Below are 144,179 nucleotides of genomic sequence, written 5' to 3'. Positions count from 1 at the left end.
CTAATAATCCCATTTTTTTTACAACACAGGGGGCAAACGAGCATGCGGCTCACCTGATGGTAAGTGACTACCGCCGCCCATGATCACCCACAACACCAGCGGCATTGCAGGTGTGCTGCCGGCCTTTTAAAAAGGAATATACTCTTTTCTTGAAGGTTATGTTGTCGTATCGGTTCGGAAATACTGCTGCTGGAAGTTGATTCCAAAGAATGGTTGTGCGTGGAAGAAAGTGCCTTGAAAAACGCACGGTGGAAGACCGCCACTCGTCCAGATGATTGGGATGAAACTTTAGTTTGTGACTGGTTGTACGATGGTGAAAATCAGCAGCAGATATCAGTCCGAACAATTCCTCAGAATTCAATTCATTGTTAGCAATATAATCTATCAAGTCTACCTCCAAATGGTTCTATCTGGAAACCATAGTGGTTCTTTCGTCAAACTCGTCAAGATGGGCTTATTGACCTGATTTCCTTCTCACCTATTATCCCTGATTGGTACCCCATTAGCATATACTGTAATGGTAACCGTACCATTCCATTTTCACCCAATAAAAATAGAATGTTAAACTACTGTGTCACCAAGGTCATAAAAATGTAAGTGAATATATAAAGAATTATTTAGATTGATGCATAATTAACAAATATATATATATATATAAATAAATTCTCTCTTATATATTCAATATAAATTATCAAACTCATGCATGCTACAATTGTTATTTTCATTTCAATTAGTTACAACTCCTCACTCTTACATGGGTAGTTAACAAGCGTTTTGTTGACTAGGTTACTACCGTATAGCTAATTGCTCAAAGCAACAACTTCCCAGAATACCTGTCTATTAACTTGATTACAATTTAAATCTGACTGATATCTATATAATAAAACAGAGACAACTAATTCAGCTGTATAATAAATGTGGATGTTGCTTAATAGCTGCTATTATTCGTTATCATTGGTTTATTATTTATAATTTCATACGTCAAAAATCACGAATAGTGATTTTCATTTGCGACGAGCTAATCACTCTTGCAAATATTTGCCATTGAAAGTTAACTATAAATTACTTTGACCAATGTTGAAACAATCTCCTAGAATAATTATCTAGTAGCTTGATCACGATTAGACTGTTTAACTGAATTAATTAGACAAAATCAATTAATTCAGTTATATACTAGGTGTAGATGTTGTTAGATAGCTGTTATTATTTCGTTATCACTTAATGTTATTATTTTTAACAATCTTTTCAAACATGTTGAAAATCACATGGAGTGATTTTCATATTAGCTAATATTCACTTTTACATTATGATTTAGAACATTATGAAAATCACATCTTGTGAATTTCACTTGCTATAACCTATTATTGTAAATGGTAATATTTGCTGCAGAAAGTAAACCAAGAATTAATTTGTTCAGTGTGTTAAAATCTGTATTTATTCGCTCTTTAAGAGTTACTTAGTTACTAAAAGCTGCAAATCATAATTTTTAGTTTATTGCTACTTATATTTGAGTTTATGAAGAGAAGCAATAAGTATGACATATATTGCATTGCATTATAGTTTTGCATATCTAATGTTATTTCACATATGTGAAATATTTAAAGCCTACGGCTACATCTGTCTTATTTCCTGAGGACTCAGGTGTTATTCCTCTGTACCCTGGAAACTCACTGCCATATCCCATTCTTTAAACCGAAAAAAGTCAAGCAAACACAACTGCTTCACGGTAGAAAAACGAATGAGACAGAGGTGCCCAAGCAAACGACTTTTGTACAAAGTATACATCTGGTAAACTATTATATTAATATTACTATCAATACTAAACATTGAATCAGTATAAATTTTAAAACTCGGTGACAAAATTTTCTTTTACAGCATTATTCGCTCACGCAATATCCAATCTCATTTCGTTAGGTGAATAAAGAAAGCTACGAAACTGGCTGGCAAAGTCTTTATGACAATACAATAGTCTAAGCCGAAATCCGACGTAATAAAGCAGGCTGGGATACGCAAGCAAATCCGGTAGACAGTCCAAATCCGCTATGACGCTGTGTTGAGAGAAATTTAGTCATCACGACGTGAAATAGGATTCTTGTAAATTTAATAGATTAATTCAGAATAGATCATATTAATATAATCGTGTCAACATAAATAAGTAATTAATTAATAATTTAATACACTAGTAATAATTACACTAAATAGATAAATTTAGTGTAACCGTTACAAGAAATGGACTAATTTAGTATAACTTTACACTAAATAATTTAATTTAATGTCACATTACATTTATTATAATTATTATAAATATTAATAATAATAATAAAGATATATTTTACATAAAAATGTACAATTATGGGCTACGATAATTTCAAAGTTAAATATATAAGTGTAAAATGTAACATAATGTTCCGCACATTAGTGTGTAAACTAAACCTAACCTGTATCTTAGATTTTTTTTATACAACTTAACATGGCAAACAAGCTGACGGTCCACCTGATGGAAAGTGGTAACCGTCGCCTACATACTACGTAGACATGAGCAGTACCATGGACATAACAGAGTATACTGTTTCGCCCATGATACCCCGCATGCGTTGCCATTCCTGAGGACACTAGAGAGATCAATTTAGTGTAAACGTTACACTGAATAGATCAATGTAATGTAATTGTTACACTACGTAGATCAATTAAGTGAATCCTTACACTGAGCAGATCAATTTAGTATAATTAATTACACTATATAGATAAATTTCCTGTTTCGTTTTACTAAATGGATCAATTTATTGCAATCTTTAAATAAATTAATTTAATCAAATAGTAAATAAATATTTAAATTATTTATGAGATTATTTAATATATTATAAAACAATGTCGTATTAAAATCGTATCGTGAAATTCAAACGACTCACAACGAGGTATGGAGGTGGCGAAAAATTGTCATCGTAGTTAGACATCAAGTTTATTGTAACCTTTGTGTAGTGAATTAGGGAAGCTTTTAAAGAAAGTTCGAATTATAAGTTACTTAGTATGGAGTAAGTTTTCCAGGCCAAGTGGAATTTAAATGCAAATTAAAAATGCCACTGGTAAAAGGCTAGCCAGATCACAAATGCCGATTTTCACTCGTGAACACTCTAAATTACGTATAATGTATAGTCAAAAGATTTACTTATTTATTTAAATAAAAATAACAAAATGTTCTTAAAAAAATCGATTGTTTCTAACCGACTGACGTTCAACGTATGTATTTCTTTTATTATCTGTATTCTAAGAAAGGATTCATATTACTTTCTCATAGTATAAGTACTCATACATGTATATTAAAGTACTATTTGAAATACTGTTTTTAGAATAACTATCTGCATTCCATGGGGAAGAAAGGTTCTTGTATGGCGACCACGTACGGGTAAATGCAGTGTAGGACGACCCACCACTAGATGGAAGGACGACCTGAAATGCATTGCAGGGAGTAAGTGTATGCAGGTGGCTCAGGACCGTTCTTTATGGCAGTCTATGGGGGAGGCTTATGTCCAGCAGTGGACGGATATTGGCTGAAATGATGATGATGATGATGATTCCACGGTTACGCCCGTGTTATCGTCATAGCAAATAGCCTATAACAATAAGAATGTATGAAACTCGGCTGTTAGTTTTACATATTAGCGCGGTGTTTCCCAACATGGAGCCTACGTCCTACTGGGGGGCAGTTTGATAGTTAAGAAGGGCAATTAAAAAATGGACTCGAAGCGATTTTAACCCTCTTGCTCCGGGCCGTTTAAATTCAATGCTACGAGTAGATATCGGTGCCAAATTTAACAAAAAAATTAAATATAAAAAAATGCTGTAAATATTTATTAGGTATAGTTTCGTTTGACGTTACCAAAATATCAACTGGGCAATAAGAGTCATCAAGTGAACTTTGTCGGCAAAAATTATGTATGGGGACATAAAAATTTTAGAAATGTTCAAGTGGGGCATAGCATAAAAAAGGTTCGGAAACATTGTATTAGCGTATTCAAACAAACAAACTCTTCTACTTTATTGTATTAGTACAGATATGTAACATAATGCCAAACTGTGTGTTTAAATTAACAGGCACCATACTCAAATTTCAAAATTGACCTCCGCAAATACAAGGGATGATAATGTTATCAATATCTGTGACAAGTCAGCATTATTCATTCTCCCTTTGAACGCATGACCCACTTCAACTAGTTAATATGTAAATAGGAACTTACGAGGTAAAGGAAGGGACCCCGACAGGACACCTACAAATATAAGTATAGGATCTGAAGTATGAAAACATAATTTACGTTTTCACCTATGATGGGTGATAGGATTAAATGCCAACATACCAACACGAATTACAATGCAAAAGTTATTCTGAACGAATTTCACGAAATTATTTACTTATTTCATCAACTGGGTGAGCATTACAGTATAATGTAACTAATAAAATTAATTGTAAGTTTTATAAATATATGAATGAATTTAATTACATTTTTTCAAGCTAATTAAAACAATGCAGATTAAGATTTCTTGAAATGACAATAATAAAAAACAATAATAAATAAAGAATATAGTAAATTTAAGACATTAATAAATTTCAAAATTTATATGCAAATTAAAATTATAATTCGAAACCACAATGAGTAATTTTCACAAAATAACCATTATCTAAAAAATAAAGTAATTAAAAATCGTAAGCGTTAATATATGCATATTTATAAAGCCATAGTGCACATATATTAATTTTTACAAATATAATAAAAACTATAACTTGAGAATCTATAACATAGAAATTATTTCAGAAAATTTAATTTGATGGGTAAGATGGGATAAGAGCAATAGAAGGCAAAACAATATTTTTAGGATTTTTGTCTATCTGTATGTTTGTTCCGGTATCATACAAAAAATACTACACAAATTTGGATGCAGTTTTCACAGTTGTATTTCTGATGGTCTAACTTAAAAATTGATCCATGTTTTATCTTGATATGACATCTAAAAGTGGCCTTTTTTATTGATTTTCCTACTTTTGAAATACACACTTACGAAGTAGTAAGGAAAAAGCTATTTTAAAATAAATATATAAATATATACAATGACAAGTAGAAAATTAATTTAAAATATAGTAGGATAAAGTAAACCAAATTATAGACATAAAAGATGCAAAAGGCAGTCTTATCGCTAAGACGGTCTATTACAGACAACCTACTTAAATGGATCATCATTCCCTTTCATCAAAAGCCAAACATGGAATAAAACCGTGTTATATTGATAAAGTACCATGAATGAACCTCAAAGCATACACTATATTGTTCATAATACTATTTATCTATGAGCACCACTCACCACTTTCCATCTTTTGAGCCTTTGGCTTGTTTTATTATTCCAATTTTTTTTTATACCATGAAGTTAGAAAACAAGTATACAGACCGTCTGATGTCACTGTACTCTATAGATCTTACAACATTAAGGGTATTGTCGATCCCGAAGAAACCTTAATAACACCCTTTTTAAAGAACCTTATACTGTAGTCTCTAAAGAAACCTTGACAGGGAGCTCATTTCACAGCTTAAGCTTTCGCGGTATAAAATTCCTCTAAAACTACGCTGTAAGTGATCATTTAGGTTCTAGCGTGTGAGAATGAATTCCCTGTCGATGATAAGCGACGTAATGATAAAAGGTAGCCTTGGGCTTAATTTCGAACAATTTCTCAGAACGCAATCCAAATTAACCGAATCAAATTGTGTAAAAAAAAAAACGACAAAAATGCAAGTAAACTTATAATACTGCTCACAGAATATATCTAGACGTATTGCTTACACTTTTTATTGTCAGGACGAAGTACGCAAGAAGGTTTTAACTGTTTTATGGACATTTTTGTTGGCCATAACAAATTCTAGGTCAAACGTAGGACGCTTTCAACTTTTTACGAGACTCCAAGAGGTTTGAGGACGATTAAAAATAGTCATCTCATGATAAAGCGCATTTGCCAAGACAAGTGCGTACACTTTCATGGGGTTATGAATAAAGATATATTTTTCACAAGCCATAAAGCGGGATTGTTTTAGTACAGAACTGAGCTACTAAGCAACGAGTGATAGAAGATTTATGGTGCTTTATATTTTGTTATACGGTTTTTTTTTTTTATTTTATTTTAGTAACAATACTTTTTGTTTTCTGTGTTCACTTATAAGAAATGGGTAATCTAATTCTCTAATATTGTAAGATAATTGTATCTCGCAGCTTTGTTCATGTAAATTAGAAGTAAACATATCCTACATATTCTATATGTCAAGTGTTAACTGTTTGGAATGGTTAACAAAGTTTAATAATTTGCCTGAAGATAACTCGCTTAGAGGTGAAACGCATGTGCAAAACGTGCGTGAACAAAATAGCAGCTGGAGATAGACGGCTAATGTGGAAGGTTGTGGAACTTCTGGTAGTAATAGTGGTGACCGATCTTCAAGTGTAAGCAGTCACACACATACTAAAGGTAGCGGAATTAAACAAAATAATTCTAATCAGATAACCAGTGATATGGACTTCTGCAAGATAACACCTAGTTCAGTAAAATGTGGCCTTATTTATGGAATTTAGAATAGCAAACAAGAAGATGGACCACTTGATGGAAACTGTCGCATACAGACAAGAATAGCACCATGGTCGACACAAAATACATATGATAGCCACAGTATTTTTTATGCGTTATCATTCTTTACTAACTACAGCATTATGGCTTCATAATTGACTCCATACTACGTACTTTCCATAACTTCACTGCCATATTTCACCCATCAGATCTAATCACAGCTATACAACGTAGCTGCTTCAAAGCCCAAACACGGATGAGAGAAAGGGATCCATGTACATGACTTTTGTACAGTTTTCCTCCAGTGATCCCGTTTTGAGCTATTAAAATTCATGGTCTATTTATTATACCAAATTCACATTAAATCAGTAAAGCGATTGAAGCGTGATTGAGTAACAAAGATTCAGAAAACCCTGTCAACTACAACTTTTATGCTTATACGATAAAGAGGTACTGTCTGTTGCCATCCTCTCAACGCTTTATAGGCTCAACTTATCCACTTTGTGTGTGCTGTAAAAAATACAATACGTCGCTACTCATCCCCAGCTTATTATACGAGTATGGAAACAAAGAAAACTGTTTTAGTGCAAAAAGATAAACCGATATAAAACCCAATATATAATGTGGTATAAAACCAGGCCTATTGAGTAACGTAATAGTTTACTAACATTCCCGTCATAAAGATAGATCTGTTGTCAGAAATGCAAATTTATTTATTTATTTATATTCCCAGAACTCAAATTATAATTTTTTTTAAGCAACTTAGAATGGCAAACAAGCTGACGGCCCACCTGATGAAAAGTGGTAACCGTCGCCTATAGACATGAGCAGTACCATGGGCATAACCGAGTATACTATTTCGCTCATGATACATCCCATGCGCTGCCATTCCTGAGGAATCGGGCATTATTCCTCTGTATCTTGTAATTTCACTGCCATATCCCACCCTTCAAACTGAAACACAGCCATGCAAACACAACTGCTTCATGGTAGAGACACGAATGGGATAAAGGTATCCAAGCAAACGACTTTTGTACAAAGTCTCCCTCTAGTAATATGGTCTATTTATAATCTATAAAGATATGAAGTGACGAGATTTTTTTTTGTTATGTACATTACATAACAAAAAAAAAAGAAAAAGGCATAATTGGCAACTTCATCAAGGTACAAAAAAAAAATAAAAAACGAAAATCTCATCCCACTTGAACGGTTAAAAATATATAATAAAATGAAAAAAACACGAAAAACATTATCCAAAAAACGATCCGCCATTTTAACTCTGCGGGCCTGTTTAATGAACCGGAGTACATATTCATGGTATCTATGTTTACTTTCCGCTCAAATGTCTTGATACTACGTCCAAACCGCACAATTATTTAATGACCCGACAAACGATGGACGGATTCTACTTTTTGCCTCAAGAGTTGACAACAGCACTCGCCTTTGTCCTATTTAACTAGGCTGTATACCCTTGTTTTTCCTGTCTATAACACTGTTTTGCATCCTTTTTTGTTCCTTTACGTTATTTGATTAGAATTATTTTGTTTATATACGAATAATATTCAGTGGTATGGAATTCCGTAAGATAACACCTAGTTCAGTGAAATATTCGCTTTATGTATCGTTACCTTTACAGAAGGATAAGCAAGCTACTTCAATACGCTTGTCATAAAGCCTAAAGAGCCAGAAACCGATGGGGAAGAATGATTCTTGAATGGCGACACTGTACAGGCAAATGCAGTGTACAACGACTTCTCACTACATGGAGTAATAACTTCAAATGCATTGCAGGGAGAATGAGTGGATTCAGGTGGCTTGGGATCGTACCTTATGGCAATCTATGGGAGAGGTCTGTGTTCAGCGGTGGACAATTAACAGCTGATATGTTGATGATGATGATGATATACAACTGGCAATCCCCTGACATCTAAACTGACGAAATTCCATACAAATTTTTAACTGCTATTTTATACCCTTAGGGGCTTTTTTAGTATTCATTAACGCTATATAAAGAATCTATATGCGAAATTTGAAGATTCTAGCTTCAACAATTTTGACTGTGCGTTGACACATGAGTCAGTCAGTCAGTCAGTCAGTCCGCATCATCTATTATATACGAGTAAATATATATAATATTATATTCAGATAAACGTCAAATCCGTCACAGACAGAGCCGCATAAAACTTATTAAACCAATTTCCGAGAAGATAAAGTTCTTAAAAATCCCCCGGAGTTCCATACGAAAGAATTTATCAGGCGGCTGGGAATGAGATAACATTGGGGCTAAAACGGGTAAGATATAAAGTCGGCTGGAGGAACCGGAGATCAGTCAATCGGGCCTAAATTATCATAAGGCGTTAACCGCTAAATCGATGCCTTCATTCTAACTGGGGTCTACCCTCGTACAATGGCGATTACGCATCGTTTCCGCACACATCCGGGAAGCCGGGAACGGATTTATTCTGATTAAACTTGAATTAAGAACGAATTCCAGCTTCTGTGAAACCAAATTGAATCTTTTACTAATGTTATAAATGAGAAAGTTATTTTTGCTACCGTTTTGCGCCCTAATGACTCAACTAATGACGAAATTGGGAATATATTTAGTATTTGGGATTGAAACAGATGTAGGTTATTTTTCAAATTTATATCTCAGTTACGTGATAAGTTACGTTTTCTAGGGGAAAGGGGAACCTTTTAAAAAGAGCGTATAAGTACTCTTATACATGCAAGAAAGAAAAAAGAAATATTTTTATTCAAACAAACTTAGATTTAAGCATTTTTGAATACTCAGTTTTTCATTATCGCCCATTCGAAACGCAATTCCAGCCAAGAAGAATGGGCAAACAACTCAGCTGTTGCTTTTTTTACTGCCGGCTTTAAGCACCCGTAACTAGAGACATTGCATGTGTGCTGCCGGTCTTTTAAAAAGGAATATGCTCTTTTCTTTAAGGTTAATGAAGTCGTATCAGTTCGGAAATACTGCTACTAAAAGTCTAAAGTAATATTGGTTTTTAATTTGCTTAATTCAGACATAGATATTTTATTCTTTTTAATAGTATTTTAAGAAATATATCTAATTAGTAAAACAAAGCTGTATTTATGTTTATTTTTGAGAAATATATATTATTATTATTATTATATTTTTTTCTGTGACCAGGCGTACCCTAAAAGTAAGGGTGTCACGTGCGCATTTTCAACCCTCAACCCTTTCCCACGGAGCCTTGATACATAAAGCAATAGCAACAAATATATCACATATAGTTACATGTGCTTGAAACGATATTGCAATATTTCTAGTCACATCTGCCGTGGTTTTGTATTGGCGACCGCTGACCGTGTCTAAATCAGCACTAACCTTATTAAATCCATAAATCTATATGTATACATATGTACTTTATGTACAGGGTATTACAGAAAGGAAATAAATCCGAACTTTATAGGTATTATATGTTAAAATATTGATCTAAAAAAAATCAATTGTGATAAAAAATGAGAGAGAATGTTGCCAATACGTGACTGAACTTTGTTTTATAATATTACTGGTTCAGATACTAAACTTCATGTTTTCAATGTAAAAAGAAACAGACACTAGTCTAGAGTTAGAAATGCTATTAAATACAAAAAAAAAATTGCAGCCGAATTGAAATTTTCTTTATTTTCAAAGTCGGTTAAATTAATTAATTAAAAATAATTGAATGAATAAAGGAATTAACGAATAAATCAGTGAGTGAAATAATGAATGTATGCATGCATGCATGAATGAATGAATGAATGAATGAATGAATGGATGTATGGATGGATGGATGGACGGATAAATGAATGAATGAATTAATTAATGAATGAATAAAAATGAAAAAATGAATTCTTATATGCATATTGATTATAATAATTATATAATTACAGATTGATAAGTAGGTCATTTGGTGTACAACACAGTCTACCCGCTACGGTCGTGCGATATTCATATGAAAAATAAAAAAAAAAAACATGTAAATGTGTACATTTAAGTACTTTTATTTATAGAGTTATAAACAATTTATTTTGTATAGCCATTTGGTAATCGTTTGCTTTTAAATAAAAAAATATATAGTATTTACTCGTACATTTTTCGGACCTACTCTAGTCTAGTTGAAATACAAATGGGGATTACGTTTTCTATTTTATTTTGGGTCCTATAATCTGCTGTTAACACAGCTGTATGTAAATCTGATCGTTGTATCCATAGATAGAACATTAGTAATGTTATAAATGTGAAAGTTTGTATGTATCTTTATGGCCTTATAGTGCTGTAACGGTTTAACCAATCCATATAAAATTTAGTATATATGATGCAGAAGGATTTAGGCTACTTTTATTCTGGTCAGTAAATATATTCCGGCCACGCGGAAGAAGTCGTAGGTAAAAGCTTGTATCTAAATAAAGGAGATGGATAATGTTGGGCGTTTTGTATGGAGACCGGATATTGCAACTCATCTGTCAAATGACAGCTGTCAACTTGACACAATCCTTCGATCTAGGGATAAGAGTGCATTGACATTAATCTGCAACTCCATAGAGGGATTCCTACTCTTAAAACATTTCAAAAGCCTAATTGCGGTTGCCAATCCGCAAGTTAAGTGTGCAACTACTGACAAAACGCCCAAGGGGGAGGTTTGTGTTCAGCAGTGGACAGTTAAAGACTGATATGATGATGATGATGATAAAAAGGGTTAGCCTTTTAATCGCAATCATTCAAGAGCAGCTACTTCCAAATAAAAACACGAACGTGACAGAGGTACACAGCGGACTTGTTTTATACATATTCTCCTTCTGGTATGTTATGCTTAAATAAATGTGGAATAATCTTCAAATAGGAGTTACTTGTCGCCAAAATTCGCATGTGGCTACACAATTTGTAAACAGATCACGTCCCATTTTGCATGACTAAGAGGCCCGTGTACGAACAAATTCGTAACCCGAAAAGTAGAACTAATTAAGGATTTGTTATAATAGCTTCCTCTACAAAATGTCTGAGGATACAGTTTCGCATTAACGAGATACTTCGACCTTGATCCGATCAAATCTGTTCAGGATTAACGATAAACTTGGTTCAAGGTTCAAGTTTAACGTTAATCCGGGGAATAAAGTTTTTTAAATTGATTCCACTGGCTATGCTGTAACGTTAACTTTTAGACTTTCGCCCTGCACGGTTTATGGTTTTTAAGAAATGAGAATTAACGCAATTATTTAGTAATAATTTACACCGGTTATTTTAATGTATTGATCAAGTTACGTCGATTGTACTATTCCGACACGTGGTTTCAATTTACACAAATGGACCCAATAATGTAGTCTGATATCCATTTCAGCAGGTAGTTTAGAGTTCCAGAATCAGTATCGAATTACCACTATCAATTGATTGATTAATTATCCATATTTAGGTCATATTATCATTTCAGCTATTATCTGTCCATTACTTTCTGTAATGTATTTTATGACGTCACACAATGGGGATCGTCCTACACTGTATTTACCCGTACCAGGTTGCAATCCAGGTACCTTTCTTCCCCATCGGGGATCTATAACAATATAATAGATAATAAACGAAAAGAGGGGAAAAAGGAGACCAAGGCATAGTTACATCAGGTAAATCAAGGAAAAAGTTGGTGTCGTGTCGTATCAAGTGGTGAAGAGACTTGATGAAAATTGTATTGAGTGGCAATAGCTTCATCGACAAGAGAGTAGCTCTTAAATATGAATGAATGAATGAATGAAACTTTTTTACTACTTCAATTAGGTGCTCTGTGACATTATCGACATTTCCTCGTGTGTTTTTCTTATAGAAGTTGCACATCACTAAAATCTAATATGTATTATAGTTGCTATGAATACACGTCGAGTTATTTATAGAATCTATTCAGATACTTTTAATTATCCCTCTTTGTATCAGACTAATAGTAATTTATATTTACGGAGAATAACAAACTTAATTTAATAAACTTCAAAAAGATGGAGATTCTGAATTCAACTGTACTTTTCTTTGTTGTGGGTATAATGGACGATATTTTGTTTCTTTTTTAATTAATCTTCACTATTATTTACGTTTATATTATTTGTAGTATTAAAAATATATGATAAATTATTTTAATGTAAAATAAAATGCTTATGACTTTATTTAGTTTCCAATTATATTATTGACAATTTCATAATAATGCTTAAATGATGTTATAAATGCAAAAGTAAATTTGTTTATTATGTTTTTACTTCTAAACCGCTGAATTGATTATGATCAATTTTAGTATATAGATAAATGAGATCCTGGAGGCAGTTGTAGGCTATTTTTTCTATCGGTCAGTGAACATATCTTGGTTACATAGACAATGTTGCGGGTAAAAGCTAGTATTATAATGTTTTATGTTAAAAATAAACTACAATGATTTACGTGTATGGTTTCCAGATGACACTCAGTTACTGGAATACACTCCAGTTTCTAATAGACCATTGACTCGTTCTTCTTTTTTTTTTCAAACAAAATATACGAATAACTAATAAGAAAGCTATAAAAGAATGCCAGAGGGGACTGCGAAGAGATCGAATTGACCCTATATTGGTAGCAATGGACTTGTTTGTCCCCATTAGTAACAATCTCTTTCCTCCCAGCTGTTACAAGTCGGAAGCATGAGGAAAAATGTCCACCGCTCACCGGCTACTTGATTCTTTTCAAAAACTTGTTTACCGTTATCAAAACAGGTAAAAACATAAAGTTTGGCAATGCTCACGAACACAAATCCACCGTCCCCTCACTCGGGGGATCGCGACTCATTATTAACAAAACTTTGTGATGGCACCGCCCATATTTTTCTTTATTTTATCCTCTACTTTCTCAAATCACTCATGTTTAAAGTTCTTTTACTTCCTGTTGCTTGTTTGCGGGAATAATATTCGTGATTCTTTAACCGACTTAAAAAGAAACAAGTTCTCAATTCGGTTGTATTTGTTTGTCTGTTACCTCATAACTCTGTCTGTTCTAAATCGATTTAGAAAATTCTTTATTTATTTCTTAAACTTTAATACACCTAGATAGTGTAAATGGCGGACTTTACACTATACGAGGTTTGTACGGAAAGTACGTATAAAAGTTTTTTAAAAATTTTATTTTACAATTATTCAGGTAAATCAATTTTATCCCCTTCAAAGTACTCCCCCTGTGACATAATGCACTTGTGCCAACGCCGTTTCCACTGTGAGAAGGCTCCTTGAAAGTCCTCTGGTTGTAGGTTTCTCAGCTGCCCCGTCGTAGCTTTTTTTATCTCATTTATGTCCCCCAAATGCCGCCCCCGAAGTACCAATTTGGTTTTTGGGAACAAGAAGAAGTCACACGGGGCCAAATCCGGCGAATAGGGGGGTGTTCGGTCACCGTAATGGAATTTTTACTCAAAAACTCACGGACAACAAGAGAGGTGTGGGCAGGGGCATTGTCGTGGTGAAGAATCCAACGCCCCTCTCGCGCCAATTCTGGACGAACTCGTGCCACACGAGCTTTGAGGCGTCTGAACACAAGTTCGAATTCTTTCCACGTTTTCGTCGGAATGTGAAGTGGAAGGACGTCCTGAACGTGGGTCATCTTGAACGCTTTCTCGGCCCTCTCTGAATCTTTTTAGCCACTTGTGGACGGTTGGTTCCTTCACAGCATCATCCCCATAAACTGTTCTGAGATCGGCAAAAATTTCACGGCCATTCTTGCCGAGTTTCGAGAGAAACTTGATTACGACGCGCTGCTCTTCAACGGAAGCGGGCTCCATGCCGACGGGGTTTCGTTAAGAGGTAACTTCACAGATGGCGTGACAAGCCAGTTCGCACCGCACGGCGGTCAGACCAGAACTGAAGCATTGTTAGGGACATAAGGAAGGGGTCCTGCGCTTACCTGGCCTCCCCACTCCTCTTTCTCGCATTCCAGAACACTTTTATACGAACTTTCCGGACAGACCTCGTATAGCGTTAACTGTGAATGTTCTATTCAGATATATATATATATAAATATAAATATATATATATATGTCGTGTAATCTCGGCATAGAATGGACCATCCCGTCCTTTCGCGTGGGTGTCATAAGAGGCAACTAAAGGAACTTAATGGTCTACCAAGCGTGGTTACAATTGTCAAAATTCCCCAAGGGGAGACCTATGTCCAGCAGTGGACAGTCAACGGCTGCTATGACGATGATAATGGACTTTTTTACAAGAATGTATTTAAAAAAAAAATAGCAAACTGTCATAGATTATGAATACTGTTTTTCTTATATTCCTTCTATGCTTTAATTACACTAGGTATTTTATTCTATATAAACATATCCAAAGAATAGGAAATAGGAATTTACGCACTGTCTATGAGCATAACTCGTCTCCGATCCATTGAGTTTGGAACATCTCATTACGTCTATGTCGATCTACACATCAATTCCGAAATATCTTGTGGTAACAAAGATTATGTATTTAATTCGGCAGACAGGTCACATTTTCGGTTTGAGGCCTATACGTTATTTGTGTTTAAGTATATTACCATTCGTTTTCAACCGACTTCAAATAGAGAGAGGTTCTCAATTCGATTGTATTTTTTTATATTAGTTACCTCATAACTCCGTCAGTTAAAACACCAATTTTGATTAGATTAGATACCAGACTTTGTACAAAAGTCGATTGCTTGGGTATCTCTGTCCCATTCGTGTTTCAACCGTAAAGCAGTTGTGTTTGCATGGCTTTGTTTCGGTTTGAAGGATGGGATATGGCGTGAATTTACTGGGTACAGAGGAATAACACCTGAGTCCTCAAGAATGGCAACGCACGGGGGGTATCATGGGCGAAACAGTATACTCTGTTATGTCCATGGTACTGCTCATGTCTATAGGCGACGGTTACAACTTTCCATCAGGTGGTCCGTCAGCTTGTTTGTCATTCTAAGTTGTATAAAAAAAAAGATTTATTTTTATCTAAAAGGATATACTTATAGATTGCTCCTATAGATTTTTTTTTCAAAATCGGTTTAGCAGTTTAGTTTTTAAATCAAAATAACTGATTTTGCCACATTTGAAGTCATTTTTTATGGAACATTCTTAATAGTTTTACGCTGTGTTATTACGGTGAAGAGATAAGAGCTGAGAGAAGTGTTCTACGGAAGTAGATTACATTGAAAGACAGAGTGAGAAATAGTGTAGTTAGAGAGAAATGTAGACTGAAAGACGACGTAGTGCCACATCGAAAACAGAATGTGGCGTTGATTTGGCCATTTGGAGAGGATGGATGAAAGAAGAGTTACGAAAGAGATTTATCGAAGACAAATTAAAGAAGATGTCGGTAGAGGCCATTCTAAATAGACGTGTGTCCAAATAGATGACATTTCTCCAGCATGTCCAGCATTCTCCAGCTGGAGAAAGGAAACACTAAAAATGCCCGTGACAGGCGAGTGTTTACGAATAAATGAATGATGCTGGAAGAGAACTCTTACAGAGTTGAGCTCGCCTGTTGTATGTACTGTGTATTTCATATATATTATATGTTTGTAATTTTTTGTGTGCAATAAAAAATAAATAAATTAATAAATAAAATGAATGCGGGAGAAACGAATGAATCTGTTTGAATTGGAGCATTTGGCGTTCCATTGTTTTTATCCACCCCAATGGGAGACAGGTATATTATGTTTTATTATTGTAATTTTTGTGTTTTTTTTTTGTATTGCTATTTCATATAAATACACTATTTATAATGCAGAAGGACACGGGATAGTCTGATGTTTACGTATTGTGATCAATTAACCTATCCCGTTGACGCGGAGAAACTCGCTAATAATTTATGGTATATACGTATCTACCTATTTTTTTGCGCATTTGTTTTGTTACTGTTTTTTTTTTTTTTTAAATCAGCAGTGTTGCCAGATGATATTTTTTCTTTTGTAATTTTGAGTAAAAAATTTTCTTTATTAATATAAGAAATTTCGGAGAAATTAAATTCTTAAAAAAGTTTTGGATAAAAGATTTTTTCGTCGTTCACTTTGTCAAATATGGCAAAACGTTGTGAAAAACGATACAAGTTTGTGACTGTCTAAAATTCTTAGAAAAACGTATGGATTTGGTGAAAAAATTTTAATGTTTGGGCAAAAGTCGTTTGCATCTGGTAACCCTGTGTATCGGACCCAACAGTTACGTTAAATCATAACAAAACAAGGATTTAAACTGCTTATAAATATGTCTATTCAAATATAACACAATTTCGAGTTACTGTATAGACTCCACCGTTTCACCATGCTCCCCACCATTAGTTCTGATGAAATTTCGGCGGTTATATAAAATATTTACAAGGTATGTGATAAGTGAACGTCAAGGGTAAGTAAAGTCGTAAGTGAAGATTAAAATTTCACGCGTAATGCCTTCATATAACATATTGCGTGGTTTTAACCACAATGTGCTTAGGCTTCCCTTTAGGTCATTCATCCTTATAAATGGCAGTGGAAGTGCTGAGAGATGGTACAATATTATATATATATATATATATATATATATATATATATATATATATATATATATATATATATATATATATATCTTTATTGCACTTGTAAGTTACATATAATATAATGCATTTATAAATGTTGTGAGCAAGGGTGGACTTATCTCTGACAAGATCTCTTCCAGTCAACCCAGTACAGTGAGAAAGCATGTCGTTAGCGGACAGCTGAAGTGCTACAACTATTAATACATAAACAAATATACAGTTAAATAAAATATTACATGAATACATACACTATAAGTAAATATAATACCTACTTACTTATATAATAAATGTTAAAATAAATGAATATACTGTTTTCTGCTCATAAGGTTTTAAATGAAAATAACCAGAGGGAAATTTTGTACAAAAGTCATTTGTTTGGACACCTCTGTCCTATTCGTGTTTCTACCGTGTGCAGTTGTGTTTGCATGGCTGTGTTTCGGTTTGAAGGATGGGATATGGCGGTGAATTTACAGGGTACAAAGGTATAATAGTAGAGTTCTCAGGAATGGCAACGCATGAGAGGTATCATGTGCGAAACAGTACACTCTGTTATGTCCATGGTACTGCTCATGTCTATAGGCGACGGTTACCACTTTCCATCAGATGGTCGTTAGCTTCATTGTCATTCTAAGTTACATATAAAAATATATTTACTTGCATAAAAACTTTGTTTGAAACTACGAGTATATATATCCTGGGTTTTCTCGCCTGAAAGTATTATTAAACTAGGCTTTACCCGTGACTTTGTTCAAGTAACCGCAATATATTCACTGACTATGATAAAATGTAGCTTCTGTCTTTCTCTATTCCATAACAAGGTTTACAGTATTGGTTTAGGCGCTATAAGGTAACAAACAAACAAACTCTCTTATACATTTACAGTATTAGTAAGGATGTAATCCATTTATGTAATAAATCAAATTTTATTCTTTTGCAAATATGTAAATAAATTAAAAAATAATTATCTCCACAAATGATCAAGTCTCATTGAACATTTCTTTCCACCATTTCTTTATCCCATTTCTATAGCCGTATGGTCCCGGCATAGAATAGACCACCCCTTCCTTTCCCGTGGGTGTCGTAAGAGGCGACTAAGGTAACTTAATGGTCGAGGAATAGGCAGCAGCGGCCTTCTTAAAACATCTCTAAAAGCCTAACTGTGGTTGCCAATTCGCCTGCCAAGCGTGGCGACTACTGGCAAAACTCCTCTTATGGGGAAGGCTTATGTTCAGCAGTGGACAGTTAACGGCTAAAATAATAACAATAATATTATATTTCAATTGATATTCTAAATAAATTAAAAAAAAAAAAACCCTTTCGTCGTTTATCGACATATTTGCGATTGAAGTCGCATTTATATTCATAAGTATCAAAATTGTCAGATCTATCTGAAACTTTTATATTACTCTATGCAATCTCCCGCAGCGGGGGCAAAACCATTTTCCCGCCATTGGAACGAAGTGAAGAAAATGTAGTCGGCCGATATCGCTTCTGTATCGAAAACAAACGAGGTTGCTTAGTGGAACGTTGCGGAATTTATAAAGTCACTTCCGAAGACGCCTCTGTTATTAGATTCGCAATTTTCGAAGGGCGAGAAGAGAGAGGGGTGTATTTTTTTCACATTTCCCATCATAAGTTTGAAAATTACACGGAATAATTGTAATTAAGCTTGAAAAGGGTTTTTTTTATACCACTGATGTGGCAAACAAGTATACGGCCCATTTGATGGTAAGCGGTTACCGTAGCCTATGAACGCCTGCAATACCAGAGGCATTACGCGCGCGTTGCCGACCCTGAAGAAACCTCTGTACCCCCCTTTTGAAGAACGCCATGCTGTAGTCTCTTGGGAAAATCTCGGCTGGGAGCTCATTCCATAACCTGAGTGGTGATGTATATATTTTAAAATTACGTAAAATAATTACAACAGCAGATACAACTTATTCAGGAAAATCTTAGACATAAATTCTTGATCTATTTATTATTCAGATATTGTTATTGTCATTATTAATAATTATTAAATATTATAATAGTGCATGTGGTGTTCACCTGTAAAAGATTTTTACATTAGGCGAAATTATTTTTTGTGTTATTCTTTAAGTGGCATGTAAAATGTAAAAGTTGTATGTGAACTTTATTAAATAAATAAGTAAAAATAAATAAATAAGTAAGAAATTATTTTAAGACATTCAATTGAAGCTATTTTATATAATACCCCATTTAGACTACCCTCATTTTCAAATTCCGAAAAATAATTCCTTAGTTATTGAAATATACTATTATTATAGGATAATTTTTGCAAGTAAATACCTGCTTTTTTATTGTAGACGTTCCAACGCGGATTCCACCACGTCGTGGTCAAAACAGGACAAAGAAAAAAAAAATTCGTTGTGTTAATTCCTGATATTGTATTTAAATATGTAAACAACGCGAAAGTCTCAAATTAAGTGTAAAATAAATAAAAAAAAAAGTAATTTTTAATTTTTAATACGTATAAGTTAAAAATATTTAAAAGTATTGCAAGTTCTAAATCCACTACATTAGTACTTACTTAGACATAAGCACTTGTTGTGGCAAATGAACAGACCAACAAAATCTCTTCATAAGGATTTCTTTACACAATCTTCTTGAGGAGCGCTAAAAAAGTATTTTTTTGTGGAAAACACAAAAGGTCACTGCGCCTTAAGAAGGAACGTAGTTGTATGGAAACGGAATTATCTCAGCCTGCCTACATTAATTTAGGCCTTCAGTGAGACTAGACTTAGATTAATTTGGACAGCTTCGCCATATCTACCATCGTATACCTATATATATATATATATATATATATATATATATATATATATATATATATATGTAGCGTGAATTTTATGAACGTACTATGTTTATCGTTTCCGACAATTGTTTCGACTATATTCGGAAGTCTTATTCAGGATGAGACGGTGCTAAACGGTGTATACATTCATATACATATGTGTTTATGCGGGTGCGTGTATGTGTGAGCGTGCGTGCGTGCGTGTGGGTGTGTGCGTATGTGTGCGTGCGTGCGTACGTGCGTTGGTGCGTGTGTGCGTGCATACATGCATGCGTGGTTTGTGCGTGTGTGTATATAAAAAATAAAATGTTTATTTGCGATCCTTAGCTTAATTTACAGTTATATACTGTGTGTGTATACTCATATACCATTAAAAAGGAATATAAATTTTAAAACTAATACTATCATAACTCAATAAGTAATCACTTGTCCTGATAGACTATCAACATACAACTAAAAATACTAACCTCCTTATTTATAAAAACTTATAACCTTCTGCACACCTATTTTTAACTATAACACTGTTTTTTTTTTACTTCCTTTCAAATTTAAAATTTGGCAGAAAAAAGACATAAAATAGTTCAAAATCTAAAGCAGGTTTTTGAGAACTTTGTCGTTTTTTTATGAATAAGAAGTTTAGTCTAGAAAGCGGGAACTTCGAACATAACTTTATGTTACGAGTATAACATAACGAAACATCTGCTGAGAAAGTATTTTGAAAATTTTAATTTAAAAGGGAAATACGATACTACACATGCAAAGCTGCGGACAATAGCTAGCTTATTTATAAATTTTAGACTTCATTATAAATCTAGGTTTTCTCAAGAGAGTACAGCATGGGGTTCTTAAAAAAAGGAGTAAAAGAATTTACACATAAAAAAAAATGGTAAACCGCCTCCAATATGGGAAGTTCTATGTTCAGCAGTGGACAGTTAAGGGCTGATATGATGATGATGATGATTAAGTATTTCTTCATCTTAAATATAAGATCTATACCAAATTTTAGGATCGAAACATTAATATATTAGGAATTAAATTAAAATATCTCTATATTAACAAATAATAGAATTTTCATCGTGCCTCCGATCAAACTGTTTATAATTACTTCTCTCCATACAAAGGTTGCCTGGAAGAGATCGCTTTTAGCGATAAGGCCGCCCATTGTTTTCTCATTGTGATTATTTCTTGTAATTGTTTATATTTATAATAAGTTTACTATTGTAATCTTTTGGAGGAAACAATAAAGAGTGTCTATCTATTAATGTAATAAAGTAATAAATATACGTATGTTGACCAAATAGGCGACGTACTGAAGAAGGGCCAAATTAAAAGTACCCGTAACCGGCGAGCGTGTATGAAAAGATTGATGAATGGAGGAAGCGAAAGAGGTTTGTTAGAATCGAAGCATTTGGTGTTCCATTGTTTCTGCCTACCCTAATGGGAGACAGGCGTGACAGATATGTATGTATGTATGTAATAAATAAACAAACAAACATACTCATATAATATTTTTAAATTACTGTTTTAATTTAATATTGTTTATCACATTGCACCGTCGATTGTGTTTTCCGTTATTCCTGTCTACGGTCGACTGGTAGATAACGCCATATGGTGTTGAGTCCGCCATTTGTACTTTCTAGGAATGTTAAAATTTAATAAATAAAATAAATGCTGGGCGTAATGGAAAGAGTGTTCATTCCTGAAGTTTAAACCATATAATATACCAGAAGGAGACTTTGTACAAAAGTCGATTGCTTGGGTACCTCTGTCCCATTCGTGTTTCAACCGTGAAGCAGTTGTGTTTGCATGGCTGTGTTTCGGTTTGAAGGGTGGTATATGGCGTGAATTTACTGGGTACAGAGGAATAACACCTGAGTCCTCAGGAATAGCAACGCATGAGGGGTATCATGGGCGAAACAGTATACTTTGTTATGTCCATGGTACTGCTCATGTCTATAGGCGACGGTTACCACTTTCCATTAGGTGGGCCGTCAGCTTGTTTGCCATTCTAAGTTGTATAAAAAAAATATAACATACCGTAAACTACCAATTCTTGTACAAAATATTTCTGTAGTTTAATTTAATTTAAAGAGATAAATGTTTAAAATGTACAAGGTAAATGTATTTTTTGATAATTCGATTGTATAAATTATCACTGGCAACACACACTCGTTAAAAACTTACTGAACATAGGCCTCCCCCATAAAGAGGGTTTTGCCAGTAGTTGTCACGTTTAGCATGTTAGCAACAGTAGTTCGCGTTTGATGTTTTAAGAGGGGCGCTGCTGCCATCACGCTACAATTAAGTTTCCGTAGTCACCTCTTACGACATTCACAGAAAAGTAAGATGGTGGCCCATTCTATGCTGAAACCACATATTTAAACTGAATATTTCAAGTTATTTAAAAAAAAAACTTTCAATCTCTCTAATAAGCTCCACGCGATTCTCCTGGAAATTATCGTGATTAATTTATCGCTGAATTTGTCACGATGGGCTAACTGACCTGCTACATTCTCACCTATCAACCTTCACTAGTAGTTCCCGCTAGTGTATACTGATAGCGCAGACGGGGTTACCATTCCATTACCATCCAAGAAAAAAAAAAAGAAAAAATAACCTCTCTAATAGGTATCGCATGTCTACGTTAACAAAGCAGGCAGCACTATTTCACTGACCGCACATTGAAAAAAAAAAGCAAAATTCAAATTTGGAACAGAGAGCAATTCCATTCAAAATAACACGTTCCGTGAACAAACACGCAACGCAACAGGTGATAAATGTAAATATTTTTTTTTTGCCGCATACAACGGAGTTTATCGAGTAAATAAAATGTTTCGCGGTTCTTTGCCGTTTCGGTGCAAAAGTTGAAGTTTCGGAAAAACGTGTCGACTGGAAAACAGGTGTACCGCTCTCAAGAATGCTAAATTTGTTACGCAACTTCACGTTGGTTAGTGACGTGAAGTTTTAACGTGAAGAACTATAAATTTCGTCTTAAACGTTATGTAAAAAAAAAACTGCAAAAAATTTTTAGCATATTTTATATTTAGTGTAATGATAACATTATTATACTAATATAGAGTAACACTATACAAATGTTTCGCTAAAAATATGTAATTTTTTATCCTTTTAAGCCTCTCAGTGCCTGCCACCTTAGTGGTATAATATATCAATCAATCAATCAATCAATCATCTTCATTCATAAACATCTGTTACAGATTCTTATGATACGTCACTTTATTATTATAATAATTACTATATAAAATAATATTAAATTAAAAAAATACAATAATTACATTTACAATACAATTCACATTAATACAATATTCAAATCCATGCAGTTTTGTCATTTAGATAGTCATTTATTTTATAATATGGTTTTGTACAGAGAGTCCTTTTTATATATATCCTAAATTTTCTTTCATTTAAATGTAAAACGTCATCTGGAAGTTTATTATAAAAATGTATACAGTGCCCCATGAAAGATGTACTGATATATATATATATATATATATATATATATATATATATATATATATATATATATATATATATATATATATATATATATATATATATATATATATATATATATATATATATATATATGTAAGATAAGATTGCATGGCAAAAGTTACTTATAATTTTGACAAATAAACCACGAAACTGGCAACATCTGTTTTCCAGTCTCGCGCCGTAAACTCTCTTAATTTATGCGAAATATTATGTTAATATTAATATTTATTACTCAGCCATGCGTGAACAGATAAACGAATCCATATGATTAATTTATAATAATAAATGTACGAAAATCAATAAAGTTAATCACCTATTCATGTTTTAAGTAAATCTTAATATTTATTTATTTATTTTGTCTTTGTACAGTCTTATAATATAAATGTACACAGGCGGATTTATCCCTTAAACTGATTTCTTCCAGTCAATCTTGAGAATTTGAAAGAAGAAAAGGTAATATCAGAGGGAGACTTTGTACAAAAGTCGTTTGCTTGGGTACCTCTGTCCCATACGTGTTACAACCGTAAAGTAGTTGTGTTTGCATTTATAATGAATACTAATACTAATTTCAAGGCATGGGTTACATTAATTTTATGGATAGATAGATAGATAAACACTTTATTTGAGCCATTTATGACACACGTAAATTAATGAATAAAATGATACAATTTAATTATTTACATTTGTTCAAATATAAAACAACATATAAAACAAAAAATGAATATTGGAGATATGTTTTCACCAAGTGTGTCGCAGTGACCCAAAAACACTCCTGGACATAAACCTTCCCTTTTTTTGGGGAGTTTTGCCAGTAGTTGCCACACTTGACAGACGGGATGACAAACGCAGTTATCCTTTTGAGGATGTTTTATGAGCAAAAGGAACGCTGCTGCCCATCCCTCGTCCTCTCTTAGTCGCCTCTTACGACGTCCACCGGAAAGGAAGGGGTGGACTATGCTATGCTGGACCATACGGCGACATGTGAACTAATTAACATATAGTTCATTTATAAATCACATATAAATGAAAAAATAAACCATTTGGGAGAACGTTGTTGGAATTTGTACTTCTATATTGCAAAACCACCTTTTAATTTTACAATATATTTATTTTAATTATATTTTTACACACATACTTGCACATTGGACGCTTGTTGTAACTGAAGAGAGGGAAATCAATTTTAGAGTTGCCATATTGTAATATTAAATTTAGTGTTGCCATCAAACGTAAATATATATCTCATTCAATAATAATCCATCTAATTACATCCGTGCAAATTGAACATCTCAAATCTACTATGTTAATTAATAAACTTGATTAGTAGATAGAATCGTTAATTAGTACAGTCAGACACAAATCATGGCCGCCGCCGACCCCCCCCCCCCGTACCTATCAGTAACACTTGTTTGACTTCAACTTCCCTAATTCAAGTTTCAATTCTAAGAGGTTTCGATAAACAGTCGTAAAATGACTCGGATAGTACTTAAAAGACAATTAATTCGTAATCCGGGCTTGCTCACTAAAGTTACAAATCAGGGTTCCGTCTGCGCACGCCTAATGTCGCACGGTCGGGGTTCCGTGCAAACTTTACCCGTTCCGTCCTAAACGACAGATAAATAAGGTATTTGATTAATATTTAACTTGGCAAGTTCGCTTGTTTTTCGTGTTTGAACGTTTGATATTAGTTATGGGGGGTAATGTTGGCGTTTACCATTCAAATAGTTTTGTTTCAACAAGTGTACTGTGTCCCGCGAAAATTGCAAATTAGATTGTTTCGAAATATTTTTTTAATGCAACTTAGAATGGCTAACAAGCTGACGGCCCACCTAATGGAAAGTGGTAACCGTCGCTTATAGACATGAACAGCACCATGGACATAACAGAGATTTTTTTTATGCAAATTAGAATGGCAAACAAGCTGACAGCCCACCTGATGGAAAGCGGTGACCGTCGCTTATAGACATGAACAGGACCATGGACATAACAGAGATTTTTTTTATGCAAATTAGAATGGCAAACAAGCTGACAGCCCACCTGATGGAAAGTGATAACCGTCGCCAGTTACAGTCTCCCTCTAGTAGATATAGATATTGCACATACGGAGACTTTGTACAAAATTTGTCTACATGGGTACTTCTGTCCCACCGGGTAGTGTTTTTTTTTAACAAATGAGAATGGAATATTGACCCCGCTAGCGCTATCGGTATTCACTGGCGGGGCACCAGAGAGAGATGATAGGTGAGAATAAAAAGATAGGTCAGTTAGTCCATCGCGATGAATTCAGCGATAAATTAGTCACGATGGTTTCCAGGGTGAACCGCGTATATTAATGGTGATGGGGACTAACCTACCCAGTACAAACAATATCTTCCCCCCACCCGGCGATGGTTACAGCTATAGGTATCCTAACAAGCATACAGCCAGTCTGATAAAAAACGGTTATTGTAGCCAATTGGCGGTTGGCATCAGCGTTGACTGAGCAAAAATTAATACGCTCTTTTTAAAGAATACTGAAAAAAGAATGATTGAAATCGGTTAGTATTTAGATTAATACAGCATTTACAAAAACAAAATGGGTGAATTGTAAACTTGTTTCTTTTTGAAGTCGCTTGAAAATAGATTCAAACGCTGAACCAGTATATCAGTATATGTTTCTATCCAGAAATAAACATGAGAATCAAAGCTGATCGCTCGACTGGTTTATATTTCCGTTTGTTTGAAATATCTGTCCGTACACTGTGGTGTTAATAGCATATTATGAGTATACTAGAGGGAGACTTTGTACAAGTCGATTGCTTGGGTACTTCTGTCCCATTCGTGTTTCTACCGTGATGCAGTTGTGTTTGCATGGCTGTGTTTCGGTTTGAAGGGTGGGATATGGCAATGAATTTACAGGGAGTGTACAGAGGAATAACAGGTGGTTAGTTAGCTTTTTTTTATATTGCATAAAAAAAATTCTTTATACTTATTTCTAAAATTATTTTAAGGACTCGATATGAACTAATTTTCTACTGGTTTCTACTTCACTATCAAAATCTATTGTGTTATTTAGAAGAAGTAAGAGGATTTTTTTTTTTTTTTTTTTTTTTTTTATGCAACTTAGAATGACAAACAAGCTGACGGTTTCGACTTGTTGGAAAGTCTATGTTGCCTATAAAAATGAGCATACCATGGACATAAAATTATTTTCACTCAATATGAACTAATTTTTTACTGGTTTCTACTTCACTATCAAAATCTATTGTGTTATTTAGAAGAAGTAAGAGGATAAACAGATAGACGTGAACAACGACTGTATTTTATACTATTTAGAGATTAATTTAATTTTTCATACTACTAAAACTTTCTACAAATCTATTTTAATTATTACGAGTACACTGTTTTATTACTTTCTTTTAAATTGGAAATGTAACTCAAAAGAAAGGGATAAAATATTTCAACAACTAAAATAGGTTTATGAGAGGTTAACGATTTTATGAATAACAGGGTAAGATTATGGAACTGCGTATAAACTTTTTGAAAATCTAAATGTGTTCATCGATCTTCGATGCTGATTGTACCTACAATGGATTCTTCAAATGAAATCTGATTGTCGATTTTTTTATTCGAATTACGTGTTGTATTATGGAATGATGTATAAAGCTTTTTAAAATCTAAATGTGTTTACAAATTTTTGATGCCGACTGTACTTATAATAAATTCTTTAAATGAAATCTATTTATTGATTTAATCTTTCTGAAATTCTATGTATTTGTAACTATAATAGATTTTTCAAATAAAATCTGTTTGTTGATTCATCGATTTCTTTGAAAATCTGAATATTTCTCGATTTTTATTATATATACATCAAATGAAATATATTTGTTGATTTTTTAATCCAAACTCTATACTTTTTTTTTAAATCTAAATGTGTCCATCGATTTCTGATGCTGAATGTATTTATTATGTATTCTTCAAATGAAATATATTTGTTAATTTTTTAATCTAAACTCTATATTTTTTTTTTATTTAAATGTGTCCATGAAATTTTCGTGCTGACTGTACCTATAATAAATTCTTCAAACGAAATCTGTTTGTTGATTCTTTAATCCAAACTCTATACTTTTTTTTGAAAATCTAAATGTGCCATCGATTTCTGATGCTGACTGTACCTATTATATATACTTCAAATGAAATCTGTTTGTTGATTCTTTAATCCAAATTGCGTGTTGCAAAAACGAATATTTGTATTTTTTATTTATATTTTTTAGTTATTGACAAAGGGGAATGCAAAATTAAAGTAAAAAATATATTTTTGCTTTCACAAATTTTACACGCTCATCTAAATGCTACTTTACTCGAAATAGACTTAAATAAATAATAATGCATATGTTTATTTATTTATCAAGTGGTCCCGGCGTAGAATGGACCATCTCTTCGTTTCCCGTAGGTGTCATAAACGGCGACTACGACAATTTATAGTCGAAAAATGTGCAGCGTCCCTCTTAAAAATCACCAAAACCTAACTGCGGTTGGCAACCCACTTGCCAAGCATGGCAACCACTGGTAACATCCCATCCGCCCCTTCCCCAACAGCAAACATCATGAGAAAATGGCCTCCAGTCCCCGTATATATACATACATACATACATATCCTTTCTAATATTACAATTATTAAAGTGAGTTTGTTTGTTTGTCTGTTACTTTTTGACAATTTTAACATCTGTTGTCACGAAATTTGACATACAGTTATGATATGTAATGAGAATGGACATAGACATTTCAACTAACATAAAAAAGAAAAAGGTTTTCAATTATTTAAGTTGCATTTTTTTTCATATTTTTTACTTTATAACCGATTCTTTTTTATCTGTAAGGATATATTTTTAGATTATCTCCATAGGAACAATATATAAATTGTTAATTGTAATCGGGTCAGTAGTTTAATTTGGATAACGAAATAACTGGAAAAACTGGTTTACCACAAATGAATAATTTGGAAAACGAAATAACTGATTTTTCCACAAATGAATAATTTAGAAAACGAAATAACTAGTCTTTCTACAAATGAATAATTTGGAAAATAAAATAATTGGGTTTTTCTACAAATGAATAATTTGGAAAACGAAATAACTGATTTTTCCACAAATGAATAATTTAGAAAACGAAATAACTAGTCTTTGTACAAATGAATAATTTGGAAAATAAAATAATTGGGTTTTTCTACAAATGAATAATTTGGAAAATGAAATAACTGGTTTTTCCACACATGAATAATTTGGAAAACAAAATAACTGGTTTTTCTACAAATGAATAATTTGGAAAATAAAATAACTGGTTTTTCTACAAATGAATAATTTGTAAAATAAAATAACTGGTTTTTCCACAAATAAAACCGCCTGTTTTGCAATACAATATTATTTGTCAATCAATATGTACTGTTTATAAAGACAAAGTTTCTAGTGAAATATATTATATAATATGGTAAAGTAATTACTAATACTAATAATATAATAAAGAGGTATGTGAGTTTGGATGTTCGAGATAATCTCCGGTAGTACTTAACTTTTTTAAATTTCCAAAACGAAATATACAAAGTGCAAAGTTTTCAGTCATAGATTTGTATACAATATATTATTTTCGTAAACGAATTCTCGGGTTCGATTTTCAATCAGGACAATTTAGGAGACAAACTTGTCTGAATTTCCTAGGATATGGGTTTTGGGTTGTGAACTTAACTATTCGTTGCTTGATCTATAACAAAGGGTCTAGCTTGAAGGTCAGGTTATTGGTATGATCTTATGCCACTTCTTAATTTATCAATAGTTTTGTAAGCACACATTATATTTAAATGTAATATATATGTAATAACTACCGATTGAACTTACGTGTTATTGGATTGAAAAAGCTCGACTAGTTTCGGTATCAATTCGTGACCCTTAATCATGAGCGGCTGTGATGTAAGCGCGAGCCTGACTGCGCGCCGCGGCCGCTGAGCGTGAGGTATAGACGCTCGCAGTACTGTCGCAGTTAAGAAAGATGGCTTTCGGAACTCTTCGGATTTGAACGGCCGGGCTTCCTCTTTGTTTGCCATGTTCTTGTCACCGACTGTGCTGGTAAGTTATTATTACTGTTATCAGGTTATAAAAAAATTTAACAGGTTTATATATTAGGGTGGGATATGACAGTGAATTTACTAGGTATAGAGGATAAACACCTGAGTCCTAAGGAATGCCAACGCATGGAGGGTATCATGAGTGAAACAGTATACTCTGTTATGTCCATGGTGTTGCTCATGTCTATAGGCGACGGTTACCACTTTCCATCAGGTAGACCGTCAGCTTGTTTGTCATTCTAAGTTGCATAAAAGAAAATATTAGGGGAGAAAACTATCCTGTGCTCGGCATTTAAGAGGTCAATGACCTAAAATTAATAATTTGTAAAAATGTTTAAATACAACTTCACGTGTTTCTGAGAAAGGATGACTTGAAAAGGGTGAAAAATCATTAGAAACCTTTGGATGAAAGCAATAAAGATTGTATTTCTTAGCAACATTCCCCTCGTTACGGTGCCACTCAGTCAACAGCGACTGTTTTTAATCACTTTCCCTGTGTCGGCCATTTTTAATTACAACATAAGTCAATAATTATGATCATTTTAAAATATCTCTAAATCTTTGTTCCATAAATAATTATTTTTAATCAAAAATAATGTGGATTAAATAATTAATTTCAATACATAATTAGCACAACCTATTTATGATTGTTATGTATTTGCTCCAAGAAAAATAAATGGTTTAATTTTATTAAATATATTACAAATACCTATGTCCTTTAATAATCTCTAATAATCTCCTTCAATAGAAAAAATATAAAAAAAATACGTTTATATTATAATAATAATTATATTATTTATAATCATATTTTTAATAAAAAATAAAAACATATATTTAAATATTTCATATTATTGCATGTACTATATCTTTATATTTCTATATGTGTTTAAAAATGAATAGAATTTTCATTGTGCCTTCGATCAAATTGTAATTATTCCTCTCTATTTACTTATTTTATTTAACTCTTTATTGCACCAGAAACATAAAAATAAACAATGACATATAAACAGTTCAAGTGAAATACAGTAGCATAAATTACAGATTAAAATATATTTATAAAGGTATAAAAAGCGGTATTATCGCTAGGGCAATCTCTTACAGGCAAATTTTGGTTAAAAGAGAACAGATAGGAGTGGATCGGTGGCGCTAGGGTGAATTAATAATTTATACGTATGCTATAATGACCAAAAACAGCAAATACATTTTATTTATTAAATTACTATGTATATATATATATATACATAGCATACACAAGAAAATGTCTATCCAAAGGTTGTCTAAAAGACATCGCTTTTAGCAATAAGGCCGTTGTTTTTTCAGTGTTATCTCTTCTATTGTCTATGTTTATAATAAATTTACTACTGTGATCTCTTGAAGTGAACAATATATTATTATATAAGAATTTATTTATTTATTTATATAAGACACACTAACAATATGTTCACAATAATTACACAGACTAGATACAATGCTATAAATAAGCTTAAGACTAGATGAACATATCAATTAGAGGCGTATACAGCTCTCACAGGTACGTGTTAATTTATATTAAGGTAGCAATCATACAATTAGTGAAGACTTAATTATTAATTTATACTATTAACAAGCTTAATAAATTGCTTTAAGAAATTGGCAAATTTTAAATACATGCTCATAAGAAAAATGCGGATCAGTTAAGATACTTTTCCTTTTTAATGTCGGTTTAACACATAATGATTTATCGCCATGTAGTCCCGGCATAGAATAGGCCACCCCTTTCTTTCCCATGGGTGTTGTAAGAGACGATTAAGGGCAGGCGACGGCTGGGCAGCAGTGTCCCTCTTAAAACATCTCCAAAGCGTAACTGCGGCTGCCAATCCGCCTATCAAGAGTGGCAACTTCTGGCAAAACCCCTCAAGGAGGAGGCATATGTTCAGCAGTGTACAGTTAAAAGCTGATGTGATGACGATTATTGAAACTGACAATAGAACACATTCTGAGATGCTATGTCTTTAAACCTAACTCTTAACCTTTTGTTATAATTTGACAGTTTCACGAAGTTACTGTTTTATAATTTATAAACGACATTTAACCAAGAGGCTACAGCATGGGGTTCTTTAAAAGGGGGATAAAGAGGTTTCTTCGGTGTAAGCAACGCACGCGTAATACCTATGGTACTGCAGGTGTTCATAGGCTACGGTAACCACTTGCTATCGGGTGGGCCGTATGCTTGTTTATCACCTCAGTGGTATAAAAAATAAATAAATAAACGAATCTTATATGGCTTAAAATTTTTTAATATTAAAAAAATCCAAAATGTACAGTCTGATAATAAAATTATATATTTTACTGAACTAACTTGTGGAATTCCTTATCACTGGTTATTTGATTAGAATTATTTTGTTTAATTCCGCTACCGTTAATATGTATGGACACACGTACTAATGATAGCGGAATTAAACAAAATAATTTCAATCAAATAACTTCTAAAACTGTACTAGAAAACAGGACGCAACAGCATGGAAAGCAGAGCGCATTAATTCAAATTATGCGCTCATTTCTAACCAGCCAGTGACAGTTATTGTCAAACGTGCGGAAATATTCTTAAAAAAATAACAAAAGTATAACATCCAGACACGGAGTTATATTTACGGTTTATTTGGTTTTATTTGCACCTTTTTTATTTATTTTATTTATTTACTCATTATTACACCGCTCAAGGAATAGTACAAAACTTATTGGGTATTGTTCTATTTTTAAATTTATATTTCATTCATTTTTAAGCAATTTTTTTTTATTATAAGAAGTTAGTCAAATCAGAGTATAATAATATAATATATTTATACATATTCAGGTTTTTGTACACCTAAACCTTAACATGATTTATTAAGTTTCCAAGTTTACAGAATTACATGTCAGTTCTCCTTTTCAACCCCTTTACATGCATGCAACAAGGATTTATTGTTGCGTGTATGTGAAGAACTTATTTTATAAATATAAACTTTTATTATTTCAGTAATTTATGGTATCATGATGAAGTCCTAGAAACCATTGACAAAAGAATGCAAACTTCATTATATATAATAAAATAATATTTATTTAAGAAACATTAATTAAAAGCATTTTAAATCGTCATTTTTTTATTACTCTACGACGTCCAACTGGAGTGCTATTTCAACTGAGAAGAACAAACAAGGAACTCAGAAGTCGTTTCAAACAAAAATTGATATTAAAATTAATAACAGTAGTATCTTGTATTTTTATGATAGCATTTAAAAATATAATTTATATTAATTTATCTAAGTTATAACCGATATACAGCATTTTTTAACCCGTAAGTCGCAATAGTCGGCTAAAAAACCATTTACAGAAATTACTGGGTAAGGGAACAGGCATAACACTGACTGACTGACTGTTCTCAGAAATAGCAACACATAAGGGCTACCATGAGCATCGCATCGCATTGTATTATGTCTATGATACTGTTCATATTTATAGGCGACGGTTACCACTTTCCATTAGATAGGCGGCCAGCTTGCACTTCTAAGTATAAGAAAAAAGGCGTGTAATAAAAACACACACAACTTTTAAAAATGTATGTGACTTAAAAAAAAAGTGTCTTATCCTCAAACTTCTTTCACATTCGTCTATGCGCTATAGTGGTTCTTTTACCATTTATGCTACTAGATTATAGTATTCTTTATATATATATATATATATATATATATATATATATATATATATATATATATATATATATATATATATATATATATGTGTGTGTTATTTGATTAAAATTGTGACAATATTGTACACCACTCTACCCGCTGACATTGATGTTCCTTTACATTTTTGGTTCGCTGGAAGAGAACTCTTTTAGAGTTAAGCTCGCTTTTGTACATTTGAACACCCCTGTCATATTTTTGTTTATAATTAGTGTGTACAATAAAGTATTAAATAAAGAAATAAACATATGTTTTCCTATTTGTAATACTGATTGAAATTTAAGTGTAAATCATGAACGTAATCTTTTAAAAACAAATATTGCGAGCTGCGACACTTTGCCGTTTAGAGCTGATCACAATTTCAGCCACGTTCCATTTTAGCCCTTTTCACAAAGCACTTATTTTAATTAATCTCCGTTACACGTTCCGTGCCTTCCATTACTGAATTTTTGGTCCGAATTCGAATGAAAACGAGCTTAATTAGACCTATTTCTCATACAAACCGCCTGGCATTCCTCCCAAGAGCGCGTAGTCCGCTGCGCGTTTACGGAATACACCGCGAATAATTTATATAACGTATTCCAAGACGTTTACGTGCATGTTTGCTTTCCACAATTTATGCATTGCGCAATACGGTCGCGAAATAAATATTTTTATGGGAGAATTTCTGACTAAAATTATGGTACCATGGTCAGGGGAGAGCGGGGTGTATAGTTCACGCAAACTCTGCGCCCATAAGCTTCTCAGTTGGCACGACGCGAGTTCGTGTCTGGACGTGGCGGATCTGTGTTCTGAATTCGAAATATTTTGAGATTTCGAAATATTCGAGTTATGCCAGTGTGTTACTGTGAAGGTGGCAGTGTTTAAACCTTGTGTATCTATTGTACATAGACGAAATATGGAATGGTTGTTCGGAAGTTTGTTTTTTTAAAAGTCAACGGATCTTCAGATGGTAAGTTTTAATTTTAAACTCGAACGTTTATACTCATTTGCATTTCGAATTCGGTAATTTATTTACGGTATCGTGTAAACATTTCTTGCGTTATTTGTAAGTAAAATTGGATTTGGTTATCGTATTTATTATCGCGTTGAATGTAAGATTTATTGTTTGTAATTTTTATTCACATGTTTAAATTTATTAATGTATCTATTAATTATTACATAATTACTTATTATTATAAGAATTTTCTAGCAAATGCATGTTACGGAGCACGATATATTTGTTACATGTAATTTTGTTTATAATCTATTATTGTGGTATCAAAAAAAAAAACATGTTTAACATGTATATTATTTTGTAAAAACTTATAACATGTTAATATTATACTTGTATAAATAGATAATAAAATGCGATTTTAGAATATAAAATGCAGGTAATTGATTTTAAAGAAATTTCTATTTACTTTAACCATCTTATTATTATTTATTATTAAGTAATAGTAAAGATTCATACTATACTAAATATATATCGCTTGTATGTATATATATATATTGTACATTATATTATATATAACATATACATATTACCTTTCTGTTTCCTCTATATTACAATATAGAGTTATAGCTTGTTTTTTTTTTTTTTGTTATTTTAATACGGTTAAATCTTTGTTATAATAATATTTTATCCATTTATTTCTCTATGTATTTATGATATGTATATATTTATTTATTTAATATACTATGTGTATGTTTATATTAGTCTAATTATGTGTTATAAACATATATACGGCTATATTAAGAATTTCTTTTCATATTTACTTAATTCAGTAATGCACTGCCTACTTATTTCTCGGTTTGCCTAATGGTTGACTGGTAGAGATCACCGTTCGGTATTAAGTCCGCCATATGTACATAGAATTTCACTGTGCAATAAAGTTTAAATAAACACATAATGAAAACAAAAACAGTCTACAGATACTATAGCTGAATAATTAAAAAACATAATAAAATATTATTTTAGAATACGAAATCTAAAAATAAGTAAAATTTTTTTGAGAAAATTCTTATTTACTATAAGAATTAATATTCTTAAATCTTCACCATCTTTCTTTTTTTAATTTATAGTCATTTAATAGAAGAATGTTCATAAGGAAGTATAATTGGGTATGAAGAGACATCATCGTCTGGCAATTTTTAAAAATATAATTCTATTTTCAACGAAATATAGGCATATGTTATTTTCATTACAATTATAGCAGGTGACAAATGTTTAATATAATAAAGTGATTAATTAATAAGTAAATCATAGAATTAGTTGTTAAATAAAAAAAAAAAACTATTTCATAGTTTACTTTTGACGTTTCCAAATACTTTTTATTATTAAATTTCAATATTTTGGTGATAATGTAATAAGAATACCGTTGCTAAATAATATTTTTTTGCTGTTAGAAGTCGATTGCTTGGGCACCTCTGTCCCATTCGTGTTTCTACTGTGAAGCAGTTGTGTTTGCATGGCTGTGTTTTGGTTTGAAGGGTGGGAATTTACAGGGTACAGAGGAATAACATTTGAGTCCTCAGGAATGACAACGCATGGGGGGTATCATGGGCGAAACAGTATATTCTGTTATATCCACTGCTCATGTCTATAGGCGACGGTTACCACTTTCCATCAGATGGGCCGTCAGCTTGTTTGCAGCAAGTTGTATAAAAAAAAAAGCTTTAAATAATTTAGTTCGTACATGCAAATTGAAAAATATTTGTTTTTGAAAATTGACAAAAAAAATCTTTTATCAGCTTGCCATTTATGAAATTTGACATACATGTAATATTTGTAATTGAGTTAGACATGGGCTCTTTTTTTTATTCTGGTCAATAAATATATCCCGGTCACTTTGACGAGGTTGCGACACAGTATATTAGTCCTTATTTACAGTTTTAAATTTCTATAACATATCAGCTATTATTAGCTGTTCACTGTTGAACATAAGCCTCTCCCTTGGAGTTTTGTCAGTAGTTGCCACACTTGGCAGATGGGTTGGCAACTGCAGTTAGGTTTTGATGGTGTTTCAAAAATAACGCTATTGCCCATCCTTCAACCATTAAATTCCCTTAGGCGCTTCTTACGACAATCACAGGAAAAGAAGGGGTGGCCCATTCTATTTCGGGACCAAGCCTTAAATTTCCATACAAATTAGTTATCCACAAATTCCTACTGATGAGTTTTGGGTCTGGGTAACCTCTTGTAAATAGTGTATTAAAATAAACCATACATCAAATTTTAAGTTAGATTTTCAGGAATAAAACCACATTTTTGGTTCAATAGATTTTCGTAGTAGAAAAAACATCTTAAAAGATATTGTTCTATAGCCCTTATTAAGGTCCTTATAATCCCTCCTATTACATTATGAAAGTACATTGGTGATAATTTAAGTATGTAAATATATTTTTAAATATCTCTCTTATACATAGAAGTCGTCTAAATACAACTTTATTACGAATACATGATATACATTTTAATCATAAGCACCTGTTGTGGATACTTAAAGCTTTCTTAAGTACAAGTTTATCGTACATAAATGAATGAAATAAGAAACATAAATCATATAATGTTTGGTTTATCTTGTTGTAATTTATTTATGTATAGTGAACCCTTCTACTGACCTCGCCATAAATAAAAGATGTCTAGACATCTTCCGAAGCGTCCAAAATATTATAATAATACAGACATGTCTAATATTATTTACTTTATGTAAATATTAGGCATATGGCTATAGTATACTACTCAAAGGGAGTATTTGGGCATGTGTGTGTTGGTTTGCCCTTGCCTTGGGTAGTTCCAATTTAATTTTACTACTAGATTTGCAGTAATAACGAATTGTTGTTGAAATTATGATTTTTAATATTGAAACTATATTAAATTTAATATTGAAATATATATATATATATATATATATATATATATATATATATATATATATATATATATATATATATATATATATATATATAAAACGAAGAGGTGACGGTATATAAAAGCAATTCAATTGTAACGAACGACGTGAATGTGGCTGCTAATTAGTGGGTCGTCGCAATTTGCTTCACACTTCACGCTCCTTTCAGCAACCATAGATTATGCAGTAACAGGGAGTTCGTAAGTTATAGACTAGTCTATTTTAGAATAAAAAAAATTACGTTTTTAAAATATGACTTTTATTCACTAAATAATATAAAATAAAGTCGAATCCCGTCTATCACTGTGTATGCTTAAATCTTTAAAAATACACAAGCGATTGTAGTGCGGTTTTTTTTTAATAGATAGATTAATTCAAGAGAAAGGTTTATATGTATAATACATGAATAATATAGTAGAAGAACACTCATAATTTTAGAGGTATCTAATATGATGTCATAATGTAATGGGGGGCCGGCGACGCTATTTAGTATCAGCATTTCACTTGTGCGAAGCCGGGGCGGGTCGCTGGTTTAAAATAAAATGTTAAATTGTAAATATACAATAACATTTGACAACGAAACATGTAAAAAATCTAATAGTGCCAAAAAATATTAATAATCAACGAAATAATATAATTAAGTATACACGTGATTAAATTTAAAATATTTGAACTTAGAATGCGGAATCTAATAACTGTCACTATAAAAAAAAAATATGTCATCTTTTTCACCACCACTGCCCTTCAAATGCTTTCTGTTTTTACCCAATGGTAAGCTAGTAGAGAATGCCATATGGCATTAAGCTCGATAAAGTTTTATTACCTAATATAGAATAAATGACCAAATAAATGTAATGTCAACTCGTTGGTATAAGATTTCGTGTTTTTGGACTTCCTACTATAATAAAAAACAAAAGCTTCGATCGAGATTAAATGAATATAGAATTAATATGAGAGTAAATCTCATACATGTTTGATGGTGTACATGACACGTGGTGTACATGTTTAGCTTATTTTTTAAGGCCTCACCTACCATTCCATTCATTCTTTAATTCCTTCTACTCAAAGGTTGTCTGAAAGAGATTGCTTAGGCCTCCTTTTTTATACTACATTATTCTCATTGAAAATCCTTCAACAGTTACTGTAATATTGGTACAATAAAGTGTTAAATAAATAAGCATATTTATTGAATACTTTTTTTGTAAAAATAAATTATCGATTTAAGTAAAATTATTAAAAAAAGTTTAAAATTTAGCCAGTTATTTTGATTCGAAATAAACTGTAGACCTGATTTTTAAAAAAATATATGCAACCAATCTGAAGGTATGACTAAAGGTACAAAAATTAGATAAAAAAAGAAGATGTTTCCAAATTGTTGTATTTTTATAAACTCTTTATAAATGACGAAGTTATGAGGTAAAAAAACAGAAAAAAAGAATTACAACCGAATTTGAACTTTTTTGGAGGCTGTAAAGAAACAAAATTTGTAAGAAAAAATATTATTGATAACTTTTTTTTTTTTTAAAAAAGTATAATGTTACACACAGAAAGAAAAATACTTTCTTCAAATTCGAATTGAAGGAAATTTCCTCTTTCAGATTATTTTCAAAGCTCGTACCCGCCAGCAGATAATTTTTCAAGCACAGTCGTAATCTACCTATTAATATTAAACACGAAACGAGGAAAATGAACAGAAAAATATTTATGACTCATAAAACATTATCTGATTGTAATAGGCTTACAGCAAATGCGGGCAATATACTCGTATGTTGTTACAATACAGTAAACGGAACGTGGCAAGGTAATACTGCCTAGTATTAAAGAAGGGACTGCTTTTACTTTACAGCCGACTTCAAAAAGAGGAGAGGTCATATTAATAAGATAGGATTAATAAAAAAAAAGTCTTGAATAGTGTAAAGTAGACATTTGTCAACATTCGCTGTCATAATCAACGTATCACGACTAACACCATGCACGTCTCAAATTAAATAAATGACTGTAGGGCAATAGATTTATATAGTAATTCAATTATGTAATCCCAACTATACATGTATATATGATATATATTCTTTAGCTATATAAAGGTTGTAAGCCTCTTAATAATAAATAGAAATTAAGCACAAGTTCTCACAGTTCATTTATTTTAGATATCATACTATTAAATCATATATTTACTTATTTTACTTTGTATATGAAATATAATAAATAATATAACATAAATATACAACTTCTGTTAATTCATTCAAACTTATTTAACTACAGCTTCTTTAGGATTTCCATCAACAATAATTGTGATATATTTTATATAATGACCACGTGGTTTACTATGCTTGTTCACTCTTGATACGTCAGGGAGCTCCGCTCTGTTCAACGGTTGGACAAGAAGTGTCTCCCCACCCAAATAACAATCTTTTATATCTACAGGACCGAGTTCGAGTGAACAAGTCAGCGAGACCACGTGTTCTTACAATTTTATTACTTTTTATTCAAGTATCATGACAATAAATAATTATAAAATTAATTAAAATATAAATTAGTGTTCTATATACATTACAAGAATAATTTATTACCAAATTTGGTACAATAACAATTTTAACTATTTATTATATTTAAAGTAGTTAGTCTGATTTTTATTAATAAATGTAGGTATACATTTTAACACAAGATGTTTAAGAAAATTAATATAATTTAAAATAAATATCTGACACACGCTCGAAGGGAAAACGTGCATAATGTTAATCGATCATGCACGAGCTTTTTAATGACCATGTAATTTTAGACATAGTACATTTATATAAACACACATAATGTTAACAGAGATTTAAAAGAGTAATTGTTGAGTTTCTTGCTGGCTCCTCTCAATAGATGACTAATTTTTCAAACTCTACAGTAGATTTAAAAAAATGACGATTTAAAAGTGCTTGTAAATAAATCTATTTGAATAAAAATAATTTTAAATTTGAATTTATAGTATTCGACCTGCTTACATTTCGCCGGATATGTTAAAAACTACTTTGATAAAAGACAATAGTTTTGCTGTCACTTGGATTTGTTATTGGTGTTTTTTACTTGTTAATTTAATTTGATTGACGAGGTATAATATAAATAAATTTTTATTCACATATTCCTCTAGCCAAATCAATATGGCAGTGAATTTACAGGGTACAGAGGAATGACACCTAAGTCCTCAGGAATGGCAACGCAACGAAATGGGGGGTATCATGGGCGAAACAGTATACTCTGTTATGTCCGTGGTACTGCTCATGTCTTTAGGCGACGGTTACCACTTTATATATATATATATATATATATATATATATATATATAAACGTGTATTTATATCATTAATAATTATAATTTCTGCGCGTACAAAGTTATTAAATTTATTTATAGTAAATCCGATTAATGTGTTGATAAGGTATCATAACATCACCTTTACTTAATTATAAAAGACATATTGATGGATTTTATGTTAAATTTAACATCAAATCTATGAATAGGTCTTTTATATGCCAACTGATTCTATCAATATAAGATAAATTTACACCATATACAATTACAAATTTCCTTTCAAATGGTATTTTTATATAATCAATCGACATCAGAAGGGAGTAGGTTTCCAATTGAAATGTGTTTCTTTATGTTTGTTATCCTATATCTCCGTCAGTTATAAACCGATTTGGAAAGTTCTTTTTCTATCCGAAAGGATATATTTACAGATTAGTTCTATTGAAATTTTATCAAAATCGGTTCAGTCGTTTAGATTTTAAATCAAAATAACTGATTTTGTTACAAAATTGAATTATCTAACTCGTTAAAATGGACTAAAAGCTACGTTTCAAAGGCAATCGACCGAATGGACGTTCGCTACAGCCGCTTGCCATAGAAATGGGGCTATTAGCAAACGTTCTGGGTGCAAATATTTGTTAGGGACTTTTTATGAGAGCTAAAGGCTCCAGTTGTAAAGGTGTAGTAGCTGTAAATTCGAGCGGACCTAGCGAAGCCTGTACGGCTCGATGTAGTTTTGCATGTTTATGAAATAAATTGACTGTAAAAGTAAACTGGCGAAGTGCAGAATCGTACACGTCGTGCCTTTTAACAAGGGTCAAACATTTCAAGAGGTCTACCTTTGAACTAGTACAAAATTTGTTATATCTTTATAAAGCGGATGATAATCCAACAGTAAAGCATATTAGGGTTACTGTTGAAGTAACAGCAGAAGATATACTTAATATATATGGTATAGTTAATGCAGATGTAACAAGTTTAGACATTTTGTCTGATGGCGATGAATTATATGATAATGGTAAATAAGGTCTGATGATTGAACTGAAAATTTACCAAAAAGATGTAGATATGTAGAAAGCTAATTGTTTTTATGTGTCTTATTAATGCAATATAATGTATGGACTATTTACTAGACTTTGTACAAAAGTCGATTGCTTGGGCACCTCTCTCCCATTCGTGTTTCAACCGTGAAGCAGTTGTGTTTGCATGGCTGTGTTTCGGTTTGAAGGGTGGGATATGGCGTGAATTTACAGGGTACAGAGGAATAACAGCTGAGTCTTCAGGAATGGCAACGCATGGGGGGTATCATGGACGAAACACGTCACGTCTAAAAGTGACGGTTACCACTTTCCATCAGGTGAGCCGTGAGCTTGTTTGCCAATATAAGTTGTATAAAAACAAAATAGTACCTACATTTTACTCTGATATCTTTACTGCAAGAGTAAATGGAATTTAAAGCGAAAGGACTTCAATAGACTGTAATAACTGACAATAGAATATTTTGAAAAAAACAATTATACTATTATGCTCGAGTAAAATCAATGAAAAATATAAAACAAAAACATATAAAAAAGAATAAAAAGGAACAAAAGAAGGAGCAAGATATATAATAGGGGATAAACAAATAGCTTTTGTTACTCAAAAAAAAAATTACTTCAATCATAATAAAACCAGTCAATTTGATTTAAAAAATAAACCAGTAAATCGTGTTTGAAATTAAAATTATTATGAGACTCAAAAAACACTCAAATAACCTTTTAGATAAAAAAAAAGAATTTTCCAAATCGGTTGATAAATAACGAAGGTACTATAGTAATGAATGATAAAAATTTCAAACTGAATCGAGACCATCTTCGTTGTTCATCTTCTTCGTTGAAGTAACATGAAGAAAAATATTATTTCTTTAGCAAACAACAGCGTCTGCAGCGAATCCAAAGCCATCATATTATCTAATAACTGTTCTACTTCCCATTTATAATCAGATAATTAATCCAACTGACAGGCATGACCCCGGAATACGCTCGTTACAATCTTAAGAAGATTGTCACCCGAGAAATAATTACCAACAGTGTCAGTGATACGCGTCGACATTCATAAACTTTGATAATTAATCATAGGAGGCGGCTGTGTGATACATACATTTTATTACTTTAACCGAGTGTTAAAATTTTGGGCTTAATTATACCCGTGCTGCGTACTTGTACTGTCTTTTCTTTTATTAAGCTTGTAACGTGCTTACGTTACATTATCATATAGACTTATTTATTTACTAGAGGGAGACTTTAACAACAGTCGTTTGCTTGGACACCTCTATACTATTCGTGTTACTACTGTGAAGCAGTTGTGTTTTCATGGCTGTATTTTGGTTTGAAGATGGAATATTCTACCCTTCAAACCACTGCGATATGACAGTGAATTTACAGAGTACAGAGGAATAATACCTGAGTTCTCAGAAATAGCAACACATGGGTGGTATCATGGGCGAAAGCGTTATATCTATGGTACTGCTCATGTCTGCAGGCGACGGTTACCACTTTCCATCAGGTGGGCCGTCAGCTTATTTGCCATTCTAAGTTGCATAAAAAAAACTGGTTTTGTCAAGTCTGAAGTCTTTTTTTTTGTGAAACATAATGTTTAGTTATGTGACTTACATAAATTGTTTAATTAGTTAAATATAACCAACTGTTATAATTAATTAATTAAATATATCATTAGACACCGAAAAACCTGAATTTAATAATATACCAATATATGTATACCACGAGTATATACCTATATTGACAACCTAGTAGTTTTGCGGTTTAATATTATGCCTCACCTTCCGATAGTCACGAGTTTCGATCCCTGAACAATATACATACATTTGTATTCACAAGTGTTTGTATTGATTTGGGTATTATGTAAGTATTTATAAAAACAAAAATTATTTAAGTATTTCTGTTAGTTATCCTTTATCCATAGCACAAGATCTGCTTAGTATGTGGCTAGGTGATGCCCTATAATATGTCTATTGATATTTATTAATTTATTAATATACGTAACTTAATATCGTCCAAAGTGGCGCTTAATACGTTTTGCCTTTCCAGTGGCGACATCGCAGATAAACTTTTTACAACATTGACGTATTAAATCCAATTATATAAGATGAAGGAAATATGCCGGAGAGAATTTTTTTATATCGCAGTTTGGGTGTCGAACGGTTAACACTAGGCTCCGAGCTGTGATCTAATAATTTGTCTGAAGTTGCCTTGTTTCGAGGTGAAACGCGTGTCGCAAAACGTGCGTGAACAAAATGACAGTCAGAGATTGATAGCTAATATGGAACGTTGTGGTGGCCGTTTTGTTCCAGCATAGAATAGACTACCCCTTTCTTTCCCGTAGATGTCGTAAGAGACTAAGGGAACTTAATGTTAGAAGCATGGACAACCTCTTAAAACATCATTAAAAGCCTAACTACGGTTACCAACTCGCCTGCCAAGCGTGACAACTATTGACAAATTTCCCCTTCTGTGGAAGGTTTATGTTCAGCAGTGGACAGTTAAGCTTAAGTGGTTTATATGATGATGGAATTTTGTGGAACTTCTGGTAGTAATGGTGGCGGTCAATCTTCGGATGTTGGCAGTCACACACATACTAATGGTAGCGGAATTAAACAAAATAATTCTAATTAAACAACCAGTGATATGGACTTCCGCAATATAACATCTAGTTCAGTTAAATCTTTGGCAATTTGTATCCGTACAACATCGTTTGCATTGTCGTCTCACGTATTGATTCCGCTGAGCAGATTGCTCGCATGCTGTGTTCCGACGTAAGGATAAATATTCTCACGATTCCGGTTTCAAAGGTGAGTTACGGCAGTAATATTGCTCTGCTTTATTGATTCTGAATATTGTTCGCGGAATTCGAAATTCATCTTCATAAACGAGAATAGCTGTATACTTACAAAGCTTTTATTTTATTACATGAAATGAGAATAGTTGATTCGGATTCTTTTCTTCATTTCTGGAGGTAGTGTCTGATTTTTATGAAAAAAGAAATATTTTTATATTTTTCAAATTTCACTTATAAATAGGAGGAGGCGTTCAGTTCGATTGTATGTTCGAAGCGACATGAAAAAAAAAAAAAAAAAGGTAGTTGTCAATTCGGTTGTATTTTTTATGTTTTTACTTCATAACTCAGTCAGTTTTAAACCGATTTGGAAAATTATTTTTTTTGTCTGAATGTATATACTTACATATTAGTCCAATAGTAATTTTAAATCAATTTAGTAGTTTAAATTTTAAACCAAAATAACTGGTTTTATCACAACTGAATTTAGTTTCTTTTTTAATTTCTAATCTTTAATTATAATACATAAAACTTATAAGTAGACTCATTTAGATTTGTAAAAGTGTATATAATTTAATAGGTTCCCCAGATACAGGCTCGATACATTATATTTCAGCCGTTACTATCCACTGCTCGACTTAACCTTCCCCATAAGAGTAGTTGGCAACCGCAGTTAGGCTTTTAGAGATGTTTTAAGAGAGACGCTGCTGCCCATCCCTTGCCCTCCCTTAGTCGGTTCTTACGACGTCCACAGGAAAGATAGGGACGGCCCATTCTGTGTCGAGACACACACGTCGACCCATATTGAGATATAGTTAAGCAATTCTGTAACTTACTATTTTGAATAAATATTATTATTATATTTAATTTAGCACAAATTGAACTCAGAATTTTTTAATGAAGTTAAGAAACTTAGAATGGCAAACAAGCTGACGGCCCACCTGATGGAAAGTGGTAATCGTCGCCTAGAGACATGAGCAGTACCATGGACAGGGGGGAAAGGGATTATTAGTAATGGAGACTTAGAATCCCATTGCTAGCAATATACCCAACCAGGTCGACCTCCTCGCAGTTCCCCCTGGAAACTATCATGGTTAATTCCTGATGAATTCATCATGATGGGCTAACTGGCCTGTTTTCATTCTCATCTATCACCCTCCACTGGTGCTCCGCCAGCGTATCCCGTTAGCGCAGGCGGGGTTACCATACCATTTTCACCCATCAAAAAAAAAAAAAAAAGTACCATGGACATAACAGAGTATACTGTTTCGCCCATGATATCTCCCATGCGTTGCCATTCCTGAGGACTCAGATGTTATTCCTCTGTACCCTATAAATTCACGTCATATCCCACCTTTCAAACCGAAACACAGCTATGCAAACACAACTGCTTCACGGTTGAAACACGAATGGGACAGGGTATCTCTGTCCCATTCGTATTTAAGCAATCGACTTTCACTCATAGGTATATACTTATCGATGCTCTATAGAGGTGAGCTTATTATTTCTTAGTCTGAAGGTAGCCCGATCAATACATCTTCAAAAGCAAAACTGCCTTAGGCAAAGTGGTATTAACGAGCCTCCTTAGTTGTCAACTTCGGGGCTTTCTCAGGCTGAAGTATTCCCGTTGTCAGGTGATACGATGACGTTTAACCCTTACGGCACTTTCATATTTGGTTAAGCTTTGTTAGTATTTATATATCCTTTATTGATTACATTTCAACAAAGTGTTTGGCACATAAAGCGAAGTTGAAGCTATTGAGCATTCTATCCCAGTGAACATTTTGTCAAAAGAAATGTAATTAAGCGAGGTAATTTATTAAATGTTATTATAAGTATTGATACAGAAAAGGAATATTTATAAAATGTATCTTTCCGTTAATTTGATTGACGGAGACTGACTGACTGAGAGGGAGACTTTGTACAAAAGTCGTTTGCTTGGGCACCTCTGTCCCATTCGTGTTTCAACCGTAAAGCAGTTGTGTTTCAATGGCTGTGTTTCGGTTTAAAGGGTAGGATATGGCGTGAATTTACAGGGTATAGAGGAATAACGTCTGAGTCCTCAGGAATGACAATGCATGGGGGGTATCATGGGCGAAACAGTATACTCTGTTATGTCCATGGCGCTGCTCATGTCTATAGGCGACAGTTACCACTTTCCATCAGGTGGCCGTCAGCTTGTTTGCCATTCTAAGTTGTATAAAAAAAAAAAGAATATTGGTACCATATTGGAATATGTTACCAAAATATGTTTAGTTATTTAGTTTTATTAAACTGATTTTATTAAATATAAACTTAATAAATTAATCTATCTTCTAAGTTGAAATAAACAATACATATATACAAAATATATGGATGTTTATATATTAAAATATGCTCATATTTAACTGAAGAACACACTGGAAATATAAATAAAAACAGAAATGCAACCATCTTTTAATATAATGCACAGCTAAAGAGACTCTTTGAAGTTATTCAATGCAAGATAATTCCACATATTGTGCAGTTGAATAGTTCTGCAAATTCAGTCTGGCGTCTTCTCGACTTAGGCGTGAATCTATTTGCTATTGTAAATGCCTACATGTATGGAATGACAAAAGGCCGTAGTCTATTTCAAACGTTTGTTAGATTAAATGCCCATAGGATTTTAGTAAATATTTTATTTCGAAAATAACAATTGGATAAAACATTTGTAATTATATTAAGAAAAAGAGATAAAGATAAATTTATTTGCAAACATGTGTACATAGTGAGTGCAAAGACATACTTGTTATTCATTGTAGAATTTGTATATAGTTCTAACATGTTTTGCTAACATTAGTGTGCAAAATGTTTTTCAAGGACAGTGACAATTTCAAGTGCCTTACAAAATAAATCCATGCTTTTTATTTATCTGTGCCTTACAATATATATATATATTAGTTATATATAGAGAATTAGTATATAAAGTAAGTTATTTTGATTTAAAAACTAAACTGCTGAACCGATTTGAATAAAATTTCTATGGTACGATATGGCACTGTAAGTAGATAGATGCTTTTTATTGTTTCATCCAAAAAATAACATAGATACAAATTATATATACATAATTATTATACATAGATATAATCGTCTTTCAAAAAAAAAATATTCACGATCACTTTTTTACTTTATCCGAGCAGTAAGTGCTTTATATTATTCTCAATATCGTGTATAATATAGTATATGTCATATATGTGTAAGTATATTTGTTATTCATATCTATTTATTCGTTTATATATGTAATTTTAGAATGTATGTATATCAATAATTACTAGTACCGCGTTCGAGTATTCTGACACTTCCCTATGGTTGACTGGGAGAGAATGCTTTTAGCATTAAGTCCGCCATGTACACATATTTGTACTAATGAATAAATAAATAAATAAATAATTAAGTCATTATCCTATTAGAAAAAGTTATTTTTTTCAAAATCGGCCTTGAACTGACAGATTTATGAGGTAACAAAAATAAAAGAATTACAACCGAGTTTAAAACCTTCTTTTTTAAACCTATTGAAAATTAACTAAACTATTAATAAAACAATGATTTATAATAAGAAGTTTGGTAAATCACATGGTTTAATTCTTTAAGAATAGAATGAAATAATATATATATATATATATATATATATATATATATATATATATATATATATATATATATATATATATATATATATAATATTCTTTATTGCACTTGTAAATTACATTGTTAATGTATTTATAAGTATTGTGAGCAATGGTCGACTTATCTCTAATAGAGATATGAATTACTTTGTATATATGTCAACATATTTAATATTTCTTAATAGAAACTACTATACTGTCTCCTTCTAATATTGTATGCACACTGCCCGCTGGTAATTAATGCTCCCTTCCACTCAGGGTTTGCTGGAAGACAACTCTTACAGAGTTAAGCTCGCCTGTTGTACATCTTTATTTAATTTATACTATAAATTTGTATTTTTTTGTGTATAATAAAGTATAAATTGATAAATAAATGAAATTAAATGTATTTTATAATAACATAACTGTTGTTTCATAAGTTACAATACTAATAAAAATAGAAGAAGGTAATAAGAATGAATAATCTGGTTACAGGAATATGGAACAAAAAGGCAATCTGACTTAGAACAAATCATTACAACGTCCCCCAAGAGAGCCAACCAACAGGACCTATTAAAGCGATCTTTTTTTATTTAAGGAACTAATTTCTACTTTTAGACACGCGATTACGCGTTTTAAATAGAAATACTGTCATTATGAGGTATTTGTGGTCCATTTCAAAAGAATTTAATGATAATGTAAACAAAGAAATAAATGGCCTGACGAGTCTGCTGATGTCCAATTGCAGAAAAAATAGAATTTAATTCGATTTTTTTTATACATCTTAGAATGGCAAACAAGCTGACGTCCCACCTGATGGAAAGTGGTAACCGTCGCCTATAGACATGAGCAGTACCATGGACATAACAGAGTGTACTGTTTGGCCCATGATAACCCCCATGCGTTGCCATTCCTGAAGACCCGGATGTTATTCCTCTGTACTCTGTAAATTCACACCATATCCCACCCTTCAAACCGAAACACAGTCATGCAAACACAACTGCTTTACGGTAGAAACACGAATGGGACAGAGGTACCCAAGCAATCGACTTTTGTACGATGTAAAATGAAAGAAGGTAAGAAATGTTACATTCATACATGTTCAAGAAAACTTACATTTAATTATTTTTGAATAGTCATTTCTTCTAGTACCGTCCATTCGGAATGCAATTTCAGCTAAGAATGGGCAAGAAACTCAGATGTTGTTTTACCCAAAAAGTTTAATTTTATAAATAATGAATAATACTAGCTGATGCCCGCGACTTTGTGCGCGTGGTATTTGTTATTCCTGTTTAGTATGTATCGATGTATGTACCTACTTATTTATTATGTCTGGGAATATTGGACCAAAATTAACAAATGATATGTCGTTCTCACTCTTTGCCTTAAATCAAAATGGCTTTACTTAAGTAGGCTGTGTGCTAAGCTGTATAAGTTACTATAGTTTTTCAACTATCCCACGGGAACTTTTTAATTTTTTGTCAATAACAGTATCTAAAATGTTGACCGGGGATGTAAGGTATCACCATGCAAAATTTCATTTAAATCGGTCGAACAGTTTCAGGAATTAGCCCGTCCAAACAGACAAACAGAAAAACACAACCACTCTTTGGAATCAACTGCCAACAGCAGTATTTCCGAACCGATACGACAACATTACCTTCAAGAAAAGAGTATATTCCTTTTTAAAAGGCCGGCAGCACACCTGCAATGCCGTAGGTGTTGTGGGTGACCATGGGCGGCGGTAGTCACTTACCATCAGGTGAGCCGCATGCTCGTTAGCCCCCTGTGTTGTAAAAAAAAAAACAAAAATTCGAAAAATATCTGGACTGAAATGCTCTATTTCACTTATAACATCCCCCTGACTCTTTTTTTTTCTCTATATTCATAGACATTCGACCTTTACAGTTTTATTACATATGTATAGATTTTTTTTAAGAGCAAAGCGTAATTGTTTTTAATTCAGGTACAATTGGCATTGTTCCAAAATAATGATAGTGTACCATCAATAGTACTCTTGGCCACATCGGGTCAGTAGCTGTAATAAATCTGATTTTATCGTTAGCTTTAAATTATTCGGACACGTCTCAAATGGCCGTAGATAGATGTGTTTAACGACTCTGTTTTTAAAATTTTCCAATGTTATCTCGAAATGTTGACCCAAATGGTTTAGCGATAATGCTATAAAAATAAATGAAGCGGATTTAATGTTTGTATGACTTTATTTTATACTACTAATGCAGTAAACAAGCATACATGACGGTAAGCGGTTACCGTAGCCTATGAACGCCTGCAATACCTGAGGCATTACGCGCGCGTTGCCGACTCTCATTATTCCTTTTTTATAGAACTCCATGCTGTAGTCTCTTGATTTAAGTTTAATTTGAATTAAAATAGACGGCCCACCTGATGGAAAGTGGTAACCGTCACCTATAGACATGATGTCACCTATGGACATAACAGAGTGTACTGTTTCACCCATGATACCCCCCATGCGCTGCCATTCCTGAGGACGCAGGTGTTATTCCTCTGTACCTTGTAAATTCACGCCATATCCTACCCTTCAAACCGAAACACAGCCATGCAAACACAATTGCTTCACGGTAGAAACAGGAATGGGACAGAGGTACCCAAGCAATCAACTTTTGTACAGTAGAAGTCGCTATCAGTATACGCTTGTGGGCCACCAGTGAGGGGTAATAAGTGAAGTTAAAACCAGACCAGTTAGCCCATACTGATGATTTGAACAAGAATTAAACAGGATATTTTTCAGAGGAGACAGTGTAGAGGTCGATCTCTCAGTGCTATATTGCTAGCAATGGGGACTAATGTCCCCAAATACTAAAAAAAATTCTGTCCCTAATGTAAATAGTAGACAGGGTAATGGTAGCATTTTTAATCCTACCCAAAATACATCATCATTATCATACCAGCCTTTAATTTATCCACTGCTTGACATAAATCTCTCCCTTAGGGGGTTTTGCAAGTAGTTGCTTGGCAGGTGGGTTGGCAACCGCAGTTTGGCTTTAAAGATGTTTTAAGAGGAACCCTGTTGCCCATTTTTCGACCATTAAGCTTCCTCAGTCACCTCTTACTATACTCACGGGAAAGGAAGGGGTGACCCATTCTTTGCCGAGACTACGCTACAGTATTTTATATACATAATTACTGGAAATTAGTTAATTCTTTGAGAGAAATAATAGATTTTTTTTTCATTCGTACAATTTTTTTTACATATTTTCTTTATGGCTATTTACAATGGGGCCAACATCGAAAGATATCAGGTGTGTAACAATAAATAGTCTCAGAGAAAAATACACGAGGACTTTGCCCTTAGTCTGTTAATTGGGGTCGACGCAGTATATTTCCGTCGCCCCCGTCGGTCCTATTAGCCATTGGTGTCGATGTCTTCCCTTTTTAGAGACTTCTAAAAAAAAAAGTTCTGTATTCGTTTATGAATTTTTGTATCTATGTTAAGTAATTACGTCGCCAATGTTAAACCGTTTTAGAATTAATTTTGCAATCAATAGAGTTCATTACCTTGATGGTCCCTTATTAATTTTGTGATTGAAACTGTCGCTTCTCTTTGCCGGGCTAAAAACTGCTTGTTGCGAAGTGAAATCCGCTTACTCGTACAAACTTGAGACCGTGTTCTAATTTCAAATATTTTCAATATTTGAACTTTTTCTAGACTATTTATAAATTTTATTTCTAAATTCAAATATTTACGATATTTGAAATTGGAATTCGGTATCGCAAGCTATCTCATTGTTCATCAATGTGTGTGTGTATTTACAATTAAAGTCGATTTTTTGGTGGAGCAAATGTATTTCTTTCTACATAATCTGATCTGATCTGATCATAAAGATTTCAAGATATTTTACTATAAATGCACTAGTCATATCCTTGGTATTGTTACTAACTCTGTAGCTACTAGTTACTCAAATAACTAGTATCATAACTATCACATTATGCAGAAACAAAAATTTGTTCTGGAAAATCCACGAGATATCGCGTCATTCATTAGTCTCTGTGTGTGTGTGTGTGTGTGTGTGTGTATAGTAACGATTAGAGTAGTTTTTTTGTGGAACAAATGTGTTTGTCTCTACATAACCTGTTAGTCTTCATTCATAAATATGAATCAAAAATTTCAAGATATTCTGTTATAAATGCTCCATTCATATCCTTGGTATCGTTACTGTCTCTGTAACTTTAAGAAACTGGTATCATAACTATCAGATTATGTAGAAATAGAAATTTGTTCTGCAAAATCTACAAAATTACATGTCGTTCATTAGTATGCATGTGTGTGGTGTGTGTATTCACGATTACAGTCATTTTTTTGTGGAACAAATGTATTTGTTTCTAATAAAATCTAAAAGTATTCCTTCATTGATAAATCCCAACCAAAGATTTCAATAGATTTTCCTGTACACGTTTCTATTAGGCCGCGTATGTCCTTTAATTATAGTTATATCCGACGGATTATAAGGGAAACGGATCCGTGTAATCCAATAAACGTACTATGATAATATTTGTTATTTCCCTATTATTTTGTGCTCCTAGTTATGTATTATTTGATTTATTCGTTTATTTAATGAATATGGATTCATCATCATCGTCATCATATCAGCCTTTAACTGTTCACTGCTGAACATAAGCCTCCTCTTTGGAGGTTTTTGCCAGCAGTTGCCACGCTTGGCAGGCAGGTTGGCAATAGCAGTTAGGCTTTGGAGATGTTTTAAGAAGGACGCTGCTGTTCATCCCTCGCTCTCCCTTAGTTGTCTCTTACGACACCCTTTATATGGATTATTTTATAGATTATATTATATTATTTTATAGATATATGGAATTTGGAGTAGTTCTATAAAATGACAACAAAAAAAAATCTTTTTGGGAATTAAGTCCGCTAATATATTGTTCCTCTCCCCCCTCGACCACTTCCTTTCCCGTGGGTGTCGTAAGTTTAAGGGAACTTAATGGTCGGATGATACGCAGCAACGTTCCTTTTCCTTTTAAAACACCATAGAAAGATTTTTTTTTATACAACTTAGAATGGCAAACAAGCTGACGGCCCACCTGATGGAAAGTGGCAACAGTCGCCTATAAACATGAGCAGTACCATGGACATAACAGAGTATACTGTTTCGCCTATGATACCCCCCATGCGTTGCCATTCCTGAAGATTCAGATGTTATTCCTCTGTACCCTGTAAATTCACGCCATATCCCACCCTTCAAACCGAAACACAGCTATGCAAACACAACTGCTTCACGGTTGAAACACGAATGGGACAGAGGTACCCATGCAATCGACTTTTGTACAAAGTCTTCCTCTGGTTGACTAGCTGCAGTTGCCAACACGCATGCCAAAATTGGCAACTACTGACAAAACCTGACTTATGGAGGAAACATATGTTCAGCAGTAGACAATTAACTGCTGACATGATGATGATGATTATACTGTTCAATACCATCATTGTTCTGTATGTTCCTTTTATTTAGGGTTCCTTACCTCCAAAGCAAAAACGGAATCCTTATAGAATCACTTTATTGTCCATCCGTCCGTCCGTCTGTCAAGACCCTTTTACTTAGGAACGCGTGGCGGTATCAAATTGAAATTAATATCATATACTCAGGTCTGCGATCTCTTAAAACAGTGAAAAAATCAAGCTTTTAAATCGACGCAATCAAAAGATACGGCCGTTTATATTCCATTTATGTTGCATATTTTGGCATTCGCAAAGGGAATCAAAACCTGCCTAGAGTACTTCTCGTTGACCTACAATCATGAAATTTGGCAAGAAGCAATTGTATGTAGCACACGTAAAGGGAAAAATCTGAAAACCGTGAATTTGTATTTATTTCACGAAAAAAATAAATAAACTTGATAATTTTGTACGGAACCCTCGTTGCGCGAGTCCGACTCGCACTTGACCGGCTTTTATGTGTATAATAAAGATTTTTAAACAAACAGACTAACTTTCACAATTATAAATACTAGTAAAAATATAAATAATACACTTGTAACAAAATCTATATAAAGCCTTAGGCAAATATACAGACAGATGGCGCGCGGTGGCTGACTTTGTTTTATATTATATATAATTTACACTTTGTTCACCCTTTTCCCCTTAAGGGTAAATAGATATCACGTATTGCTCTTTATTTGTAATGCTGCTTTTGCATTTTTCAGTAACTGCAAAAAAGCCTCTCAATTCCTTTGTTTTGTAAAAGAGTTTTGTATATATATATATATATATATATATATGTATATATATACATAATACACTATGTGGGCTGGTCACACAGCTCGAAGAACCGACAACCGATGGGGAAGAATAATTCTTGATTGGTGACCCCGTACGGGCAAACGCAGTATAGGACGACCCCCCACTAGATGGAGCGACGACCTGAAATGCATTGCAGGGAGTCAGTAGATGCAGGTGGCTCAGGACCGTTATATGGGGCGTTATACATACATATATATATATATGCGATAGTTTGTAATGATGGATAGATTTATTACTCTTTCGTTTAAAAACTGCTAAACAATTTAGGTAGCCAAAACCGCGGCATATAGTTAGTAATGAATATTAATTATTCATGATTATTATAAAGTAAATACAATTCTAAAAGAGAAAACATTCGATTGAAATAAATTCAATGTTTCATAAACTCAATGTCAGTGGCAAAATTTTAAAGAGACTTCATTAACAATCTCAATTTTGTTTCTTGACTTGACTTGACTATATTTAATTAATTTCATATTAATTTTGCTCTACTTCATTATATTAATTTTCTTCAAATTTTAGATATAATATTTAATTAAAAACTACGTTTCTTTTGAATAATTAGTTTTAATTTAATATTTATCAGAATTTAGTTATAGTTTTATGTCAATTTTAACAATATCTTATAAACAAAAATCCTCTCTAAAAAAAACGACAATTTCATTCCTTTTTTACCAGATTTCACAAGTAAGAGAACTAATAACTACATGGGACAGATAAAGGAAAAACTAGGTGTCATATCGTATAGGGAGGTCAAGGATATGGCCTGGGATAGAGCTGGCTGGAGGAAGATGCATAAATTTTTTGCCCAGACAAGAGGAAACTCTTAAATGAGAAGAGAACTAATGAAAATATACCGCTGCCAAGTTTACCAAGATAAAACATATACCAAATGTCAAGCTAGACCTTCAGTAATACAACTGTCCAAACCGCATTCAAACGAACATAAAGACAGACATATAAAATTATATATATATTTATATATTATATATATATATAAATATTTCCCATGTACAGACATAGTTAAAATTTAATTATATTGGTAACATAAGGGACAAATATGGACAAAACAGTATCTCCAAAATAATTATCAAAATCGGTTCCGAATAGGCGATTTAATCATGTAATGTAGCTATAAAAAATCGGATCAATTAAGAAACTCGTCCCTTTTGGAAATCGCTTAAAAATATTATCTCGCATCACATCCACGATCCCTAACAAACAATAACCGTCCATTACAAATATGGGTGTAATAACAATTTGAACCGTTTTATTATAAAATGTAGTTAATTAACGCAGTAGATTTATAGAGTCAATAAAAGATTAACCTCATTTGTTGGATATCGGGGGATGGCGCGCCCTAATTGGGTGAAACGTGGGATGCGCGTGTAGGCTTCACGGAGACCGCAGGCGATGGTAAAATGCAAAAGCTGATAGCGGTGGAATTTTATAATATTTTTTTTTATCAATTTATTTAGAAAAACATTACAAAATGGGCTAAAAGAACACAAGAATTATGATATAAAAGATTTCCCTAGTAAACATTTTTGATAAACTTTTTGATATACAGTTGCTGTAGAGACTAAGGGCCCGTGGAGCCCAGATGCAAAGAATTTTTATCGGACGACCGCAGCGCGCCTCATCGAGGTTACTGGGACCCAAGAGCCGGTAGCTACTTTGCCCAAAAGATAAGTTTGGCAATCCAAAGAGGTAATGCTGCCAGTATCGTGGGTACACTGCCTCGGTGTGGTGCGTTGGGAGATTACTTATAATTAGTGTTAGTATTTAAGGAATTGTATATTAACTTTAATTTATTATTTTGTATGTGATATTGATTTAAATGAGTCCTTGTAAAAGTGATTGAATTTTTATGCTATATGACTTTAGCACAACATGTGCACTCTCTTAAACATACTGAAAATATCCTATTATACTATGTTCTATGCAAATAAAGATTTATTACTATTATTATTAATTACCAGATTATCATCAGAACCGTATGCTCGTTTACCGCATTTTCACATAAAAAAGTGATTTGTTCCGATTCGTTTATAAGTGATTCTTTAAAAAGAATTTTGTAACTGTATACATTGCAGGAACAAAATAAGAAAATGATATCGTGGTGTTTATTTAGACACCACGCCGGCATACACAGAGCAACAGTGTATGCCGGCTGCAAATCTAGCGACCCGGAGGCTGTCGCCTCCGGAGCAGAAGCCGGGGTAATGGGGTACGCCCCAAGGCCTCTACCTCGCCTGCCCACACATCATCTGGCGGGCAATGAGAAGACCCTGTTGTTGTTATTGTTGATGTTTATCTTTATCATACTATTTCATCTTACCTGAGTCCTAAGATGTTATTCCTCTGTACCCTGCAAATTCACTGCCATACAAACTGTTTCAAACTGAAATACAGCCATGCAAATACAACTGCTTCACAGTAAAAATACGAATGGGACAGAGGTACCCAAGTAAAAGACTTTTGTTCAAAGTCTTCCTCTGGTAATTACTTAATATTCGGGCTAAGATATATTATAAGAAACCAAGCAACAAACAATCAACAATTGTTCAAAAATTGTAACGTTACATAAAATGAATAAGATTTTGTTCATTTTATATAACACTAGCGGGCCGTCCCGGCTTCGCACGGGTGGATATTTTTATAACATTTTAAAAAAGTTGTTATTGTGACATAACGATGATAGTTGGACATATAGTATCTAGTATTTTATAGCATTTTTTACACCTTGAGTTACGTTACTAAAGTTTTAGCAAGGACTCTTAATCTTTTCTAGCAAGAAATATAGCCTATGTTACTCAGGGTGAATGTAGCTTTCTAATGGTGACAGAATTTTTGAAATCGACAAAGTAGGTCTTGAGTTTATTCATTACAAACATACAAACAAAAATACAAAATCTTTCCTCTTTATAATATACAAGTAACTTTTTGGTTGATTTTTTACACCTTGTGTCCAAAGACCCCAAATATTTTACGGAACCCTATTTTTTTCCAAAATAAAATTTAGCCTATATTACTCGTGGATAATGTAGCTTTCGAATGGTGAAAGAATTTTTAAAAACGGTCCAGTAGTTTTTGAGCCTATTCATTACAACCAAACAAACAAAGTTTTTCTCTTTATAATATTAGTGTAGAAGTATAGATTTGTAGGGGTTATGTATAAAAGTAAGATTACTTACTAATATAGTAGTACTCAATAGAAGTGTAGTGTATCTACATACAAACACCGGTGGTCAGTATGTGTTCAATATAAATAAAAACGCTAGAAGCCTATAACTCGAACTCCACGTAACGTAATTCAAGCGGAGAAATTAGTTGAGGTATTTTTTAATCGAATCAAGGAGAGTTGTTGGCGAATTACATTTTGCAAGACTTGGAAACGATTTTCTCTAATTAATACAAAGAATAGTTCGCGATTTTTAAGTTTACGTTCACTGAGGACAGATGTCGTTTTTCTATTTTTTTTAATTGCCATGTCATGCCAACATAGAAAGTCACCCTCCCTTTCCCGTGGGTGTCGTAAGAGGTGACTAAGCGAACTTAATTATGAACGGATGACAACATCCCTCTTAAAACATTAGTAAAAGCCTAACTGGGGTTGCTAGTCCGCGTGCTAAGAGTGGCAACTACTGGTAAGACCCCCCCCTTATGAGAGGGGGAGGCCGAGTTCAGTAGTGGACTGTAACGGCTGGTGTAATGATGATGACGATGATTCTATTTTTTTTGTTTTTTTTTTTAAATTGACTATATAGAAAAAATTAACAATGGCAACCTTACATTCATAATATTATTGTTCGTGTATGTATGTTTCACGTTTTACTTTTAATACAGATTTCACATTTTTTTTTTTTTATCATAGTTTTATCTGAATAGTTGAATAGTGAAGTTTTATGTAAGCAAACTTAATTGAATACTTCACTAGATGGAGCGATGTCATTAAACGCAATGTAGGGAGTCAGTGGATGCAGGTGGCTTGGGACCGTTCCTTGTGGCAGTCTATGGGGGAGGCCTATGTTCTATAGTGAACAATTAACAGCTGATATAATGATGATGATGATGATGATAAGTTTAAAATTAGATTTAGGATTAGAGTCGGCAACAAGCACATGGAATTCCTGATGTTACAAGCATCGATAGGCTACAGTAACCCCGTTTACCGTTAGACATCAGAGGGCCTACCATGAAATATTTTCCGAAATTTCGGGGACGAACGAAACAGAAATTTGATGTTAAAATTACATAATACATGCTGTTTAAAATTATTAAAAATGTTAAAATATCGTTCCTTTGGACTATTAAAATAATTAAAATAATATTTTTTTTTTAAATTTTTAAAAAATGAAATAATTAAAATAGGAATTATGATGAACGAAACGTTAGGCTCCATTTACTGGGTCGATTTTGATACGAACAGAAACACGAAATTGAGCCCGAAATTTCGAAATTTCATTTCCTGATAGACCACCAGATTGCCACCATAGTGGTATAGAAAAAATGAAAATTTATATTAATCAATCAAAATATTTTGATTGCATACAGTGGTGTAACGTGGACTAATACAGATGTGGGAAAAATCGTATCAGTGAAGTCCCTTTGCTTTTATTTCCAATATCTACCCAATAAACTTACCAAACATGCTTCGACACGACATAACTACTTATGATAGTAAAAAAATATAAATACGCGATGGGAGAATATTAAAAAGCATAATATATAATACATAGATTTGAAAAAAAGGTTTCATTTTGTTATTTGAGTGATTTAATTTTTTACAAAAGTAATATTCTTCTTAAGATTTTTGCTTCACTGAAGTCTTCTAGTATGATTTTTTTTTGTATTTGCAGCTATATCAGTAAGCCTACCATGAAATGATTTCCGAAATTTCGGAACCGAACCAAACAAACATTTGATGTTAAAATTACACAATACATACCATTTAAAAATATTAAAAATGTCAAAATATCATTCGTTTGGACTTTAATGGTAGGATCTATGATGAATGAAATGTTACGTTCCATAGAAATAAGGGATTTATGGAAAGGAAATATTAAAGGAAAGGGGAGGACACTGCAGTTGCGGAAGAGACTGGGACAGTGCAGCGGCTCGGAAGACCAGGGTTATTAACCCCAGGGACACTTATTCTAGAATTGGACAGATTTCTAGAGAAGAACACCCCTGACGCTTTAGAAACTTATAATAAGAGCCATAATTATTATTTTAAGCATAATTAAACAAAATGTTTGCTAGAATTCAATTATCATATTTCTAAGAATATACCTAAATAATAAGTTAGACATCATCTTAGTACCATATTCCAATGAAATGGCTATTATATAATTATTAATATAGTGAAATTATATAGTAACGTAGGCACATAATATATTAATGGAAAATCTACCTAAAAAAGGTCATTAACATTATTAATGTACCCAGAAAATATATATAAATGATTTTTTTATAACATAAATAAATATACTCCATAATTCAGTTATAACGACTTAATAAATGTAAACGTATGCGCAGATCTTAGATTATATAGATAGAGCATCGAGCCTCAGCAGTCAACTTTTTGTCCAATTAGCTGACTCGTTTTTTTTTTTTATTCATGTTCTATATACTTACGCACACAATGTATCTTAACGTATCTATATTTCATTATTGAATAAATAAAATGAGTTTTTACGCATTAAAAAAGTGCAGAATATAGAAATTTTAAAGGAATCATAACTATTTATCACGCAAAATTGTATGAAAAAGTTGACCCATTTTTCTCGAAGCATTTGTATGGCGATATTTATATAATCTAAGAAGTAGGTAAATCCAAAGAGTTACAGAGAGTAACGGGGTATATTATGTCGTACTCTAGAAGCAATAGGTGATTTGTGGCTTCCCTGCTCGGGTTTTCTCCCAAAGGATAAGGAGTGAGTTATTAGAAGTGGCTATAATAATTATGTATCCAATGTTATGTTACCAGGAAAAATAATGTATTTAAATTTGAAAAAATATGAATGAATGAAATCTCTTTCTGTTCCCAAAAGTTCGCATTCAGTTGCATAAAAATATGTATAAAAAAAAAACATAATTACGAAAAACAAAATAAAAATGCAACAAAAGGTGGCCTCATCGTATAATAACGATATCTTCCAGGCAACCTTAAGATGAAGAGGAATAATTAAACTTGCTTCTGGACAAAGCGTAACAATAAAAATAGACCAAAAAAGGGGATTAAAATATATATAATATGCTCACTATATAATCTTTAGCTAACTACGTGTCAAAAATGAGGATTGATAGCAAATATCGAGCAATTTTCTATTATAAAAGCAATAAATATTATCTATCAATATATCTTTCACTCACATCGCCATTTGCAATGTACAAGGGGTAATAAATAACAGTAATTCATAATGTAATTTCAGTTCCTAAATCGCTCACTAGAGGCAGCACCAGCGTTCGCTTGCTAATTACTTTAGGTGATACAAAATATGTTAAAAATAAAATTGAAAAAAAATAGAGTTATTTTCGAGTTATACCGTCTTTGAGATATAACAGTCAGGAATCTGAAATATAATTATAGATGGAATAACAGCTAAACTGAAGAAGACACTGATGTATTATACTTAGTTCTACTACACAAAAGTGCTGGTACAAAATTATTCTCTCTCACAACAGTTTCACTCCGGGGAATACCCTAAAAGTTAATTTAATGTTTCTTGTAAAAATCTATATTATTGATACTATATAGATCAGATATAGAACAAGCAATCTACATTATTATGTGAGAAGCAGCACCGCCGTTATTTTCACGAAACTGGAAACAGAATCTATGTAACCTCCTAGAAGTATCAAGACAATATACAATCATTAGTAGCGTTACGTAACTATTTATACTATATTTCTATCTAATATATCGAATTCGATAATTATAACAAAAGACTTACTACTTTACAATGTGAAATTTTCAAATTTAATCAAATGTTTCAATCAAAAATATTTTTTTACGAAGTGACACCGGCCTGTACATACCGATGAACAATGCGTGTTCTACCGCCTGTACAATGGATTGTGCTCAGAGGAATTGTTCAATATGATGCCCGCAGCCACTTTCTACCATCGTATGGCTCGCCATCGACAGGAAGTTCATCCTTATGTCCTACAGCCTCAATCAAGATAAAGGTAAAGAGAACTCAAGGTAAAGAGGTTTCTTCAGGGTCGGCAACGCACGCGTAATACCTCTGGTATTACAGGTGTTCATAGGCTACGGTAACCACTTACCATCAGGTGGACCGTATGTTTGTTTGCCACCTCTGTGGTATAAAAAAAAAGGAATCATGTGTTTACATGTACATGCTATGTGTTTACATGTGCATGAAGTTTTTTGCTTCGCAAATCAAAACACTAGATTCAATTCCGTGAACATGGGAATGAACCGTGTCAATTGCAAAGAAAGAACTGTAAAAATTGGGTATAAATTGAGACAAAAAACTTCCTTCTTTTGGACATCACTTAAAAATAAACTGCCTCTCTTCCGACAGATTTTCTCAGGGGAGCGCCTTGGATTTAATTTAATGTTTCTTGTGAATATTTGTTGTTATCTGCATTATTGATTTATTATAATATATCAGACGAAAGTAATATATACATAAAATGGTTCAAAGAAATATCTCAAAGGAACAGTGCTTCCTTTGTACAAAGCATACCTTTTTGTAAATGCATATTGTAATTACGAGGCCGCTTTAGCTCGCGGGAATATTTTAATATTTATCCACAAGTATGGTATATGGCAATAAAATGATGATACTGAGAATTTCACGGAATATCCAGTTAAATAAAAATATTTATTTATATATTAGCCAAAAGCAAATATGGTACAAAAGGCGGTTTAATATCAGTAGCATTGCTTGCCAGTCGATATTGGAATTTGTTACGTCTTAATTCCGAAAAATCTAATATTATTTATTATTATTTTTTTTCAAAATGTTTAAAGCTATGTCATTTCAAATTAAATCTAGTAAAAAAAAACTATTTATGTAAATATATATTTATATAAAAACTAGCTGACTCGGTAAACGTTGTTTTACCATATACATATTTCTAGAACTATACATGAAAATATATCGTACTACAATTTTTATATTCGATTGTCATCATGCAACCATATTAAAATTGCGACAGGGGTTGATCATAAAAACGTGAAAATTTGAATTTGTATGTATTTTTCAATGCTAAATTATATTAAAATAAAAATAAAATAAATTGTCAAAAAAATAAAAAAAAAAATATTTAGGTGTGGGTCACCCCTATCATTGAGGGGTATGAAAAATAGATGTTGGCCGATTCTCAGACCTACTCAATATGCATACAAAATTTCATAAAAATCGGTAAAGCCGTTTCGAAGGTCGTTTGGTAACAAACACCGCGACACGAGAATTTTATATATTAGACAGTCGTAACTTATTTTGGGAATATATTATGTGACTATGTGTGTTATTCATAAATAAAATAAAATACAAGCTAATTGAGAATCTACTAACACTGAAACAGAACAATAAAAGAAGTAATTCTTCTCAACAGAGTACGATTCTGATGGAATAAATTAAAATATAATAAAATTAGCCCAACAATATTACAAGACATCTGTTTAAAAGTTTTCGAAACTACATTAGAATCATGAATATAATAATAATCATCATAGATTCCTGCAACATAAACCTTGAGTTTCACCAGAGGGAGACTTTGTACAAAAGTTGTTTGCTTGGGTACCTCTGTCCCATTCGTGTTTCAACTGTGAAGCAGTAGTGTTTGCATGGCTGTGTTTCGGTTTGAAGGGTGGGATATGGCGTGAATTTACAAGGTACAGAGGAATAACATCTGAGTCCTCAGGAATGGCAACGCATGGGGGGTATCATGGGCGAAACAGTATACTCTTTTATGTCCATGGTACTGCTCGTGTCTATAGGCGACGGTTACCACTTTCCATCAGGTGAGCCGTCAGCTTGTATGTTATTGTATATAAGTTGTATATAAAAAAAGTTTAATGTTGAAATTACTGTTAAAATATGTTACCATAACCAATTATGTAAAATAAACAAATAAGTAAGATTTTGTTACACAAACAAACAGCGACTATCATCGTGACAAAATCATTTATTTTGATTTAAAAATCCAACTACTGAACCGAATTTGATGAAATTTCTCGATGACCCGACGATTTAAAAGAGCTGTTACATAATACTTTTTAAATAAAATTTACGTATTTTTATATTAAAACAAATTTAATCCCCATTTGCTCAAAGGTTATACTAAACAAAAAACAAACTAGATGGCATTGAACAATTGATACCAGAACATTTCAATATCTAACTTGTTCAAATGAAAAGAACTTTTGACAAAGAAATAGAGGATCTTACTTAATAAAATAACTGATTTACAGTAGGCCAATCAATTATCGTTCCCATTCAAGCAGATACTTCAAATCGAATAAAAATCACTCAGGAAATTTCAATGATTAGAGATTTTGTTGCTCTTAATTGCTATCTCGTTTTAAGAATTCAATATAATTTCACTTTGTTACAATATACATTTGGCTCAGTAGTTTCGCTAAAAATAAAAAGAAAACATTTAACTGATTTGAATAGTTTATTTTTCATTTTATTCGTTGTTATACAAGAGTGGTTTAAAAGAAAAAAAAACCTAAAGTATAGCAGAAAAAATAAACCCTGAAGTCTTAGTCCTCAAACAAAAAACTAATATAAAAAAAGCCCTAAAGTATAGTAAAAATTTAAATAGGTAATTTTATCACTACTATAAAATACTTTTAACAGAGGGCGTTGTAGGCGATACAAAAGTCACCCAGTCATCTAGTTTGGAGATAAATATATAATGTCTTGACATTTTAGTGAATAATATAATAGAAAATAGATAAATGCATCTATGACATAACTTTTTTACTCACCTCTCGTTTGTCAATTTATAACAGTGATAACTTCAAAAATATATTTAAGTAATTTATTTATTTATTTCATACAGTGTTTTATTTTCCAAAAATATATTAAGCAATTTGTTTATTTATTTAATACAGTGTTTTATTATCCAAAAATATATTAAGTAATTTGTTTTATTTATTTAATACAGTGTTTTATTATCCAAATCTACGTCATATCTTAATTAACATTATAATAACTATTTTACTTTACCCATCACACATCTAAGAGGCATGTCGCAAGTAACAATAAAAAAAAACGATTTATTATTGCCATATTAAGTAGCCTTTAACTGTCCCCTGCTGAACTTAAGCCTTCTACTTGAGGAGTTTTGCCAGTAGTTGCCACGTTTGGCAGGCGGGTTGGCAACCGCAGTTAGGCTTTAGAGATGTTTTAAAAGGGACGCTGCTACCTATCCCTTAGTCGCCTCTTACAACACCCACGGGAAATCAAACGGTAGCCTACACGGCATAAAAAATATAAACTTATTAAACTACGAATATAAATATTTTTTTTATATATAGTGGTCAATAAAGGATAATAATAAATAACAAAAGAAATAAATATTAAAATAAAAATTTGTTACTTTCAAAATTAAAATTTGATACAACTTTTATTAGTGTCCAATAATTAATATCAGAGATTAAGAAATCCCCTGTCAGAGTCTGATCGGAGATAATTTTCGTCGTAGAAGCGTCCGACGGTCTGTTCTTGATCTAATTAAGCAATTAATTTTAGGGACCGACCGTTATTGCTAAAAGTAAAGGCTTTTCAATCTACAGAGCGTCCGAGTTTGAAATGTTCCTATTTGTAAATATTTTACTGAACTAGGTGTTATCTTACGGAAGTCCGTGTTATTGGTTATTTCATTAGAATTATTTTGTTTAATTCCGCTACTATTAGTATGTGTGTGATTGCCAACACTCGAAAATTGAATTGCAATAATTGATTGGCACTCACACACATACTAATGGTAACGGAATTAAACAAAATAATTTTTTTTTTTATACAACCTAAAATGGCAAACAAGCTGACGGTCCACCTGATGGAAAGTGGTAACCGTCGCCTATAGACAAGAGCAGTACATTGCACATAACAGAGTATACTGTTTCGCCCATGATACCCCCCATGCATTGCCATTCCTGAGGATACAGATGTTATTCCTCTGTACCTAGTAAATTCACGCCATATCCCACCCTTCAAACCGAAACACAGCCATGTAAACACTTCACGGTTGAAACACGAATGGGACAGAGGTACCCAAGCAATCGACTTTTGTACAAAGTCTCCCTCTGGTCTAATCAAGCAACTAGTTCCCATGTGGAATATGGACGCGTTCGGCGCGATTTTAAAAATGTTTGCATCTACGAACGCTCAGGATATGGAATGAGCACCCTATTGAGGTTTTTTCCAGAGACAATAGCATGGGATGCTTCAAAAAAGGGGTAAAGAAGTTTTCTCAGGGTCAGCAATGCGCGCGTAATACTCCTGGCGTTCATAGGCTATAGTAACCGCTTACCATGTAGATGGGTCGTATGCTTGTCACCTCTAAAAATTAATACCGTAGAGTAAAACCGTACTTCGGAGAGACTCTAAGTAAGATTTGAGGTGAAGTATCAAATAGTTCAATGTTTTAAAATACGTAATATATTGTTAATTATAATTATTTAATAATATAGATTTTACAGTATAACTTTAATTGAGTTTTGAAATAAATTTTCTTCACTTACCGTTTATATCTTATTTCGCTCGGAGCACGGTAACTAAACGTCGACCAATTTCACAAACTTCGCAGTCCAGAAATACTAATTTACAGCTACATTCAGATGAAAGTTCCTGGTGATAATTTTGTTAACGGTAGCTCAAATATTTGTAACTAAAAGCTAAGAGATGAATTCAAAAGTCATGAACGGTATACCTTTGTTATCACTGACTATTCATTACCTTTATATTTTAAATACTCTCTACACATATTCGTGTTTCTGCTACAAAGCAGCTGTTTTGACATGACTGTGTTTTAGTTTGAAGGGTAATATATGATAGGGAAATTATAGGGAAACCTAGAAAAAAAATTATAGTTCATAGGAATGGTACTGCACAAGAAGTGCTATGGTACAGAACTGGAAACTAATTGGCGGTAGCGAGCAATCGCAAGTTGTGAGCATTGTGATTGTGTTTGTCTGTGCGCGTGTGAGTGTGCATGATCGTGTGGTACAAGTATGTGTCGCACGCAACTTACTCGTATGTGTGTTCGTAACGGCGTGCGTGCGGGCGTGCGTGCGTGCGTGTGTATATACACGTATGCTGCGTTAGTGCTGTAATGACTCAACTAATGAAGATGATATACACGTTATATTTGGAATTAAGAAGAACATAGGCTACTATCTAACCTACTACTATTAACCGCTACTATTTATAACGCGAACAAAGTTGCAGGTGAAAGTTAGTGACGTTACAATCGTTTCAATAAATAAATAAATGGATAAATCACAATACTTATTCAGCTTACTTTCAATCTCTTGATTTAAATGAATATAAAAAATATATTGAGCAAAGGGAGAATTTTATTCGATACAAATAATATTCGGTTGAGTGGTACGTTTGCCTGAACAATTGCTTTGATCGCGAATACAAAAATTGGGTATGTTTGCTGTAAAAATATACTATTGATCGCGCCGCTTTATACTGGCGATGAATGTTCGTAAGATTTTATTACGTTATAATAATAATAATAATAATAATTTATTTATTTGCCCGAAATGTGGTAATAATATATATATATTTAACATAAAAAGAATCATCAATATCGGTTCAAAATAAATTTTGTGAAAGGTTTTTATGGTATTTAGAATAGCAAATAAGCTGATGGTCCACCTGATGGATAGTAAAAATTGTGGCCTATAGACATGATCTGAAGACCGTGCGAGAAGACTGGAGAAATAACTGAGGCAATAAGAGAGGCAACAGACACTTTTCAATGGCACGACCTTCAGTAATGAAGTGGACGTAGTGAGAGAGAATTTCAAACTTGAACTTTCAAAGTGTAAAAGACACATAAAATTTAACGTTAAGCCATAACAACGTAGAGTCTGTTGTTAACGCTATAATTTGATATTGAATATTCGTAGCAAGCACAATAGACGCTGTAACGAGGCAGCTTATGTGTTATCAATCCCATGGGTATAATAGTCTGGGGATTATATGGCGAGCGAATATAAAATAAACTTCGATACAGATTGGTGCGTAATACCCACAATTTATTATAATGGAATAGATGTTTATTTTAATATAATAATTAACGGTTTAACTTACGTGCAATTTGATCGAGTAAGCTTACGAGAAACATTAATAAAGAAGTATCACCTTCATAACCATTTCAGCCATTACCTGTCCATTACTGAACATAGGCTATATAAGACTACAGCATGGGGTTCTTTAAAAGGGCGGTAAAGAGGTTTCTTCAGGATCGGCAACACGCGCGTAATACCTCTGGTATTACAGGTGTTCATAGGCTACGGTAACCGCTTACCATCAAGTGGGCCGTATGCTTGTTTGCCACCTCAGTAGTATAAAAAAAGGCCTCCCCCATGAACTGCTATAAGGAACGATCTGCAGCTACCTGCATCTACTGACTTCCTGAAAAAAAAAACCTTTTTAAAGAAGTATATATTTTGGAAATATTTTTTTTCAAATTTGAAATTATTAAAATTACAATTATGCAGACGATGGTTAGCATTATGATACAAGAAAGGTTGAACGTCGAAGGCAAATAAACAAATACAAGTATTAACGTTTCCTTTTTTAGTTACAGAACCCTGAAAAAAGGACATCGAACTAAGAGGAAATAGTAGTAAGCTCCTAGTAAATACCATCCTTTTATTGATGTAAGGTGGCCTTAGGAAATTGACGCCAGACTTTTATAGCTTACCGTGTAAAAACAGTGATAAAAAGACGGTCTGGCGAAAGGAAAATATATGTAGGATGTACTCACTGGATAGGTTAGAGTTACAATTTGTAAATCTATTTGGAAATGGATTGGAAACGCGTAACTTACATTTACGATTGAATAAATTAGAATAAGTACAATTTACATGAATTCGAAATTTGGTACACGAATAGATTATATTATTTATTTATTTATACTTCACAAAAATTACATTGTAATTTTTTTTTATGCAACTTAGAATGGCAAACAAGGTGACGGCCCACTTGATGGAAAGTGGTAACTGTCGCTGATAGACATGAGCAGTACCATGGACGTAACAAAGTGTACTGTTTTAATGTTATAATAAAGATGTACTTACAACAGGTGAGTTTAACTCGGTAAGAGTTCTCTTCCAGCAAACCCTGAGCGAAAAGGAGCATTAATTACCAGCGGGCAGTGTGCGTACAATAAGTGAAAACAGTTTAATATTAGAAGTTACTGTTATTATATATTTGGGATTTATAAAAGGGATTTATTTTTTATTTATTTATTCATTAGTACAAATATGTGTACATGGCGGAGTTAATGCTAAAAGCATTCTCTCCCAGTCAACCATAGGGAAGTGTCGAATGCGGTACTAGTAACTAAGATTGTTAGTAATAGAGTCAAATAACCTCATTATTAGCAATATACCCTGTTAGGTAGACCTCCACGTGGTTCCATCTGGAAACCATCGTGGTTAATTCTAGTTGAATTCATCAGGATGGGCTAACTGACCTTCTTTCATCCTCATCTGTCATTTTTCACTAATGCCCTGCCAATATATACCGATAGCACAGGCGGGATTACCATACCATTATCTCCCATTAAAAAAACACCGTTACCCGCTTTCACTCTCCTCTCAATATCTCTCTCACACTTTCCATCCGTCAGATTAATATACATATATATATGTATATATATATTGTATCATATACACATAATTATATCATGCGAGTTTGCTCGAAATTCAGTTATCAGGAACTTTAATTAACAAAATTGTAATTATGAGTAAGCTAATAATGTCTGCCGGCGATATCGAAATATTATGTCTAATAACCACAATTTAATTATATTAATTACTTTAAGCCCCTTCCAACTTTGATTAAGAGAGTTAATAAACCAAATTCATAAATGAGATATCATGTTTATGCCGGTAGATCATTATTATCATTATATCAGCTTTTAATTGTTCGCTGGTGAACATAATCCTCTTACATGGGGGGGGGGGGGGTGTTAGTACTTGCCACGCTTGGCAGGCGGATTGACAACCGCAGTTCGGCTTTGATGTTTTAAGAGGGACGCTGCTGCCCATCCCTCGCCCTCCATTAGTCGACTCTTATGACGCCCACGGGTAAGAATGGGGTGGCTTATTCTACGCTGGGACCACACGACCGATAAATATATCCATGCTGATATAAGAAAGCAAAAGGAAACGAATACTAAGCACTGACTTTATGTTTGTTTGTTTGAACGTGTTAATCTCTGTAACTGGCTATTAGATTTTGAAAATTCCATATGTATTTTATAGACCATTTTTTGAGGAAGGTTATGGGCTATTCGCTATTATGATACGCCCATAGACAAAGCCACGGTATAGAGCTAGATTTTACACAATTTAATCATTAATTTCATATTTTCCAATCCTTTATTATTGATATAATAGATGTTTATGTAAAAAAAAAATGTTTCTATCTATTGAGTTAACATATAACCTATCTACATCATAATGTTTAAGAAAAGAGCATATTCCTTTTTAAAAGCCCGGCAGCACACCTGCAATGCTTCTGCTGTTGCGGGTGAACATGGACGGCGGTTGTCACTTACCATCAGGTGAGCCGTATGTGCGTTTGCCCCCAGTATTATAAAAATAAAACCTTTTGAGTTTAAATGTGACTGAGTAACAAACATTCAAACACGTTTAATATTAGCAAATTTGTCTGGTTTTATTAAATACTATTAAATATAGAAAAAAACTATTAAATTAATATTTAATTTCACCGCTCCCTGCCCTCTCTTCTCATTCGTTTGATTTCTTCCAATGAAATAAAATTAAATTTCTAAGGAAAATAAAAGAAATCAAATAAATAATGAATAGAACAAATGGTGAACACTGTCCCAGGACCTATTTCATTTTAAGTGACACGAGGCTTATTGTTCGTGACTTCTGTAAATTGAGTCAATCACTATTCGACGGTTTCCAAAAATGTTATTGGATTTTATTACCAGCACTATAAAGCATATATTTGATTGAACAAATATTACGATAAGTTAAATATTGAAAAAATACGACTTAATATATTATATTCATCTTGTCTGATAATTTCATAGCTACTTAAAATCTGTGGGTTTTCTTACGTTAATTACGACAGTATGTCGATTAAATGGGGGGTCCCATGCATTCCCATTCCTGAGGACTCAGGTGTTATTCCTCTGTATCCTGTAAATTCATTGCCATATCTCACCATTCACACCGCAAACACAGCCATGCAAACAGAACTGCTTCACGGTAGAAACACGAATTGGACAGAGGTTCCCAAGCAAACGACTTTTGTACAAAGGAAGACTTTGTACAAAAGTCGATTGCTTGGGTGGGATATGGCGTGAATTTACTTGGTACAGAGGAATAACACCTGAGTCCTCAGGAATGGGAACGCATGGGGGGTATCATGGGCGAAACTGTATACTCTGTTATGTCCATGTTACATCTCATGTCTATAGGCGACGGTTACAACTTTCCATCAGGTGGTCCGTCAGCTTGTTTGCCATTCTAAGTTGTATAAAAAAAATGTATAGATATATACAATAAATAATATATAAAACTACATAAATAAATAAAGTATACAAAGTGATGACTAGCTACTATAGTTGTAATGAGTTCATGAGGTTGTGACGGTTCGCCTATAGTACAATAGGTTTAATACCATAAGTACATAGGAAAGAAACAGGGGTTCCTATGGGTGACCGCTGCGAAAGCTGAACTATTTAATATAAACAAACTTTAAAGTCAAGGTTCACAATAGTATACAGAGAAGACGTTACCATATATGAAATATTGACACAGAAGGGAAACTCCTTTGATGTGTTTCCAAAGTGTAGTGGACGTCACAAGAAAATTAAATAAATTAAACAAAAATATATTATATTTTATATTAACCAAATTATAGTTTACCCTTTTTCTCATCAGGTGTAAAAAGGATGCATACAACACAGTTTAATAAGGTTTATGAGAGCCTTTAAAGTTTTATAAATTCGATAATCAATTTAATAGAAAATACCAAAATACGTTAACATATAATTAAATTGAATTTAAAGAAAAGTTCAGTTCGAATAATAGGCTAAATCTGATTATTGAAATATCTACCCTTCGGTGACATAATCTATGACGTTATTAGAGAAAGAATAGAAAAAAAAAAAAAGAAAGGGACGGCAGATCGGCGGTCGCGCGGGAGTGGCTTTTTAGGAATTGCGCAATAAGAAGAAAAGGACGAAAAGATGGCGCAGGAGTCGTGTTTTAAGGAACTGCGCAATAAAATAAAAAAATAACTAGGATATAGATCTAGGAGGGACTGGTTCGATGAAGGGGTTTGAGATCTTAGTGTATCACTATCGATTAAGTGTGTGAAATTAATCAATAGAAGACTGGAGAATCCGGTGAGCTTGTTCCATTTATTACTACGTAGTTAGATTTTTGACTGTGATCACAGGCAAAGTCTATACTTAATATTTTTCCCAACAACTATTAAAATACGTATTTAGTCGAGTCTATATACCTTTAGGTAATGCGTATATCGTTAAATGCAATCACATTTGAACAAAGTTTACATCAATATAATTTACGTACTTACGTTATTCTACTCATATACAAAATCCAATTATATGGTTGTTTGATAGAACTTCATCAATTTGATTCAATGTTCTAATTGTCCAGTTTTGGAAAATACTTATTAAATCAGCTATTAAACTATTATAATACTAACTAGATTCATATCTAGTTACTATAAATTATTATTTATTGAGGATAAATAGACTGAGGTGGCTGTGGTCTGGTCTCATTGCTGGGGAAACAGCCATTGATGAGACAGAGATGTTATTGAGTGGCGACTCTGTGTGTGCGAGTGCGGTGTGGGCTACCTCCATTGGTTGGAGTGACTGTTTTATGTGTATTGTGGGGGTCGGTGGATGCAGGAGTTTGGGGCCGTTCCTAGTGGCAGTCTATGGGGAATTGCCTGTGTTCAGTCGTGGATTGGTGATGGTTGAGACGATGATGATGATGATGGAATAGTTGTATTTATTACACTATTACAGTGTTGATTTGGAACACCTGCTCATGCTTAACGTCTCATGGTAAAGTGTTTTCATACCATTGCTCGGTCGACTGTACTAATGATTCTTTTGTATACTTTTAATTACCCATGATTACATGTGGGAATTTGTTTTACACCAGATGTACAGAGAAACAGCTTAGCTGTTGCAGGTGATTTTATGTGAATGTATTACTTTTAATACATTATTGTGTTAGTAGATAAATTCATGTAACGGTGGGATGTTTATGGTAAACAAGCCTGTATTGTTTAAGTAGATATTTTGTCTTGATTTATTATAAACTTTAATATTGATTTTATTGTAGTAAACAAGCTGATAATAACAATTCTGTGTGTATTACTGGTTTCTAATAATATTTAATTATGCTGATATTATAGGTGTGGATTTAATTCCTAGTGGTAATAAAATTATCAAAGGATTCTCTGACTATAATTACTATTAACTAGGTAACTGTACCTCATGTACAGTATAAAATTAGTACTAAATGACAAGTATGAGTTATATTATTTTACTCATATTTAGGAAGAAAGTTGTCATGGCGATAAGGTTTGTATGTGTGTTGTTTGTTCATGCTATATTGACTAGACAAGTTCAGACAGGGTTAAAATTAGTGAATCTTTATTGGATTTATATTTAATATACATATTTTGAATATTTATGGGAATAGAATGGAGATATACAAGTAGTAAAATATAATATTAGTATTTTATAAAATTCATTATCGAGTTAGTTGTATATGTTGGGCTGTATCCAAGGAGATATGAACCTATTAATATCAAGTTAGGACAATTACTTTAAATATTAATAAAGCAAACACTAACACTGATTATTCACTTCTTTAATAAATTTACATTAGAGGTTAGGAATCAAATAGATAGCATATTGGGAAATCTTCACCACACATGTATTTGAGGAATGTTCTTGATAATTAGTACTGTATGTATATATTATTACAAGTACAATTGCAATAAGAATGTTAAATTCCTAATCTTCTGTTCATTCTTGAATTTGAAAGTAAGCTTGGCTACTGATATGAATATAAAACTGCAGCATTACTGGATACTATTAATTGTTACTGGTGTAAACCTTGATTATTTATATCACTGATAATTTAGTTATATATTACGGTTGATATATGATGATTTTATATTTAATTATATTAAACAAATACAAATAAACAAACTTGCTAGTATTTGTTACGTTGACAGTTGTGATAGATAATCAAAATTCAATTCAATACATCAATACATCAATACGTCATTAATGTGACAGATGTCAAACAAAAGGAGATTATACACGTTATGATTCTATATCTAAGTCTATAGAAAATTTATATAATTTTCAGTTATTTTATAATAACTGTAGGGGAAATATTGGAATTATTTATATGAGAAATTTCACTTAAATGATATGATAATTATTTAAAGACCTAATTTCTTAGGGATTTAATCATGATGATTTAAACACTAAAACACTTGTTTATCTGAGAAATCTTCTTAGTAAATAGGTTTACTAAGACACTAAAAGGAAGTAGATATAGTATAACTATGGTACAGCTACAATAATTGTATAAGACTTACTGTCCTTTCTATACAAATATATATTTAATCTATATCTTTCACATTATAATTATGCAATATATTGCCTCTACTACTACAACATACACAAATAGGACTTATTGTCCTTCCTATATACCTATATATAATAATTGACCTGGCACTTTAATGTGTAATTTATCAGTACTTATGACAACAACCAATTAGGACTTATAGTCCTCTCTATAAAGCTACATAATTATTTAATCTGATTATTTCACAATGTGATTAATCAAACCTCTACAAATATTACAAAAGATCTCTATTACTCTCAACACAATAATAGCTTGTTGGACTTAGTGTCCTCAAACTTATAGAAAACCCAACTGGTTATTTCACGAGACGTTGTTAACTTGTGATTAATCAGTGTCTTTTAAAGGACTTATAGTTCCTTTAGATATATCTCTCTGAATAAATAATTGGTTAATTCACAATGTGGTTAATCAACAATAATATTATATATAATTGACTGGACTTATAGTTCATTCAATAGCACTCATTACTTTTAGTAGCTCTCGACCTATGGGTTGGACTACTCGTTCTTAGGCTCCGGCCTAATCAACAGATTTAACTTGAACCTTGAGTATTCTTGGTATTAAGTAAATAATATTAAATTGACAATGCTATGTTATGATATAGCAATTATCAACATTATATGGCTTGGCCAATTCCAGGGTGTGGAAGGTATCCCCTATCACACAAATCTTCATCTCTATCGGACTGTCTTCACAGGTGATCTCTAATGTCACATTATAGGGCCGAAGGGTTATGTCCCAACAAAGTAAGTTCTGGTGTCTGGGTGATCTCGCTTCTTGGTCTGATCTCTTGTGGAGCCGAAGGGAAACCCCATTGAGTAAGCTCGTAACAGGGTGACGCTGGGAAACAGTTTCGTACTGTTAGTGGGTGATCTCTATGTCGCCATATAGGACTGAAAGGGTCATCGCCCATGAGTAAGCTCTCGTGTCGGAGTGATCCTGGGATTTCAGTTCCGATCCTTTTGCCTCTGGCAAACACTAATTTATACTGGAAGCATCGTGGGGCTGGTGGAGCCACTGTAATGTTGAAGTAAATGTACTTATGTTTGGTTTGGAACTGAGAATACTCATTCCCTTATTACCATCAGAGTGCATTAATAAATAGTAATACCCTTCCCTACCTTTTAGGAGGAAGAGTTATAGATAGTTGGAAAGTCTTCCACTGGTCCGGGCGTGTGAGGGGCCCGACCGCTCCCCCATTTTTTTTATTATTACAGTTATTCTGTAATTTACTATTAAATTAATATATTATATTCTAACTTCCTAGTTACATGAATTATGAGTATAATTCATTAATTATTCTTAATCCTTAAATATTTATCAATCATCTTCATTATTTAACTCCTATCATATACCAATTAAAGAACCTTTTGGTTATTACACACACAACGGGTCCTACATTACTAGACGATCACACATTTATTTATCTGGCCAAATGATCAAGTGTTCTACTATAAGATCTGTTCAATATTATATGTTTATTGTAAAGGTTATATGATTCATAGGGTGTTTGGGGTATATAAGGCAATATAGGTATGGGGTTATATTGAGGGTGTTAGGCCATTCCTTAGGGTAGGTTTTCATTAGATTTTCATGAGATTTCATTAGGTAAAGCCTTCGTAGGCTTTTCTTAGGCTTTGTAGGTTTTCCATGTGTAGCTTAGTTTAGAGGGTAGTTATTATAAGGGGTGCAAAATGGGGGGGACCATCACAATTGGTGCCGTGACCAGGATATAATTGGTTCATGGCTATTTACATATTAGACCAATAAGAACACTTGGTCACAATTGGAGCTTGTGACTTCAGGGATTGGTTAATGAAATATGAAGGAGTTTAAAGTTAAACAGTAATATCTGCTGATAATATAATTCAAAACCAACTTTGATTATTATGACTAAATAATTATACTGTCATAGATCTAGGATTTGGACCTAATTGCATGATTTCTATGTCTATAGGTAAATAGCCTATTTTACTGTTATCTCATGTTCTTAGGATTTAATTTATCAAATTCATTCAATGGTTACCTATTGGAGTCAATTATACAACAAATTTACATGATTTGGTTTATATTTTATTTTACTCTATATCAATTGAGTAAATAATATTAAGTATTACACTAATAGGTACATAACAATAGTAGTGAGGATAGCTTACTAGGTTATATTCAGTTCACATGGATCTAATTTTATGCTATAGGACACATTTATTATTCTTTTGCTTCATTAATTCTCAATACTTACTGAACTATTAATTTAACATTATATTAATTTTATAAACAATAATTATGCTATAATGACTTATACATAAAATTTATTAAATTCTTTTATTGTGAAAGAAATGATTTAAGATGAATTAATGACATTATTTATTTCTGAGGAAATATCCAATTGACTTTTATTTCATAAACTTTTATGATGCAGTGACATTGATTATATATATATAAAAAAATCAAATATTATATAATTATGATTTGATTTTGATCTAGGATGTTTAAATAGCTTATACAATGTTTTATAGGGGTTTCAAATTGAAAGTTAGACGTTTCATAAAATATCATTAAGGTTAGTTAGGGCCTTTAGTTACTTTATTTGATTACCTAAATTTGAAAATTTAATTAGGTGGTTTCATATTGATAAATTTAATTCCAACAATTTATTAGGATGCTATTATAAATATTTTATTTAGTTTTCTTCACATAATTTCTTTATTTCACTTTACAATTATAGTTCAGATTTTGTTTGATTATTTACTTATTTTGACTTAGACACTTTATTATATAAAAAAAAAAAAAAAAACTTTATACTTATATCAGAGGGAGATTTTGTAGGTTATTTATACATATACACACTTTACATGCCTAAGCATTTTAAATAATTAGATGTTGCGCACACTTAGTTTATTTAGTCTTTGTAGTTGCACAAACCACAAGACATCTGTATCTTTTGAAATATAATTTATTGTACAAAATAAATTAATTGATGTATCTAATGTAGTGTTTGTAGTTATGTTAGGTTTGCTGTTGTGATCTTTTGGAGGAGGCGATGGGGGGTGCCTATCTACCTATCTAATGGGGTTACATAATATTTTATTATAAAACTTATTGATCATGTTATTTCTGAGAGTATTAAGAAATAGTCATTGGTAATTTAAGTATATTAAAGGAATTTCTTATAATAAGAGTTTTAAACTATGGGGGCCGTTTGTATTATTTTATGCAACATATTTATAGGAGTCTTAAAATTGGGGGGCCGTGCAAAATTTGTCAGACAGATAAGAGTTTTAAACTATGGGGCCGTTTGTATTATTTTATGCAACATATTTATAGGAGTCTTAAAATTGGGGGGCCGTGCAAAATTTGTCAGACAGGGGGGCCGGTGGTGATAAATTATTATTTATATAAGCTTTACTTCTATGATTAAAATTAATAAATAAAAATTAAATTTATTTGAATTTTGTTAGGGACTATTATTTTTTTTATTCAATGAACACTAGGTTATTTCTTAGATGAAATATGTATTTGTTGTTACTTAGACGCTTCATAAAGTTTTATTCGTATTGTTTAAATTTATTTTAACAAATTTATTTGAACATCTTCATTTTAATATTTAATTAACTTGGGATTTTATCTAATCATTTATTTACACTTAGACAATTATTTTAGGATTCCTTTTTGCATTTATTACATTTTAATGCTTAAATTATTTCACTTCATTTCGCTTTAGGTTTTTTACTTAGGCTCTTTCGCTTGTTGATATGTTATACTCATACATTTAAGATTTTAATTATGAACTTCCATTTAGATGTTTTAACTCGTATCTTTTAAATAGATACTTTATCTAAATTTACTGATACAAATAACGTATCTATTAGGTTCTTTACTTGAAGCTCTTCACATATTTAGGTTTTATACATTTAGACTCCTCACATACTTAGGCTTTTCATACATTTAGGTTTTATAGACTCCTTTACACACATTTAGGATTGTATTCATTTATGCTGTTTATGACATTGTAATTACATGCATTGAATTTATTACATATAAATAAACGAGTATAAAAATTTTAATTATAAAATTTAATGGATTCACTCTATCATTACAGCGTATAATTAATTATAAATAATTATTTACAAATCTATTCATAAATAAATATTATGCTTAATTATTAATATATTGAGTAGAAATTTTAAGGCTATTCATACACATAACATTCAACAACACATAACTTCGGGTTTAAAGATCTTTTTAATACTTTTATTGTTTTGAGTCTTAAGAATGTCAGAGTGTTAGGCTAGTATCGATGAATCAATGAAAATTTTAAATGATGATCTTAAGCTCTGTAAAGTTAAATTATATACATATATGTGAAGTACATTTTTAGGGTTGGAAAAAAAAATTGTAACAATAAACTTATCTTGTTGTAATTATCAATCCGGTAAACTCCTTGATAATTAGGGGGCCGGATGTGACGGTTCGCCTATAGTACAATAGGTTTAATACCATAAGTACATAGGAAAGAAACAGGGGTTCCTATGGGTGACCGCTGCGAAAGCTGAGCTATTTAATATAAACAAACTTTAAAGTCAAGGTTCACAATAGTATACAGAGAAGACGTTACCATATATGAAATATTGACACAGAAGGGAAACTCCTTTGATGTGTTTCCAAAGTGTAGTGGATGTCACAAGAAAATTAAATAAATTAAACAAAAATATATTATATTTTATATTAACCAAATTATAGTTTACCTTTTTCTCATCAGGTGTAAAAAGGATGCATACAACACAGTTTAATAAGGTTTATGAGAGCCTTTAAAGTTTTATAAATTCGATAATCAATTTAATATAAAATACCAAAATACGTTAACATATAATTAAATTGAATTTAAAGAAAAGTTCAGTTCGAATAATAGGCTAAATCTGATTATTGAAATATCTACCCTTCGGTGACATAATCTATGACGTTATTAGAGAAAGAATAGAAAAAAAAAAAAAAGGAGGAGAGACGGCAGATCGGCGGGCGCGCGGGAGTCGCTTTTTAGGAATTGCGCCAAAAAAAAAAAAAAAAAAAAAAAAATGGCGCAGGAGTCGTGTTTTAAGGAACTGCGCAATAAAATAAAAAAATAACTAGGATATAGATCTAGGAGGGACTGGTTCGATGAAGGGGTTTGAGATCTTAGTGTATCACTATCGATTAAGTGTGTGAAATTAATCAATAGAAGACTGGAGAATCCGGTGAGCTTGTTCCATTTATTACTACGTAGTTAGATTTTTGACTGTGATCACAGGCAAAGTCTATACTTAATATTTTTCCCAACAACTATTAAAATACGTATTTAGTCGAGTCCATATACTTTTAGGTAATGCGTATATCGTTAAATGCAATCACATTTGAACAAAGTTTACATCAATATAATTTACGTACTTACGTTATTCTACTCATATACAAAATCCAATTATATGGTTGTTTGATAGAACTTCATCAATTTGATTCAATGTTCTAATTGTCCAGTTTTGGAAAATACTTATTAAATCAGCTATTAAACTATTATAATACTAACTAGATTCATATCTAGTTACTATAAATTATTATTTATTGAGGATAAATAGACTGAGGTGGCTGTGGTCTGGTCTCATTGCTGGGGAAACAGCCATTGATGAGACAGAGATGTTATTGAGTGGCGACTCTGTGTGTGCGAGTGCGGTGTGGGCTACCTCCATTGGTTGGAGTGACTGTTTTATGTGTATTGTGGGGGTCGGTGGATGCAGGAGTTTGGGGCCGTTCCTAGTGGCAGTCTATGGGGAATTGCCTGTGTTCAGTCGTGGATTGGTGATGGTTGAGACGATGATGATGATGATGGAATAGTTGTATTTATTACACTATTACAGTGTTGATTTGGAACACCTGCTCATGCTTAACGTCTCATGGTAAAGTGTTTTCATACCATTGCTCGGTCGACTGTACTAATGATTCTTTTGTATACTTTTAATTACCCATGATTACATGTGGGAATTTGTTTTACACCAGATGTACAGAGAAACAGCTTAGCTGTTGCAGGTGATTTTATGTGAATGTATTACTTTTAATACATTATTGTGTTAGTAGATAAATTCATGTAACGGTGGGATGTTTATGGTAAACAAGCCTGTATTGTTTAAGTAGATATTTTGTCTTGATTTATTATAAACTTTAATATTGATTTTATTGTAGTAAACAAGCTGATAATAACAATTCTGTGTGTATTACTGGTTTCTAATAATATTTAATTATGCTGATATTATAGGTGTGGATTTAATTCCTAGTGGTAATAAAATTATCAAAGGATTCTCTGACTATAATTACTATTAACTAGGTAACTGTACCTCATGTACAGTATAAAATTAGTACTAAATGACAAGTATGAGTTATATTATTTTACTCATATTTAGGAAGAAAGTTGTCATGGCGATAAGGTTTGTATGTGTGTTGTTTGTTCATGCTATATTGACTAGACAAGTTCAGACAGGGTTAAAATTAGTGAATCTTTATTGGATTTATATTTAATATACATATTTTGAATATTTATGGGAATAGAATGGAGATATACAAGTAGTAAAATATAATATTAGTATTTTATAAAATTCATTATCGAGTTAGTTGTATATGTTGGGCTGTATCCAAGGAGATATGAACCTATTAATATCAAGTTAGGACAATTACTTTAAATATTAATAAAGCAAACACTAACACTGATTATTCACTTCTTTAATAAATTTACATTAGAGGTTAGGAATCAAATAGATAGCATATTGGGAAATCTTCACCACACATGTATTTGAGGAATGTTCTTGATAATTAGTACTGTATGTATATATTATTGCAAGTACAATTGCAATAAGAATGTTAAACTTCTAATCTTCTGTTCATTCTTGAATTTGAAAGTAAGCTTGGCTACTGATATGAATATAAAACTGCAGCATTACTGGATACTATTAATTATTACTGGTGTAAACCTTGATTATTTATATCACTGATAATTTAGTTATATATTACGGTTGATATATGATGATTTTATATTTAATTATATTAAACAAATACAAATAAACAAACTTGCTAGTATTTGTTACGTTGACAGTTGTGATAGATAATCAAAATTCAATTCAATACATCAATACGTCATCAATACGTCATTAATGTGACAGATGTCAAACAAAAAAGGAGATTATACACGTTATGATTCTATATCTAAGTCTATAGAAAATTTATATAATTTTCTGTTATTTTATAATAACTGTAGGGGAAATATTGGAATTATTTATATGAGAAATTTCACTTAAATGATATGATAATTATTTAAAGACCTAATTTCTTAGGGATTTAATCATGATGATTTAAACACTAAAACACTTGTTTATCTGAGAAATCCTCTTAGTAAATAGGTTTACTAAGACACTAAAAGGAAGTAGATATAGTATAACTATAGTACAGCTACAATAATTGTATGGGACTTACTGTCCTTTCTATACAAATATATATTTAATCTATATCTTTCACATTATAATTATGCAATATATTGCCTCTACTACTACAACATACACAAATAGGACTTATTGTCCTTCCTATATACCTATATATAATAATTGACCTGGCACTTTAATGTGTAATTTATCAGTACTTATGACAACAACCAATTAGGACTTATAGTCCTCTCTATAAAGCTACATAATTATTTAATCTGATTATTTCACAATGTGATTAATCAAACCTCTACAAATATTACAAAAGATCTCTATTACTCTCAACACAATAATAGCTTGTTGGACTTAGTGTCCTCAAACTTATAGAAAACCCAACTGGTTATTTCACGAGACGTTGTTAACTTGTGATTAATCAGTGTCTTTTAAAGGACTTATAGTTCCTTTAGATATATCTCTCTGAATAAATAATTGGTTAATTCACAATGTGGTTAATCAACAATAATATTATATATAATTGACTGGACTTATAGTTCATTCAATAGCACTCATTACTTTTAGTAGCTCTCGACCTATGGGTTGGACTACTCGTTCTTAGGCTCTGGCCTAATCAACAGATTTAACTTGAACCTTGAGTATTCTTGGTATTAAGTAAATAATATTAAATTGACAATGCTATGTTATGATATAGCAATTATCAACATTATATGGCTTGGCCAATTCCAGGGTGTGGAAGGTATCCCCTATCACACAAATCTTCATCTCTATCGGACTGTCTTCACAGGTGATCTCTAATGTCACATTATAGGGCCGAAGGGTTATGTCCCAACAAAGTAAGTTCTGGTGTCTGGGTGATCTCACTTCTTGGTCTGATCTCTTGTGGAGCCGAAGGGAAACCCCCATTGAGTAAGCTCGTAACAGGGTGACGCTGGGAAACAGTTTCGTACTGTTAGTGGGTGATCTCTATGTCGCCATATAGGACTGAAAGGGTCATCGCCCATGAGTAAGCTCTCGTGTCGGAGTGATCCTGGGATTTCAGTTCCGATCCTTTTGCCTCTGGCAAACACCAATTTATACTGGAAGCATCGTGGGGCTGGTGGAGCCACTGTAATGTTGAAGTAAATGTACTTATGTTTGGTTTGGAACTGAGAATACTCATTCCCTTATTACCATCAGAGTGCATTAATAAATAGTAATACCCTTCCCTACCTTTTAGGAGGAAGAGTTATAGATAGTTGGAAAGTCTTCCACTGGTCCGGGCGTGTGAGGGGCCCGACCGCTCCCCCATTTTTTTTTATTATTACAGTTATTCTGTAATTTACTATTAAATTAATATATTATATTCTAACTTCCTAGTTACATGAATTATGAGTATAATTCATTAATTATTCTTAATCCTTAAATATTTATCAATCATCTTCATTATTTAACTCCTATCATATACCAATTAAAGAACCTTTTGGTTATTACACACACAACGGGTCCTACATTACTAGACGATCACACATTTATTTATCTGGCCAGATGATCAAGTGTTCTACTATAAGATCTGTTCAATATTATATGTTTATTGTAAGGTTTTATATGATTCATAGGGTGTTTGGGGTGTATAAGGCAATATAGATATGGGGTTATATTGAGGGTGTTAGGCCATTCTTTAGGGTAGGTTTTCATTAGATTTTCATGGGTTTTCATTAGGTTAAGCCTTCGTAGGCTTTTCTTAGGCTTTGTAGGTTTTCCATGTGTAGGTTAGTTTAGAGGGTAGTTATTATATAATGGGTGACACATAGGAAAAGGGCGGACCATCACAATTGGTGCCGTGACCAGGATATAATTGGTTCATGGCTATTTACATATCAGATCAATAAGAACACTTGGTCACAATTGGAGCTTGTGACTTCAGGGATTGGTTATTAAAATATGAAGGAGTATAAAGTTAAACAGTAATATCTGCTAATAGTATAACTCAAAACCAACTTTGATGATTATGACTAAATAATTATACCGTCATAGATCTAGGATTTGGACCTAATTTCATGATTTCTATGTCTATAGGTAAATAGCCTATTTTACTGTTATCTCATGTTCTTAGGATTTAATTTATCAAATTCATTCAGTGGTTACCTATTGGAGTCAATTATACAACAAATTTACATGATTTGGTTTATATTTTATTTTACTCTATATCAATTGAGTAAATAATATTAAGTATTACACTAATAGGTACATAACAATAGTAGTGAGGATAGCTTACTAGGTTATATTCAGTTCACATTGATCTAATTTTATGCTATAGGACACATTTATTATTCTTTTGCTTCATTAATTCTCAATACTTACTGAACTATTAATTTAACATTATATTAATTTTATAAACAATAATTATGCTATAATGACTTATACATAAAATTTATTAATTTCTTTTATTATCAAAGAAATGATTTAAGATGAATTAATGACATTATTTATTTCTGAGGAAATATCCAATTGACTTTTATTTCATAAACTTTTATGATGCAGTGACATTGATTATATATATATAAAAAAAAAATATTATATAATTATGATTTGATTTTAATCTAGGATGTTTAAATAGCTTATACAATGTTTTATAGGGGTTTCAAATTGAAAGTTAGACGTTTCATAAAATATCATTAAGGTTAGTTAGGGCCTTTAGTTACTTTATTTGATTACCTAAATTTGAAAATTTAATTAGGTGGTTTTCATATTGTTAAATTTAATTCCAACAATTTATTAGGATGCTATTATAAATATTTTATTTAGTTTTCTTCACATAATTTCTTTATTTCACTTTACAATTATAGTTCAGATTTTATTTGATTATTTACTTATTTTGACTTAGACACTTTATTATATAAAAAAAAACCTTTATACTTATATCAGAGGGAGATTTTGTAGGTTATTTATACATGTACACTCTCTACATGCCTAAGCATTTTACATACTTAGATGTTGCGCACACTTAGTTTATTTAGTCCTTTGTAGTTGCACATAACACAAGACATCTGTATCTTTTGAAATATAATTTATTGTACAAAATAAATTAATTGATGTATCTAATGTAGTTGTTTGTATTTATGTTAGGTTTGCTGTTGTGATCTTTTGGAGGAGGCGATGGGGGGTGTCTATCTACCTATCTAATGGGGTTACATAATATTTTATTATAAAACTTATTGATCATGTTATTTCTGAGAGTATTAAGAAATAGTCATTGGTAATTTAAGTATATTAAAGGAATTTCTTATAATAAGAGTTTTAAACTATGGGGCCGTTTGTATTATTTTATGCAACATATTTATAGGAGTCTTAAAATTGGGGGGCCGTGCAAAATTTGTCAGACAGATAAGAGTTTTAAACTATGGGGCCGTTTGTATTATTTTATGCAACATATTTATAGATCTTAAAATTATTATTTATATAAATTATTATTTATATAAGCTTTACTTCTATGATTAAAATTAATAAATAAAAATTAAATTTATTTGAATTTTGTTAGGGACTATTATTTTTTTTATTCAATGAACACTAGGTTATTTCTTAGATGAAATATGTATTTGTGGTTACTTAGACGCTTCATAAAGTTTTATTCGTATTGTTTAAATTTATTTTAACAAATTTATTTGAACATCTTCATTTTAATATTTAATTAACTTGGGATTTTATCTAATCATTTATTTACACTTAGACAATTATTTTAGGATTCCTTTTTGCATTTATTACATTTTAATGCTTAAATTATTTCACTTCATTTCGCTTTAGGTTTTTTACTTAGGCTCTTTCGCTTGTTGATATGTTATACTCATACATTTAAGCTTTTAATTATGAACTTCCATTTAGATGTTTTAACTCGTATCTTTTAAATAGATACTTTATCTAAATTTACTGATACAAATAACGTATCTATTAGGTTCTTTACTTGAAGCTCTTCACATATTTAGGTTTTATACATTTAGACTCCTCACATACTTAGGCTTTTCATACATTTAGGTTTTATAGACTCCTTTACACACATTTAGGATTGTATTCATTTATGCTGTTTATGACATTGTAATTACATGCATTGAATTTATTACATATAAATAAACGAGTATAAAAATTTTAATTATAAAATTTAATGGATTCACTCTATCATTACAGCGTATAATTAATTATAAATAATTATTTACAAATCTATTCATAAATAAATATTATGCTTAATTATTAATATATTGAGTAGAAATTTTAAGGCTATTCATACACATAACATTCAACAACACATAACTTCGGGTTTAAAGATCTTTTTAATACTTTTATTGTTTTGAGTCTTAAGAATGTCAGAGTGTTAGGCTAGTATCGATGAATCAATGAAAATTTTAAATGATGATCTTAAGCTCTGTAAAGTTAAATTATATACATATATGTGAAGTACATTTTTAGGGTTGGAAAAAAAAAATTGTAACAATAAACTTATCTTGTTGTAATTATCAATCCGGTAAACTCCTTGATAATTAGGGGGCCGGATGTGACGGTTCGCCTATAGTACAATAGGTTTAATACCATAAGTACATAGGAAAGAAACAGGGGTTCCTATGGGTGACCGCTGCGAAAACTGAACTATTTAATATAAACAAACTTTAAAGTCAAGGTTCACAATAGTATACAGAGAAGACGTTACCATATATGAAATATTGACACAGAAGGGAAACTCCTTTGATGTGTTTCCAAAGTGTAGTGGACGTCACAAGAAAATTAAATAAATTAAACAAAAATATATTATATTTTATATTAACCAAATTATAGTTTACCTTTTTCTCATCAGGTGTAAAAAGGATGCATACAACACAGTTTAATAAGGTTTATGAGAGCCTTTAAAGTTTTATAAATTCGATAATCAATTTAATAGAAAATACCAAAATACGTTAACATATAATTAAATTGAATTTAAAGAAAAGTTCAGTTCGAATAATAGGCTAAATCTGATTATTGAAATATCTACCCTTCGGTGACATAATCTATGACGTTATTAGAGAAAGAATAGAAAAAAAAAAAAACAGAACGGGACGGCAGATCGGCGGTCGCGCGGGAGTGGCTTTTTAGGAATTGCGCAATAAGAAGAAAAGGACGAAAAGATGGCGCAGGAGTCGTGTTTTAAGGAACTGCGCAATAAAATAAAAAAATAACTAGGATATAGATCTAGGAGGGACTGGTTCGATGAAGGGGTTTGAGATCTTAGTGTATCACTATCGATTAAGTGTGTGAAATTAATCAATAGAAGACTGGAGAATCCGGTGAGCTTGTTCCATTTATTACTACGTAGTTAGATTTTTGACTGTGATCACAGGCAAAGTCTATACTTAATATTTTTCCCAACAACTATTAAAATACGTATTTAGTCGAGTCTATATACCTTTAGGTAATGCGTATATCGTTAAATGCAATCACATTTGAACAAAGTTTACATCAATATAATTTACGTACTTACGTTATTCTACTCATATACAAAATCCAATTATATGGTTGTTTGATAGAACTTCATCAATTTGATTCAATGTTCTAATTGTCCAGTTTTGGAAAATACTTATTAAATCAGCTATTAAACTATTATAATACTAACTAGATTCATATCTAGTTACTATAAATTATTATTTATTGAGGATAAATAGACTGAGGTGGCTGTGGTCTGGTCTCATTGCTGGGGAAACAGCCATTGATGAGACAGAGATGTTATTGAGTGGCGACTCTGTGTGTGCGAGTGCGGTGTGGGCTACCTCCATTGGTTGGAGTGACTGTTTTATGTGTATTGTGGGGGTCGGTGGATGCAGGAGTTTGGGGCCGTTCCTAGTGGCAGTCTATGGGGAATTGCCTGTGTTCAGTCGTGGATTGGTGATGGTTGAGACGATGATGATGATGATGGAATAGTTGTATTTATTACACTATTACAGTGTTGATTTGGAACACCTGCTCATGCTTAACGTCTCATGGTAAAGTGTTTTCATACCATTGCTCGGTCGACTGTACTAATGATTCTTTTGTATACTTTTAATTACCCATGATTACATGTGGGAATTTGTTTTACACCAGATGTACAGAGAAACAGCTTAGCTGTTGCAGGTGATTTTATGTGAATGTATTACTTTTAATACATTATTGTGTTAGTAGATAAATTCATGTAACGGTGGGATGTTTATGGTAAACAAGCCTGTATTGTTTAAGTAGATATTTTGTCTTGATTTATTATAAACTTTAATATTGATTTTATTGTAGGAAACAAGCTGATAATAACAATTCTGTGTGTATTACTGGTTTCTAATAATATTTAATTATGCTGATATTATAGGTGTGGATTTAATTCCTAGTGGTAATAAAATTATCAAAGGATTCTCTGACTATAATTACTATTAACTAGGTAACTGTACCTCATGTACAGTATAAAATTAGTACTAAATGACAAGTATGAGTTATATTATTTTACTCATATTTAGGAAGAAAGTTGTCATGGCGATAAGGTTTGTATGTGTGTTGTTTGTTCATGCTATATTGACTAGACAAGTTCAGACAGGGTTAAAATTAGTGAATCTTTATTGGATTTATATTTAATATACATATTTTGAATATTTATGGGAATAGAATGGAGATATACAAGTAGTAAAATATAATATTAGTATTTTATAAATTTCATTATCGAGTTAGTTGTATATGTTGGGCTGTATCCAAGGAGATATGAACCTATTAATATCAAGTTAGGACAATTACTTTAAATATTAATAAAGCAAACACTAACACTGATTATTCACTTCTTTAATAAATTTACATTAGAGGTTAGGAATCAAATAGATAGCATATTGGGAAATCTTCACCACACATGTATTTGAGGAATGTTCTTGATAATTAGTACTGTATGTATATATTATTACAAGTACAATTGCAATAAGAATGTTAAATTCCTAATCTTCTGTTCATTCTTGAATTTGAAAGTAAGCTTGGCTACTGATATGAATATAAAACTGCAGCATTACTGGATACTATTAATTGTTACTGGTGTAAACCTTGATTATTTATATCACTGATAATTTAGTTATATATTACGGTTGATATATGATGATTTTATATTTAATTATATTAAACAAATACAAATAAACAAACTTGCTAGTATTTGTTACGTTGACAGTTGTGATAGATAATCAAAATTCAATTCAATACATCAATACATCAATACGTCATTAATGTGACAGATGTCAAACAAAAGGAGATTATACACGTTATGATTCTATATCTAAGTCTATAGAAAATTTATATAATTTTCAGTTATTTTATAATAACTGTAGGGGAAATATTGGAATTATTTATATGAGAAATTTCACTTAAATGATATGATAATTATTTAAAGACCTAATTTCTTAGGGATTTAATCATGATGATTTAAACACTAAAACACTTGTTTATCTGAGAAATCTTCTTAGTAAATAGGTTTACTAAGACACTAAAAGGAAGTAGATATAGTATAACTATGGTACAGCTACAATAATTGTATAAGACTTACTGTCCTTTCTATACAAATATATATTTAATCTATATCTTTCACATTATAATTATGCAATATATTGCCTCTACTACTACAACATACACAAATAGGACTTATTGTCCTTCCTATATACCTATATATAATAATTGACCTGGCACTTTAATGTGTAATTTATCAGTACTTATGACAACAACCAATTAGGACTTATAGTCCTCTCTATAAAGCTACATAATTATTTAATCTGATTATTTCACAATGTGATTAATCAAACCTCTACAAATATTACAAAAGATCTCTATTACTCTCAACACAATAATAGCTTGTTGGACTTAGTGTCCTCAAACTTATAGAAAACCCAACTGGTTATTTCACGAGACGTTGTTAACTTGTGATTAATCAGTGTCTTTTAAAGGACTTATAGTTCCTTTAGATATATCTCTCTGAATAAATAATTGGTTAATTCGCAATGTGGTTAATCAACAATAATATTATATATAATTGACTGGACTTATAGTTCATTCAATAGCACTCATTACTTTTAGTAGCTCTCGACCTATGGGTTGGACTACTCGTTCTTAGGCTCCGGCCTAATCAACAGATTTAACTTGAACCTTGAGTATTCTTGGTATTAAGTAAATAATATTAAATTGACAATGCTATGTTATGATATAGCAATTATCAACATTATATGGCTTGGCCAATTCCAGGGTGTGGAAGGTATCCCCTATCACACAAATCTTCATCTCTATCGGACTGTCTTCACAGGTGATCTCTAATGTCACATTATAGGGCCGAAGGGTTATGTCCCAACAAAGTAAGTTCTGGTGTCTGGGTGATCTCGCTTCTTGGTCTGATCTCTTGTGGAGCCGAAGGGAAACCCCCATTGAGTAAGCTCGTAACAGGGTGACGCTGGGAAACAGTTTCGTACTGTTAGTGGGTGATCTCTATGTCGCCATATAGGACTGAAAGGGTCATCGCCCATGAGTAAGCTCTCGTGTCGGAGTGATCCTGGGATTTCAGTTCCGATCCTTTTGCCTCTGGCAAACACTAATTTATACTGGAAGCATCGTGGGGCTGGTGGAGCCACTGTAATGTTGAAGTAAATGTACTTATGTTTGGTTTGGAACTGAGAATACTCATTCCCTTATTACCATCAGAGTGCATTAATAAATAGTAATACCCTTCCCTACCTTTTAGGAGGAAGAGTTATAGATAGTTGGAAAGTCTTCCACTGGTCCGGGCGTGTGAGGGGCCCGACCGCTCCCCCATTTTTTTATTATTACAGTTATTCTGTAATTTACTATTAAATTAATATATTATATTCTAACTTCCTAGTTACATGAATTATGAGTATAATTCATTAATTATTCTTAATCCTTAAATATTTATCAATCATCTTCATTATTTAACTCCTATCATATACCAATTAAAGAACCTTTTGGTTATTACACACACAACGGGTCCTACATTACTAGACGATCACACATTTATTTATCTGGCCAAATGATCAAGTGTTCTACTATAAGATCTGTTCAATATTATATGTTTATTGTAAAGGTTATATGATTCATAGGGTGTTTGGGGTATATAAGGCAATATAGGTATGGGGTTATATTGAGGGTGTTAGGCCATTCCTTAGGGTAGGTTTTCATTAGATTTTCATGAGATTTCATTAGGTAAAGCCTTCGTAGGCTTTTCTTAGGCTTTGTAGGTTTTCCATGTGTAGCTTAGTTTAGAGGGTAGTTATTATAAGGGGTGCAAAATGGGGGGGACCATCACAAGGTGAGCATGGATTTTTTTTTAACATAAATTTACTTACAATATTAATAAGGATGTATACTTCTATCTTATATTGTGCTCAGAGGAATTGTTCAATATGATGCCCACAGCCACTTTCTACCATCGTACGGCTCGCCATCGACAGGGAGTTCATCCTCATGTCCTACAGCCTCAATGGTCGCTTACTGCGCGGTTTCAGAGATGTTTCCTCCCACGAACATTAAGGTTGTGGAATGAGCTCCCTGCCGAGGTTTTTCCAAGAGACTACAGCATGGGGTTCTTCAAAAGGGGGGTAAAGAGGTTTCTTCAGGGTCGGCAACGCACGCGTAATACCTCTGGTATTGCAGGTGTTCATAGGCTACGGTAACCACTTACCATCAGGTGGGCCGTATGCTTGTTTGCCACCTCAGTGGTATAAAAAATATCTAAAACGCATCTGCTCTTTATTCAAAATTGTAGCAGTTCAGGATAAACATTCAGTATCTATATAGTAAAGTGCACATCTGCTAGCAAGCTAAACAAAGTTAACTTAAGATTAGCTTATAAGTACCAGATGCGCGTCCTATCAGCTCCAAAGCTACGTTCAATATTTAACAGGATTAGCTACGAGTTAAACAATATTCTCTTAAAGTTTATTAAACTTTTCAATCGACTTCAAAAAGAAGGAAGTTCTCAATTTGATTGATTGTTTTCATGTTTCATCATCATCATCGTCGTGTCAGCCATTAACTGCTGCTGAACATAGGTCTTCCCCATAAGAGGAGTTGTGCCGCGCTTGGCAGACGGGTTAGCAACCGCTGTTAGATTTTTAAAGACGTTTTAAGAGGGACGCTACTGCATCTAAAATTAAAACTAAATTGGTGGCACTGAAAATCAGCGTCATGTTCCACCATTCATTTCATTCGCCATTTTAGTGCTCATTCTTGTTCATTAATTTTTGTTTATTGTTATTTTTTTTTATTATTATCATGTGTTTTTTAAAGTGAAATTAAGCACTAATAGTACATTACTGCAGCGGCCAGCAACTGAACTTACTTTTCTCAAACAATGCGCGGAAATCAAAAACATAAATTTACTTTTTAAGTTCAATGACGAAAAACGAACAATAATAATTTTTCACGCGCCATATTGTTCCTTTGTTTTTTTTTTCAATAAACAGCTTTTTATTTGCACGCTAGTTCGCAATTTAAATAAAACCTTTTATTAGAAAAACATAAATTTACTTTTTAAGTTCAATGACGAAAAACGAACAATAACAATTTTTCATGCGCCATAATGTTCCTTTTTTTTTTTCAATAAACAGCTTTTTATTTGCACGCTAGTTCGCAATTTAAATAAAACCTTTTATTAGTTACCTCCTTGGTAGCCATGTTTCGAGGTAAAAGGTCATTCCATTTTTTAATTACAGGCCAAATATGAGTGGACATAGTAATTTATCTGGCCGCAAAACACGACAGATATGGATTTTCACACAACTTTTGCCGGCCACTGCCCGCATGTAACTGGCCAATACGGCAATTTTGATTTATCTCGAAGAAGATTGTCAAAATAATGCTCACATTTCCAAGCATGTTTAAGAAAATAAATATATCTTTCTTTCTTTCATCTCTCGCCCTTCATTAGTCGCCTCTTATAATACTCATGGGCAAGGAAGGTGTGGCCTGTTCTATGGCCTTTGACTATTATTAAGGTACAATTGCACTCACTCACTCACAATTACATGTTATAGGTACAAATGATAACATAATTAAAGAGTTAAAGCCGTATCACAAACACAAGTGACCTGTTTTTAGTTCAATTTAGTTTATTACTTTGCAGATTTTGAATACAACTTGTGGATCCTCTAGGAAAGAAAATAAAAATATTTCCTCAATAATAATAATAATAAATAGATTTATTTTCTCTTCACAATTCATTACAGTGACATACAATGAGACATGCTTATATTAATCAAATTATAAATATAATTAGTTACAGGTTACTCAATAGTTATTATATCTCATAATGCTTATCGTTGTTTTAATTTATGTATATGTATGTATATATATATGTATATATTTCATATATATTAGTTTATCCATATATATTAAAAGTAATGTTTATGTATTATATGTGCATTTCTTATGTGTATATTATATTTATATTGTGTATTGCCTTAATGTGTTACTATAATTGTCACATATTTTACACCACATCTGCCCTTCATACGCTTTCTGTTTTTACCCAATGGTTAGCTGGTAGAGAATGCCATATGGCATTAAGCTCGCCATTTGTACAAAATTTTACTGTGCAATAAAGAATAAATAAATAAAAATATAATCGTGAGAGACTGGTCAATATAACAAAGGTGGCTTAGGAATTCTAAATACGTTTATTCGAGTAGTATTCGAATTGTGGGGCTTTTCATGCTTTTTCTAATTTCTAAATAATAATATTAATTTTCTTGCTTAAATACTGGTTTTAATACACTAGTGTTATTTCCTTAATTACCTCTTACGACATCGAGATTGAAAAGGAGTGGCGACACAGTGTATTCTCACTCCGTCATCACACGTTGGACAATTTCCAGCACAATGCCCCGTCAAGTATTTCGACGTTGTAAAGGCAAAACGTGTTAAGTGCCATTTAGTGAGTTTTATTAAAGAAAACAAAAAGGAAAAAAACTTTAATTAGTGATAATAGTAGACACCGTCGATTACGATTAATTTTATCATTATTAAGATATGAAGTGAGATAAGATATATATAAATATATATACATCGAATAACTTTTACCAAAGGGAGACTTTGTACCAAAGTCATTTGCTTGGGCACCTATGTCCTATTCGTGTTTCTACCGTGAAGCAGTTTTTTGCATGGCTGAGTTTCAGTTTGAAGGGAGGAATATAGCAGTGAATTGACAGGGTACAGAGGAATAATACCTGTGTTCTCAGGAATGGCAACGCATGGGAGGTATCATGAGTGAAACAGTATACCTGTTATGTCCATGGTACTGCTCATGTTTATAGGCGACGGTTAGTACTTTTCATCAGGTGGGCCGTCAGCTTGTTTGGCATTCTAAGTTACATAAAAAAACCTCAATAATGTCCACGAGTGAGAGGGGAGGGGGGATATTGTACTGCTTGATAATTGTACTAATAAATTCCAGGTGTATCCACCACGATGGGCTAATTGACCTGTTTTATCCTCACCTATCATTCTTCACTGGTGATCCGCCAGTGTATATCATTAGGGTTACCATTCTATTACCTCCCATTATAAAAAAAAAAATTGGCGCTTAATACATTTTTCCAGCGTTATTTTGAACAATATTCGCATCAAACTGACTAGCTTCCTCATGCCAGTGCGGCGGCTAGCAGTTACGTATTTAGAAACATTCGCATTAGCCAATAGTGGGTGTAATGTGCATTAGTTCCAGGGCTGGCACCTCGCCATCGCTAGGGCTATTCCGGGCACTGACCCGCTTGAGTTGTGTATTGTTCGGTAGCGATTTAGAGGTTTTTTTTTTTAATTAGTGAAAATGGAATGGTAGCCCTGAGCTGACTAACATTCCATTATCATTCATTAATAAAAAAATAACTTTAACTGGGGGTTTGTTAGTAACGGACAATAGCAATTCTATTATTAGCACTACATCCTATCAGGTCGACCTCCACACGGTTTTCTCCTCTTGGATACCGTCGTGGTTAATTCTAGTGGAATTCGTCAAGATGAGTTAACGGACCTGCCTTTTCATCCTCATCTATTATTTGTTTGGGGTTTTCTTTTTAACCCCGCCTGCGCTATCAGTATACGCTGGCTGGACACCAGTGAAGGATGATAGGTGATGGTGAAAAGGCAGTTAATCATGATGAATACACCTGGAAATCAGTACTACTAACAAGCAGTATTACAAACAATTCTTTCCCTCCTCTGAACTACAGTTAGCCTATCGTGAATCCCACAAGTATTAAACAAGATGGCTTCCAGGGCGAATTGCGTAAACATCGAGCTGATAAGGTATATTGGCAGCAATGGAGCTATTATTAAAAATCCTTTTCCCCTAGCAATTGAGAATTTGACTGCGCCATAAGAATAAATAATCGTAATTCCTATTTTTAATATGCGTAAATTTCACACATATTCCTATTGTGATCCTAGTTAGGGAGTGCCGGGCGCTTAAGACGTTACCTCGATCTTACTGGAAATTTTCTAGACATTTGGGAAATTATTTATATACCAATGCTTACGGGTAATGCTGCGGGAGACAGTTAGTAAATTATAGAAAGAAAGAAGAAAGAAAGAAACTTTATTTTACAAAATGTACGGCAACACCCACTCAGGGATTAAAAAAAATATTAAAAAATAAATATATAATTAAAAATTATGCAACGTCTAAGTCTAAAAGTTAATAAATAAAATCGCTTCCAGCCGAACAGCAGCTTTACCCGCAACATCTTCGTATCTCGAAAACAATGCGGTTTTATTCCCCCCAGACAATAGCTAGTCAAATGGCCTAAATTCGTGGTTTCATGATAAAAATATTATTTTTTTGTAAAGTGTTATAATTGAAAGATGTTCTTGGGTGTATTTTTGTTTATGTATTTTTATTGACAAATTAATATGGCTGAAGTATTTTGGTGCATAAGAGAATTTAATGGTAAATAGATTTTATTGATATTCCCGGTATTAAATCCTTTCGTCTCCCATGGGTGTCGTAACAGAATTAAACCAAAACATAATTGCGGTTGCCAACCCATCTGCCAAACGTGGTAACTAGTGAAAAAAAAACCTTTACTGTAATTAATTACAAAACATAACTACGGTTGCCAACCCGTCTGCCAAACGTGGCAACTAATGGAAAAAACCCCTTTACTGTAATTAATTATATTTTTAATTCAACTTCAAAGGAGGTGCTCAAACTCGATTTTTTTTTATCCGACCGTTGAACAAAGTAGCGTAATGTTTGTCCATGTACCAAAATTATTTATGTACAATAAACACTTTAAAAAATCAACTGAGTTCTTCAATTATTATTATCTACTTATTGCATACTAGCTATATCACCCGGCATCATCATCATCATCATCATCTTACCAGCCCTTAACTGTCCACTGCTGGACATAAGCCTCCCTCTTGGGGATTTCTGCCAGCAGTAGCCACACTTGACAGGGGAATTAACAAATGCAGTTAGGCTTTAGAGATGTTTTTAGAGGTACGCTGCTGCCAACCCTCGCTCACCCTTAGTCGCTTTTAATGACACCCACAGGTAAGTAAGGGGTGGCCTATTCTACGCCGGGACCACACATCACCCGGCATCGTGTGTAGTCAAATCGTGATGTTGAATAACTCGTAACTTTCCTCGAGAAAAGTAGAAGAAAAATATCAATCTATTTTTTTTTTAATTCTTTCCACCCAAAGGTTGTCTGGAAGAGATTGCTTAGCAATAAGACCGCCTTTTGTACTACACAATACTTATTGAAAATTGTTCAACAAATCCTGTTAAGTTGGTGCAATAAAGTGTTAAATAAAATAAATACAAAAACAATATTTTAAAACCAACTGGTTGTTTCTGAGACGAGAAACAAACAAACAAACAAACCATTGTTCTATTAGATTAGTATTAAAATATACAATGAATTTATTGAGAATTTACTGAGAACCACAACGCTTGGCTATGAACGATTTTCCGATTTGATTTAATAGTATCATTAAAATCCAGCATATGTAGGTGATGGGTGATTAAACATGCGTAAAATTTACCACAAGTATCGACTTAACGAGAAAAGTACTTACAATTTATTTATAGAGATTCCATGGTTTCAGGAATTGTAAACCGCGCCTGTGCTATCGGATATTTTTTTTTATACAGTTTAGAATGGCAAACAAGCTGACGGTCCACCTGATGGAAAGTGGTAACCGTCTCCTATAGACATGAGCAGTACCATGGACATAACAGAGTATACTGTTTCGCCCATGATACCCCCCATGCGTTGCCATTCCTAAGGACTCAGGTGTTATTCCTCTGTACCCCATAAATTCACGCCATATCTCACCTTTCAACACGAAACACAGCCATGCAAACACAACTGCTTTACGGTTGAAACACGAATGGTACAGAGGTACCCAAGCAAACGACTTTTGTTTCCCTCTGGTAATACAATAAGTTGGTCGACAAGTTCCTAATTTGAAAGTAAACATAATTCCATCTATAATTTTACACAATAAATCAAAAATTTACGCAGCGTGGTGTTAATAACGTAAAGGACTAGTTTGAACACAGAGTACCTAAATAAACAGAGAGCCCGGTTTATAGTTGGTAGGTCGAATGATACCCCGATAAAGGCAATATTATATGTAACCCCAGCGGGCCTTACGCGACCCGGTTATGTAAGTTCAAATTTGTGTTAAATCTTTTTATCAAACTTTTTATATATCTGAGTTAAAGATGTACAAAAGTCGATCGCTTGGGTACCTCTGTCCCATTCGTGTTTCTACCGTGAAGCAGTTGTGTTTGCATGGCTGTGTTTCGGTTTGAAGCGTGGGATATAGAAGGGGACAGAGGAATAACATCTGAGTCCTCAGAAATGGCAACGCATGGGGGGTATCATGGGCGAAACAGTATACTCTGTTATGCCCATGATACTGCTCATGTCTATAAGCGTCGGTTACCACTTTCCATCAGGTGGGCCGTCAGCTTGTTTGCCATTTTAAGTTATATAAAAAAAAAATTCTATTAATAAAATATCCAAGTAATTATAAGTAATAAATTTTAGCCAACGTTTATTTTAAACTAGAAAAATAAGGTAACAAAAACAGGTTTCTGTTTTAATTCGTAATATAAATTATTACTCTTATATTTAATTAATTAATTAATTAAATCTTTAATGAATAATGTTATTATAATTATGTACATTTGATGGACTTAACACCGGACGGTGTTCTCTACCAGGCAACCATTGGGCAAACAGAGAAATAAGTAGGCGGTGTATTATTGAATTGAGGAAACATAAAGTAATACTTATATGTATGTATATATATGTATTTATGTAAGTTTTTATTTATTTATGTATTAATGTTATATTATTATTCATTTACTTTTATTATTTACATATGTAGGTATATAGAGCTGTTTTTATTGTATTATATATTCAATTTTGTACTGGGTATTGTTTAGTTTATCTTTAATTGTACAGTTATTACGCTTATACATTTTATAGTTTTCATTCAGCTTCTCAAAAGTTGACTGTAAGAGATCCCTTTATGGGACAAGTCCGCCATTGTAAATTAAATCATTTATCAGTGCTTAATTTGAATTATGTACAATAAAGATTTTACAATACAATACAAAATACTTAACATATTCATAATATACTTGCAGTTACCGCAGTTTTACGTGCATGCTGCCAGTTATGTTCTTTGTATTGTATTATAATTAATGGTCGAGGGATGGACAGTAGTGTTCCTTTTGAAACGTCATCAAATCGTACTGCGTTTGCCAACCCGCTTGTCAAGCGTGACAACTACTTGCGAAACTCCCAAGGGGGAGGCCTATGTTCAGCAGTGGACAGCTAAAGGCTGCTATTGTAAAAAAAAAAAAAAAAATATTATACGTATAATAACAGCAGTTGAATTTCTGTCTAATGATGAAAGCCGCATTGAAATCCTTTATGTATTTTGAAAGCTCTAAGCGTATCAATGGCGGCAAACGATTTTATACTACTTTGTTTTATACTATTAGAAATAATTGGACTAATATAAACATACAACAAACAGCTAGAACAATACATAATTATATACTTAAATAGTAATTTGGCAGCTACGAAAATTTGCACAAATAAAATACAAGTAAAGGTAACACAAAATTAGACAATACTAATTTAAAAAAATTTAAACAAATACTATTGAAAACTACAGCAACATTGTTAGTAATAATGCTCAGAAGTTAATAAAACATTTTTTCAGAAAAACCCCATTATTTGAGAATAATACCATTAAAAAAAAAAAGTAAAATTTGATAATAAATTAGAATTAAAAAAATGTCCTTTATAATGTTCCTTTTAAACAAAAAATAAATAAATAGTTGTTATTCGTGAAAGTGATTTAAAAATATATTTCTAAATCATGCATATCGAGGATCCCGTACCCGGAACATTTCTGTCGCGTACGAGTACACCGACCCGGCATAAATAAAAATGGGGTATATGTATGAAACAGAATTTATGCAGCTATCTGATACCCTTTTGCTTTCATATCACATTACCAGATGGATACGCGGCTCTGTCTGCGTAGTATCAAAATTAACATTTGAGAATGCAATTTTTTCATTCAATACTAACACCATCTGGCGGATTTTATTGTAAACTACCTTCTATTCGTGACTTTTTTTGCGTGACCGGGATATGTTTACTGATCGCCTATATCCTTCTTTATCTCATTTTTTTTACAACACAGGGGGCAAACGAGCATGCGGCTCACCTGATGGTAAGTGACTACCGCCGCCCATGATCACCCACAACACCAACGGCATTGCAGGTGTGCTGTCGGCCTTTTAAAAAGGAATATGCTCTTTTCTTGAAAGTTATGTCGTCGTATCGGTTCGGAAATACTGCTGTTGGAAGTTGATTCCAAAGAGTGGTTGTACGTGGAAGAAAGTGCCTTGAAAAACGCACGTGGAGGACCGCCACTTGTCCAGATGGTTAGGATGAAATTTTAGTTTATGGCGAGTTATAAAAGGAAGAAAAGGTTTTTCTTCCTTCCTCTTACATGACGGACTGTAAAGCGAGCGTTCAGTCATAATAATGTTTAGCCTATTTCGATATCTCCGGTCTGCCAAAATCTGTCCTGCCTCTTGGGAGCCATTCGTTTATAATTTTAGCCCATTTTATAGAGAACACACAAATCCAATCAACAAAGACCTCCGAATTGTATGCAACTTCATACAATGGAGAGGTCTAACTATAGGTGGTAGAGCCACGCTGTAATACCATATGGTATTGCAGCATGAATGGGCCGGCTCGACCGGGGAAGTACCACACCCTCACAGAATACCGACGCTAAGTGGCTGCACTTTTAGTGCGACCACATTCCGTATGGTGAGTGAGGGAGTCCGGAGGCCCATCCTATACCCATCCCCTTCCTTATCCTAAAATCCTCCCCCAACTCCGTCCCCCCATCTTTCAATACCATGGCAGTGGAATTTAAAAAAAATAACGTACCCCAGGGAGGTACCAGCAGCCATGTTGCTGGAGAATCCTCCCTCGAGCAACCACGCTCGGGCTGCCCTGCGTATTCTGGGGGGCAAAATTCCGCTCTATGGGACCAAGGGCAAACAGAGCAAGACTTCTGCGGCATCCCCTTTGCTCAATGTGAGCCTCTGTAATATTAGGGGAATTCATTCAAACCTGAACGCTGTCCACCACCACCTAGAAACGGCGCGGCCGGCATTGCTCTTCCTCACGGAGACACAGATATCCCCTCCTAACGAAACATCATACCTGACCTACCCGGGGTATAAGCTTGAACATTGTTTTGTTTCGCGTGCCGGTGTATGTGCGTATGTCAGAGAGGATATCTGCTGTCGACGCCTTGGGACTCTTGAAGGTACGGACCTGTCCATTCTATGGCTGCGCGTAGATTGCAATGACCATCCCCGCATCTATGCGTGCCTATACAGGTCCCACAGCGGTAACACTGAAACCGACCAACTAATTGAGCACGTCCAAATGGCTACAGATTCCCTGCTTGAGCAGATTCCTTCCGCTGAAGTCGTGATTGTTGGCGACTTTAATGCCCACCATGCCGAATGGCTTGGTTCGCGTACAACCGACTATGCGGGAAGATCTGTTCATGACTTTGCTTTGGCTTATGGTCTGACACAGCTTGTTTCCTCGCCTACGCGAATCCCTGATGTGTTGGACCATTCACCTTCACTGCTGGACCTTCTGCTGACCACCCACCCAGACAACTATGTGATCTCCGTCGAAGCCCCGCTTGGATCGTCGGATCACTGTTTGGTGCGGAGCGAAGTGCCTCTTACGAGTCCGACTCCACCTCGTTCTACGGGTAGACGTCGCATTTGGCACTACAGGTCGGCAGATTGGGATGAGATGCGGATTTTTTTCGCATCTTACCCATGGGGGCGGGTTTGCTTCACACTGGATGATCCCGACGCCATTGCCGATTCCATTGCTGATGTGGTGCTTCAGGGAATGGAATTATTTATTCCTAACTCTGTGGTGCCCGTCGGCGGGAAATCCCAGCCCTGGTATGGAGCCTCCTGTAGAACAGCATCTCGTCTGAAACAGGAGTGCTTCCTAACCTGGGCTAAAGGTGTGGCGTCGCGAGATCCTAACACCAGTGCTCTTAAAAAGAAGTATAACTCTGCCTCTAGGTCCTTCAAAAGAGTTATAGCCACAGCGAAGTCAGAGCATATTAGTAGAATTGGCAAGAGATTGGCTAGTTTGCCCTCTGGGACTCGAGCTTTCTGGTCTCTTGCCAAAGCTGCACAAGGGAATTTCTGTAAGTCATCTTTTCCACCTTTGCGCAGGGAGGATGACTCGTTGGCCCAGAACGCTAAAGAAAAGGCCGATCTTCTTGGATCCATCTTTGCGTCAAACTCGACATTGGATGACGGGGAGAAACCACCACCGACCATCACGTGTTGTAGGAGCTCTATGCCTGACATTAAATTCACGCATAGCTCAGTGCGTAGAGCACTTTTCTCCCTCGAAATCCATAAGTCGAGTGGGCCTGATGGTATTCCTCCAATTGTGCTTAGGACGTGCGCACCAGAGTTGGCTCCGGTTCTTACGCGTCTTTTTCGGCTTAGCTACTCATCGGGCATAGTCCCAAAGTTTTGGAAGACTGCTCTGGTGCATCCGATCCCTAAAAAGGGAGATCGCTCAGATCCAGCTAACTATAGGCCCATAGCTATCACTTCCTTATTCTCGAAGGTTATGGAATCCATCATTAACCGTCAACTGCTCCGGTACCTAGAAGAGCACCGGCTGATCTGTGATCGCCAGTACGGCTTTCGACAGGGACGTTCGGCCGGTGATCTTTTAGCTTACTTAACACACCGATGGGCAGTGGCAATCGAGAGTAAGGGAGAGGCCTTAGCAGTTAGTCTGGATATTGCGAAGGCCTTTGATCGGGTGTGGCATAGAGCGCTGCTTTCAAAGCTACCTTCATTTGGGTTGCCTGCGAGACTGTGCATTTGGGTCGCCAGTTTTCTCAAGGAACGTAGCATTAAGGTCGTAGTCGACGGTGCATGCTCTGATTTAAAACCTTTGAATGCTGGTGTCCCGCAAGGCTGTGTACTATCTCCGACTCTGTTTCTTCTGCATATCAATGATATGTTACAGATAAGTAATATTCATTGCTATGCGGACGACAGTACAGGAGATACATTATATACCGGTCATGCAAAGATCTCGCGGGCACATACCGATGAGTGCCGGAATAGACTTGTGTCTGAAATCGAAACTTCACTCCATCAAGTTTCGATCTGGGGTGAACAAAATCTTGTCCAATTTAACCCCAAAAAGACACAAGTCTGCGCGTTTACCGCAAAAAAGACGCCGTTTGTCGTATCTCCTCACTTTCAGGGCACTTCCCTTGATAAAAAGTCAAGTCTAGGAATTCTGGGCGTTGATATATCTTGCGACGTCCAGTTTTGCGGTCATCTGGAGGAGAAGGCTAAGATAGCTTCTAAAAAGTTAGGAGTGCTCAATAGGGTGAGACGATATTTCATGCCAGAACACCGCCTGAAATTATATAAAGCCCAAGTCAGGCCGCATATGGAATACTGTTCTCACCTGTGGGCAGGAGCGCCACAGTACCAACTCCTTCCGTTAGACCGCATTCAAAGTCGGGCGGCTCGAATTATCGATAGTCAACGCCTTACTGTCCGACTTGACCCATTGAAACTGCGCAGAGATGTTGCATCTCTGTGCATCTTCTACCGAATTTATCATGGGGAGTGTTCTGAGGAATTGTTCGGATTGATAACTGCTGCTGATTTTCACCACCGTACAACCCGCCACAAACTAAAGTTTCATCCCAATCATCTGGACGAGTGGCGGTCTTCCACCGTGCGTTTTTCAAGGCACTTTCTTCCACGCACAACCATTCTTTGGAATCAACTTCCAGCAGCAGTATTTCCGAACCGATACGACAACATAACCTTCAAGAAAAGAGTATATTCCTTTTTAAAAGGCCGGCAGCACACCTGCAATGCCGCTGGTGTTGTGGGTGATCATGGGCGGCGGTAGTCACTTACCATCAGGTGAGCCGCATGCTCGTTTGCCCCCTGTGTTGTAAAAAAAAAAAAAAAAAAAAAAATCTCAAGATCGCTCGAGCATTTCTGTTCAAATTTTTAAAACGTTCAGACATTTTCTCGTGAGGACGTAACAAACAGACACAATTTAAATTGCTGATTTAAAATGAAGTAGTTCTGCATTATATGTGTTGTGATTTGTAAGTCAATATCGATACGTACGTGTAATTGTTTATCTATAACAACTTTCAATTTTTTCACCGCATAATAAAATTTCTGTTTTGCCAAAGGTTGACTGCGAGAGAATGCTATATAGTATTTTTATCCGTAATTTGTGCCAGACAATTTTTTTTTGTAAAGTAATTAATAAATAATAAATAAATAAACCAACTCGCGGCCCCCCTGAAAACCTTTGTGGTCGATTCCTGGTGAATTCGTCACGATGGGTCAACTGGCCTGACTTCATCCCCATCTATTACCCATCTTTGGTATTTGGCGAGTATATACATACTAATAATGACCATTTCACTTTAATTACATACAGAAACTTTGAATATAATTTACTTAATCCTTAAACATGATTTACTTAAAAATAACAGTTCCTTTACAGTCATATTAAAAATAGTAGGGGACTAACGTGGGACGACACTCTATCGATTAAGGAAAGAATAAGTGAAATCAGTGCCCAATTTGGACATATATTAATGTATAATATATACACAGGAAAAATACGATATACCTTCTTTTTTTTAAATTGCTATAAGGTAATAATAAATTGTGTTCTACAAAAAAAAACCGACTTTAATTATGGTAAAACCAGTTATTTTGATTTATTTAAAACTAAACTACTAAACCGAACTTGATAAAATCTTTATGAGACTAATGTACATATCCTTTCAGACAAATAAAATCGATTTACAACTAACGGAGTTATGAAGTAACAAACATTAAAAAAAATAAGATTGAGGTTATTCAAAAGGGGGGTAAAGAGGTTTCTTCAGGGTCGGCAACGCGCGCTTAATATCTATAATTTTGCAGGTGTTCATAAGCTACGGTAACAGTTTATAATCAGGTGGGCCGTATGCTTATTTGCCACCTCAGTGGTGTAAAAAAAATACAACCGAATTGAGAACTTCTTCCTTTTAAAGTCATTTGACAAACAAACAAACTCCTTGATTTGTAATAATATGTATTACGTTTATAAAATAATAGATCATTGTCCTTTTTGAACTTTTGTAGTAGTTACAAAAGTTCAATAACCCAATAGACACCTTTCTTAACATTAATTACTCAAATAAAGCTTTCACTAGGTGGCTCTGGACCTTAATCTCATTACTAAAGCAAAACATCTGAACCAGGGGTTCCCAAACTTATTTTGTCTACTGCCCACTTTGAGAATAAATTATTATTTAGCGTCCCCATTTTTTCACCTGCTTAAAATCCACTATTACTTCAAGATCAACAAATCACCCCCCAAGCCTCTACACAATGCCACAATTTTTTTTCTGGATCTCTTACTGCCCCCCTTTAGGCCTGCAGCGCCCACAAGGAGGCGTTATTGCCCACTTTGGGAAAGGCTGATCTACATAAACGAAGGTACGACGCCTTTGTTTTATAATTTAGAAAAGGTAAGCATTTTTTAAATGCAAATTAATTGGATAAAAAAGATTTAACGCTTAATTAATTACGTTTTTTTTTAAAGAGTAATCTATTTATTGATCGAGTAATTAAGCGTAAGCGCAACCCGTTTAAATTAACTTTTTTTTTTAACTCTTAAAAATATAGAGTGAAATGAATTCCTACATATATACTCTAGAACATTTTTTAATGGATGATAATGGAATTTTTTTTATATACAACTTAGAATGGCTGTAGGCTACCAACCTCTTTCAAACCTACATAGTTACAGAAAAAGAAATAGTGACGTTCTTGACAATCTCCTTGTCTTAGCAATTTTACGGAACTATATTTTGTATCGCGACTTATTATATCTGAATTTATTTACTGTAAATATTATTAATTATACAATCTCGTACTAAATCTTTCTTTCTTTCACTCCTTCTGAATGTATATATATAAATATCATCAAGCACACATCTCTACATTTCCACATGGCAAACAAGCTGACGGCCCAGCTGATGGAAAGTGGTAACCGTCGCCTATAGACATGAGCAGTACCATGGACATAACAGAGTATACTGTTTCACCAATGATACCCCTCATGCGTTGCCATTCCTGAGGACTTAGGTGTTATTTCTCTGTACCCTGTAAATTCACGCCATATCCTATCCTTCAAACCGAAACACAGCCATGTAAACATAACTGCTTCACGGTAGAAACGCGAATGGGACAGAGGTACCCAAGCAATTGACTTTTGTACAAAGTCTCTCTCTTCTAAATAGTAACACCGCCTGCGTTATCAGTATATGCTACGGTCTAAAGGGGTAGTCAAGGTGAAGGGTGATAGATGAGGATGAAAACAGGCCAGTTGGCCCATCATGATGAATTCGTCTGGAATTAATCATGATAGTTTCCATGGGGAACCGCGAGGAGGTCGACCTGGTTGGGTGTATTGCTAGCAATGGGATTCTTAGTCTCCATTACTAACAATCCCTTTCCCTCCGACTAGTCAGTGTTGTGGTGACGGTTACACTCGACATTACTGTCTTTCGTTTTTCTTTTATCCCCTCTACTATCTACTTTGTTTATTATAATCAGGATAAAATATTATCCTACCTCTACAGTTGAACTAAACAATACAGATTTATAAAATTTCATGAAAATCAGTTCAGTAATTCCGGAGATTTGCGTGAACGAACATTGTGCAACGAGATTTTTAACCGATTTCAAAAACGAAGGAAGTTTTTATTTTGTCAAGATATTTAATTTTCACCACCACCACCACACCACACCACAATTTTCACCACCACCACATCACTTAGAGAAGCTTGGACTAACTAACTAACTTGGTCCCATAAAATCAATTTAGTAGTTTAGTTTTAAATTAAAGTAACTGGAAATTTCCAAAAATTAAATAATGGACGATTTAAATTGAAGTTAGGTTTTTTTTTGTAGAAGACAGACATAAGTAAATAATTGTGTTATAAGCTACGTTACAGGTATTACAAATCACAATAATATATTACATAATTCATGTATACATCTGCTATAACAAAATACATACATACATATCTGTCACGCCTGTCTCCCATTAGGGTAGGCAAAAACGATGGAACGCCAAATGCTTCGATTCAAACAAACCTCTTTCGCTTCTTCCACATTCCTCAATCTTTTCATACACGCTCGCCGGTTACGGGTACTTTTAATTTATCCCTTCTTCAGCAGGTCGCCTATTTGGTCAACATACGTACGTCTAAGGCAGCCCCAACCGACATCTCCATTCATACTTGCTCCATAAAATCCATTACAAAATACATTACACATATAAAGTTTTACGTTCATAAAACTTCCAAATCTTTTGCACACAATAATGTTTATTTAGGCCGTGGTTTGTTTTTGCCAGGGTATGGTCAAGTTACGAGTATATACGAATTTCGGTGATGAATAATATATCGTTGGTAATTAATACTCTAACCCTCCACTGACATGACTGATGTATTATTAGACCATTAAATAACAATTAGGGTTAAAGAAATAGACAGAGAAATAACTGTACCAAACTATCAGGTCTTCAGACGGGCTGTATGCTTGTTTGCATCTTCATTGTGTAAAAAAAAAAATGTTCAAGACATAAAATTAAGCTTTTTGTTTATAATTAAGCTTTTGTATGGAATGATGATGATGATATTAATCAGAAGAGGAGTAATGTCAGTGGTTGCCACGCTTAGCATGCGAGTTGGCAACCTCAGACAGGCTTTAGTGATATTTAAAGAGGGACGCTGCTACACATCTCTTGACCAATAAATTTTCTTAGTCACCTCCTACAACACCCATGGGAAAGGAAGGGGCGGCGTATTCTATGCTTGTATGGAACAAGATGTAAAATTTATAGATAGTAAGCTGTGTCCTACGGATTTTTTCACATGAACAATAATAAAAAGAATCCTATGTTTTAATCCGATATACACGTAGTTCATCTTTGTACTAAACTTTATTCAAATTAGAAAGAACTGCGTAAGAAGAAAGAAACCGTTTGAAGTGGAGGATATAGCAGAGAAATTACAAGGTACAGAGGCATAATACCTTAGTCTTTAAGAATAGCAACGTATTAGGAGTATCATGAGCTGAGTATACTCTGTTATATCCATGGTATTGTTCATGTCTACAGGCGACGATTACCACTTTCAAGTAGGTCATTAGTTTGTCTGTTATTCTAAATAAAGAAAAGAAAATAGAGAAATCACCAGAGAGTTACTCGGTTTTTTATTGACATATACATTTTTTTATTGGCGGTAAGATTCGTCAAAGTATAATAGTATATAATTTTTAAATAGTCACGGACATAGAAAGAATGTCGTATTGTTGTAGAAAAAATGAACTCATATATTTTAACAGATTCACAACTTTATAACTTAAAAATGTTTTTATTAATGCGACTTACCAATTCACACGTCCTCACCGATCGACGTTCGATCAACAACTGTCAACTGTTGGGCGTTGCCACCATCTTTTATTCCAGTTTCAGTGGGTAAATAAATATTGAAGAAATATAAAATAACTATTTTGAAGTTTAATCAAATCGGCAATGGTGGCACATATATACATATACAATATTTATGTACTAAATATATAGATAGTACATTGAACTATGACGTACTTTTTACTATTTTTTATTTTCAATAAATATAACAAACTAATACATCAGCCATTAACTGTCCATTGCTGAACATAGGCCTTCCCCATAAAAAGGGTTTTGCCAGTAGTCGCCACACTTGGCATGCGGATTGGCAACCGCAGTTAGGCTTTAGTGACGTATAAAAAGAGATTCTGCTGGCTATCCCTTGATCATTAAATTCTTTTAATTGCCTCTTACAATACCCACGGGAAAGGAAGAAGTGGCACCTTCTATGCCGGGACCACACTGCAATCTTTCAATGTTTTAGATTAGATATACTTTACGCTAATTATTAAAATTATGAATATAGTTTTTTTTGTGTTTTTCACGTGATATCTGTAATGGACAAAATGGACTAAATAATATGACTGCCAAGAATTCCAGTGTCGTCAAACATCGTATTATTAACTTAACATCGTAAATATATTGCAATTCGTCCATTCATAAACGTTTTTCTATAACAATTTGCTATTTATAGAATATTATTTATACGTTGCTTTATAAATGAGTAACATTTTGAACATTATTATTAAAATTGTTTGAAAAATACATAAGTTATGGCATATTTAATATTTATTAGTAACGCGTGAATAAATGAAAACTCTTTATTTATTCCCTTCAAAAAATGGTGCAGATTATAAAGATAAACAATATGTACACGAACAAAATTAATACTTAATTACATTAAAGCAAGATAAAGAGGCAACAATGGGCGGCCTTATCGCTGAAAAGCAATCTCTTCCTATCTATCTATCTATCCATTTAAGAGCTGCGCTCTTGTCGGTGGAACTCTTGCCACTCACTACGATTTTCAGCGAGTCTCTTCACCTCTTGATACGACACGACACCAACTCCTTCCTTAAACTGCCTGATGTAACTATGTCTCGATCTCCCTCTTCCCCTCCTTCCTTCTATCTTACCTTCTATTAAATCTCTTCCATGCCACTTATAATCAAATAATAATGTAGTAATCTTTCTATTTCTACTTTGAAACAAAATAAACCACATTGATGAACGAAATGTTTCATAAATGTATTTGGATTTAAAATATCTGTATTATATATATAATATTATATAATATAATAAAATCGTAACTGAACGATATCTGCACATGTACAATAAAGGTATATTAAAGGTTTTTCTTGAGGTTCTTGAGTAGCGACCACATACGGGTACATGCAGTGTAGGACGAGCCCCCACTAGATGGAGTGATGACCTGAAATGCGTTGCAGGGAGTCAGTGGATGCAGGTGGCTCAGAACCGTTCTTTATAGCAGTCTATGGGGTAGGCTTATGTGCTGGACATAAGCCTACCCCACAGACGAATAATGGCTGAAATGATGATGATGAAGGGTTTTTCAAGGTTGGAAACGCTCACGTGACACCCGTAGTATTGCAGGTGTCTGTATGTCTATAGGCTACAGTGTTACCGTTTACCGTTTACCATCAGGTTTTGCTGTATTATTGATTGCCACCTTTGAGGTATAAAAAATTTAAGAAAAATTTCTAATTTCTTTCTAATTTTAATAAATTGCAGAAGTAGACTTTATACAAAAGCCATCTGCTTGGGCATCTCTGTCTCATTCGTGTTTCAATCGTTAAACAGTTGTATTTGCATAGCCTATATTTCGGATTAAACGCTGCGACACGGTAATAAAGCTACAGGATTCAGAAGCGTAATATCTTAATCCTCAGGAATAGCTACACATGAGGAGCGACACAGTATAATACTCTGTTATGTCCATAGTACTGTGCATATCTATAGACGACGGTTACCACTCTCCATAAGATGAGCCATCAGTTACTTTGGTATTCTAAAATAAATTACTAAAACCTAGAAACGTTCAGTATATTTTAAGAAATTAAAATAAATTCACATAACTCTATTACGGTACCATTATACCGGTTAACCATTGTTGAAATGTTGGTTTATTATGACTGTCATTAAATGGGCCAAAAGATGCGTACGTTTATTTGCTTAATGAGGTTTCAGTTTGTTTAGATTCCCCGTCCGGTTAATTTAGTAAACTGTTTAATTATATCACATTTTTGTGGTTTTATTTTTAATTAGGTCTGTGCACGTTTTCGTTTAAAAATATTTATAACACGTCGACTATTTGGTGTTGAAACTATTATGATGTAATGTTAGTTACATTATATGAAGCTGGATAATTAAAACTGCTGGATAGTTATTTACTCGGATTCAGGTGTATACATATGTGGCGTATATATATTGTATATATAACAAACCTTTATATATAACTACTTTTGAATTTCTGTAAAAAAATAAATTATGAATAATAGAGCGCATGCGAGGTTGCGCGCGCAGTATAAATTGAAATTGTCATTCTTTTTTAAATATATAGACGTTTAAACATTGAATTAAATATTTTACTTACTCATTTCCCATACATAAAACATTAACAAAGTCTAACTGCAATAAAACTTCGGTAGATGACCAAGCATGGCATCTATTATCAAAACTTCCCAACTGGAGGAGCAGACTGGGAACGGCTGACATGATGATGATGATGTGCAAGCCATTTAAAACAGTTCATTTTTTAATTGTTAAACAATCACTATCGTGAGCCTATCAGGGGCTATCGACTAGTTTGCAATTTTGTGTTCTACAAAATAAAAAAATAGCTAAAAAATAAAAAATAGAATTACAAATTCAATCCCCCACCACAAATTGCTTTCATTTGAAAGATCGGGGAAATTCGAAAAGTAACGAATGTTGCATTTACTTAAGAGATGTAACCCGAATAACAAATGATGCGTGGCTTCTCTTGAAAGAAATGGGAGCGAAAACAATCCCCAACGCTGCAGCGAGTTTCTCATTGGAAAGTTTCGAAGGAAATATTTATTCGTGAGAACTTTAGAAGGTATTATTGCAGATTCACCCGCGATAGGTAACGTAAAATAAAAATACATTCTAAATGTAGAAATATAAAAGACTTAGGATTTTCAAAATTATCTAAATCCTTATATTAAAATTGCTGTGTGGACCCAGCATAGAATGGGCCACCCCTTCCTTTTTGGTAGGTGTCGTAAGAGGCGACTAAAGGAATTTAATAGTCGAACGATAAATAGCAGCATCTTTTATAAAACATTACCAACAGCTTAACTGCGATTTCCAACCCGCTTATCAAGTGTAGCAACTACTGGAAAAACTCTTCCTTATGGGAAAGGAGTAGGGGGTATATTTTTTTTAATGGATGATAATGGAATGGTAAATCCACCCGCGCTATCGGTATACACCGGCGGAGTACCAGTGAAGGATGATAGGTAAGGATGAAGTAGGTCAGTTAGCCCATCGTGACGAATTCAACAAGAATTGTTCACGACGGTTTCCAGGAGGAACCACGTGGAGGTCGACCTAATAGGGCATATTGCTAGCAAACGTCATTACTAACAATCCCTTGCCCCACCGGGGGTATATCCAGTAGTAGCCAGATAAGAGCTAATATGATATTAACATAATTAATGCATATTATTAATGTTAAATTAGTTTATTTGTTACTTTTTAAAGCCATAATGACTCAGTCAATCGCTATGAAATACGAGTATTAAATGTGTGGGATGGATAAGGATATAAGCTACTTTTACCCGGTCAGTGATCATATCCCCAAGTGGATAAAATCACGGATGAAAGGTCAGAAAATCCAATCAATTATTTAAATAATTTCAAATTCCTCCTAAATAAATTTTTCGGTTGATGACCGCTTGTGAACTTCCTGATTGAGATTCGAAAGTCCTATGATTTTTTATTTTCTGTATCGTTTAAAAACTCGATATTTTTAGAAAAAAAAAATGTGCGTTATTTAATAAATTTAACAGGTCAGCTATCAATTACCGCATAATATTAGGAGTAATAATAACCCCTCTGAAATTATGCGTTAAATTTTTCAAAGATTTTTTTTTTAAAATATTCAAATCTAGAGACGAAGAAAAACTACAAGGAGTCTATTTTTTTTTTTGTATAATTTTGTACATAAATATGTACAAAATTATTTAAACAGAATCCTTATTGATAATTATGTAAATAAACCTTCAAGAATATTTTAAAAAGTGAAACCAGTCAGGCATTTTTTGTAATGATTTGTGGAAATAAATGTATTTCTAGTAATATCATTAAATCTCTGAGTATTTTGGTGAGTTCTTCTCAGTGGATAATAATATTCCGACCTTACTAGAGCCTACTGGATTATACTAAATAGTGACATATTTGAAAAAAGGTTATTTAAAGAAATAAAAATGTTTTCTATTCTATTATATACAGTTGCTTTCAATTCATCCACTATTACGATCTATAGAGAGTAAATCATTTTCAGAAAAAAAAAGAGAAAACTACATTGCATTAGAAAAAGAGAGTGAAGAAATAAATCGATGTGAGGACTGTAACAATGGGCCGAAAAACGATAAAAGATTCCCGCGTTGCAAAAATAAAGAGAAATTTCGTGCTTTGCAGTACGAACGTGTATCTGCAATACGAAAGCTTCAATAAGTAAGTCCCGTCGTATCCATATCTATGTACTGTCTCTTTCTCCCCGGGATTTATGTTGCCCTGTCCTTTCACAGATGAATATACTGTTATATGTTTTTGCTGTGTTCGGTTTAATGTCAATTTCTTTCCGGGATATTACATTTGATTAATTACTGCAAGCGTTGTTAGATTTGTATTCTCAGATTTTGCTATATTGTGTGCGCTTTTTGGATTTATAAATGAAATCGATTTAATAAGAATAACATTATCTTTTACACCAGTAACATTAATTATTTTTCTCAAACATGCTTGGAAATGTGAGCATTATTTTGATAATCTTCTTAGAGATAAATCAAAATTGCCGTACTGGCCAGATACATGCGGGCAGAGGCCGGCAAAAGTTGTATGAAAATCCATATCTATCGTGTTTTGCGGCCAGATAAATTACTATGTAAACTCATATCTGTCCTGTAATTTAAAAATAGAATGACCTTTTACTTCGAAGCGTGGTTAGTAAGGAGGTAACTAATAAAAGGTTTTATTTAAATTTCGAACTGGTTTGCAAATAGAAAACTGTTTATTGAAAAAAAAAAAAACAAAGGACCATTATGGCGCGTCAAAATTATTATTGTTCGTTATTCGCCATTGAACTTAAAAGTAAATTTTGATTTCCGCACATTGTTTGAGAAAAGTACTATACAAGCCTTGGCCACAACTAGGCATTGATGGACTCACGTACGTGTGCTTCGGCTGCGCCTCGGCCCACATTTGCACGTTCGTCCATCAATGCCTCAGTTGCTGGCCGCTGCAGTAATGTACTATTACATTCATTATTTTGACAATCACTGTTAGTAATATTTCAAACTGTTTTTATTTCTATAAACCTATTTGTATCTATAGAAATATTTATAATTGAAAATCAAGACATTTCTATGACTACAGGTGTATTGAAAATGTTATAAAAATCTGCATTATTGGTAAACGGTTTAAAGTTATTTCTTATCTGTTAAATTTAAAATTATTTTACTATTATATCAGTCTCCCATAAGTGAGATGATGCCAATAGTTGCCATACTTGACAGGCGCATTGGCAACTGCGGTTAGACTTCAATGATATTTTAAGAAAGAAGCTGCTGCTCATCCCCCGTACCTTCGTCGCCTCATACGACATCCACGGGACAAATGGGATGGTCCATTCTATGCCGGCACCATAAGACAACCTGTTTAATATTTTGATTCATTCGTTATAGAAATAATTTTATAATAGAATTCAAAATCTTATATCTGTATGTATAGAACGCTTTTATCAATGTAACTACATAATTTTTAATGGTACTTATTTATTTATGCAATAAGAGAACTGTTATATATGTCCTAAATATATAGACAACATTACAAAAGCACTGCAATTTGAAATAACGAATCATGTCTAAAATAACCGGCCATGAATCTTTTGTACTCGTAGGTGGCGGTCACTGTATTAGAGTATTATCATCCATCTATTGAGCGGACATCCAGAACCGGACAAGACAAATATCTATTCTGGACCATTAATCCTTCTAATCTTGACAGACCACCGGAAGGTGTATAGGCTCGAGTGAGGATATTTATCAACAGGACTTGAGTGCTCCTGATTTCTTGTTCGACCATATGATAATGTATATATGGCTTTTTTCCATTCGTTATTAGAAGTGTTTTTGCAGAACAAATGTATTTATTTCCCTCTAATTTGTCGGAGATATTTCGAGCTGGCTGATTTATTTATTGTAAACGTTTGTTTGTTGAACGAATAGGATGGGAAGCTGTTTTTATTGAAGATAAATCATGTTTAGGGTAAACAATTTTGCATAATTGAAATTACCTTTATCGTAAATCTAATAAGCATATAAATTGAGATATAAATTTTAATACTGATTAGTAATATTTTTAGCAGTAACTATTGAATTATTGAGTCAATAATTTGGAAAATATGAAAAGTGTTATACAACCTTCGATTAGATAGAGCTACGACATATGTGAGGTGGCGGGAAATAACCAAAAATAGAATAAATCAAAGTAAAGAGCTAAAGGTCATGCTCAATGGCCTATGTCCAGCAGTGGACTGATGGTCTTTTTTAGTATTTGCTTCATTTTCTGTTAACACAAGAAGTCAACGTTTCATAAACCATGTCAAAGACTTTGTACATATAGCGAAGATAACAATTCTCGATACCAAAGAACACTATCCTAGCTTGACTGCATTACAACATAATGCACTTTCTTGATACAAAGAGCAAACAAGCATACAACTTACTTGATTATATAATTACCACCGCTCATGAGCATCCACAATACTGAAGGAATTACAGATTAGACTTAGAAGAACGTGTCTACCAAATTTACAATAAAAAAAGGCCTGGAACGCAAATGTCCAAAGGTGAAGATAGCATCAGAGGTATAGAGAGAATAATAATAGAGGAATCATCTTGTTCGTCATTCACATTATAGTTTTAAAATGTAATTTATTAGTATTGCTTTATCTACTTCCTGGACCTTACTTGAGATCTAGAACATTTCTTCCAAAAAAAAACGTAGGTGACAATTTTTTTGTTTTCAGTTTATCTGCTAAAATGTTTCATATGTAGTATAATAATGAGAGAAGTGATGATGATGATAATGATATCGATTGCAGTTTGTTTAAAAAAAACGAAGAATTTCGTTATAATAATAGGCAGACAGATTAATGATCAAGTTAGAATGTTGTATACAAAAAACCACGCCGTGAAAATAAACCTCTAAAAATAGATTGTAAAACTAATTATATTAACTAATAAAGAGCCAAGAGATTTTATTTAATAAACGGACGAAGCAATATTCGGTCCGTGCCTTGAAGTGCTCTGTGGTAGCACACTAATTTAATTAGAGGCTGATTAATTACTACCCAATTATACTTGATGAATTTACCCTTTGACACTGACAGTGGCTTTCCGTATATTGTAAAATGTTCTCTATTAGAATATACTGTATTCTTACGAAATACAATGATATTTTAATAATAATAGTGTTCCATTTCGTATGGACGTTAAATAGTACATTAATGATTACTATTTACATTGAAATTCATAAGGAAAGGAAAATTATAATTGAAAATTTATTACTTACTAACAATTTAAGGTATCACTGCTAATAATTTTTTTTTATACTACTTAGAATGGCAAACAAGCTGACGGCCCACCTGATGGAAAGTGGTAACCGTTGCCTATAGACATGAGCAGTACCATGGACATAACAGAGTATACTGTTTCGCCCATGATAACCCCCATGCGTTGCCATTCCTGAGGACTCAGGTGTTATTCCTCTGTACCCAGTAAATTCACGCTATATCCCACCCTTTAAACCGAAGTTTGTCGTTGGCACCCGACAAAGATTAACAATTCACAATTTGTTATAATAAAAAGTATATAGTGGGCGGGTATTAATATAAAAGAAAAAGAATATAAAATTGGCATAATGTTCATTGCTGATCAGACAATCCCGAAACATTGTAACGTCAGTAAAAGCAAAAATAAAAGATAAAAAAAAGAATTTTCCAAATCGGTTAAGAACTGACAGAGTTAAGAGGTAATAAACATAAAAAATACAACAGAATTGATATCATGCTTTTTTTTAAGTCGCTTGAAAAGCTTTTTGAAATAAAAAGACCTATTTTGTATGATGTTTCATGCACTAGTTTCACTATTGTTTAGAATCTAATATTCATCGTATGCAGCACTATAATATAAAGCGAATTATGTTTTTTTTTATTGTTTCTTCTTTCAACTCTCCTTAAAGCTTAGATTACGAATGAAATAAATATTATCAAATTTAAAATTTCATATATATATGACCTAATAAAATTATAATAGTTTTTTTTTACTTTTAAAGTAATGATTAACGTTGAAAAAATAAATACGTAGATGTAAGTATAGACGCTAAGTAGGTAAAGGCTACGTAAATTTGAAAAGATTTAGTTGCCTATTCAAATATTTAAATTGTAATATTCGCAATTAATTTTTAAACTTAATTAATTCCATTATTATTTTTACGAAATGGGCATGAATAATTTCTTTTGATCTTAATCTAAAATTTACAGACTTGGTTCGAGTAAGTTATTCGTAAAAGCGATTAGTAATACGATTACGGCATTTTCCAAGCAGTCAGATTAGATTTAAAAACTGCGTCTTAAAGTTAAAAAACTAGAGGTGACCTATTTACGGTGTTAATAAAAACAGACTTCATCAAACTCGGTCACAGATACGATAACCAGATCCATTGTATTTCCTGTTTCAGCATTGTTTAGCTAATCTCGAGTGATTAACGTCCTCCCTTGTTGTTTCAGGCAGTCGGCCGATGTAAACATAAAGCCGAAATGAGATGAGTATGCGTGTGGCGTGGGCCAGGTGGTACTGGATTGTTATATTCACGACGTGCGCTGCACGGACCGCCAGCGACTGGCTCGACTGCGCCCACATCGCAACCTGTCGTTGCAAATGGTCCTCGGGCAAGAAAACAGCCACGTGTGCCTCCAGTGACCTACGCCGCCCACCATCTCTCTCATCAGATATCCAAGTCCTCGATCTGCACGACAACCCGCTAAGAAATCTGCCCCAAGCAGTTTTTGCTAATATTGGCCTTTTGAATTTGCAAAGATTGAATCTGAAAGCGACGAAATTGAGGTCGATCCATGCCGATGCATTTTTAGAGTTAAGAATTTTAATCGAAGTCGATTTAGCCGATAACGACCTGTCTAACCTACCGAGAGATATATTTAGAGGCAACGAAAGACTGCGCCTAGTTGTACTAAGCAACAATCCTCTGACTACATTAATTGCAGACCAATTTCCACCATTACCGCATTTACGGATGCTTCTATTAGATGGTTGTAGACTGAGATCTTTGCATACAAATTCATTGAGAAATCTAAAATCACTAGAGACAATAGATTTACGTAGAAATCAGCTAACATTCCTTCGTTTAATCACGTTTTCATTACCTGCTTTAAAGACTGTGTCACTGTCAGGAAATCCATGGCGATGTGATTGCCGTCTTCGTGAGTTTAAGGACTGGTTTTTAGATAGTAAATTGGGTACAGAAGAGTTAGTGTGCGTAGAACCGTCAACACAAGCAGGTAATAAGTGGCGTAACGTACCAAGTGACAGTATGGCCTGTGCGCCAGAAGTGCGATCAAGTACATTAGTGGTTAGAGCTGAAATCGGTGCACCTACATCTTTCGGTTGCTGGGTTCATGGAGTTCCAAAACCACAAATTACATGGTTATTTGATGGTGTAGATGTACATAATGGTACTGTTGATGTCGATATGGAAGAGTCAGAAACTAGTATAGACGATGATAATTTCGAAGTTAGAGTACCTGGAAGTGTTAGATGGGTTAATATTACTCTTTTAAATGTAACCTCTAGTGCTGCTGGAGAGTGGACGTGTGTAGCTAAAAGTATCGCAGGAGAAGCGAGAGCTATTATAAGTTTAGTTTTGCCCAGATCCCAAACCGCAACTGCTCGTACTGCTCCTGGTATTCCTCAGCTTTTAGGAGTTGTATTTGGCGCTTTAGGTGTTTTAGCCAGCCTTGGATTTATTGCTGCTGTTGCCTGTTGGCATTTAAGGAGAAGAACTGTTCCAGCGAGTCGAAGCTTTACTGACCAAGAAAAAAGACTTATCGATGCATCAGTAGTTGTTAGCTGCGATCGCTCTATCGGAGATATGGCCTCGCCTTGTGATTTTGAGTTAACTGAAAGATCATTATCAGTTGATGATAATCAACCTAGAGGGTGTGGTTTCGACCCTGTTCATATAACTATAGAAGGTACTCCTGGAACTTTTCCGCCTCCTCCAGCGGAGTTTGCAGTACCTGTTCCTTATGGCAATATATTCATATCCGTGCAAGTGGCAGGGAGAGGTGAGCCTGGAAAGTATCCAGATTTATTGAGTGGTGGAGCTACTCTACCGAGGCGGAGTAGAACATGTTGTGCTACACCTGCATATGATAATATGGGTCCAAGAGTGACAGCTACTGGAAGTTCTACCTGGTCATTGCCAGGCGCCAACTCAGAAAACGCAGAACAGTCAGAGACACCTGTTTTAACATTACCACCTCCACCTCCAGAGTTTGTCTCCCTTTAGCCTAGGCCATTGGTACTAGACGCCTCTAACCTGAGGTGACCTGGTACCTAGGACATTTCGAGTCAATTAGACTATTCCCAATTTTATTGTATTTAATGCAATTTTGACGTGATTATTCATTTGTAAATAGTTTAGAGTGCTAAGTGCGGACGATGTGTGACATCCTGTGAGATAATAAGTAAGATTGTTATCAATATAACATTATATTGTATAATAAACTATTTAAGAAACTTGTTAATATGTTGGGATGATTGAAGTTGCGACATCTTCAAAGAGATGAGAATGCGTCTCAAGTTAAATGCCGAAGATTGCTTTGTAATCTGTGAACTACTCGTATTTAAGTGAGACGTACCGTAACTTATTTCGCATTTCTCATTAAATATTACAGCTAGTTTTTCACCTTATTTGTCTCTAGATATTCCTTTTAAGTCTTACGCGTATGTGTCTTCCCAACTTTTGTAAATATCATTTATTCGTATTATACAAACTTCCCAAACATAAGACTGACCCTTTTGTCTTGTTTTCGTCTCTCTTTGTGACTTTAACGAAAGTGTATATACACCTCTTAGACAAGATAGCTTCAACATTTACTTTAAAAGCAAAATATCTAATGTAAATGAAAATAAACAGATGATGTACAAGATGGTATCGTTTTATTGTATGTATCCATCGTTTCACTTGGGAACTACAAATATTGGAATGACAGTGACAATGGATAGCCATCAAGAGATTTAATTCGCCGAGGGCTATAATATCATGAACGTTATTTATGATCAGCTATATCATTGGAAAATTACAGCGAATTGGCATTATTCATTTGATTTGTTTAGAATTTAGATTGTAATATGTATTCATTCTATGCTTACTTAATCCTACTATAATTATAAATGTGAAAAGTTTGTAAAGATGTTTAGATGTTTATTTATACTCAATTGAGATTTAACAACTGAACGGATTTAAAGCTATTTGACATATAAATAAAACCTATACTGGATTTATATATAGGATTCTTATATCGTAATAATCTTAATTCCTGATGATAAAGTCGCAAGAAAAATTTGATGGTTTAAACACTACAATAACTGTCATAAAGAACTATGTGTAATCTAATCACATATGTTTCTTTAATGCTATGGCCATGATCATAACGTCGTCATCGTGGTAAGTACTCATTAGTTATGGATGAAAATCAATAATAATGCAGATAGCTTAGGACAGTTCCTTATGGCAGTTTAAGGGGGAGACCTATGTTTAGCAGTGAACAGATAATGGCAGAGACGATAATAATGAACACAAAACTCAAGAATAATTGAATTGAACTAAAAGACATGTTTTTTTTTTCAAATATTTGTTAAAGTCCAATAAAGGTTATTACGAACAAACAAAAAAAAGAATATACTCAGTAAAATGTAAAGCCCCATTTTTCCCCATAAAGTCCATTGTAAGCTGCTAATTTAAATTTCATAGCTTGTAACAAAACGACGTCTGTTGGTTGAGCTAGTTGAAAGCGTTCATAACTTTAGCTTATGGAAGTGCGGTCACGTCGCAATTATCTATCAATTTTTAACAAAATTTTAAAGATTTTCAATGTTTCTGGCTTATTATTTAAACAGGGCTCTGCTTACAAACTAAAACAGTAATTAAAGACTACGTTGCATATGAATCTGTCACTAAACACTTTCCACTTACTTCACATTTAGTTTTTTAAATATTTCAAACACATTTATGCGATTAAAAATTAATTTTTAGCAACAATTTGATAACAATATTGTTTATGCAGTAATATATACTTCAAAATATCTAAATCTTATTTTTATATTCGTTCATTCGTGTCTCGGTTTGAAGTGTGGGATATGGCAGTGAATTTTCAGAGTACAGAGGAATAACATCCGAGTCCTCAGGAATGGCAACGCATGGGGGTGTTATGGGCGAAACAGTATACTCTGTTATGTCCATGGTACTGCTCATGTTTCTACACAACGGTTACCACTTTCCATCAGATGGGCCGTCAGTTTGTTTGCCATTCTAAGTTGCATAAAAAAAACCTAGTAAAAAAATGTAACTAGGATTATCGTTGATTCTGGACTCTTCTGTTCGACGCTTGAACAAGCAAGCGTGTCTCTGCGATTATATTTCAATTACTCAGTAAATTATAAAGATATCATTTATATGATATTGTCCAATCAGAATACTTCTCGGTGTGTTTACAAGAAATAAATCAGAAGGGGAATTCAGTCAATTTCAGTTTCATTTCCAAGCCAAGTGGTTTTGACCACATGTGTCCTCGATTAAACATTATTATATTGGACAAATATTATAGTATGATTAGTATTTTAATTTGTTAGCAGAGAACGTTTTAAGTAATCTGTCAGAAAGATTGAAAATTGTTATTTTTTTTTTAAATTGCCAAAATATTGCGTGGCGACGAGCCATACTTTCATAACCTTTTTTTTTATAACAAAGGGTGCAAACGAACATGCGGCTCACCTGATGGTAAGTGACTACCACCACCCATGATCACCCGCAACACCAGAGGCTTGCAGGTGTGCTGCCGACCTTTTAAAAAGAAATATGCTCTTTTCTTGAAGGTTATGAACACTCTTAAGTACATATAAAAAACAAGTAAATGTACGTGACCAAAAAATTTATAAAGTGAGAAAATTTATACATACAAGAAAAGGTAAGTTGTATTAAGGAAGAATCCATACCATGCTGGTACGATATGATGTCGAAATCGAAGGGTAAGGGCGTGAAAATTCGACTTTAATATGTGTGTGCCTACCATGAAAAAAGTTCCGAAATTTCCGCATCGAGCAAAATAAGAACTTGATGTTAAAATAATGAAACGGGAAATGATGTCTTATATATATATATATATATATATATATATATATATATATATATATATATATATATATATATATAATACAACTTAGAATTTTATATATATATAAAAATAAAATATATTTTATTTCCAAAAACAAAAAAAACCAAGCGCAACCAGCCGGACTGCTAGTATACGACTACAATAATAAAAGAGAAATCAACAGAAAGCACTATAACGTGGGGCAATTTCGCCCGTTACAATCCCACGGGATTGCAGACAAATCCGACCCCATGTCAAGGTTGTCCAGCAAATATATGCCTCCGAGTTATTGAGCATGTCGGTTGCACAATATATTAGGCATGGGTAATATCAGTACCGAATTGATATCGACTCGTATATATTTATATATAATTTTTTTTATTGGATGAAAATGGAATGATTACTCCGCCTACGCTAACGGGATACGCTGGCGGGGCACCAGTGAAGGGTGATAGATGAGAATGAATCATCATGATGAATTCATCTGGAATTAACCATGATAGTTTCCAAGAGGAACCGCGAGGAGGTCGACCTGGTTAGGTAAATTGCTAGCAATGGGATTCTCAGTCTCCATTACTAACAATCCCTTTTCCCCCTATATTTATATATTTAAACTTTAATGCCACAGTAAAAATCTATATACATTTGGTGGACTTAACACCGGACGGTGTTCTCTACCAGTCAATAAATGGGCGAACCGAGAAATAAGTAGGTAGAAGCAATACTTGATATATTCATATAATATAAACATATAATTATACTAATATAAACATACACATAATATGATAAATAAATAAATAAAAACATAAAATATTTTCTTGTAATTATTTGTATTTATATTAAGTTTACTCTTTTCATCTTATGAAAGAAACAATACAGAGCATCTATCTATCTACATAAAATATTACAATATCAAACAATTAACTGTAATAGAAGAGCAAATAGTAATCTATGACTCAAACAGAGTAACCAGCAAGGTTAATTTTAACCCATACCAATAGAATATCTTTATTTTTTATGTAACTTAGAATTGCAAACAAACTGACGGCCCACCTGATGGAAAGTGGTAACCGTCGCCTATAGACATGACCAGTACTATGGACATAACAGACTGTTTCGCCCTTGATATCACTCATACGTTGCCACTCCTGAGGACTCAGGTGTTCTAAAAACAACTGTATTATGAAAAATATCATACTACTATTATAAATCACAGGACATGTGGTCCCGGCATAGAATAGGCCACCCCTTCCTTTAACGTGGGTGTCGTAAGAGGCGACAAGGAGCGTCCCTCTTTAAACATCACCAAAGCCTAACTGCTCTAGTCAATCTACCTATGTAACAACTGGAAAAACTCCTCAATAAGGCGAGGCCTACACTCAGCAGTGGCCAGATAATGACTGTAATGATAAAGATGACGATGATCAAAATAACAGGGTTTAAAATGAATAAATAATTATTATAAAAAACTCCTTGTCCAGTTGGAGCACCGAGCGACAAAAACAGTTTCAAAAACGGTTAACCAACTGTTAGCTTACGCTTTATTTATTCATACAGAGTGTTCAAATGTTTATTTTATTATTGGAGTGTGCAAAAGTCTGAATATGTACAATACTAGCTGTTTCCCATCGCTTTGCCCGCGTCAATCAGCATATAAAGTATCCTAAATGTTAAGATAGGATATAATCTATATGTGTGCCAAATTTAAATCGATTTCAGTCAGCCGCTTAAGCGTGATTGGGAATTGATTCTACAGAGGTTTTTTAAGGTTTTTTTTTTGTGGGATGATAATGGAATGGTAACTCCGCCTGCGCTAACTGTATACGCGTCAGGGCACCAGTGAGAAATGGTAGATGAACATGAAAAGGTAGATCAGTTAGCCCATCGTATTAAATCCCACACGAATTCATCACGATGGTTTCTAGGGGGAACAGCGTGGAGGTCGACCTGATAAGGTATATTGCAAGTAATGGAGCTGGCAAATCTCTATTACTAGCAATCCCTTCCCCCCCCCCCCGTGTCTTCAGGGTTTGCACGTAATGCCTCTGATGTTGCAGGCATCCATAGACTACGGTAACCGCTCACGAGAAGTTGGACCATATGTTTGTTTGCTACCTCAGTAGTACTAAAAAACATCTAAATAACATTTACAAACTTTCACATTTATAATATTAGTAGGCTTAGTATTTATACATTTTTTTTTATGATAAGAATCACCAATTTCAAAATTAATGCAATTTTAAAAACGCATCGTTATAAAAATTAAGTGAGTCTCTCTCTCCCTTCAGTCGTACACTCTTGGCAGAGTGGTCGTGGTTTTCACAATGACAGTGGATCGTCGATGAGGCTCTCCTTCGCGATTGAGGAAGTGAGTCTACTGTATGTGATATTATAAACATACATGAATATAAATGTAATATACAATAATATAACTAATATATATATATATATATATATATATATATATATATATATATATATATATATATATATATATAATATATTTTTAAGAAAGATACAGTTGCATAAGGTACAATTTGAGGAAATATCTGCATTACTATCAGTCCCCAAACTAGGCCAGACCTGTATCTTGGGGACTATGAGTGCGATTACCTATTTATTAGTACACTTTATTTACCAAAAACTAAAATAAATAAATAAGGAAAACTATGTAAAATGGTGAGTACGTGTGTGCGTGCGTGCGTGTGCGTGTGCGTGTGCGTGTGTTGTGTGTGTGTGTATGTGTGTATGTGTGTACGCGCGCGTGTGTATATGTTGTGTATGAGTGAGTGAGTGCATGCGTGCATGCTTGTGCATTCGTGCATAATTAGGTACATGCGTATATATATGTACACAGTCAGGATCAGGGTTTCATGAAATTCTCAGTTTCCTCATAATTTAATGAAAGTAAATAATTTTTTACAAGTCTATTAGCCTGTGATGAAGTATTATTCTTTATTTGGCAACATTTATATATATATATCTATATATATATATATATATATATATATATATATATATATATATATATATATATATATATATATATATATATATATAATTTAAATTATTATTTATTTACTCAATTTTTAGAATAAATATAAACGATGAAAAATACATGCTAAAATTATTTATCAAATATAACATACGTAGAAAATAACAGATTATTTAAGTATAATCAGAATATTTGATATATTATGATGTAATATTGACACATAATATCTTATATTGAATAGAGAAAATAAACATAATATTTCCTTATACTTTCATCTTGTACTTTGGTACCTCTATTATTGACTTACATGTAGGCATGGAACGATCACTCCTTTTAATTCATCTCCATTTGGTGACATTATTTTTTAAATTGTGCAGTGATTTCACATGTATAATTTCACAGTTTTATATTGTGATTTTTAAACGCTATTAACTCATATCTAACTTGCTTTTGTTTACTACTGATAACAAAGTATGAATTATGGTTAGTATGCTACTTTATAAAATGACATGGGTAAATGTTTAGATGCAATATACCAACATACAATATTTTATGTTAATATAATTATAAACTATTTTTTTTTAATATTCTTTTTTTAGTAAACAGCATCGTATGCTCTTCGTTCACACTTCTTAGTAGCTATCAGCTCCTACTAAATCTAGTCGTTTGTCGTAAGCACTACCGTTGAATAACAATGAAATACAAATATTTTATTCTTCTATTTATAGCAGTTTATATATATGAAGGAAAGTAACAGGTGTGAAATTGTATATCATATGAAATTTCACATTTTGTTTTGAAATATCCTGTGCCTATTACCAGGGTCGTTGACAACAGGAACACATAATTTGTTTTCTCTTCAAAATGCTGCCTTTTGGTCGATGTACGTATATGTATATATAATGTATATATACTTTGTATGTTCTTACTGAGTAAATTTAATTTATATTATTAAAGTCATATGAAAAAGATACTGTTAAAGACAGTATCTTATTAATGCCATATCTTGCCTTTGATGATCATGTTTTATATGTGGACTAAATGCAAACATTTGTAAATTTTATTTGATACGGAATTAAATATATTGAGTTGCAAATTCGACATAAAGATTCAGTAAGGATTTAATCAAAGTTTTCATTTATACGTAACAAATATCCTATTCATATCCCAACGATTCTTATTAACATTTTAATAATTAAAGTGAGTTTGTTCATTGGTACCTTAACGCCTTCACCAACCGTCATGGCATTCGATGTATACGTACTTATTGAGATGGAGATAGTCGTGTGGTCCCTGCATAGAACGGACCGCACTTTATTTTTCCGTGGATGTCTTAAGAGGCGACTAAGAGACTTTAATGGTCGAGAGACGAGTAGTAGTGCCCCTCTTAAAACATCACCAAACCCTGACTGCGATTGTTAATTGACTTGCCAAGTGTGGCAACTACTGGCAAACCCCCTAGGGGGGAGACTTATATTCAATACTGGACAGTTTTTTTTATGGGTGATAATGAAATAGTAACCCTACCCGCGCTGTCGGTATACACCGGCGGGGCACCAGTGAAGGATGATAGGTGAATATGAAGCAGATCTGTTAGCCCATCGTGACAGATTCAACAAGAATTGTTCACGATGGTTTCCATGGAGAACCACGTGGAGGTCGACCTGATAGGGCATATTGCTAGCAATGGGGCTGCCAAACTCCATTGCTAACAATCCCTTTCCCCCTAATACTGGACAGCTAGGAGCTGATATGTTCATGTTGATGATGATGTAGGTACTATTTACTTGCAAATTTTGTCCATCGCCTTAATTCCCGATAGTGTATTTAAATATTATATAAACAAACGCTCTCTCTTTATTTATTCTAAAAGAGAGAGCGTTTGTTAGAATAAATAAAGAAAAATGGTCTAAGGATGTTACAGAGTGGTGTCCGAGACAATATAAGAGAAAAAAAGGGAGATAGCGTCGTAGATGGGACGACGATATCAAAAAAATAGCGGGACACTGAAAATGGCGTGAATTTACAGGGTACAGAGGAATAACACCTGAGTCCTCAGGAATAGCAACGCATGGGGGGTATCTTGGGCGAAACAGTATACTCTGTTATGTCCATGGTACTGCTCATGTCTATAGGCGACGGTTAACACTTTCCATCAGGTGGGCCGTCAGCTTGTTTGCCATTCTAAGTTGTATAAAAAAAAACACCCGGAAAAGACAAGCGCAGCGCATTCAGTGGCGAACTTTAGGGGAGGCTTAAGCTGTACAGCAAGACAACTTCACGTACCAGTGTCAAATTATTGTAACTATATTGTAAGATTGTTATTAAAGGCTATTATTATTATTTTTTAAACTTTACAAAAATTTTCATCTCCCCTCTTAAGGAGAGGAGATGGCAACTAACCACCGGCAGAAGCACAGTCAGCCGGGGTTCAGGGCCCCAGGGAGAGAAACCGGTGTACAATGCGGGCAGAATCTAAGAGCACTGCTTTCTGCATCTTTCCTGGGAGTGAGCCGCCTCGGAATCCCAACCGTCTGAGATGTTCCAGACTGGTTGGGATAAGACCGTTCACCGACATAACGATTGGAATGATTTCGGTGGATGTCACCCCCCACATTTCAGACATCTCGTGAGCCAAGTCGAGATATTTTCTCTTTTTCTCGGTTTCGGCTTTCACGAGGTTCTCGTCGTGCGGTGTGGTGACATCTACCAAAAACACCCTCGAGAGTGCCCGATCCATCACCACGATATCAGGTTTGTTCGCAAGAACGGCCCTGTCCGTGATGATGGATCGGTCCCAGTAGAGCCTTTTATTATTATTATTATTAAACGCTCTCTCATATATTTACAACATATTAGTTGAGTTTTATGTATTTTATCGGAAACTACCAAGTTAACGTATGAAGGCACTTAGCACACTTAAAGTACTCGTAAAGTGTCAAACTATTTAAGAACATTTCCAAGCTTAAAATGTATTCATTGTTTTAATACTTAGCTGTACTTACAGTTGTATTGTGTAATTAAGTTATAATAGAAACTTATATCTTGCTGAAAAAGATTGATGCTCTCGAGATGTGGTGCTGGCGAAGGATGCTGAGAAATCCCTCAACAGCAAAGTGCACGAATATATCTATCCTGACGCAACTCCGCATAAAAGATAGGCTCTCGACAGTCTGCTATCGGAGGATTCTTGGATACTTCGGTCATGTTGCTCGACGACAGTCCGACAATCTGGACAAACTAATGGTTGTAGGCAGGATAGAGGGAAAAAGACCACGCGGACGATCGCCTAATCGATGGTCGGACCAAGTAACCGCCGTTACGGGACTGTCAATTGCAGCTGCACTGCGAGAAGCTGAAGACCGTGTGAAATGGAATAACATCATAAGAGAGGTAACAGACACCTTTCAAGGACACGACTTTCAGTAATGAGGAGGACGAAGAGAGAGAGAGATCTTGCTAATATTAGTGTAGAGGGGGTAAAGGGATTTTTTTTAATGGGTGAAAATGTCATAGTAACCCCGCCTGCGCTATCGGTATACGCTGAGTGAGGCACCAGTGAGGGATGATAGGCGAGGATGAAAAGGCAGGTCAGTTGGCCCATCGTGACAGATTCAAGTCACGATAGTTTTCAGGGGGAACCGCGCGGAGGTCGACCAGGTAGGGTATATTGATAGCAATGGGGACTACCCTGTCCATTACTAACAATCCCTTCCCCCGGGGGAAAGGTATTATTAATAATATCAGGTCGACCTCCACGCGGTTCCCCCTGGAAACCATAGTGGTTAATTCTCGTTCAATTGATCACTATGGGCCAATTAACCTGCCTTCATTCTCACCTGTTACCCTTCACTGGTTTCCCGCCAGCGTATACCGATAACGCAGGCAAGGTTACTATTCCATCTTCACCCATAAAAAAAAAGGTATTTGTATAAAAGTTTGGATGTTTGTTACTCAATCACGCATAAATGGCTAAATAAATTTGAATGATTTTTAATTTTGAGTGAATTTAAAATAAAAATCGGTAAAAAAACTTTTAAGTTAAACGGTTTTATTTTATGTGCACTGAAAACTACAAAATAAATAAATAGTTACTTACCTATCAACCTACGTAGGTGATCTCGGTCATTAATATCTCTGATGGTAGTGGTTGTCATAACATGAACCATGTCAGCGGCCGAAAGGCAGTTCATGAGAGAACACTAACACCAGGGTTTGCTTGGTAGGTAAACTAAGCAGCCCACACTATAACAAGTAGGTATTTTGACCTTCTAGTTCAGAAATATTTTAGTACTAGGCAGAATAGCTTTTAGGCATATTAGACTAAAATAAAAACGTGGGGCCCCTCTGAAATCATACCTATAGCAGAGCATATCTTATACTTTGGTAGATCATGAGCTCGGCGTTCGCTGGTGAAGCCGTAACGGCTGGTTATTGATGGTCAAAACCTCCAGTTACGATTATAGTAAGTCGATTCAGCGGACCCTGGACTCCGGAGCTATGAGGTTTCGGATGCGACCGGGATAAATTGATACCGCTAGGATGATGATGATGACGATTATAATAAGTCGATGCAATCCACACTTAGTATAGTAGAAATAGTTAATGGGCCCCACGTTTTTATTTTAGTCTAATATGCCTAAAAGCTATTCTGCCTAGTACTAAAATATTTCTGAACTAGAAGGTCAAAATACCTACTTGTTATAGTGTGGGCTGCTTAGTTTACCTACCAAGCAAACCCTGGTGTTAGTGTTCTCTCATGAACTGCCTTTCGGCCGCTGACATGGTTCATGTTATGATAACCACTACCATCAGAGATATTAATGACCGAGATCACCTACGTAGGTTGATAGGTAAGTAACTATTTATTTATTTTATAGTTTTCAGTGCACATAAAATAAAACCGTTTAACTTAAAAGTTTTTTTACCGATTTTTATTTTCTTGTTTTTAGTATTTAGTGAAATTGTTTACCGAATATTCCTCATTCTATGTAATTCATTCAGTGCATCATTATTACATGGTTTCTTACCTGATAATTTAGTACAATCTAATTCCTCAATACATAGCCCTTCCAGAGACTTGACTCGACTTAGAGCCACGTATGCTTGTCCTTCCTCAAACCATTTTGAGCCCAAATATACTACTGCATGGTCGACGGTGCTGCCCTGCATTTTATGGACGGTGAATGCTCATGACAAAACTAAGGGCAACATCCTTTTTTCAGCCGTACCATAATTGAATTTTGCTGGAAACTGTATGGCTTTAGGGTAAATAACGTGCATGCCGTCTGTGCCAAAGTCAATTAAAACTGATGATATATCTGTTTCGTACATTTGGGTTCGACGGAACTGAGGCCAAACAATTTCTGTAATGTGGCCTATAGCGTCATTTACCAATCCTTTTGTAACGTCAATGTTGGACCGCAACATTACTTTTGCACCTACAAATATTTCAAGTACTGATGGTAATCCTCCAGTCTTATTTATATTTGTTGGTATTTTTTGTTTATTGTTACCATGTTGTTCCCACGATTAAGGGGCATTTTGACGGTCGACCCCCCCCCGCAGTCCAGTAAAGGGGCAAGGCTTAATATACAACAAGATGCAATGCCCAATCTTGAGGGGGAAGCGCTTACGACATTACATTTTTATCCACCCTAATGCCATACAGTCCTCGGCACGTTTTAACCTATTACCTTAACTTGGGTGGTATAACTACCGCTTACTAACGAGGTATCTAATTACCTATTTTTTTTTATCTGCCCCTCTAACGTCACACAATCTTAGACGCAACTGTTCTCGATACGACTAATCATGCCCCCACCTAATACGCCATTTTGTAACAGCGTCCATCTTGAATTTGAAATTTTGACATAATGACAGTATTCTGCAGTGTAGTCCTATTATTTGATACCCATATTGTGGTGGTTGTGGAAAAATATGTACCTAGTCCGCCATATTGGAACGGCGTCCACCTTGAATTTTAAATTTTGACATAATTATCGTGTTTTACTAGTGTAGCCCTTTCATTTGATACCCATATTGCGGGAGTTAAGGAAAAATATGTAATCCGCCATTTTGTATCGGCGGCCATCTTAGATTTATAATGTTATTGATTTTATTATATTGTATTGTCATCTAAGTTAAATGTGTGTACCAAATTTCAGATCAATCTGACAACGGGAAGGTGCTTAAATTCCAATTTCTAATTTTGACCCAAATAAATAAATACCGTACAGGTCGAGCTAAATAAAACCGTTTAATAAATACCGTACAGGTCGAGCTAAATAAAACCGTTTAAAAATATGTACCTAGTCCGCCATATTGGAACGGCGTCCATCTTGAATTTGAAATTTTGACATAATCATCGTGTTTTACTAGTGTAGCCCTTTCATTTGATACCCATATTGGGGGGGTTAAGGAAAAATATGTAATCCGCCATTTTGTATCGGCGGCCATCTTACATTTATAATGTTATTGATTTTATTATATTGTATTGTCATCTAAATTAAATGTGTGTACCAAATTTCAGATCAATCTGACAACAGGAAGGTGCTTAAATTCCAATTTCTAATTTTGACCCAAATAAATAAATACCGTACGGGTCGAGCTAAATAAAACCGTTTAAAAAAAGTTCATGCTCACTCTTTTACTTTATACGAGCTGTAAGTACTTATTATTATTCTCAATTTCTTGTATAATATAGTATATTTTATTTATGTGTAAGTATAATTGTTATTCATATATATTTATTCGTTTATATATGTAATTTTAGTATGTATGTATATCAATAATTACTAGTACCGCATTCGTGTATTCTGACACTTCCCTACGTTTGACTGGGAGAGAATGCTTTTAACATTAAGTCCGCCGTGTACACATATTTGTACTAATGAATAAATAAATAAATCTCGCCTAGGTATTCGGTATAAACTGGCGAGGAGGCACTCAATCAGACGACATGATTAACCAGCAATTAATGGTGGTTTCCAGGGAAGACCGCATAAAAATCGACCAGACTGGGTATATTACTAGCAACAAGAACTGATGTCCCCATTATCGTCGAGTGGTCCCGGCGTAGAATAGATCACTCCTTCCTTTCTCCTTTTCCATAGTCACCTCTTGCGTGAGTATCGCAAGAGGTGACTACGGGAACTTAATGGCCGATGGATGGACAGCAACGTCCCTCTTTATACATAACCGAAGCCTGTCAATCTTATATCAATCCGCCTGCCAAGCGTGGCAAGTACTGGTAAAACCTCCCTTATGGGAGAGGCCTGTGTGCAGCAGTGGATAATAGTAATTAAATAATAGCTGATGATGATCATCATCATCATCATCACCCCCATTACTAACAATCCGTCTCCCCCCAAATGAAATGATAGACGGGATATGCTAAATAATTATATATATATTATATATATATATATATATACATACATATATATATATATATATATATGTATGTATATATATATATATATATATGCTGTTCAGGCTTATAAGCGACGTTTACCACTTCAACAACCAGGTCTTGTTTGTCATTTTCAGACATAAAAAATAAACTCGTAGACTATTTATTTCATACTGGTGGAATAAACTTCCTTTCCATATGTTCCGGCGATTTTCTCTTAGGAACAAATCCAATTAATTTGAAGGAAAAGATAATTAGCAACGAGGACAAGTTTCCTAACTAACTTTAATTTTAGCTGTATTATTTAGCATATCCCGTCTATCATTTCATTTGGGGGGGGATGATTGTTAGTAATGGGGGTGATGATAATGTATATATATATATGGAGACTTTGTACAAAAGTCGATTGCTTGGGTACCTCTGATCCATTCGTATTTCAACCGTGAAGCAGTTGTGTTTGCACGGCTGTGTTTCGGTTTGAAGGGTGGGATATGGCGTGAATTTACTGGATACGAAGGAATAACACCTGAGTCCTCAGGAATGGCAACGCATGGGGGGCGAAACAGTATACTCTGTTATGTGCATGGCACTTCTCATGTCTATAGGCGACGGTTACCACTTTCCATCAGGTGGGCCGTCAGCTTGTTTGCCATTCTTAGTTGTATAAAAAAAATATAGGCATTACAGAATATACTGTCCTTGGAACCCCTCAATCATTGCCATTCTTGAAGACTAAGATATCGTCCCTTTATATCCTATAAGTACACTACCACATGCCTACCCTACCTGCCTGGGGGAGCACGGTTTGTTAATAATGAGATCCAACAGAGCTATTACTAGCAATATACCCTAATAGGTCGACCTTCACGCGGTTCCCCCTGGAAACCATCGTGATTGATTTTTGATAAATTCATCACGATGGACCAACAGATCTGCTTCATCCTCACCTATCACCACTCACTGGTGCCCCGTCAGTGTATCCCAATAGCCTAGGCAGGGTTACTATTCCATTTTCATCCATTAAAAAATTCTATCTGCCTACCCTTCAATCCAAAACATATCCAGGTGAAAACAATTGCTTGGCCACAGAAATGTGAGTTAGACAGAGTTTTTTTTTTTCTATTTTGAACTCGATTAAAATTATCATTCTTCATTGAAAGGCAGGTTCCACTCTGTTAGCCCGTACCACTTTTTATCACCGCACCGACAGTGACAAATGACAAAGGGTCGGTCCAAAGTATTACGAAAATTACAACTGTAATCTCTTATCAAACAGAGGCCGTAATTTATAAATCCCGGAATATCCGATGCAAACTGTTATTGCGCAACTGCCGAAACAATTTGTTGTTCAAGCATTATCTCTCTGACCTATTTTCTCTACTGAATGACTTCAGAATTTATTTCTCGCCAACCTGTCTTATTCCCTACTAGAAAGCCACTGATCTTACAAAAGAATCTGCAGCAACAATGCGGGCACTCAAAAATAATGTCGCATTAAATCTTAAATAACGCCAGAGAGAAACCTTTTTTAATGGATCAAAATGTAATGATAAGCTAGCCTTTGCTATCCTGTATACGCTGTCGGGGTACTAGTGAAAGATTATAGGTGAGGATAAAAGCAGGCCAGTTAGCCCATCGTAATGAACTCGACAAGAATTATTCACGATGGTCTCCAGAGGGAACCGCGTTGAGATCTTGACAGGGTCTATTGGTAGCAATAAAGCTGTTAAACCAACAATCTCTTTCCACCACGTATTCTATGGTTAACATGTTGCTGTTTATATCCATAAGCGATGGTTACCATGTAGTTGTTCAGAGGAAATAAATTTAACAACTAACTTTGTCTATTTACATATATTACATACAGAAGGTAAATATTATATACAAAGGAATATATGTAGGAAATAATATATAAAAACGGAAATTAGGAGTGTAAGAGACGAGCGATCGAGATGGAGAGAGTGACAGCAGAATTGAATGTAGAAAGTAAAACGTCGCTGTCATGTCTGTACGACTTGTTACTAATTAACTGTACGGATTGTTAGTAATGGGGTGTTAGTCTCTATTGCTATTAATATACCTTATTAGATCGACCTCCACGCGGTTCCCCTGGGAACTATCGTGACCAATTTAGTGTTGAATTCGTCACATGGGCTAATTGACCTACCTTTTCATCCTCACCTATCACCTCTTACTGGTGCCCCGCCAGGATTACCATGCTATTTTCACCAATATATATATATATATATATATATATATATATATATATTGCCTAAATTATATAAGTTTATATTATACATAGACTTTAGCTTAACGAACAAATATCATTACAACAAATATAAAGTTTGGCAGTTATCGGCTAACTACGTTAAGACAATCTAAATTGTGCTTAAATTTATTGTAATGTTAATTTTCTGTTTTCATTATCTTAATGAACATTTATAATGTTATTATGATTGTATTGAAAGTTCATGAAGATTAGCTAATAATTTAATAAGAATAACTCTAAGTTTCAGTTATTTTGTCTCGTTTTGTTTTAAGTTTATCAATTACCTTCTTTTACTAAGATTATTTTTACAAAACTGAAAATATTTTTAGATAGAATGGACTATGCCTTTTCTTTAAATGCAATCGACTTCAAAAAGGTGGTTGGCAATTCGATTGTATTTTTTTATGTTTGTTACTTCACAACTGAGTTGTAAAACTATTTGGATTTTTTTTTGTATTTGAAAAGGTATACTTACATATTAGCTCCGTAGTAATTTTATCAAAATTGGTTCTGTAATTTAATTTTTAAATCAAATTAACTGATTTTGGCACAATTAAAGTCGATTTTTTTGTTAAATTCAATCTTTAACTATTATATATGTAAGCTGTGAGTCCTCAGGAATGGCAACACATGGGAGGTATGATATGCGAAATAGTATACTCTGTTATGTCCACGGTGCTGCTCATGTTTATAGGCGACGGTTATCACTTTCCATCAGGTGGGCCGTCAGCTTGTTTGCCATTCTAAGTAGTATAATATATATATATATATGTATGTATGTATGTATATATATATATATATATATATATATATATATATATATATATATATATATATATATATATATATATATATGTATATATATATAAATAAGATAGAATCCGATAGACGTGTACTGAGTCAGTGGTTTTTTTATAGTTCATTTTTGAACGTGTTATTTCAACGTTTTATTTTGTATAACTGCCTACCTATAATGTTTATACTACTACAGTGTTGTTACTTTAAGTTTAATTCAGTTGATTGTAAGTATTAGCGATGTCATGTGCATTTAATTAAATCTTGTTTATATTTGTGAAAATTTGTAATTGGCTTTTTTTACTTATTGCATTTTCTTTATTATGAAATTTTCTATTGGTTTTTCCTTAAAATAAAAATAAAATATACTTGCTGTCCGCCCTGGCATCGCATGGGCGTACAAATTTATTGTAATATGTGTATCATGGGTAACACAGTATACTCTGTTATGTCCATGGTATTGTTCATGTCTATAGGTGACGGTTATCACGTTAAATCAGGTGGAAGATTAGCTTGTTTGTCATTCTAAGTAGTATAAAAAAAAAAGAGAAAAAGACCAAATTTCCTGTATTGCACGTCCATGTAATGAAATCCAATGAAAATTAATTTATAATTGCTAATTAACGTAACTTAACCTGTCTTATTATAACTATAAAGAAGTTACGCTACTTTTTATCCCAGGTGCAGATATTCGCCAGGTGCCAGTCTACTGTTAAGATAGTATAATTCATTAAAATTATATAAAAAATCGCAGTGTAATCCCGTCACAGAAGTGGCCACACTTCTGTGACGGGATTACACTGCGATTTTTCCAGCTTCCTGTTTCGTGGGTATCGTAAATGGCCACTAAGGGAACATAATGGTCGAGGGATAGGCAGTAACGTCCCTTTTAAACCATAAACCTAAATGTGGTTACTAAAGGACCACTAACGGTTGATATAACGAAAATGAATTATCTAAAGTCATTTCTTGTCAGAAATAATAATATCTTCTTATTAAGAATGAAAATTCTAAAAGTTGCCGAATGAATATTCAAGACCGGATTTCTGTAACAAACAAGCTCGTTTCCACGACTTCTCTCATTGGCACAGACGTGAGAAATCCCGTAATTACGCTGTAAAACGCTGAAATTCGCTGAAACTCAGCAGCTACCTGTTAGTTAATTGAAACTCTAGCTACCTATCGGGCGGGAGGTGAAATCCCCTGTAATATTGGATCTGTTTGAACACCCCAATGATAAAGACAGAATAATAAAACTTGTATACTATTTTCTATACTAGTAGTTTGTAGGAATTGGTAATATAAGCGTGACAACTGTTTTTTTTTATACAACTTAGAATGGCAAACAAGCTGACGGCTCTCCTGATGGAAAGTGGTAACAGTCGCCTATAGACATGAGCAGTACCATGGACATAACAGAGTATACTGTTTCGCCCATGACACATGATACCATTGAGAGGATTTTGCCAGTAGTTGCCACGCTTGGTAGGCGGGTTCGCAACCGCAGTTTGGCTTTTGGTGATGTTTTAAGTAGGACGTTACTGCTCATCGCTCCACCATAACCTCCTTAGACGGTCCATCTACTTGTTTGGCATTCTAAGTTGCATAAAAAAGGTTAACTGCCGTTGTTTATTTATACTACTACATTATCAATTCGGGACAAATATAGCAATCGACAGAGTTTATTTTGAAACAGTACAATATAAATTTGGCATTAATTTGAAAGCGCAGTTTCCTTTGCGAAGTGAAATCCTGCTTGATACAAAACAAAATCTGGGTATTTACAAATCGGTATACAAGATACGACGTTCTAAATTCAAACGATCAATTCAAATAATTTGAATCCAATCAACACGTCTTTATCATTTATTTATGCATTTATTCAGGTATAGCTTTTTGCATGATTTCCCGTGCGCGTGGATTTCAGAAATAAAGAAACGCATGAAATAAAACACTTCTAGATAACGTATCAGAATAAAATATATACAAAATATTAAATTAGATCTTCAGAAACAAAATTGTTAAAACTGCATCCAATTTTATACAATAGTTTTTGCGTAATGCTGGAATAAATATACAGATAGCCTGAGAATAATTCTCGATAAATATATTTTTTAGCTCCTATTGCTGTTTTAAGACCCCTCATATAATTTTTTCTCCTATATTTCTGATATACAAAGATCTTCTAGTTTTATTATATTTATATGATTAAATTGTCAAGTACATTTTACTTCTATAAATATATCTAAAATTATTTTTAAATTAACCGACTTTAAAAAAGGAGGATATTCTCAATTCGCTTATATTTTTTATGTTCATCAGCATCATCATCATATCAGCTTTTAACTGTCCACTGCTGAACATAAGCCTCCCCCTTGGGGAGTTGCTAGTGGTTGCCACGCTTGTCAGGCGGATTTGCAATCGCAGTTGGGTTTTGGAGACATTTTAAGAGGAACGCTACAACCCATCCCTCGCTCTCCTTTATTCGCCTTTTACGACACACACTGGTAAGGAAGGGGTGGCCTATTCTATGCTGGGACCGACATGGCGATATTTTAATGTTAATTACTTCAAAACTTTGTCATTTATTATTAAGTCGATTTAGAAATTCCATTTTCATATGAAATGAAGAGAAGAATCTGTCACGCTGTCTCGTAGAAATTTCATCAAAACCAGATCAGTGGTTTGGTTTTTAAATCGAAATTACTTTTGCCACGAATGAAGTTGATAGATATTTTTTGTGGAGCTAAATCTACTTATAAATGCAGTTATACACTGAGATAAAGTTTTGCGAATCGGTAAAACACTAATTAATTGAGCTAACGCGATGCACCGGTGCAGCATTTGGAATGGATAGCGTAAAACAAGTTCGTATGTACATAGAATTGCAATTGCTTCCCAAGGTTTCCGTTCTGCAGCTATACATAATATGTATATTTATGTCTATATTTGTTTATATGTGTATATAAACAAGTGGCCATGTGATCCCGGTATAGAATGGACCACACCTTTCCTGCGACTAAGGGAACTTAATGGTCGGGGACAGGCATATGCATAGGCTACTTAGAACTTTACCAAATGCTTCCCTGTGGTTGCTATTCCGCCTACCAATATATAATACATAGACCATCTTCTTTTTTTGAGAATGGTCTATGTACTGTGTATTTTTATATCGATTATAAATTTCAGAGTAATTCTTTTCTTTTCGTAGTCGCTTAAAATAATATTATTAAGCATAAAAAAGGTGGCTTTTTTATTATTATATTTGTCACAAAAGGAAACTTACAATATTACTGTGGTAATAGTAGAATAACGATGCAATTTGAAACTCGTCATGTAATATTACTCACAGCGTCGCACCGTCTTGAGTTCTGAAAGCGTCTTGTTTGTGTCGAATTATCTATAATAACAATATAAAGAGGAAAGATTTGATTGTTTGTTTGTAATGGATAAAGTCAAGAACTATCCAATCGATTTCTAAACTTCCTTCACTTATATATAGTTACATTATTGTCAAGTAACATGGACTACACTATTTTATTTTTGAAAATTCTATTTACTTGAACAAAGCCGGGTAATATTGGTAGTATTTTATAGAATACTAGTACACTCCTCCGTATGCTTAATGCCTGAGAATAAATTTTTTCTCAACTACTTTTCTTTAAGGCATTATATGCCTTAAGATGTGAATGGGATTTTTCAAAAAAGGTATAAAGAGGTTTCTTCAGGGACGTAACGCTCTACGCGCGCATAATACCTCTGGTATTGCAGACGTTCATAGGCTACGGTCGTCGTGTGTGCTCCGGCATAGAATAGGCCATTTTTCCTTTACCGTGGGTGTCGTAAGAGGCGACTAAGGAAGGGCGAGGGATGAGCCGCAGCGTCTCTCTTAAAACATCTCTTAAAGCCTAACTGCGGTTGCTAACCCGCCTACCAAGCGTGGCAACTCCTGGCAAAACTTCCCTTATGGGAATGGCTTATGTCCAGCAGCGGACAGTTATCGGCTGGAATAATAATAATAATAGAATCTATAAAGTGAAACTAAAATTTTACTAGTAAATTTACAAGCGATTTACATTTTATAATCTGTAAACAAGTAGGACTTCGTTAAGATAGCGACATTCAAATTTTTTTTACAATACTTATCATTCCCAAAGGAATCATATATGAAAATATGAAAGTTAAATGAAGTGAAAATTTATTTCAATTACATGAAGGTAAAAGCAATTTAATATTATATTCTGTATTATCATGTTAATAATAAAATGTTATTATTTTTATATTACATTATGGAATAAAGCATATCAGTAAATCACGCAGTGTTGCCATTCCATTTTCGTTCATTAAAACAATGTCTATGGTAGTTATTCAATTCGAACAAGGTTAAAGCAATTGTTCGTCTATTATACAGATAAACTACATGTTATTATTAACATTACAACATAAAATAAAGCCCAGTATCCCTCATAACCGGGCTGTGGATCAAAATAAAACATCAGCGCCGACTATTCGTTACATAAATCTAGAGACAACGAGCCTCTAACACCGTCCATTTATGAGAACAACTTGAGTGGAGAGTGGGCAGTGTTGCCAGATATCATTTTTTTATTTTCACCCAAATCTTATTTATTTAATTAATTAAAGTAAACAGACACAGAGGTGTTTCCTCCCACGTACGTTCAGGTTACGAAATGAGCTGACCTGACGAGGTTTGTTTCAAGAAACTACAGCTTAGGTTTCTTACAAAGGGGTAAAGAGGTTTTTTCAGCAGGTATTTATAGGCTACTGTTATTGTTTAGCATTAGGTGGGCTATATCCTTGTTCGCCATATCAATGCTATAAAAAATCACTTAAATAAGAAATATTTTTTTTGTTCAAATAGATATGATTTTCTTTACTTTTTTATGCTATTCTAAAAATTCTAAATCTAGTTCGCAACTCACTTTACTATCACACTTCACTTAAATTTTCATATTTTTCATATATGTAATTTTTAGGAATGATAAGTATTGTAAAAAAATTATAGTTAAATTAAGTTCAGTCTTAAGTATACACTTACTTAATAATTTATTACGAGATGTCGCCACTTTAACAAAATGGTGTATTCATCAATTTAGTTCTATTGGTTTACAAAATACCAAATGTAAATCGCTTTCAAACCCACAACATTTTTAATGTCACTTTACAGATGAGCACTACAGTAACATATCCCAAGAACTACTACTACTACGTGAGCGAAAGAAAAAAAAAAGTACACTTAATTTGTTCTTTAAGTTACTATATTTTTATTCTATTTTATGAATTTATATATGACACTATATAGTTTAAAAATGTTAAAATTTAATAAAAAAAAAAAACTAATTCCCTACTCATTATTTCCCTCCAACAACTTTATACAAAATTTCGCGAACACAAAGATTTTTACCCAAAAATTGCGAAAAACTTACCCAATCTGGCAACGCTGAGTGTAGGGAGTGTGCTTATTCTGTATTCCTTGTTGCTTTTCCAGATATATTTCATTCGTATTCCGCTTTGTTTAGGTATTTTTGGTCATTTCAACGGGATATTTGTATTTTGTACGTTTTCATATTTTGCTTATAGTGGCCGAAACGAAGTATTGCTGTTTGGCTTGTTTTTAGCTGACTGTGTCGACTGAACGACGTTGAAGGAAATCTATTATACTTAAAGCTGTAGGATAAAGCTAGTCATCTAAAGGAAATTGTAATTAAACAATATTTGTACATTAGAGATTTTTTTTTTGTTATACTGTGAAACCTGGTTAAGCGTGACATAAACGGACTTGTAAAGTCTCACTTATAGAGGTATTTCACTTACCCAATGTCTCAGATATCTAGGTATAAATAAATATCTGCCACATTTACAGAGGGTTTTAATAGCGGTCAGAACTAAAACTGAAGGTTACCAAGTCTCAAAATTAGTTAAGTGCGGAATTTGTGGGTAGAATCAGAATAAGTAAATGACAAATTTAAACGCAATATAATTGATGTTCTCGCCGTAAAAAAGGTTAATGCATATAAAATTCACTCGCTGTATCAGTTATAGATATAATTATGACTATAAAATCAAAAGAACGAACCCCAGATATAGAGATTTACTTCGTCCCACTAACAGAGGTAGTTCAGTACCCAAGTGTTGGGACCTCAGCATAAGTTCCAGTTATGTATGTTTTTCACTTATACAGGTACCACATAACCAGGTTTCACTGTATTTAAATTACAATATTTAGAAAAAAAAAACCTTTTTTAGAATGATTGTCTAACTATCCTATATATATATATATATATATATATATATATATATATATATATATATATATATATATATATATATATATATATATATATATATATATATATATATATGTATTATTCTATCATCAAGCAAAGACAGTAGTCTTAATAAGTCAGAAGTAGTAACTTCAAATTGGCATCTAATAAAATTTTATCTACTATTTTATGTAAGGACTCCTCGATGTGCAAGTTGAACGTGCACTTAACCTGTTTTTTTATGTCAATGCCACAAAAACAGAATTCCAAACGATGTCAAGGGAGTACGTACGGGTCGCCACATTTGTTTGCCGAGTTGCTAATATTTGCAACATCGCGTATTCCCTCTTATAATAATATACGTGTTATTATGCTGTAGCAGGGGGAGTCATCGTTTTTTCATCGCTCCAGAAGAGGCGTATACTACGTATATTGCACTTTCTGGAATGCGGATATATGGTTATGTATTTTTATTAACTTATATTCGGGGAATGTTGTGGACTTTCCTCAAAATAAGTGGGGTCGTAAAGTACACTATATATTCATCTAGGATACGGTGTGGATTTTATTCAAATCCATGGGGGGGAATATTACTTGTTTATCTACAAGTATACTAATATTACAAAGAGGAAATATTTCATTTATTTATTTATTTATTTATACTTTATTGCACCATTACAGTCAGAAAGGAAAAATTGTTATGACAATTGATAAAATACGACGAACTTATGGACATTATAATAGAAAGTAAGATAGCAAGGAAGGGAAAGGGGAAACCGAGGCATAATTACATCAGGCAGATCAAGAAAAAAGTCGGTATTGTGTCATATCAAGAGGTGAAGGGACTCACTGAATCGTAGTGAATGGCAAGAGCTCCACCGACAAGAGTACAGGTGTTAAGTAGGAAATCAAAATGTAATTCACCGTTTATAAAAATAATAAAAAATAATAAAACAAAAGGCTGCCTTATCGCTAAGCATTCATTGTTTGTTTGTAATGAATAAACTCAAAAACTACTCAAAAGATTTTAAAAATTCTCTTATTTATAGAGAGCTACATTATTAGCAAGTAACATATTAGACTTAATATCATTTTCGAAAATTTTTAGTCTACCCATGCGAAGTCGGATCGGATCGCTAGTAATATTATAAGTTTGAAAGTGAGTTTGTATAGCACCTCTTGTTGCATTAACGGTTTAATCAACCGCCATATTTTTTTTATATTACTTTGAATGGCAAACAAGCTGACGGTCCACGTGATGAAAAGTTGTAACTGTCGCCTATAGACATGAGCAGTACCACGGACATAACAGAATATATTGTTTCGCCCATGATGCCTTTCCCCATGTGTTGCCATTCCTGAGGACTCAGGTGTTATTCCTCTGTACCCTGTAAATTCACGCCATATCCCACCCTTCTAACCGAAACACAGCCATGAAAACACAACTGCTTTACGGTTGAAATACGAATGGGGCAGTGGCCAAGCAAACGACTTTTGTACAAAGTCTCCCTCTAGTGAAACAATCTAGTTATTATATATTTCTTTTTTTAAATATCTCTTCTCCTGTTTGCTTTCGCATCTATATAATAATAATTTATCGTTTCAATGTTTATTTGTCTGGACGCAAACTTCCCTTGTAAACTTAATCTAAATCTATATAAATATGTAAAGCAAAAACTTTTTACCCCTTTTTACGAAAATTGCGCGGACGGAGGAGTATGAAATTTCGCACACTTATAGTTTATATAGAGAAGTAATGTAGAATGCTAATATTTTTTTTTTAATTATGCATAAAAAAATACATTAAATCTATAAAAAAAGTACACACACTACCGTGTGTTTGATATACACACGCATATATACTCTTTTGTTTGTTGTTAAAGTCTGCGGTCAAATTGAGAATAGATTAATATTGTTTGTCTGTTAATATTATTTGTCTATAGTCTTACTGAATGTCAAGCATAACCATAATATATTCATTTATTACAATATATGTTATGGTCGAATTTCGATCACTAATACTTATAAATGTAAAAGTTTATAAAGACATTTGGATATTTAAATGTTTGTTTCTCAATCACGCTTAAACGGCTGATCGAATTTCAATGAAATTTGACACACATATAGTAGTTTGTATACTGATTTACACAGGAAACCGCTGGTATTGTATAATATAAATTATTAATAATTTAATTAAGTATAAAAATGCCATTATTGCCATGAATATATATCTAGCTACTGTTTTAAATAGTACCTAAACCCTTCCGCCATGTGTGGAGTACTGCAATGCGTATAACCGTGATATGGGTACAGTACAACGCACCAAACATGTTATTGTTTTCTCAATTGCTCCTTTTAATGTATTCCAAGATACTGCGTGACAAAAGCTGTAGCCAGATCCGTATTAGAACCTCCGTTGCAATATGAACGCCTAGTACGTAGCAAATATTTTTTTTTAATATCAAGTATGGTAAACAAGCTGGAACCTATGTGATGGAATTTTTATGTTTATAACATAGTTTTATTATCTGTCTATAGACTATCTGGATGTAAGCTGTATTACATCTACACTAGTCTTTGTGCATAACTTTGCTTGCTTGTAGCATTCGATTTCTCCCTGGAATATTTTTTTCACCACAGTCTTATGAATAATAAGCCCGTGACTTCGTTCGTATAGAGTTCGGTTATATTGGAAACCTGCATATTATATCTTTTCTCAGTAAAAGACTAAATATAAAACTTCGTCTTTCTAACTTAAAATTAATAAATTTACAAATAAATTTTCATCTAAATCAAATCATCTCCTGTCTTACTCTCTTAGAGAAATAATTGAAAAAAAAAACTGTAACTGTAACTATCTTGGGAAATAAGAATGCGCTTATCTAATGTTTTTTTAGCAACGTAATTAAAAAATAAAAAAATGTAATGTTTAGTGCACTTTATTTAAACAAAAAAATAAGGAAAACTTGTGAATACGATACATATATAGGCATGTGAAAAGGTACGTACGA

At 33.5% G+C, this 144,179-nt stretch overlaps 1 protein-coding gene across 1 annotated transcript; it reads left to right on the top strand.

The window, feature by feature from the left end:
- Positions 1-33,945: 33,945 nt before the first annotated feature.
- On the top strand, positions 33,946-119,185 carry LOC113517876 (leucine-rich repeat-containing protein 24-like). Its single transcript, XM_052893758.1, has 2 exons — positions 33,946-34,197; positions 116,744-119,185. Exon 2 carries the CDS (start codon positions 116,779-116,781, stop codon positions 118,540-118,542), a length of 1,764 nt encoding a protein of 587 aa, XP_052749718.1. The 5' UTR covers positions 33,946-34,197; positions 116,744-116,778; the 3' UTR covers positions 118,543-119,185.
- Positions 119,186-144,179: the final 24,994 nt, after the last annotated feature.

The sequence above is a fragment of the Galleria mellonella genome, unplaced genomic scaffold, assembly GCF_026898425.1.
Source record: "Galleria mellonella isolate WM207_F2 unplaced genomic scaffold, CSIRO_AGI_GalMel_v1 utg184, whole genome shotgun sequence".
NCBI lineage: Eukaryota > Metazoa > Arthropoda > Insecta > Lepidoptera > Pyralidae > Galleria > Galleria mellonella.
Note: the sequence above shows the minus strand (reverse complement) of the source record. Positions and strands in the feature narration are given on the sequence as shown.

What these genes read in the sequence shown, in the direction of transcription:
- LOC113517876 (XM_052893758.1), top strand. Translation starts at nt 116,779, where the DNA reads ATGAGTATGCGTGTGGCGTGGGCCAGGTGGTACTGGATTGTTATATTC.